At 39.3% G+C, this 144,179-nt stretch overlaps 1 protein-coding gene and 1 non-coding gene across 2 annotated transcripts; one reads left to right on the forward strand and one right to left on the reverse strand.

The window, feature by feature from the left end:
- Positions 1-1,508: 1,508 nt before the first annotated feature.
- LRRIQ1 (leucine rich repeats and IQ motif containing 1) lies at positions 1,509-99,809 on the reverse strand. Its single transcript, XM_075274542.1, has 27 exons — positions 99,687-99,809; positions 97,747-97,876; positions 97,038-97,123; positions 95,713-95,821; positions 94,475-94,704; positions 91,341-91,415; positions 88,745-89,360; positions 88,110-88,648; positions 79,006-79,158; positions 77,141-77,291; positions 74,655-74,848; positions 71,238-71,365; positions 70,157-70,230; positions 68,216-68,309; positions 55,379-55,546; positions 54,907-55,281; positions 53,237-53,438; positions 51,072-51,191; positions 49,364-49,450; positions 45,555-45,679; positions 41,828-41,923; positions 41,655-41,743; positions 37,738-37,839; positions 7,059-7,185; positions 5,875-5,935; positions 4,187-4,310; positions 1,509-1,639 (listed from the first exon to the last, which is right to left on the reverse strand). Exons 1-27 carry the CDS (start codon positions 99,807-99,809, stop codon positions 1,509-1,511), a joined length of 4,509 nt encoding a protein of 1,502 aa, XP_075130643.1.
- LOC142205374 (U6 spliceosomal RNA) lies at positions 74,292-74,401 on the forward strand. Its single transcript, XR_012716385.1, has one exon. It is a non-coding gene; the product is annotated as a U6 spliceosomal RNA (small nuclear RNA).
- Positions 99,810-144,179: the final 44,370 nt, after the last annotated feature.

Below are 144,179 nucleotides of genomic sequence, written 5' to 3' on the forward strand. Positions count from 1 at the left end.
CTGTGATGTTGGGGTAATAGAGGGTCTTTGGTGTGTTAGATGCCCCCAGACATGCTTCCCCTGCTGTCCCAGTGTCATTCCAGAGGTGTTGGCATCATTTCCTGGGGTGTCATAGTGGACTTGGTGACCCTCCAGACACGGATTTGGGTTTCCCCCTTAACGAGTATCTGTTCCCCATAGACTATAATGGGGTTCGAAACCCGTTCGAACACACGAACATTGAGCGGCTGTTCGAATCGAATTTCGAACCTCGAACATTTTAGTGTTCGCTCATCTCTACTATTCACCAGTATCACTTCAACTGTGGTTGCCTTAAATGAATTTGTCATATAAGAAGCCTGAACACTCTTACTGCTGTCTACACAGTAAAGCAAAATCTAACCTATCACACCTTTTTCCCCATGATTCATAGGTGTGAACCAAAAATCTCAGAATATGATGCAGTGAGTTCATTTCATATAGCAGAGTTCAGTCCAGGTAATATGCCAAAGTATTTTCCTTTTAATGGTCTCCCTCAATAATGTTTTTTTTTACATTTTCTATAATGACTGACCTGAATTTCTTACAGCAGTGGTTCCGAAACTGTGGGTCGTGACCAGCATTATACTGTGAGGGGCCATTGTGGAGTAATATACTGTGAGGGGAGAATACTGTGTGAAGCCACTGTGGAGCATTATACTGTGAGGGCTTTGAGGGGCATTTTATACTTTGTGGGGAGCATTACACACCGTGGAGAATTATAATGTGTGAAGACACTGTGGAGCATGTTATATTGTGTGAGGTATTATACTGTGTGTGGTGCACACCGGAATATTATATGTACTGTGTTGAGGCCATGGGACAGGAAACCAAGATACATCAGAGAGGAAGAGTACTCACATACTTTGATGGCATGCCCCAAAATTCCTGATGACAGAGTAGAATAAAGGGCAGGACATTACTAAAAGGCAAAATAAGAGGAAGAATACAGTGGAATAAGAAGCAGCTTAAAGGAGGAGACATTTATATTTCAAATGCGACTAAGAAGAGGGGGGTTCCTGGCAAGATTCTTGTCCAAAAGTTAGTGTCACCTTCAAAAATTTTGGGAACCCCTGGCTTAGAGTAACGATACCTTGACATTCTCCAAATTTGTGTTCACTTTATTCTGCTTTGGAAATGAAAGCATCATTAAGGTCCAATATTTTCTTTCTCTAAATGTCAGTCAAATCCAACAGGGAAGTATAAAGCTCAATAAAAAACTATTGATTACAAAGAATGAAATAGGTATGTATTTAAAAACTATACAGCTTGCTTAAAAAATTTACAATTTATTCACATACAAACACCAACTAATATATTTATATGTGTGTGGAACATTAATTCAAGAGAAACCAACATTCGATGGATGTCTAAACAGTATTGACTGGCACTATAAAATATACAAGATAATGCTTCATATTTATAGTATTCTTTCCACTTTATTGCATTAAAATAATTTAACGTCTTAAGAATATATAAAATAAAACTATTTAATTGGCTTTTCCTTTCTTTTTTCCTCCTCCCCAACCACCACTGAATTGAAGTGGGTTGTCTCTAAATGAGATTCGTTCCTTCCGCAGAGGTCCAGATTTAGTTTTCTCTGGTGCAAATAAATTTCTGTCTAAAGAGCAAAAAAATGTAGAAATATATTAACACATTGAAATAAAGAGACAGAGCTAAAAAATTGGCACTGGTATCTAACAACATTTCACCAAGAACAATCACTTCCAGATGATGGCACTAATCCAGGCAACGCAGTTTCGGGCAAATAGCCAAATGAGCTAAAATATATTAGCTAAATGGAATGTAGGTATCTATTGACAGCCGGGCAGAAGATAAATGTTATGTGTCAGGCCCTGTAATAACTGGCCATGTCTCATAAATAAGCTTTATTTAAGCAACTAAGCAACACAACAATGTCATACTTTACAGAAGAAAAATGGATGCGGGAATAGTGAAGAAAACGTCAAGACTCTTCAAGTGAGTCAGTGCAGTACTTTACAACATGCAGAAGGTTCTATACGCTGCATGGCAGTAGAACATTACTGTAGCTTGACGCCCCTTAGGGCCCGTTCAGACATCAGAAAGTGAGGATGAACTGAAGTCGAATTCCACTTCAGATTATTATTATTTTTTTTAATGATTTTTTGGCCCTCTAGCTCCCCAGACTGGAAAGCCCAAGCAAAGCTTCAGCTTTTCTTTGCAGATTAAAGTCACTAATTAGCTTCAGATGATCTGAGGATGATCAGCTGCAGAATCCTTGGCAAGGGGGAGCAGTACGATTATATTTTTAGATTCCTGATCCAATCAGGGAAAATTTTTGTGCTGATTTTAAGATGAAATCGGCCTTAAAGGAGTTTTCCTGCCAATTTTAAGCTCAGTTAGTGCTATTAGTGGGTTCATAAGTGCCCACAGTTTTGAGTGATTTCTGGTTTTCTCTGAGAGAGAATTCCTGGCATCTTCTGCATTTGTTTACTTAGTGTAGCTTCCTCTGCTTCTATCCTACAACTACTCTAATGCTTTGCTCCCCCCCTCCTTCTCTCACTCCCTCACCCTGACACATACTCCCTGTCTCCCTAGCTAGCCCACCCTCTACTAGCCCTTCCCAACTAACTCAGCTCACCCCTCCTCTTCCCCCTCAACCCCACCATACTTACCTGTCTTCTTGTCTCCTCCTCTTCTTGACATCTGCCTGAAGCAGAGGAGATGTTGGCTCTGCGCTGCAGGCCTCCGACACTGCCTGAAGCAGGACCCAACGTCACTTACGGGAGTGACGTCACGGCTCAGCTCTGAACCAGAAGCAAGAGAAGCTAGGTAAGTATTATGTGCCAGCTTCCTAGGCACTATTGCACATGTGTGAGGAGTTGGCACACAGCTGGATGACGCGCAGGCCCGGATCCAGAGGAGATGGCAAGTAAAATGGGGCTGGCGGGTGAGGCTTTTAGGCTGACATAACGGGTCAGCATATGGATTATAGTGATGACCTGTTACATCAGCGAAAAGGTAAAAAACTTTATATGTAGGTCACATGGCCCACATATATTACTCAAAAACTATAGAATATGGAATAAAAGGATATATTAGAAAGTTGGAGGGATGAGCATGGAGCACTTAGAATTTTTTTTATTTATCAGGGACAATCTCTTTAAAATCAGTGGCAAATTATGTCATATGAAATTATCCATAAAGCGAATGGGAGCAAAGCTGCAGTAACGTTAGTAACATAGCACATGCAATATTCTATGTACAGGACCGGCAGCAGTCTCAAACAGCTGATTAGAGATGAGCGAGTAGTGTTCGATCGAGTAGGTGTTCGATCGAATACTACGGTATTCGAAATACTCGTACTCGACCGAACACTACTAGCTGTTCGAAGTTTAAGGTTCGATGCAGAACCAGTGTTGATGGGCAGAATGCTACACATTCTGCCCATCAACGCTGGTTCTTCTCTTACCTTTCCGAAGTCTTCTCTACGCTGCGTCCCCCTGAAACGAGCATTTACCCCCATAGACTATAATGGGGTTCGAAATCCGTTCGAACAGTTGAACAGTGTGCGGCTGTTCGAATCGGATTTCGAACCTCGGACATTTTAGTGTTCGTTCATCTCTACAGCTGATCAGTGTTCGCTATTTTTGCTGTCCAAGAACAGAAACCTAGATGCAGATATGAACCTAACCATAGATGTATCCCTTTATAGATTTGTCCATTTGTAGCGCATGCTATAGACACTTGTATCAAGTAGCAAAGAGAAAATTTTTAATCCCAATTTACAATTTGCTTTGGACCTTTCAGGTCTGCATACCTGTCTGTTTTAGTTAACATTTAATATCAATAATTTCCCATAAAATAACAATTCTACCCCATTAAACTGTACTTGTCTTATCCTACCTGGGAACTGTATTAAAAAATTGACAACTGAGTTTCCCATTCACCTCAGCAGGCTATGTCCATACACAGCATGACACTGTCAGCATTGACTGGATAGAGTTAACATGTGTAGAGACAAAGGTAAAACCTGCTGTCAATTTATATAAGTTACCATGAGGTATAACTGAGGGTTTAATGCAAGATGCTCCAGAATTATATCATCACAAGCTTATTATGTCTCACATCTACTATATCAAACAGTTAGATTTTCTCATGCTTAGCACATAAACATATTACTTACTAGAAGATGTCCCAGAACTTCTTTGGGTTTTTAATTTTTCTTCTCTGTTCTGAGATAATGCACTGGCAGATTTCACAGATAATAGATCTAAATCATCAGCTTCTTTGCTTAAAGGACTATTAGTCTAAAAGTTGTAACAAAACAAGCAGTGCTTACTCATCCAAGTCCATATATCATACCAATAACTGAAGTATATACTGTGCAGAGGTCACTTAGAAACCAGGTCATTTCATGCATAGTCATATTAATGTCTGAAGAATATGTCCACCTCTGAACTCAATTCCAAAGCTATTTGGAGTCTAATTCATAGAAAGAGTTGAGTGGCTTTGTGAATACATTTTGTTATTATTTTGCTCTGGACTTTACTTACATGTATTGTAATCCAGAATTGCCATTGTTAGAAAATCCAGTCAACAAACTCGGCAGACACATTCCCAATAGCTCGGGTGAGCTTCTACAAGGGAGCTGGATAGGTAGATTTTTCTATGTGGGATTATTCCTCAAGGTTTGCCACATCAAATAAATGACATAATTATGGATAGAGGACTGCTTGGTGGTGGTCTGACTGTTGAGACCGCCACCAATCCTGATAACAGGTTTTTTTTTACCCCCACTGTGAATACAGCCAGAGGAAATGCTGATGGACCCCTGTTGGGTGGGGGCACTGGAGCTAGCTGCTGTACTGTGTCTATCTCTGGCACTTCTGCATCCAACAGAAGTCTAGCCAATTTTTATACGGCTAAATTCATAATAGCGGTAAAAATATACCCCATTTTCAGGATCGATAGAGTCTCAGCAGTTAGATCTTTTATCCTAAGACATAACCACTTAAAGGGGTTTTCCCATCTCACTGTTTCAGCAGTTTGCCTTATGTCCCTTTATCTCACATCCTGTATTTCTCCGGCCTCCCTGTCTCGCTGAATGTGACACTGAGGTATCACAATACTTATGCAGATCAGAGCTGATTGTCCTGCCGGCAGAGCTGAGTGACATCACTTGTCCTATCTCACAGGACCATGGTTATGGAAACGCTGTGTAAGCAATGGGAGGAATAAGTTCACATAGCAGGCAAATAAAGCAGTATTTCTAAAGCAATATATTTAGGAAAAGGATTCTTAAGATAGGAATACCCCTTTAAATATTGGCTTCAGATTCCTACCTATTTCCAGGACAGGTTTGAAAATAGAGTAGTGATCTGGATGGTTATTATAGGTTACACAGACTATGCTGTTAGCACTGTTTTTAATGAAAGTGATCACTATCTTATCACTTTTCTCATACATGTTTTGGCGCAAACATTTATGATATTATCAGACATACATAAAAGAAAAAAAATGAAATACCATAAAACCTTGAGCCAAAACAGAGTGTAATATCTAACAATAATAAGGGAGGCATGAATAATCAGCATGTTAGCTGTATCTCAGCGTTCTGGTTCTTGATGTGAACCATGCCAGCATCACCAGTAATCTACACAGCATATTAACAAACACCTTGATGCAATTACAGATCTATTATTTATGGTTTGCCATCTACAATGACTACTATCACAGACAGCTCTGTGGTGTGTTTAACACATGGCCATTAATTGTATGTAAATGTATTCAGAGTATTTATTCAGAATATTTAGCGGTTAAGATAGAATCGCATAATAATCCCTCAGGGAAAAATAGGGGATAATATCTTACCACAAGCTGGACACGTCTTCCATTCAGAACATCATGGTTTAATTCAGGCAAGAAACGCTTACTGCTATAGAAGAACAGAAAATCATATAAAGCTTTTTTTCTTTCTTTACCAGGTAGAGGAAAGTAGGATTGCATTTTACAAGACAAATTTCTATGTATACTCTCAAATTCTAATACTTGTGTGAGTGACGACTATGTAGGCTTGTGGTCTACACGTGGTTTGTGGGAACTTGGATAAACCATGCAAGCTGTTTAAGCACAGGGTGTATGACTACAGGGAGTAGTACATAACAGAAAGCCATATTTTATAGCGTAATAGTTAATTAAACCGTTATATTTATTCAATGTGGCATTTCTAGCAGCTGTAGTAGTGTGATTGTAAATAGAGTTCACATCGCTGGCCTCCACTGGTACAATGAAAAGTACATCTTAAGAAAATCGTTTTAGCATGATCACTGCATTGTTGACCATTATTTTTTGTCTACAGGCTTTGTTCACACTACAGTTGGTGTGTATGTTTGCCCTACATTGTGTAAAAATTGTATATCCCTACAATTGCAGGGTTCAATTAAAGGCATGGTTAGACAAATATATATATATATCCCGCAGTCAACAGAGGACCAAACATGAATAGTGAATGGTATTTACCCTAAGGGTCCATTCACACCACACCACACCACAGTCAATGGGAGACTTTTTTTTCAGTGCTGAAATTCCACATCAAATTCCTCACCATTTTCTTCCGTGTGAATGGACCCTAATAATTCACACTCTGCTTGAGTCGCCACAGGTCTCTACTTCATGGTCTCTCTCAACTGTTCTCTTTATTACTATATGAAGTGATGACCCCCTGTAGTCAGTTATAGTCTTGCCAGGTATTTCGAGTGTGTTGAGACACCAGAAAGGCCCAAGTATAATAAAAGCAGGAATCTTAGAGGGTAAGTCCAAACTTTTTAGGTTAGGTCCCCCATCGTGATTGTTTCTCATAATATTTTAATTTAAATTCAAAAACCTTTTTAAAAGACTGGATGCCCTAAAATAATTTGGGGTAATATTCAAACTCCCTTATATAATACACAACTGAAAAGTGATCTGATCCCAAAGACATTGACATAAGCAACTAAACTGTATGAGGCTCTGTATCCTGTGCCATCAATTCATTTGTATAATAATAATGCCATTACCATCTTGATGTTGAATGAATTGAAGCTGTGTCGCCACATTGCGTATGAAGCCACTGATAAGTAAGTTCTCTGCTTCTTGCTAATGCTTCTGATGGAAGTTCCTTCATATGGCATAATTCTTCTTTTACTGTGAAAAAAACACAAAATTAATAAAACATCTTGAATTTTTTTTAATACACTATATATATATACAGTCCTATGAAAAAGTTTGGGCACCCCTATTAATCTTAATCATTTTTTGTTCTAAATATTTTGGTGTTTGCAGCAGCCATTTCAGTTTGATATATCTAATAACTGATGGACACAGTAATATTTCAGGATTGAAATGAGGTTTATTGTACTAACAGAAAATGTGCAATATGCATTAAACCAAAATTTGACCGGTGCAAAAGTATGGGCACCCTTATCATTTTATTGATTTGAATTCCCCTAACTACTTTTTACTGACTTACTGAAGCACAAAATTGGTTCTGTAACCTCAGTGAGCTTTGAACTTCATAGCCAGATGTATCCAATCATAAGAAAAGGTATTTAAGGTGGCCAATTGCAAGTTGATCTCCTATTTGAATCTCCTCTGAAGAGTGGCATCATGGGCTACTCAAAACAACTCTCAAATGATCTGAAAACAAAGATTGTTCAACATAGTTGTTCAGGGGAAGGATACAAAACGTTGTCTCAGAGATTTAACCTGTCAGTTTCCACTGTGAGGAACATAGTAAGGAAATGGAAGACCACAGGGACAGTTCTTGTTAAGCCCAGTGGCAGGCCAAGAAAAATATCAGAAAGGCAGAGAAGAAGAATGGTGAGAACAGTCAAGGACAATCCACAGACCACCTCCAAAGAGCTGCAGCATCATCTTGCTGCAGATGGTGTCACTGTGCATCGGTCAACTATACAGCGCACTTTGCACAAATAGAAGCTGTATGGGAGAGTAATGAGAAAGAAGCCGTTTCTGCACGTACGCCACAAATAGAGTTGCCTGAGGTATGAAAAAGCACATTTGGACAAGGCAGCTTCATTTTGGAAACAAAAATTGAGTTGTTTGGTTATAAAAAAAAGGCGTTATGCATGGCGTCCAAAAAGAAACAGCATTCCAAGAAAAACACATGCTACCCACTGTAAAATTTGGTGGAGGTTCCATCATGCTTTGGGGCTGTGTGGCCAATGCCGGCATCGGGAATCTTGTTAAAGTTGAGAGTCGCATGGATTCCACTCAGTATCAGCAGATTCTTGAGAATAATGTTCAAGAATCAGTGACGAAGTTGAAGTTACGCCGGGGATGGATATTTCAGCAAGACAATGATCCAAAACACCGCTCCAAATCCTCAGGCATTCATGCAGAGGAACAATTACAATGTTCTGGAATGGCCATCCCAGTCCCCAGACCTGAATATCATTGAACATCTGTGGGATGATTTGAAGCGGGCTGTCCATGCTCGGCGACCATCTAACTTAACTGAACTTGAATTGTTTGTCCAAAATACCTTTATCCAGGATCCAGGAACTGATTAAAAGCTACAGGAAGCGACTAGAGGCTGTTATCTTTGCAAAAGGAGGATCTACTAAATATTAATGTCACTTTTCTGTTGAGGTGCCCATACTTTTGCACCGGTCAAATTTTGGTTTAATGCATATTGCACATTTTCTGTTAGTACAATAAACCTCATTTCAATCCTGAAATATTACTGTGTCCATCAGTTATTAGATATATCAAACTGAAATGGCTGTTATAAACACCAAAATATTTAGAACTAAAAATGATTAAGATTAATAGGGGTGCCCAAACTTTTTCATAGGACTGTATATATATATATATATATATATATATATATATATATATATATATATATATATATAGATATATATATATAGATATATACATATACAGTATATATATACTTAAATTTAATGAATTGTTTTTTTCACCTTCTTTTCTCTAAATTGCTCATGAAAACTGGGATGTGGTCGGAATATGATGGTGTGATATAAGTAAAATAATTTAATAATAATAAATTAAATCTAAAAACACATTGCCAGCCTCACTCTCTGATGCAATTTTAAACTAAGTCATGTCATATAATCTATTTAATTTCTATATATTACTATTTATACATTAGTATGAAAGCAAGAAGATATTAGAACGATAACCGTAATGCTTCAAATGTTACTCTAATTTATTTACTTTTTTAATATTTGTGTATACAATATGTAATGTATACATGTTCTTATATTAATGTAAATTTATTTCCTAAATCCTTGAGTGATGATGAAACTTAGTTAATATGTACATGTTACCCTGTTTCCCCGAAAATAACACAGTGTCTTATATTAAATTATCTTCCGAAATATATGACCTGTCTTATTTTCGGGGGATGTCTTATGCAGCGGCAGGAGCGGAGGACAATCCGCAGTCATGCTGGTGCTTCCTTAGCGGAGCGCCGGCATGACTGCCAGTTGTAGGTGGTCAGGAGGTGAAGGTGGATGTCTTATTTTTGCGGAAACATCTGTGCATGTATTACAGACAGCGTCAGTCACTTTCCCATATAGGCCTCATGCACACAACAGTCACAAACGAACAGTCAAAAAAATAGGACATGTCCTATTTTTATCTTTTTTTTTACAGATCCATCCATGAAAATGGATGCAACACAAATGCAAAAGAAAAAAAACTGTAAAAAACAGTCATTACATTGTTTTTTTCGCTGACATTTTTACTAATGTTTGTGTGTATGAGACATGAGCGTCTACTTACTGCATCACACTATGAAAAAAATTGATTGTTTTTAACATTTCATATCTCTGTTTTTAAGCTGCCTTGGGAAAAACCATTTAACAGCCATTGCCTCAGAAGTATTAGCGAAAAGCTGAACAGTGAAATATCAGAAATAGAAACCCACATAGGAAAAAGTGAGGACCGGGGTAGTAATTACAGTAAACAAACGCTAAGGTCTGAATCAAGTTATTTGAAAGCCCGAGTCGGAAAAACAAACTCCAGTAAGATGGAGAAACCGCTTCCCAAGATTTGTAAATGCATTTGTCCTGTGGGCAAGTAGCTACTCAAAACCAGCTGCCATGACAAAATCTTTTATCCAGTGCAAAAAATAAGCTATTGTTTATTGATCAATCGGCAGATAAAGAAAAACAGAGAGATGGATATCTAGTGTGTGTTATAACCAAATGCCAATCTCTTAGATTGCTCCCAGAAATGTTGTTGCTAAAACATACAAGTAGCCAGTAATTCTGTATGGTAGATTTCTCTTATACCAGGGTCGCAGATTTCATGTGAAAAATATTCTAAACAAATGTCTCAGCACTTACACTCCGCAGGGGAAAAGAACTCAAAATCACTGTCAAGTCATCCATAATATTTTTAGGATACAAGAAATATATTCTGGCTAATTTTGCAAAATTGATAATTATAAATAAAATTACCTGTAATTACATATTATAAATAATAAAATATAAGCTTCATGTTTTTATAAACGATACATAATAAACATGTCATATAAAAGGACGCACACGGGAGAAATAACTAGATTAGCATTCAAATAGTGTAAAGTCTTGCTCACACAGAGAAAATAGATCAGTTTACGGGCCCAAAGTGATTTTTCTTACTGATTTCCTATCCACAGTACAGGACATCTACAGTATATATAATCTGGTGGGGTTCGACACTGGGACCCTGAACAGATCAGCTTTTCTAGCAGCCTTCAGGTGCCAGGAGCTGCTAATGAACAAGAAGCCCATACAACATGTAAGGAGCCATTCACACGGAGGAACATGGTGAGAAATATGGTGTGGAAATTCAGTATTGAAAAAATTGCCTCCCAATGGGTTCCCAGCAGAAAAAGGAACCCATTGAAGTCAATGGGAGGCATTTTTTTTCAGCGCTGAAATGCCACACCAAATTCCTCACCATTTTCCTCTGTGTGAATGGACCCTAATAGGTGCAGGGTAGCAGCCCCATCCCCTACATAGCAGTGGTTCCAGGGAATTGCAGTGCCGCTCCAATTACTTGAATAGGAGCAGTATTGCATGCATTCTCTATCCGCTAGCAGCTTCTGGCACCTGATCTGTTCAGGGCCTGGGTGTTAGACCCCAACAGATCATAAACTGATGATCTACCCTGTGGATAGGTCATCAGTATGAAAAATCAGTATGGGTCTGGAAAACCCCTTTAAGTAGATGTTTTGCCATATTCCAGTATTTTGCTACTTTGATTACATGCAGTTTCAATATTTTATTCTCCATTTTATTCTATCAATATTTTCTCCAGTGTTACAGATACAAGTACAAATATGTAACAAAAATAATATACAAAAATGATGTTGAACCCATATTATCCTGGATGGGGAAAGTACAGCTGTGATATGGAACTTCGTGGAATAGTCTGCATATTAAGAAATTCCAAATGTGTCTACAGTCTACACTATACAGTGAGAGCACATATAGAAAGATGTATATATGCAGTTCAATACAATAATATTGGGCTGCTAAATCAGAATCTATTATATATGGATAGTTAGCAAGTCAGCTTATCACTAGGATATGCAACTACATAATAATCATGGAGGTCCAACTGCATGAACCAACTCATAGTGTCAGAATAAAGATAACGTTACTCCTGTATCTTTCCAGCAGAGCACCTGTCATTATGTAGACCCTTCAGTATAATAACCAGTGGGGGTTCCAAATGTCAGACCATGCACATCAACCACAACATTACCTTTATGTCTATGTTACAGAAACGCAAGTGGCAAATCTTGACCCTACAATTAACAATATAAATCTAAGTTTCCTTGCCCTCCCATATGACCAAGTAGGATATTCTATAACTAAATTTAGGTAATAAAAGAACCTTCATAACAACAAAGTATATCCTTCACTACACTGAACAAAAAGGTATTAAATAATAAATGTCACAAACCATTTCTATGCGCACCAGACATTCTTCAGTTACATACAAGGACAAGGATAGAACTGTCAGGAATTCGCTCTGGAAAGTTCTCTATATCTGACTGTATGCCAGTAAGGGATAATCAATACCACCCGGACCCTTGGATAGATACGCAGCTCCATACACAACATGGACTGATCTCTATAGTGTAAGAAAAGTCATGTATATAATACATGAACAGCTGAATGGTTTCGGGACAATCATTCTGTCTATTCTGGCTTGTATGGTAATGCTATTGTTAGTGCAGTGAATTGTGCAGCAGAACAGACCACATTGAGGGAGAAGGATACAGTATTATTATTACTTATACATGAAATGGAAATTAAGAACAAGCCATAAAGTAATTGCTGAGCTCTGCATAGTGGCCAACCCTTAAAAATGATTATCCCATTGAGTTTTAATGGGATTTCCTATCTTGGGATTTCTTGAACAGTATCATGCCTCATCCGGAATGTAAAATTAGAATCAGGGAGACAAAATATGGCTCGCAATGCTATGTATCCATTGTCACAATACATGTGTGTCTTTTTATTGACTCTGATTTGCCACTTTCTGATGTGTAGGAAGAGTGGAAAAAAGGTCGGGTCATTGGGTCACAAAGAGAGTAAGTGGCTGCACACAGACTGAAGATTACTCGATGTGATAGCATGCTGGCAATCTGCAGACAGTGACAGAAGAAGAATTCCAAGGAAGCGTGCCAGAATAGCTTAGACATTTGTGAGAAGGATGAACTAAGCCAATAATATCACATGTGCTATGTCCAGCTGGACTACAAAGTAAATGGTGTATATACTTGACTGGATATACTGTAAATACTGATATCTGATTGGCTGCAAAATGGTAAACCAGACCAAATCTCCTCAATACTAGTTGTTTCCTATCACATGTGTTCATTATTTCAGCATATAAACATACTTGTCAGAAGAAGCCATCAAGTGAATGTGTTAGTGTCCAAAACCATTACAGCGTAATAAGTTACTCTGTATACCACACAACGCAACTAGTACAACACAATCACTTCCAAGTATTCACCAAAAGCCTAATATCTAAGCAGATATCTGTTTCAGACGAAGAACAAACATAAAGGGGACTAATATAATACTTTCACATATTTTCCAAAATGAGTGCTAAATCTGATATCTTTCAATGTGCAATAACTATTTGTTGCATGCATGAACCATACGTACTATAGAGACAGCGCACATGGCTGCTGGAATTCTCTCTCTAGAGGAACTACTTTTATTTATTATGTAGATTGAGAGCCCCATATAGGGATCACAATGTACTTTTTTTTTCCTATCAGTATGTCTTTTCGTAGAATGGGAGGAAATCCATGCAAACACGGGGAGAACATATAAACTCCTTGCAGATGATGTTCCTGGTGGGATTCAATCCCAGGACGCCAGTGCTGCAAGGCTGCACTGCTAACCACTGAGCCACCGTGTTGCCCCAGAGGAACTGTATTTATTGTAAGTAGGTTGTGGACTTGGCCATAGGATCAAAGAACGGGGTGAAGAATGGAACGCGTTTCACGCCTTACTATAACACATAGTGCAACCAGAATATAGGGCCAATTCTGATAAGTGCTATGAATCTCATTCTTGACTGTGTAACCCTCTTTGTGCAAGATTTCTTACCTTTTATGGCCTGTGCTACAGCCGTCAAGGCTTTTCAGGTAATGTAGTATAAGATAAATGAAAAAAACAAAGGTAACCAGGAAAATATTAGGAGTCAAATACTGATGTCCATATACCAAGAATATTGAGCAGTAAGGAATGTGAAAATCAATAACCAAAGAATATTGGATAACTTCAGAGGATGAAAAGAATAAGGTGTGCTGACATTGTGCAGCGTCTTACAAATTACATTCTTATTACACAACTTCCAATTTTGTGAACATTTAAAGGAACGTATAAGGAGCGGTACAGTCAATTTCATCAGATAGATTTTTTTCTCAACCGCATTAATAAGTATTGGCTTAAGTGTTCCCATGGCTTCTGAGAAAAGGAAAGTGATGTATTACCAAGTCAGCGGACCCTTAAGTGTCAGTCAGAGCCTTTCCCGTAGTAATTTAACAAGCACTTTCACCCTGAAGACATGTTTACATAACACTTTAATTGATGACCAAGTGAGTAGCTGTTCAATAGGACTTGTCCTCTTACATAAGATCATCAATGATATACTCATAGTGTAGCGTCTGTATAATGGATCAATTAAAAACAAGTAATGAGTAGTAGTAAACTTAATTGGGCTGTGAGTATAGGCTGCTAATAGTGTAAACTGTAACAGTTAATGTGTAACCAATTAACTTTTAACGATTTACAGGTCCACCATTCCAGCAGCAGCGGCCTGGTCACTACTGCCATCCATCTATAGGAACGTCTTTTGGTGACATTTCATTTCTGTCCAGGTCACCACTATACCCAATCACTGGCTTCAGCAGTGACCTATACACAAATGGCACAAGACCGACTGGTCTCTGTAGTGATATGCTGTTTGTATACAGCACACCACTATGGCCAGTGATTGGTTATTATGGTGACCTGACCAGAAACCGAACGTCACAACAAGATGTTATCAAGGTCTGGCAACAAGAATGACCAGACTGCTACAACTAGAAACTACAACCTGTACGTTAACGGTTTTTTTTTTTTTTTAACTTACTCTGTTTGCATCCTACAGCTAAACCCCTTTAACAACAATTATCATGGCAGTTGTAAAGATACAGCACATATATAAAAATTAGAAGCGCACAGCAGGATATTGAGCGGTCACCCTAAATTTGTATTAAGAATCGAAAGATGTATTAGAGATATCATAAATTTATATAAAGCTTATATAATAATAATAATAATAATAATAATAATAATAATAATATTTTTATGTATATAGCGCCAACATATTCCACAGCACTGGATAATTTGTAAGGTTCAAGTACAGGCAAAAAGATACATTACAAAGAATTAGTCACTTCACACAATGGGACTGAGGGCCCTACTCGCAAGTGCTTACAATCTATGAGGTAGAGGGGGCGACATAAGAGGTAGCAGGGGCGGCATCAGAGGTAGCATTACTTATATAGGGGTCAGACAATTTTGTAATAGAGGTTACTGTCATTACACATAAATAAAGCTGTACGAGCCGTCACCAGTCATGTCCTTTAACGTGCAGTTGGTGCCTGGACATATAAACTTAGACTGAAAGTACATCATATTGTGTGTTGTAATGTGGGAGCGGGAACAGAGGAGGGTTCATTATAGGGATTCGAATTATGGTAGGGTTTACATTAGGAATTGTGATATAAACATGAAATATACACATATTTTGTGCTTTTGCCACATAAGGCACTAATTTTAATACAAGTTATTTCTGAACATACTAAAGTCCAGAGTAGAAGATGACACTTTGTTAGACCCAGCCTCAATCCACCAGAAAACTCCCCTATCTGGATGTAACTGTGGAGACAGTCTTTAGGAATTATTATTTTTTTTATAGATAATTAGATTTATATGATGAGATGTCCTTTATGTGCAATGATACAGGTTATATACATGGACATGTTTTGTATAGATGGAGTGAAGCCCTCAGAATCCTCATTTCTGTGGGGTCCAACATACCCCAGTCAGACAATGAAAACACTGCACGTCTTTTTATCTTGCTGACATAAAAAAAACATTACATATGACACTAAAGAGATACAAGAGATTCACATAAGCATAAGAGCATACAATTTGTATACATCTTCCAGACTGACCGAGCTTTGTGTGAAGTTACGCACTTGAGAAAGGGCAGGTGTGCCCGAAACGCGGCGATTTTTTAGCGTTGTGCATCATTGTCTTTTTTGAATAAAATCCTGTTGTGACCTGAGAGCGCCGTCTTTCCATTTTCATTGAAAACTCTATCTTCCCTGGCCTTGGCCGGTGTCCATCAGACGTGCTGCCTCCTCCACCTGACGGTAAACCCCAAACGTAGTTGTGAGCGATTGTCACAACCTTATCAGGTGAGAGGCCATTTGGTCCTTTTAAATCTTCTGGTTATTTCCACCAAAATTTATCAGACATTCTACACTATATAGTGTGCTCGGTGTCTCTTTTGTTTTTTATCACATAAGCATAAGGGACACCAAACTCACAAAATACATTACAATAATATATACGATTGTATGTATGAACGTAATGTCACAAGGACCAAAATTTAGGGAATGCGGTACGTCTTCAAACAGTTGATCTATAGGGTTCCAGGGTGTCAGACCCCCACTGGTCTTCAGCTGATGACCCATCCTAAGAATAAGCCTTCAATAAGTTCTGGAAAGCCCCTTTAGGCCGGGGCCCCACGTTGCAAAAACACAGCATTTTGGTTGTGGTCCTTGCAAAATGGATGGGATTCTGGCTAACTGCAGTGGAAATGCTTCGATTTGGAAAAACGCTGGTGCTTTTGCAAATCGCAGCATGTCAATTAAACCTACACTGGTGGTTTCCGTATAGTTATAATGGAAGGAAGCAGAAAATCTGCAGAGGAAAACTCTGTGGACTTTCTGTGAAAAGTGCTGCAGGAAAAAACGTGATGTGTTTCTGCACTTTTTGGCTAAACTATGGCACAGAACTTCATCTTGACTTTTTCAATAGATATTCAGTGTCAGTTTAACTTTACTACATCTGCAAAATAAAAAAAATAAATATGTCTCTTTACTAAAAAACTATTAAAAGATTACACTTCTGAGTTTATAAAATGCAGGACACATTGTATATTCCTATTCAGATTTGTTTATTTTAAATGTTAAAATCTACTTCCAATACCTTTTGAGGTAAAGAAGGAAACTTTGCTAAAAAGCAGGAGTCATGCCTATTATCTGCAGCTCTCAAGGGTATCATGTAATCTGAGGTCACAATCGAGGCAACAGAAGCAATGTCACAATATCAGAGAATGGGCCAATTCAGGGCTCCCCTGGACAGACTGAAAGGTCAGGTCTTATGGCACATAATTGTATTAGAAAACAGCTCTGTGCACACTTTTAGAAATGTCATCTGAACAAACAAGACAGGGTCATTTGCAGGTTAAATTAGATCAATCTATTCCTTTGTAAAAGTTGCTAGCCATTCATTAATTGCTTTAATAAACTAGAAAGACCAGTTGCTAGTACCAAAACATTGTACTATCCAATTGCATACTGGGATGACACAAAAACATATGGATTTTTAAAAAAATTTGTACAAAAATCCTGCAAAAAAACAGAGAATGCTAATCTTTGATTGATGACCTTCCCAAATCATCAATCTTTCAAGTACAGAAAGCCCCTTTTAAAATGCACTGTAAGGTAGGGTTCACACTTCCGTTGGTGTCCACTCAGAAGGTGTCTGTTTTAAAAAAAATTGGACATCTATCAAAGCTGATGGCTATCAGTTACTATCTGTTATATGTCCTTTGCCCATAGACTTCAATGTCAAAAAAATAAGACACTTCCTGTCCATTTTTTCAAACGGACAGAGAAGTCCTGCATGTAGGATTTTTTTTGTCCGCTAGATAAAACGGACATGGTTGTAAACGGACACTAAAGGACACAAGATAAAATGCTGTTGAAATGAATGGAAATTCCAAACGGGCTAACTAGTGTCCGTTGCTAAAATCTTGTACGGACAATAGCCACGTACAGTGCTGAGCGGACACCAACTGTACAGTGAACGTCCCTTTACTCAATTCTAAAAACTGCACATTGGGTGGAATTTATCAACTCCTCTACACCAGTTTCCTGACATAGATGAGTGACATTGTGGTGCACTTTTGGTGCAAAAAAGGCACTTGAATCAAATGTAATGTTGTGTCGTGATAAATTCCACTCAGTGTTCAGTTTTTAGAAAAAAGACTATGCCACGTCCCCTGTTCTTTGCCTCACTTACCACTTTCCATGAATGTGAAATGGCCAGTCTGGGATGCCTCAGTCCAACATATCTATTATAATTCACATCAGTTTTCTGGCTTGAGATATACAGGAAAAATATGCCAGTTCAATTCAATTCTAACCCATACATTTAAAGCACAGAATATGAGAACACAAATAAAGGTTTTAAATCCCTAATAATAATAATAATAATAATAATAATAATAATAATAATAATAATAATAATCTTAATGTTGTGTAAATAATCAATAGCACATCTGAAGAAATGATAAAAATCTCATTAGAACTGTCTTTTTGACATGGTTTACATCATGTTTGTATAAGTGCAGACCACCTAAAGCTATCTGTTAACCTTGAAACTACATAGAAGTAAATAAATATCTGCAGTATTTAATAATTTTAATGGAAGGTTCCAAAAAAAGAAAATAAATACAAAAATATACTGCACTTAGTAATCTATTTCAACAATGCGCACAGGTAAAGATAATCCTGTGCAGTGACAAATGTCATCAATTCATAAGGCTACACAGGTGTAGATCAGTTAGAAATTGTTGGATGAAAAAATGCTACAAGTCCGACTTCTTCGTTTGGCGATTTCATTTAAAGGGATAGGAATAGCCTTAAGAAAAGCTATTCTTCCCCTACCTTTAGATGTCTTCTCCGCGCCGCCGTTCTGTAGAAATACAGGTTTTCTTCGGTATGCAAATGAGTTCTCTCGCAGCATTAGGGACGCCCCTATTGCTGCGAGAGAACTCTTCAGCACTGCCTCCATCTTCTTCTGGCGCTGGCTTCAAACTTCTACACATGCGCAATTGGCTCTGCCATTGGGCCTTGGCAGAGCCGACTGCACATGCCCGCGGCCATTTTTTCTGCCAGATGGAGATTTCTCTCACAGCATTGGGGATGCCCCCAGTGTTGGTTGAGCGCTGGGGCCCGGCAACAGTACTGCGAGAGAACTCATTTGCATACTGAAGAAAACCCGGATTTCTACCAAATGGCTGTGCAAAGATGACATCTAAAGGTAGGTAGGAGAAGAATAGCCTTTCTTAAGGCTATTCCTACATGTTAGTCAGAAAAAAAAGGGTATCCAATGATAGGATCCCTTTAAAAAAAAAAAACACCTGGCAGACCCCATGTTAGTAAATGGGGTCCATCAAGGTCTATTTGTTTCCATCATTATTTCTGTCCACAGATGGACCATTCTTCTATTTTTCTGGTCCACCAGTGAACCAGAAGAATGGTCTTCCCGGCACAGATGTAAATGTAGCTTAATACATATCTAAACACAGCCTTAGCTAGGGGTGTATGATGTAATGATTTGTAGTTGTGAAAACATATTACACTATCATACTCACTAACATTCCAAGACTTTGATTTCATAATGGTAGAAAAGCCCTGAGCATAAGTGATTGCCAAGGAGCCTGATTACACCCGTTACCTTCAAGTCCAATTGTCTTGTGATCTGTCAATGTGGAAGCGGCTGCTCCTTCCCTCTCTGTTTATTATTACTACTCCCAGCTGAAGCTGCCACCCTCAGCCAGAACACAGATAAATTGCTGATTTTGCAAGTGTTTACATAATTAGAAAGCAAATTCTGTCAGATTTGTACCCAAAAAACCAAGGAAGAGGGCTGATCTGATAGCCATCTGAAGGACAGTGTATTTTATTTCATAGTTTGGCAGTCTTCCAAAAAACAAGCTTTCCCTATCAGATTAAAGGTAAATCCATTAAAATCATGTATGACTGGATATTTATACAAAAAAATTAACCTTCAGGAACAAAAATATCACACATTTAGCTATCTTTGTTTCTAGTATCAAATGTAAACACTGTAAAGGTTAATACATCTACGGACAGGGATATTGAAAAGGAGATTATTCAAGTAATCCAAAGGCACATTAAAAGGAACGATAGGGAGAAACAAAAACACACAACATGAGGGAATCCAAGTCTTTAGTATATTTTATACACACAGGATAATCTTGCATGGACGCTATAGGGCAGCACATAGTCTCTATGATCCACTTAAGGACCAGCAGGTACTCCATATTGTGCTGGTTTCAAGAGGGGGGATACATTTATAACACAGCATTAAATAAGTGGTGTATGAATCCAATATTGGATATTTTTATGTAGACTATTTACACATTGGTTTATTTTTCTTTTAGGTATACTGATCAAGAAAAAAAATGGTTGTAAACAAGGACATAGTCTTTAGCAGCTGTCTACGCCAATGGCCGCCAGATAGGTGCTATATAAGTGTATAATTCTTTGTGCAGTATATTACACTAATAACATATACAGTATATATAATATCCCCTTACAGGAGAATTGTACATAGGAGTACCTCATAGTCAGTTATGATGCAGTGAGCTCTACAGTAATGAATTGACATAACGCTTTCAATTTTCTGTCTTGTTGTCCATTTTTAATTATTATTTTACATCAGTTTGGCATAAATAAAAAAAAAATGGATGGACTCCATTCATTTATTTATTCTTTTTTAAATGTAGATTGTGAGGTGCACATAGAGCTCACAATGTACTTTTTTTTCCCCTATCAGTATGTCTTTGGAATATGGGATGGAAATCCATGCAAACACGGGGAGAACATACAAACTCCTTGCAGATGGTTTTTTACCCTTGGCGGAAATTGAACACCAGGACTCCAGCGCTGCAAGGCTGCAGTGCTAACCAGTGAGCCACCGTGTGACCCCTTGGTTTATTTTTTTATCCAATCCACTCATCCATTTTTATTGGCTGTCAAGCGGGTGCAAAGCTGTTTTGACGGATGATAAAAACTGACCCATTGACTTCTCTATCTTTCCATGGACTGTTTGTCCATGAAAACAGACATACATAGAACGTTTTCTATTTTTTAATGGTCCATTAAAAAATGGACATGTGTATGCCCTCATTGACTCCCATAGTTCTTGAAACAGATATATAATGAACATCAACAATATGTTTTGTACATATTCGTTCTTCACTGTTATGTGCATTGGACCCAAAAGGTGCCCATGGTATGTAGCAGTTAGTATCTTTCAAAAGTACTAACAAGCCGCTCGAGGTAATGTTATACTCTGGGCTCTGTAGCTTGGTATACCTTGGGTGCTGGCATTCATAAAAATGTTGCATTGACAAATACCACCAACCTAAACATTATTGCACCTAAACACTTTACAACAACAGAATTTCCAACAGGCATTAGGATTCCTTAGGAAGGACACTGCACCACACCAGTCTGCAAAAATGATTTATGGATGGTTTGAGGAACATGACAAAAAGTTCAATGCGCCACCTGGCTTCCATATGGCTTGTATCTAGAGATGAGCCGTTTCGTATAGTAAGCTCCCATAGAAATGAATGGAAGCGACCGGCACGCAGACTTAACCCCCCCCCCCCCCCCCGCGCGTGCCGGTCGCTTCCATTCATTTCTATGGGAGTGTGCTATTTGAAACGGCTGTTTCGAATAGTGCTCGCTCATCTCTACTTGTATCTCAATCTGATCAAACAGTTGTTGGATGTAAGATAAAAAACAAGAACAATTCATGGATATACCTCAAACTGGCATGCATTTCTAGGGGTAGGTGTACTACTCCCTATTGTGGAGCAGTATAATATGTATTGGAATGGTGGTTACCCCCTTCCTAACTAGCCTGGTTGTTAAATATAATTATGTTTAAAATATGTTGGATATAGGCATATGCCAAATCTACGGAAAGGTCAAATATAAAAAAAATATGTTTTTATCTTTATTTACTTAGCAGTTGGAAAATTAAAAGTAAATAAGGTAAAAATCTAATTTTTGGAAAATTTCAGGAAAGGAACAGACATCTATGCCAGTTTGCTAGTGTAGATGAGAGTAGATTTGGCACATCTTTTGGGCACTGGCTTTGCTTGGTCCTAAAGATGTTTTGCATTGTTGGTACTGTGCCCTACTAACCACTTTTTATGGAGGAGGGCAGAGAGGAGTGCAGACAATACAGTCCTAGGCCTGATAAATTTACTATAAGTCATGCCAGAGAACTGGAGTGAGTTATACCTGAAATCTACTCAAGTTTCCAACGGGTGTCGATTTCGATTCTGCTGCACAGTAGTGCTCCTAATAATATAGAAGCCAGTGTCTCTTATAAATTCAGGCACATCAGGGGTAACATAGTGGCTCAGTGGTTACTACTGTAGCCTTGCAGCGCTGAATTCCTGGGTTCAAATCCCACCAGGAACAACATTTGCAAGGAGTTTGTTTCAGTGTATATACTATGTGTAGTTATTTAACACTAAATCTTTATTTATGTTGCTTATATATCAGCATATCCAGTAATGATCTACAGACATAAGCATCATTCACATAAATCCCAGTCCCCAATGGAGCCTACAATCAAATTTCCCTATGACAAAGACACATAATGGGGCTTATTTCATAGGAAGTCAACTAACCTATGAATATACTTTGGAGTAGGGAAGAACAATGGAGTAACCCACATAACCAAGGAGAGAATAAACAATTTCCATGTATATGGACTTTGCTGGATTTGAACCCAGGGTACCAGAACTCCAGGGTACCAGAACCACAGTCTTCACCACAGTGCATTATAACAAAAACTGGATCAGTTCACTTTGGGCGCTGTCTTACTACTAGAGAACAAATTCCATTACAAGCCACTATTAGGCTCCGTTCCTACGGAGTTACACGCCGCACATTCAGACATGTATACACGTATCAGAGTGTGAGCGCTCAAAACAGATCCCATTCATTTATATGTGTGCCGGCTCACGGGCGCTACACATTGAAATCAATGGGTTGAAAAGCCTCCCATTGATTTCCATGTGTAGCGTGCGTGAGCCACCACACATTGAAATGAATGGCATCTGTTTTGAGCGCTCACACTCTGATACGTGTATACGTGTCTGAATGCACGGCGCGTTACTCCGTGGGAACAGAGCCTTAATCCACTATAGGACTACAGTGGTGAAAGAACTTGACTAATTGGAAATATGCAAAAGAAAGGAAAATCATTAATAGTGGGGCAGATTTACTTATGAATATATCACAGAATTCTAGCTTAGTTTGCAGTTTACACCACATTTGTTAATTCAGATACTTTTCACACTTCTTCTGACAAGGGACTGTGACTTATCAGAAAAAGGTTTGACTTAAGAGTCTGCCATTACCAAAATGGCTACTAAACCACTAATATGCTGTTGTAGAGGCAGTTAGCGGTATATTGAACAGACCTTTTTGTTGACAAAATGCAGTCTTGGTGATGAGAATGTCAACTTATAAGCTTTTTGGCAAATCGGGGGTGTGGCAGAGCCTGTCAGTTTTCAACTATGGTTTCTGCCAGTACTGTCTCATAACAGAAAAATTTACAGGTCCTGGAGTTCAAAAACAAGTGCTCCGGCAGGAGTGGCTGCCACACACCAAGTGGTGTTTTTTTTAGAGGCAAGATTTCACTTTGACACAAAAAAATGTATGTTAACTATGTCACCAATAGCCCATGCAAGAGTATTTAAGTGGTTTATAAGAGATGTTGGTGGTGACAGACTCCCTTTAAGATTAACATAATGAGCGAGAATTGTGGCAAATTTTCTTGCTTTACCTAAGCCAAAAAATAGGGGTGCAAACATATACTGCACCAGATGTATCATCGAGCATCAGACAAGTGATAATTTTGATAAGACTGTCTACTCTAAGTTTACACTGTCTAAATATTAGACCATATTAGTAAATCTGAGCATACGTACTAAAGAACATTTAAAACATGATTAATACAGTCCTTCGAGGGCTAAGGCTTTATTCACACATCTACTGTACACTTTGCAGATATGTGATGTCTGTAATAATCATGGACAGCACATGATCCTTCTTATTTTCCGGTTGTGCATATCTGTCATTCACATCCATGATTAACTGATCAAATTTTCCAAAAATATTCTATCGTTCACAATGTCTGTGGGTCCCTGATTTTCATAGATCTATAGACTTTAATGGACCTCCATGGTCTGCAAAATGGACCAAAATAGGGCAGATCTCCATTTCTTTTTCACGGATCAACGTTCTGTGAAACAGAGGTCTGCTTGTGCCCATTGATGTCCCACCAAAGGACTTCAGTCAAAGGACTAGTCTAAGTAGTCAAGCGCTTTTTCTGCAACCAAACTCAGCAATAGAGTTTGAATACATTGTCCATTCACTATATCAACCAGGTTGATTATGAATCTTGAGTGCTTGGCCCCGCTTTCTCGACATGGAACATGTTTGGCTTTTTTTTTTTCTTTCTTGTCCTTTTTGAAAAACCTTCAATAAAAGTTCGAGCTAAAAACCAAAACAAACAGTTCCGCAAGCAGTCCATGATTATGATGGACATCACGCATTCACCAAATCTGGATGTGTGAACAAAGCCATGCTCGGACACAGCAGAATGTGTTGTGGATTCTGATACATATCATCTTTTGCATTGTACTGGGTTGATGTATTACAAACTGGAAGAAACTGAAAACAGATATGGTATGTTTTGGCTTTGAGAATCCAAATCATGCTGTAAATTTCTCAAAATATGTGCCACAATGCCTACAGATCTAAAGCGTGTTAGCTTTTTCACCACACAATAATTTTCCATTGAACTGTTTTTCATTTTCTCTAATTATTATATTTTTTACCTATTTTTTTATGTAGTTTTATTTATATAACATTATTCTAAAGGTATATGCATACAATTAAAATGACCTATATTCATTCAGGGATTTTAGTTGAAATGACTCACAAAATTCTTGTTTTCGGGTGAAAAAAGGTTCTTCTTAAATGGGATGTCTAAGCAGGAAGGGACTCTACAAGGTGAATTAAACACATCTTTAAATCTGGCATTAATGGCATGAGGGGAAACACTGCTCTTCCATTTTATGTTATTTTATTTAAAAAACAACGTCAACCTTATGAACCTCAGCACATGACAACAGACGGCGTGTTTATTTTTAACCGTTCCGATTAAATCCAAGTGTTGAGAACACTTGGTTCAATAAGGAATTAATCCAGACTTTGTCCTCCCCCAATTAAAAAAAATCACTCAGGTTTAAATAGATTCTAAAATTATCTGTATCTTGCTCTCCCAGACCCAGGTCGTAACCTTGTTTAGGCACAGGAAATAGTTATCAGGTCATACAATGGTCAGATGAAAAAGAATGCGAATGGCCCTAACCCTGTCTTAGTGGGAGTGTGTTCAAAAGAAGCTGTCTTAAAAGGAATCAAATAAAAAAAAAAAATAATAATAATAATATGTCATAAACCTGCAACAATTACTCACATGTACTTTATTCATCTGGCCATTTTTCATTACATGGGCTCATGTCTAGGACTCTATGTAAGATTAATGGAATGTTTTGGTTGCAAGACAGTGAGATTTAAAATTACTTACAGGTTTCATCTCTCAATTTATTCTAAACTGCAAAACTGTGGCTATTACAACGTTGTCCATCTAGCCCAAGTGCACGCTACAGAAGGTCAAAGCAGTATTTTTCATATGGCTGCTCCAGTGAACTGGGTTTGCACTCTGCCAGCAGAGCAAATCTGACCCATGGAGAGCACTCCTTCAGATCAACACTGCCTCGGGCCTTACTACTTTCTCCAAGAAGTCTAACATTTCAGGCATCAAGTTGAAATTCTTCTGGAGATGATTAACCCAAACCCATGACAGATTTTTTCCAAGATATCCAACTCCTCATGTTTATTTTATCCTGGCTCTTTTTGGATGTATTGGACATAACTAACCTACTCATTTTACATGTTAAGGGGCTGGTAGAGAGCCATTTATTTCTTCAAATGAGAAAATATTTCAATGTGCAAGCCTCTATTGTTGTGTGAGCTCACACTAGATAATAAGAAACAAAGCTATACTTTGCTCTGATTCTCAAACTTCCTCTGTTTCATCACATCTTAAGATAAAGATCTTACATGTTTTTGGAAATGTATATGTTTAAGTTTTACTCGCTACATACAGAGTCAGAGCTGAACTGCTTTAATTAAAAGTTGATTGATCAAAACAAAAATTTGAGCCAAAAAAGCCCCTCCTGCTGATTCTATTTTTAACCAGATACGTATGCTTCTTCATCCAGCGACATTCATTACTATCTATACAAATAAGACAACCTTAGAGGTTTACATTACAAAAAGTAGTGGAATTTTCAGTGGCAATCTCAGAATATTAGCTATGGTATTATTGAAGCTAAGCAGACGTGACAAACTTAACTATAATGTATACTTTATACAAATATTGACAATATTTAGTAATCAGTGGATAAACCATTTTGTTCTTAATTAGTAAACAATTTTTTTTATACTCTACACAATATGGAGAGTGGTTAAAATATTGTTCAGGGCAACATTAACATGGAACAGTTATATATATATATATATATATATATATATATATATATATATATATAATAAAAATATAAAATATTATTATCAAAAAAACAAACAAACAAACAAACAAACAAACCATACAAACTAGGTTTCCCTTAGTTTCCCCATTATTGTCAATGAAGGAGTGAAGGGTGGGTAGATTCTCAGAAGATTGAATTTCCCCTTAACACCAATGGTAAACCCCCCCCAGATTTTAGTAGATTGGTTGCCTAATATATTCTGTTGGTCTGGATCTTACGAAAAAAATAAATTAAATTAAATAAAAAAATCAGTAACCATACAGTATAAATTTCTTTACTGAAGTAAAAAATGCAGCCCTTTCTTTTTCTATTCCACAAGAAGTTGTAGTCAAGAAATAGACAGGCAATCTTTTATGTGTTTTAACAAACAATAGTGCGAAAGTAGCAATTAAAGGCAGAGGCAACACGGTGGCTCAGTGGTTAGCACCTCAGCCTTGCAGCGCTGGAGTCCTGGGTTCAAATCCCACCAGGAACAACATCTGCAAGGAATTTGTATGTTCTCCCAGTGTTTGCGTGGATTTCCATTAAAAGGTTATTTCCACTTTATAAAAATAATGGCTCATGGCTATAATGGTGAGGGTCTGATCTACTGCACCCTCAATGATGGAGGGCCACAAGTGTCCATTTAGCATTGCATTCATCTCCAAGTTTTCCATAAACAATGGTACTCCTTGCCACAGAACAGTGAAAGACTCTGCAGAATGACCCCGCAGTACAAGAAAATACATAAAGGGAGTACAAGCCTTAGGTTAAGGGTCCATGTAGTGAGCCGCAGCCAAAAAACGCTGTGTGAAATACCGCAGCGGAAACACATTGCGGTGTTTCCCGCAGTGCTTTTTCTTCTGCGGACTTTCTGCTTCAATTATACCTGTAAGGAAACCACAGGCGTTTCTGTAAGTACAATTGACATGCTGCGATTTCCAAAAACATGATGTTTCCCCTGCAGATATTTTCCTGCAATTTGCATGGACTGTAAAAGACCACATTTCTTTGGCGCAGCGTTTACATAAAGAGGGGCTTCAGCCTTAACCAGTGCTGGTCTTAAAAATAATACATAGCTTTTGCATAACTAAACTTTAAAACGACTTTTGATTTTCTTGTAGCATTTGTGTCATTAATACATTTTGTTATATATTTTGTCTCCTTTCTGTGAAATCCTGCATTTCTTTAGCTCTTTCTTTGCTTCTCTATTGAGCGCTGTACTCTGCTTCTCACTGTGTACAGTGTAAAGTCTTGTGTGAAATTCAGGGGAAATAATGATGTGGGGGAAACTCTTCAAACAGTTATTGTTAAAAAAAAAGGCATTATAAAATCTAGAAACTTGTTTCTGGTATCACATGAAAGAGGAGAGTCTAATCTTTCCTATGACACCAATGTTGCAGTCCTGTGATATTTCCAGAGATATCACTTGCTGAACACTCTAGATTAAAATATTTATATTTAGCTGCAGCTGCTCTCGATCCCAAGTGTATTTTCAACCAGTTATATCTCTAGAAATAATATAGGTTGAGCTACGTCATTTTCACAGTTGTACATTCATACAACACCAGAAGGAAGTTTCTAAGTTTTCTAATCCCTCAGCTATAACTGTTTGACATACTGCCCCCCTTATCTTTATTGTGTTATACATGCAAGCACATACACCATACACAGTAATAAGCAGGGTACAGATCTCCAGAGAAGCAAGGGAATGAAGCTGAAGGAGCCAAAATCTTTGCATAAAGTATATTGTAAACTGTATTCATGACACAAATGCTGCCAAAAAATCAGAAGATGTTTAAAAGTTTAGTTACACTACACAATGGGAACATATCACTTTGCAGGTTCTTGTACTTTTTTAACCTATTTCATTACAACTTCATCCACAAAACGTTTTATTTTATACTTTGTGTATAAACCAACAGGGGTATAACCTGGCTAATTCTAACAGATTTATACACAACACATTCTGATACCAATACCTATTTAATATACTACAAATATGGCTGCCAGGCTAAATCCCGTTATCAACACCCTATGCCAAAATCTCTAGCTGACATATTTTTATTTTCAAGAATGACATCCAGTTCCATCTTGAGTTTGTACAAGTTATCAACCATAAAAACATCTTGTGGTATTGAGTTCCACAGTCTGGTCACTTTTACGGTAAAGAAGCTGTTTTTCCTCTAGACACAGCAGAGGCTACAGGCCTAGATGTAAAGGGATCATTAGAAAGATTTATATTATTATTATTATTATTATTTATATAGCACCATTAATTCCATGGTGCTTTACATTTGGGGGTTACATACAGTACACAAAATATACAGGCAGATATAAAACTGACAGTGACCGACTGGCACAGTGGGGTAGAGGGCCCTGCCCGCAAGGGCTTAAATCTATGACCGTCCATTCATATATATGTACACTGTAACTAAGCCTTCCTTAAGTGTCTTTTTTTTTCAAAGTGAATAACCCTAAGTTTAATAAGTAAATATAAAATAGTCATTATAAGTACCAGTAAAATTACATCATGGAAGACAGATTTGCATATTCTTCCCATAGTCCCTTGCAAAGTGGAGTGCTAAAGGCTTAATAAGTCTCCACACACCTATATGGTGGTCTCTCCCCAAGGAGTGACGATGCCCCCCTTACCCTGTCTAAGCCTCTCACCTCTACCAGGTTAGTCTTCTCTACATCGAGCTGACGAGATGCACTAACATCGAAACGGCCGTCCTTGGTTGAGAGACTATACCTGGTAATAATCCCAGCATCATTGCAAAACAAAGGCCTCTTGGAAGGTCGAGCATGATGTTAAAGGGAGCAGCCTTTATTGGGCTATTTTCACTGAGATTCTGTCTTCCTAATTACATCAGGGAAGACAGGCTTGCACATTCCAGCGAGCGCCTTCTATTGGTTTGCAACATTGAGGCACCTGACTTCCTAATTACATCATGGAAGACAGATTTGCCTATTCTTCCCATAGTAAATAAGTGGTCATAATAAAGATCTGTCCTGGGTGGCAACCAAGCACATGTATGTAACCCAGTTACCTACTGAATGCCAGGGATCATATGATGTACCAGAAGTAGGCCACTGTGGCAGCAGGTAGCCTACACGTTGCTCTGCCTTGTATAACTCACTTTAATTTGCAGCAGATTTTTTTTTTTTCGCGTACAATGCTACCACCCGGATAAACGCCTGGCAAGGTTCACAGCTCAACTGGTATGAACATAAACATAACCACGTGAACATTGGAAAATACACTTATTTGGTTAAAGGGAACCCGTCTCCATGATAATGCAGTGCAATCTATTTATTCATTTATATATTTGTGACCATGTTGTAGTAAGCGGAGATGTAGCTTTCTATCATAGCTAGCATTAACCTTTTTCAGCAATTTGCGTTACAGTAACCCTTATGTGAGATTACACCAGATGGGCTAACCATCCCTTCCTCCCCAATTTCATCAATGACCCTTTCTGGGATCACCGACTGTCCTTCCTTGGAATGACTGTGGTAAGTACTAAACACTGCATATCAGAATCAACCCGTACAACCTACATGTCTACATGTTATACAGATTCTTCCAGATTTTAGCACATCAAGTTCATCAACAACATCAGCTATCACCTTGCTGCCTAATATATGTCACCTCTTGAGAGGTGCCATTGTCACAAGATAGCAAGAACAGCTTTAACCCCACAATGCCAAGAAGGAAAGTGGCACAGGATATCAGAAAGAAATGGTCTGAGAGATTATCCTGCTGTGTAGGCATCTTGTAAAGGAAGTTTTGGTCCATAACAGTAGTTTCACAATAAATGCATAATACATCCTTAAAATACCTGGTTCTGTGCTTTCTTCTTTGTCGCACCGTTCCTTCAATTCCCAACCCACTCTTTATTTTTATTAAATGGCCACCTGGTTTTCAGATTACTGCATGTAGACTGTGCTTTAGCAGTCTGAGACACTCCCAACTGCTCACAATCTATCCATCCAAGATCTGGAGGAGTCTCTCACACAAGCAAATAACAGTAGGAGAAAGTTATTAAAGTTATTTTTACATCTGCATCAGTCTCTGTAGTGGTGTTCATCTGAGACTGGCGAATAAAAAAAAGTCCTGCATGCTTGGCTTTTTCATCCACTGCTTTCAGTTTAAAAACAACAGATACCTGACGGACACCATTATAGTCAATGGGGTCCTTTCAGGTTTATATGTGATCACTATTATAGTGGTCCATTTGTCATTTGTTCTTGTCCTCCAACAGACAACAACAATGGACAGTCGATGCTAGTGTGAACCTAGAGTAAGGCTCGCATTTTATACGCAAGGCTTAAAGGGGACCTTTCACCACCTTCACCAATTCAAGTTCTTAACATTTGTTAATAGGTACTGTGCCACTGATTCCAGTGAATAGGGAATTCTCTCACTAGTCTGAGGGTTCTCTAATGTCAGAAGGGTGGTGTCAGGCAGGGGGGCATGATTTGGTGCTCCAATCAGAGGCAGCCAATGTCAGAGATCAGAATCACACCCCTTGTCTGCTCCTGCCTCACACCGCCCTCCTGACAGTACACACAATAAATAGCATATCAGACACCAAAACTAACAGTAGTGATTGCTTGGGAATGGTGGGGGCTAGAGAAAGAATTCCAGCTGTTCCAGAATCAGTGGAACAACATCTATTATATTATGTAAAAAATTTAACTTGTTGGAGGAAGCGAAAGGTCCTCTTTAGGTCGGGGGCCCCAATTGGTGTAATTGCGGTTTGGCCGTGGCAAAAATTGGCAGGGTTTTATAGTTCCTGCAAAGTGGATGGGATTCGCTAGAAAAATAGAGAAAACTCTGAGGACTTTCTGTGAAAAGTGCTGTAGGAAAAAATGGAATGCATTTCCGCCATGATTTTTGGCTATGGCCCGTTTGGGCCTTAGCCTATAAAGAATCTTCCCAGGAACATAACCATAATTAAATTTATAGACAATTAAAATTTAAATATTTTTGCAAATATAATATAGTTGCTGTGTTTTTTTGAGCCAAAGCCAAGAGTGGCTACAAAAGAAATGAAGATTATTTAGGAAGCTCTTATACTTTCTCCCTTTTGCTCAGTCCACTCCTGTCTTTGACCCAAAACATGCAGCAAAATATTCAACAAAAAAATCTGCTTTTCTGCAACATGGGGTCTTAGCCTTAAACAGTTTTGCTAACTATTTTAGAGGTGATAGCCTGTACTGTGGGAGGGGGCATTCCTTACCGCCTAGCGATGACGCTGAGCGGTGAGGGGCGCCCCCCCAGTACTCGTCTATGGACGAATACTGTCAGGAGTAGGGGGGCGATCCTCACCGCTCCGTGTCATCACTAGGCAGTAAGGAATGCCCCCTCATAGTACAGCACAATAGACGCTACTATCAGGAGTGGCATTCCTGACAGACTGTCAGAAATGTCCTTCTGACACTGAAGAGCTACGGTAACGGCACCAATAGCTCTTCACCGGGAGCACAGAATGTGAAAGCTGATAGTGCACTGAATTCGGCGCACTTTTGGCTTTCTAGAGGTGTATTAAACCGCATGTGCCTGAGGACATGAAAGATTCTCTTTAAAAGAAGCAAAAACAACCCCTACTTATCCTTGATGCCCTTACTGATGAACAGTGGTCCCTGATCTGGGAAGCAACCTGTAAGAGCACCCAAAACACTCTCATTCTGGAAACCTGCACTGGATAAGTCATAAAAAAGATCAAAAAGGCAACCATTATAACCTTCCTTTTTCGGAGTTATTCTGGTATAAGCAACTGTGACATTTCACTACCACCTTCCTTAAGAACACTACCTCCTCTTTAATATTTATTTCAAAATATTCCTATGCCAGAGGTTTGATTACACAAATTTATAACAACTTAGTTCATTCGTCATATCACAACCAACTTCAAAATGCCCTAAAATGGGAATCAGATCTGGGTTCTATCCTTAATAATGTACAGTGGTCCTAAATTTAAATTACAGTAACCTTTAAGAGCACCTAGTATACTCTCATACTGGAAACATCTTTAAAGTTTTTGTTTTTTCTGCTGGTACTTAGTGTACACTAGAATCGCCAATGCAATACCCTATTAACTGTTACAGAAGGTTTCCTTTTCCAAGGGACATGCTTCACATCTGTTGGTCCTGTCCCAGATCAAGACACTCTGGATATGAGTTTATAATCTTACATAATACTTAAGATAGGTCATCAGTAATTTTAGTGTGGAAAACACCTTTAATTTATAAAAAGATCCTTAGGAAACAAATTTTCATGACAGGGTTGGTATATGGTTTGATGCCCAAAGCAAACTTTCATATTTTGGTGCATTGTTAAAAGTAATTTATTTCTTAACTCTTAAGTACTATAATACACCACTATCATACACATATCATTATGATAAACACCATGATAGTACTTAAGGGTTAATCTACACAAATGTATACTAGAAACAGGAAATTACATTTTCCTCACTTTGTTCAATGAATAATATTTACCTCAAGAGTTAACCTTCTAATTTTCTTCTGTAAAGAAATGGAAAAGTGTACATTGTAAAAAACTTAGTATTAAAGGGCTTTTCCCATATCCATTGCCTTTCCTCTCAATATCCTGGTTTCAGTGAAAAGTTGGTGGCCTGGTTATATGATGGACAGTTCTGACCAACATGCTTCCAAGACTGAATTGCATACTGTTATCTTTGGATTTATATATAGCAATAACAGAGGTACTGATCAAGCCCACAGTTCTAATTTTTACCAGGGCACAGCAGCTGAAAGCACTTTGCAGAGCTGACAGACTAGCTCCATTAGCCAGCAATTACAATGATGACAAATGGGAATTAATGTCACCAGTCCAAACACTTCTGCTAGAAACCTAGGCAAAGTGTTGCAAACACTGAAGACATATTCAGCTGTATGTGACAAACAGATACAGCAATACACTTGTAGGCTACAACTAAAACTTTAAATATGACCCTGGAGATGGGAATACCACTTTAAATGTAGCCTCTTTTCTTAATTTTAGTCATCACCCCAATGGGTGAGGCATGCTTTTTACTCTTTGAAATCTTTTATTTTATCTTTTCATTTATTTATTTAAAGGGTTTAATCCAAATTTATATTTTTCTAAATATATATTTTTAATATCTATATATACGGTACATATATATATACAGTCCTATGAAAAAGTTTGGGCACCCCTATTAATCTTAATCATTTTTAGTTCTAAATATTTTGGTGTTTGCAACAGCCATTTCAGTTTGATATATCTAATAACTGATGGACACAGTAATATTTCAGGATTGAAATGAGGTTTATTGTACTAACAGAAAATGCGCAATATGCATTAAACCAAAATTTGACCGGTGCAAAAATATGGGCACCTCAACAGAAAAGTGACATTAATATTTAGTACATCCTCCTTTTGCAAAGATAACAGCCTCTAGTCGCTTCCTGTAGCTTTTAATCAGTTCCTGGATCCTGGATGAAGGTATTTTGGACCATTTCTTTCTACAAAACAATTCAAGTTCAGTTAAGTTTGATGGTCGCCGAACATGGACAGCCCGCTCTCAATTGATCTGAAAACAAAGATTGTTCAACATAGTTGTTCAGGGGAAGGATACAAAACGTTGTCTCAGAGATTTAACCTGTCAGTTTCCACTGTGAGGAACATAGTAAGGAAATGGAAGACCACAGGGACAGTTCTTGTTAAGCCCAGAAGTGGCAGGCCAAGAAAAATATCAGAAAGGCAGAGAAGAAGAATGGTGAGAACAGTCAAGGACAATCCACAGACCACCTCCAAAGAGCTGCAGCATCATCTTGCTGCAGATGGTGTCACTGTGCATCGGTCAACTATACAGCGCACTTTGCACAAATAGAAGCTGTATGGGAGAGTGATGAGAAAGAAGCCGTTTCTGCACGTACGCCACAAATAGAGTTGCCTGAGGTATGAAAAAGCACATTTGGACAAGGCAGCTTCATTTTGGAAACAAAAATTGAGTTGTTTGGTTATAAAAAAAAAGGCGTTATGCATGGCGTCCAAAAAGAAACAGCATTCCAAGAAAAACACATGCTACCCACTGTAAAATTTGGTGGAGGTTCCATCATGCTTTGGGGCTGTGTGGCCAATGCCGGCATCGGGAATCTTGTTAAAGTTGAGGGTCGCATGGATTCCACTCAGTATCAGCAGATTCTTGAGAATAATGTTCAAGAATCAGTGACGAAGTTGAAGTTACGCCGGGGATGGATATTTCAGCAAGACAATGATCCAAAACACCGCTCCAAATCCTCAGGCATTCATGCAGAGGAACAATTACAATGTTCTGGAATGGCCATCCCAGTCCCCAGACCTGAATATCATTGAACATCTGTGGGATGATTTGAAGCGGGCTGTCCATGCTCGGCGACCATCTAACTTAACTGAACTTGAATTGTTTGTCCAAAATACCTTTATCCAGGATCCAGGAACTGATTAAAAGCTACAGGAAGCGACTAGAGGCTGTTATCTTTGCAAAAGGAGGATGTACTAAATATTAATGTCACTTTTCTGTTGAGGTGCCCATACTTTTGCACCGGTCAAATTTTGGTTTAATGCATATTGCGCATTTTCTGTTAGTACAATAAACCTCATTTCAATCCTGAAATATTACTGTGTCCATCAGTTATTAGATATATCAAACTGAAATGGCTGTTGCAAATACCAAAATATTTAGAACTAAAAATGATTAAGATTAATAGGGGTGCCCAAACTTTTTCATAGGACTGTATATATATATATATATATATATATATATATATATATATTGTTTGATGCATTTAGACAGATATGTGCTGTTGATGGCTGTTTTCTATACAACTGTGTGGAATAAAAAATATATGCTCATATGTCAGGAGTTGTATACTTGATGTTGCAGATGATGTGTAATTGGTACGTTCTCAGTCGTAATATCTGGCAGTGTACCCAATATTTGTACCCACATTTGCATCTTCTTTAAATGACTTTGTACAAAAAAAAATTTGATCTTTTTTTTTTTTTTTTGAAAGGGCACTTACTGTAGTATAACTTCCTTATAGATATTGAGTAGCGTGCAGATAATAATACTGATTTGTTCTGCGTAACCATAACTCAGCTCTCTGACTTTTACCTTCTCTTTCCAAGGGCCCTTCTGAGATGATCTATAAAGACTATTAGGAACTTATATAGGATTTCACATTTCCTGGTGTGCTGGCCTGTCTGTCTGTGCTTGCTTTGATTTTCCTCTTTGTGAGGTTTTTATGTCTGTATTGCTTTCCTAACCCTGACATTGAAGAGTAATGGAATTATGTCTTTTTTACCATAGGCTTTCTTGTCATTCGTCATCTGTATCCAATGAATAATTGTTTTTGTTTTGGCCCCTTGGAGCCTCATTGCTCTTAGGTGTAAATGATATTGGTCTAAGTTTCAGCTGTCAATTAGAGGACCTCTTGGACTGTCATATTTACATAGCAAGATAGCATTATTAGATTTTTGTGTGTACAGTTCGAAGTGATAAGAATTTCTGTCAAATGATATGCGGCACAAATTATCATAGCCAAATCAATGTGCTAATATGAGAGCCAACAAATGCTGTTATACAGAAGTGATATGGAGATTGTGATTATGTGATGTCAATATTATTTACAATTTTTAAGAAAATTCCACTTTAAATCCTTTGTCCCTGGAACTCATTTTCAATACATACATTTTGTAGTATATTAATGCAGCCAAATGTAATAAAAAAAAACCAAAATCAGCAATTTACATTAGACTCAAACAACTAATGCAAATGGAAATGTCTCAAAATGTGATATTGTTATATTTTATTCAACTGTATGAAACTGCAGTTTTTACTATTGATATATAACTGCTGTCCTTTTTAATGTATATGCATTAATTTGTTTCTCAACCATCCTCACCGCCAAATCTCATGTTCTGGAGATCTAGTAGTAATAGTTACTAAAGAGCAAATGGCTGGCTGGGACATATTCAAAGGTGAACATTGACTATGCTGTGTTTAACAAGGAAGGATGAAGGATAAAACTATATGCTTACTTTCTAAAAACTCAAGCCAATGGCAGACTCATGTGCACAGAGCCAACATCATGGCGAATAGCATCTCTGTACTGTGGATCCATAGATACCATGTGCCTTTATGCGTTCCATGGTAAATTCCGCAAAGTGTAATTTCTCAAGAAACATGACATTCTGTATAAATCTAACAGAAAAAAGCTGCTTGGAATGTGTGGCAAACAGAGGTACAGTATGACCACAAGCAGGAAACTAATACATCCATGTGTAATAGCTGCTAATGCCCCTGTTTTGTTACCATAATAAACAATGTGTCCCCATGGAAAGGAGTTTGTTTCATTATTATCCAGTGTTTGAGTAACATCTACAAAATGTTCTGTCTATGGTGATCGAGCAAGTACGTTGTCTTAGGTCAGTCAATTAAGGTGCTTTTTTGTAGCAATTTAATCAATAATTTTAGCGCATTTCACATTTTGCATGGAACTTTGTATTTAGTGTGTATATATATATATATATATATATATATATATTACCATAAAAATGTATCAATAAAAAATATATATATATTAATTAATGTTAACCAAATTTTTGCTGAGATTTTAATGGCAAAAAACTCCACAAACTTCAAATTTTCACGTTTCAACTTTCTGCTAAAATAGAAAATAGTAACACAATCTACAACTGAACTGTTTCCTATATATTGTGTATTTAAAGTTTTGTAGTCTGTAAATCCCTCATAACATTTATGTGAACTTTCATACATTTACTATAATCTAAAAGGATATGAGGGAAAATGTAAGATATTGTTCATGGATCTTCCATTGCAGTTATCAGATTGGTATTGGTGTTGATATCTGCATGGCGAAACAATGCTTTAATGCTTTATTTGGCATCCCCAGCTGAAATTAAGCATACATTTTTCAAGCACATTACACAGAATAATGAGATCAAATAGAGTTAGCCAGCAAACCTCAATTTTATGAGGAACATCTTGCTGGAAGGGGCCAGTGTCAGGGTCAAACTGAGAAACATGCGGATGGCTCTTTACATACATTAGCGTACTCCCTAAATCCAAAGCCCACAGTGCTACTACTCTTCACATTCTTCAGACAGATCAGACTGTAGATTAATAGTAAGATAATTACAGAAGATATAATATAAAAAGAATTTAATTTATTCAGCTACTTTATGAACAATGATAAATGTCAGATAAAGAATGCTTTACAGGCGTACAGACATAAAGTGGAATTTATGAAGCAAAGACATCCAGTATAAATAAATATATCTAATATATATATATATATATATATATATATATATATATATATATATGTATATATACACATACTAACCTCGAAAGTACTCTATTTTCACTGCCTGTGCCTTCTTAGGTGGCATTAGAGGGGCATGTTTATTTTCATTGTTTTTGAACAACGCCAGGCGCACAGCTGGGTCTAGATGAAAAGGTACATGTTAAAATTAAAAGGGTATGATTTGTTTTGCTCTTGTAAAGGTTAAGTTACTCTTTCTAGGTCCAGAAGGCAACAAGGATTCATGCAGCTTCAGTACAAAAGATGGTGAGTACAAAAAAATTTCCTTTGAGCATAAAAAAATCACAGAAGACAAGAGAAAAGCAAAGAGTACAGTAATAGTCTGTAACTGGAAATAACACCAGCTAAATTTCAGTTTACTAAAACATTAAGAAAAAAAAATAATAATACAAATCTAAAGTTATAAAAATAAACTTAAAAAAATGAAATTAAAAATTGCAGAACTTATATTTTTATCATCTAAGAGAAATAAAAACACTGAAATAAAATATAAAGATGATAAAAATAAAGGATAAATCAAAATAAAAATTTGCTGTGTAGATTGGGAATAGATAAACAGGTTTATTTCGCAGAGGTCTACGACGGAGAACTGTAAATGTCTCTAATCAAGAATCAACTACATAGATGAAAAATTCTTCAACGTAGAGGATTCTGAAACCTTGAATCAATTTTTCTAATACAGTTTCATCTTCAAAGCATGTCTGTGCTATGATGCTTCTCATTTGTTAGGGAAGAGCCTAATTTTTTAAAGGCTCCATTTGAAAACCACTGGAATTTGAACATGAGACTAGATGCCATACAAATAGTACATCTTACTATCAATGTATCTTGCTTCTTGGTAATGTAGCATCGTAAAATCATTTTGTATTGTACCACTTTGATAAAATACATCACTAGAAGAAAAATAAATAGTCACCATATACTACAAAGATAAAATCACTCATGTGCTAATATAAATATATAAGCATAACTAACAGAACTAACCTAACAGAATCATCAACCTTAAATTTAATGACCGTCAAAGGTTTACTGGTTTTTAATGCAATTTAAGGTCCTTCAATAATATAGTTAAAATGATGAGAAACAATTACATAAAACAGGCAATTTCTGAGTTAAATTAATATAGCAAACATCAAGACTTCAGAGACTTCTAAAAGGATACCTAGAAATTAAATAGAAAAAAAATCCAAATATTACAATTATTATTTTTATTTTTAGAACACCATTAAGGCTGGGTTCACACTAGCGTCGGTGTCCGCAGCTAATGTCCGTGCAAGATTTTAGCATCAGACACTAGCTGTGTCCATTTACAATTTGCATTATTTTAAATGGGATATTACTGTATGTAGTGTCCTTTACTGTCCTTGTGTGTCCTTAAGTGTCTGTTTACAAAGATGTCTGATAATTCAAGCGGACAGCTAAATCCTACATGTAGGATTCCATTGTGCTGTACATATGCAAAGGGTTTGTAAAACTTTGCATGCATAATACAAAAATTAGTGCAATAAACTTAGTGACCAACTTGGCACAATGGGCTAGCGAGGGCTTTCAATTTACGAATATATAAATACATGGACTTCCGCAGTAAGACCCATCTTTAAGACATTTTTGCCTGTTGGGTCTGAGTTGTTTACAGTACAAGTCTATATGTTATTCTTATTGCTGCAAGCTAGAAACGTAAAGCAGCTTCAAAACTGGTTACTATTGGCAAATATAATTTGCATTAGCTGTTTTCACACATAATCCACACTATCTGGACATCAATATAATCTGATAGTAACCCCAAAGATGTCACTTAAATGGTTTTCCCCTGTACAGTGAGTGACTAGGTATGACTCTGTGAAGGAGAAGCCTCACTTGCTTCATTCTCAGAACCTACAAGTCAGCTTCTAGCTGATCGCAATGTCATGGCTTTTCCTAGAGATATTTCACAACACTAGAATAGGAAAATCTCTTAAATTGCCATGCATGATGGATTAATCATTAAGAAAACTGTACCCCTGCATGTTACATTCCAACAATTTTATCACTAAATTGTAAAAAATTATGGTTAAAAAATCCTGTAATTTCAGCAATATGGTGGACACCATTTTTTACATAGTGTCCCAGGAAATAAGTACACACAGAACAGTACACTCTTTGTACAATGCTGGCATATTAAAAGCAGATAGTTGGCAAGTTCTAATAGTGGACAAGATAAGGATGTTAGCTTTGCTGGTCACCAATTGAATAACCCATAGTCATTGCTTTTTTTCTGCTGCATACTACAGAGAAGATAGGGAATTGAATTTTATTAGTAATATAGTATATATTAGTATATCATATAGTATATATTAGTAATTAATTGTGCTTAATGGAATATTCTAACAAAAAATACACAATAAAATAAAGGGAGGTGAAAATGTAAAAATATAATTAAAAAAAATCATTATCTAACCATATATTTCCCTGACACTCCAGTCCTCCCCGCCACACTTTTTACTGACTGCAGTGGTGATGTAGCCATATACACCACATGACCATTACAGCCAATCATTGGCCTCAGCTGTCATGTACCATATACCAGTTTGGCCAGTTATTGACTGCAATGTCACCACCATAGCAAAGTAAACAGAGACCAGTAGAGAGAGCCAAAAATCCAACAGATAAATAATACTTTTTTAAAATTATTTTATCAAATTTCCACAAACACCCCCGGCAATTTTTTTTTTTCCCAAATGGGAAAAACTCTTTACTGTCATGTTAGGAGTTATTTGTGGGAGGGGAAACCAGAGTGTCTTTATTTAAAGCCGAAAAAAGTGACGGAACCATGGAACTCAAGTGAGGTAATTTGTAAACTCTGATGTATTCCATCTGTCTTCTGAAACATTAAATACATCTTGACAGAGCAAAAGCGAATATAATCATGATTTTATGCCCATTTTCCACTTTACGATATTTACCTCCAGGATAAGTAAACCCCTGGTGGCTACAAATTAGGCCAAAGTTCTTAGATACATGATGGTACGATCCTTGCATAGTTTCAGATTTAAATCATTATCTTTCTTAGAAATTAAAATAATATTTCAGTTAATAAGTTATTCTAACGTCATCTATCTTTTCAACCCAATTACAAATTGTATAAACCTATTATTCCAAATCAAGAAGTCAAAAATACACAAAAATAATCGCTATATAGGTGAAGACACAACATATTTTCAGTAGATAACATTTGTTCAGACCTTCCAGAACGTTCTACATCCTTTCATGTTGAGTAAGCTCCATAAGACTATCGTCTAATCTCTTACTCAAATCATTGAAAACACGAAAGGATGAATTATAATGGAAAATGCATGTTGTATACCGCCTGGTGGCACAATAATATAGTACGGTAAAATCATGCTTTGAAAAGCTTTACAGTTCTCTTGAAGGACATGCTGTTTTTAAGAAACATGAAACCCTAAAACATTGCTTGTTACAGAGTAAAATAATAGACCGTATAAGACCCTTAAACATTTGTTGTTACAGGATAAAATGGTGGACAGGGCCCTGGTACCAAGTAGTTCTAATCAAGATAATGGATCATGGGGGCTCAGTGGTCACTATTTTTGTCTTAAAGTGCTGGGGTCTTGAGTTTAAATCCAACCAAGGACAGTATCTACAGGGAGTTTGTCTTTTCTCCCCACGTCTGTGTAGGTTTTCTCTAGGAAAACCTCCTCAGGGACAGGGACCAATTGTTGACAAACTCTATACAATGCTGTGTAACAAATAGGGCTATAATAATCAGCAAAATAAATTAAATAAAAAAATCCTACAATCAAACAAACCATATCCTGTAATGTAAGCATCACCCATATGTACAATACTTCCATGCACTGGCCCATGTATATGTATATACGCTTGGTATACTGATTAGAAAACAAATCTATCATGAATATCTCTGGCTCCAGGTTACTTACCCAACAATTTTTTATGCTTTGCTTGCTTAGACTTCATTTTCTGAGCTCTCTTCAACATCAGCTGCGCAGTAGATGCCTCCTTAAATCCCCTACAGGAAAAGATGTTTATATCCATATAGGTTGAGCGTCACAATGACACTTCAAAATATAGTAAAAGGAAGTATTTTACATACCACTCCTGGGAAATTTTTTCCTCTTTCACCGATTTGAAGGAAATGTCAGTATTGGACTTCGTGCTACAAACATGTGACAGGTTTTGTTTCTCCGACCTGACATCAGATGAAATAGTAGGCAAAATCAGTTAAAATCTAGATAGACTTAGGCTTTGTAGTATAAAGCTATTCTAGCTAACTGTTTATGCATTCCAAAATCTAAAATAAAATCTACTTTAAATAGTGGTGGAAAGCTTTATCGTGAAAGGTCCTAAAAGTCTGTTAACATTTGGAAATGTTTACATTTCAATTACTTAGAAGAACATTTCAAAAATTACCGTCAGCGCACAAATCCTGACCTGCACAGTAAAAACATCCATATCTATATCTAGATATATGGAGACATGTTCTTCCACTCAATACAAGCACTGGATGCTTTTACGTGATTGAACAGTGTACATTGTTTTGTATTTAAGCTAGTACATGGCACAGAAGACACGAATGACACAATAACAATACAGAACAAAGATACCGTCCAGACTCATTTTGATAGTCATGTCAAAGACAACCACAATTTAATGCAAGTTTTCAACCTGTAAATTTTTTAAAATTTTTTAAAAAATTTAAATAGGTCCAAAATTGAGCGCTAAATCGTTTGTTACTATATAGTAGCATTGGTTAGAAATCGGGTTTACAGAAACATAGATCAAATTGCGATCTACACTGACCGGCCATTTTATTAGGTACACCTGTCCAACTGCTCGTTAACACTTAATTTCTAATCAGCCAACCACATGGCGGCAACTCAGTGCATTTAGGCATGTAGACATGGTCAAGACAATCTCCTGCAGTTCAAACCGAGCATCAGTATGGGGAAGAAAGGTGATTTGAGTGCCTTTGAACGTGGCATGGTTGTTGGTGCCAGAAGGGCTGGTCTGAGTATTTCAGAAACTGCTGATCTACTGGGATTTTCACGCACAACCATCTCTAGGGTTTACAGAGAATGGTCCGAAAAAGAAAAAACATCCAGTGAGCGGCAGTTCTGTGGGCGGAAATGTGTTGTTGATGCCAGAGGTCAGAGGAGAATGGCCAGACTGGTTCGAGCTGATAGAAAGGCAACAGTGACTCAAATAGCCACCCGTTACAACCAAGGTAGCCAGAAGAGCATCTCTGAACGCACAGTACGTCCAACTTTGAGGCAGATGGGCTACAGCAGCAGAAGACCACACCGGGTGCCACTCCTTTCAGCTAAGAACAGGAAACTGAGGCTACAATTTGCACAAGCTCATCGAAATTGGACAATTGAAGATTGGAAAAACGTTGCCTGGTCTGATGAGTCTCGATTTCTGCTGCGACATTCGGATGGTAGGGTCAGAATTTGGCGTCAACAACATGAAAGCATGGATCCATCCTGCCTTGTATCAACGGTTCAGGCTGGTGGTGGTGGTGTCATGGTGTGGGGAATATTTTCTTCGCACTCTTTGGGCCCCTTGGTACCAATTGAGCATCGTTGCAACGCCAAAGCCTACCTGAGTATTGTTGCTGACCATGTCCATCCCTTTATGACCACAATGTACCCAACATCTGATGGCTACTTTCAGCAGGATAATGCGCCATGTCATAAAGCTGGAATCATCTCAGACTGGTTTCTTGAACATGACAATGAGTTCACTGTACTCCAATGGCCTCCACAGTCACCAGATCTCAATCCAATAGAGCATCTTTGGGATGTGGTGGAACGGGAGATTCGCATCATGGATGTGCAGCCGACAAATCTGCGGCAACTGTGTGATGCCATCATGTCAATATGGACCAAAATCTCTGAGGAATGCTTCCAGCACCTTGTTGAATCTATGCCACGAAGAATTGAGGCAGTTCTGAAGGCAAAAGGGGGTCCAACCCGTTACTAGCATGGTGTACCTAATAAAGTGGCCGGTGAGTGTATATATGTACAGGTAAAGTCGCATTCACACTACCATCATAGACTCAATTATTTATCCTGTGAACACAATGGTCCCTGTTATAAGTTGGTAGGTTCTGCCAGGTGATATTGTGTGATGAATCTGGTACAGTGTTATAATTTCCATGTATATAACACAAGCTAAAGGGAGGGAGCTTTGGAATATACTACATTGTGGTTTAATATTAAAGGGATTCTATCACTAGAATCCCTTTTTAAACTAAATACAGCTAGGAATAGTCTTAAGAAAGGCTGTTCTTTTCTTACCTTTATTATTCTGATCCGCACCACCATTCCTTAGAAATATCTTCTTTTTTCGTTATGTAAATGAGTTTTCTTGCAGCACTGGGAGCGTTCCTCAGCGCTTAAACATTACTGGGGGCATTCCCAGTGCTGCTTGAAAACTCTCCATCAACGACCTCTGTTTTCTTTCCTGTGGCCAAATGGAAGAGCTACAGGAAAATGGCTGACGGTGCATGTGTGTCAGCCATTTTCCTGTGGCCGAATGGAAGAGTCCACAGGAAAATGGCTGACTGTGCATGTCCGTTGGCCATTTTCCTGTGGCCTCTCCCATTCGGCCACAGGAAAATGGCTGATGGACATACAAAGTCGGCGCTTTGGAAGGAAGAGAAGAGGAGCGCATGAGTAGAAGGCAGAGGCGGAGAAAAAGACAGAGGCCGTCGCTGGAGAGTTTTCAAGCAGCACTGGGGAAACCCCAGTACTGTTTGAGTGCTGGTGATCACCCCGAGTGCTGCGAGAAAACTCATTTGCATAAGGAAAAAAGAAGATATTTCTAAGGAATGGCGGTGCAAATCAGAATAAGAAAAAGGCTATTCTTAAGGCTATTCCTATGTGTATTTAGTTTAAAAAGGGATTCTAGTGATATAATCCTTTTAAGTACAATGCAATAAATAATTTAAAAAATTCTAAGAATCTGTTATGGTATAATAATTTTAGTTTAGGCCATTTCAAAATCTGATATATATCCAACACTGACATTTTCAGACATGGATTTTTAATATATAAATTATTTTATTTCAAATATATATCTTATATTATTATTAAACATTTAGTTTTAAAATTCTAAATCTAAACTCTTTGCACAACCCTATTTTAAGTGCTTCAGAAATTCACAACTTCAAATGCAGAGTAAGCAAATAAAACTTGTTGGCAAGGCAATAATGTTCCATTTCTCTCTGGAAATGGAACGCTCTACTTATTAAATTAGTATTAGCTGCTTATTGGATTTAGCGGTCATGTGACCTCTTTAAAAACAGAAATATGTACAAGAAATTTTTCCTTCTTTTTGGCTTCTTGGCATGCATTCGTGTGGTTTTGTTACTACTTTGTCAAGTTCTCAGGGAAATGGGCAACTGTTGAGCCCATTAGCATGGGTCTGGTTTCATGAAATTTATCATTCTGCGCATCATTTGAATTTATAGTAGGTTTATTTTATTTTGTCTAGTTTTTAAAATTTGTTTTGTTAAACTATTGGTGAGAAATATAAAGGAACATTAAACCAAAAAATTAATGATAAAAGGAAATAGAAAAAAGACTCTCTCGTATTGCAAGGGGTGGAGCTTAGCCTGGTCGCCTAATGCAGAAACGGTGGTGGAATAAAGTCTCCTTCCCCATGCAGCTGCAATAAAACTATAGAAAAGATTGTGAAGTGATGTATGCCTAATCTCCTGGGGAACATAATAAGGGCACTCCAATATCAGCATGCTGGAGAACAAATATGAAATGACAACTTATTAATTTTCATTGCAATATGTAGAATCATTTTACCTGCTACCAAGACTCCCATTTTTAGATCTATGTTCTCTATCTACGCCAGAAGCCTCAGAACCTGCCCAAGCCTCTTGTGGGAACCATGGTAAGGAGTATTCTCTGTCATCTTCATTGACGTATTTCTGTGGGTAAGGAAAAGTCACACAAAAAATATTTAAAATCACTTTTAGTATATAAAAGATTCCAAGACAATGCACTGGAAAGTGGTATTAGTCATGTTGTCAAAAAAAACAAATAACATTACTGATATACAATATTCCAGCAGCGTATCAGCAGTGGACCTCTAAGCCATCAACAGGAGAAGAAACGCTTCTAAGGCTAAGGCCTCATGTGGCGAGATTCAGCGTTTTCCACGGAAAGCCCCTAGAGTTTTCTTCTGCAGACTCTCTGCCCCTATTAGGGAGCCTTGACACGTAGTAACGCCGGGCTTGTAAAAATACAGATGTAAAATCACTGTCCATAGACTGCAATGGATTTCTTTGGTTTCGTTTTACGCCTGTATTTTTACAGCCGTAAAGTTAATTGCAATGTATTTCAATGGGTTGAGTGTGTTTACGCGGCGTATACGCCGCCTAACGCGGTCCGTATACGTGGCGTTATACGCTGCGTATATGCGCTGCGTATACACCGCGTAAACACACTCAACCCATTGAAATAGGGTGAGTTCACACGGAGGAAAGTGGAGCACAATCTGGCACGTATATATGTGTGAGCAGATTGCGCTTGCAAAAAGATCCCATTCATTTCAATAGGAGTTAGGATCGTATACGCCGCGTTATTTTACAGCCGTGAAATCACGTCCGCAAAATCACGGCCGAAAAATAACGCGGCGTATACGATCCTAACTCCCATTGGAATCAATGGGAGCATTTTGAGCGTGTCATCTGCCGGCACGTGTATATGTGCCAGATCACGCGCAAGGTTACATCGTGTGAACTTACCCATACATTGCAATTAACTTTACGGTCGTAAAAATACAGGCATAAAACGAAACCAAAGAAATCCATTGCAGTCTATGGACAGTGATTTTACGCCTGTATTTTTACAAGCCCGGCGTTACTCCATGTGAAGGCTCCCTTATACCTATATGGAAACCGCCAGCTTTTCCATAGGTATAACTGACATAATGCGATTTTCATAAACACTCGCGTTTTTGAAAATGCGGCTTTTCCACTGCGATTTTTTTCTGCAATGTGTTGATGGGATTAACTAGAATCCCATCCATTTTGCAAGTACTGTAAAATGCAGCGTTTTGTTCTGCTGTGTTTTCATAAAGTGGGGCTCCGATTTTGAGCTCTTTTCAGTTAATTTAATATCGTGCTGACAGTATGTAACTGCGTACTTTAAACAGTATGTAACTGCGAAGTTCTAGAACTTTCTACATAGGTTTGGTTTTCTATTTCTCATCATTTTCTAAGCTTGCCGTCAATGAATGAGAACTATTTTAACAGTTGGAGGCAGAATCTAGAATCTAGACGAATCTAGACGAATCTAACTATTTTAACAGTTGGAGGCAGAATCTAGAATCTAGACTTACTCTCAGATTTCTTACAATTCTACTAAATGTAGACAATCTTCTGTGTGAAAAACAAGCAGCACTCCACAATGTGGAAAAGAGAACTGTGCAGCTGCTCTTCATGTATTTAGCTCACAGAACTTTGCCTACAACAGATACAATTGTATTCATGGTCAAGGCAACAGTTGATGTAACACTAGGTTCACAATAGCATTTGAGTCTCAATACGAGACTTCATCTCCCGTTCTACTGCAAGGAGGACTTTTCTTTGCTGTTTTCCTTGTAAACTGGGCAGAAACCTGATGGGCACCATTATAGTCTATGGAGTGTGCATTGTAACCACTTTATAAGTGGATAGGATTTCAGTTTTTGGGTCCCTCAGCAGACTTGAAGGATGGATATTTGAAAGTTAGTGTGAACTAAGTGTAACTAGGACTTGAACCCAATCGAGAATCTGTGGGGCCGCCTCGATCGGGTTGTTTGCGCCACGGATGATCAACCGCGTCACCTAGCGCAGCTGGCCACGGCACTGGAGTTGGCATGGCTCAACATCCCAGTGAACATCATCACAACATCCCCTCTCTTCCTGCACGCCGCGCAGTGGTCCGCTCTACCAAAGGTGGTTATTCTGGATTTTGACAGGTGGTCACATTAATGTGACTGGACTGTGTAAATTATCCTAGAGCTGGTGGGCAGGGACTATGATATCTCCTATACATTATACATGCATTACATAAGCTAATATTTATCTCTAACTCTTATTCAGATGTATCAGCAGGGCCATAAAGAACATTATAGAGAAGTATTCACCAGTATTGATGTAAATAAGACATATGAGGTGAGATATAAATTTAATATTGAGCTCAAACAGCCTCTATCTGTGAATGTATCTCTCCTCTATCACTGTTCTCCTTCCCTCTCCATAGACATCTATGTAAGGTCGTAATCTGATCCCTCTGTGAGCTGTAATCCATTTTGCTCTAGCAAGGGGGGATTTTAGGGTGAACTTTGGAGGGAAGGGGTAGAGGAACAAAAATGAGCCTTATAATTGGTAAGCAAAAAGAAGAATTGCCATACATTACAAAGTTTCTTATATTGTCTTCCACTATTGATTTAGAATTTTTTTTTTGAAAAGTTAGCGACCATTTACGTTTTACTTCCATAAAATCTGAAAACCCATTTAATAGTAGATTTGAAAGACAACCTGTAAGCATTACCTGCCATTACCTTTACTGTATAATTGCTAAAGCTTGTTGCACAGGGCCGTTTTGCAAGTGCCGAGTGCCTTCCAGATCCCTACATTGTTTTGATAATTATACAATATGTAATATTCACATGCAGTTTCATGATTCCAAGCCACCTATTGAAATCAATAAAACAGTAAAAAAGTATGACCCTTGACGACCTGAGTGTCCTCCGAGTGACCCCCATTAAAAAAAAAAATTGAAGCTGCTTAGCCATGTGCATGAAGCACATATAAGGTATCAACATTTAACCAAAAACTGAAAAAATAGCAATGTTGATACAAAGCAATTCAGAGCTGTAATGGCTGCTGGAAAATTCATCAGCAGGGGTTGACAACAGTCTATGTCTAATATGGCACAAGGCACAAGTAGTGGTAAAACGGTGCTCCATTCTTTCTCCATTCTTTCTCCATTCTGTCAAGGTCTTGGGTTCCAACCTGAGTATTTAATATCATCAAAATATCTGTTTGATGGGTATAAACATTGGTATTACAATTACTATTTGGAATGTGAATTGCTCATTACGAAAAACAAAATCTAACAAGTATTTGAAGTGTTTCGTAAGCTTCCAGTTGTTCTATATCAGTATGTAGAAAAGCTTCATGTGAAGAATAATAGATGTAATTTTGCCTATAAATTGAGACACATATAATAATAGTAGAAGATAAAATATTACCATAAGCTAGAATGTTGCCATGACCTTGAAGATACTCAGCTGTTGATAGAAGATTTTTACATTATTCGTAAGAGATACATTAACTAGTCATTTCTCATCCGCTGCCAGAAATGCAGATGCCACGTATCAGAACAGATCAGTGTTTTTTCTTCTATTTTTTCTATTTCCTAACATTAAGCTACTGTGAAACAGTGTTGACAAAAGTCCAAAATAAAGACAGAGATATAAAAAAAAAAGAAGAATAGCAGCTGGGGAGAAGCAGAAAGTCAATGGCATCATGAAACAGTCTTATAAATCACTGTATTAATCATTGCGGCACAGAAAGCCTCGCTGGATGATGAAAGGCTAAGACATCCCAATGACATGTTACCTTTGGTCGTTCTGGTTTACTGAAGAGATGTGGAGCTGCAGATTGGGAAAGGGCAGAATCTACGGACCAGCATTTCTCAAAACCATCCTTACAGAAGAAACAACGGAAAAGGGAATCAAAAATAACATCAAAACACTTGCAGCTATGCACTAACATGTTATACAGTATAAAGGAAGGTCTAAGAGAGTCTATATATAGTACATTAGAAATAGATTTTTACATTTCCTTTTTTTTTTTTAATTATGTGGTTTTTGAGTGGCTTAACCCTTTAATACCACATGTGTTTTGGACATTAAAGGGATTTTCCTAACTCACTCTTTTATAATAGAGGTGAGAACAGCTCTGTCTCTGCTTCCTTTAGATGGTCGGGAGTTATAGTGACAGGTGACCATGGCTGTTCTATGCTGTTTCTGCACTCCATAGGGTAAAATAGGACTCATGGAAACAATGTAGCTTGTTCGAGAGTGTGAGGGTTTCACTTTCCTAGGAAGGGGAGCAAAAAACAATCCCCTCACATGTTTTCATTTTTACACTTACAGTTTGCAAGCGCTGTGTTGTAAAAGCACACGGACCCCATAGACGATAATGGGGTCTGTGTGCTTGCTGTGTGCTGCCCGCGCGAATCATGCGGACAGGAAAGTATATGGTGAACTACTTTCCTGTCCGCAAGATCCCTGCGGAAATCTGGCGGTAAGCACATGGACCCCATTATAGTCTATGGGGTCCGTGTTCTTTTACTGCACCAGCGCTTGCACTTGCGTTTGGTATTCCGTTCAGGGGCTCTCCATGCGGTCTCCCCGAACGGAATACCAAATGCAGATGTGAATGCGGATGGAATCCAAATGCTGATGTGAACGAGGGGTAACTATATTCTACAGGTAAGCAGAAAAAAACGGCAATACGCAATAAATATGTTTTTTTTTTACTTTTTCATACTTTTGCACAACAAAGGCATGCTTTGTGGAATAAGTGATTATAAGGTAAACTTTTCTGAAGTTATGTAAAATATTTATTTAGTTGTTAATATAACTTTGTTAATCTTCAAAGGGGACAAAGCAAAAATCGACCTATTATCTCAAAGCATTACAACCTGTAAACCTTACACTGTAAGGATATCTATTAGGCCATTATTCTAGTATGACATTATAGACTTATGGTAGGTACGGAACCTCTGGTAGGTTATGACTACCCAGAAAGGTTTCAAAATTGTTTTATAGGGGGGTGGTCTATTCAGATAGCAAGGAAATAGAAGTAAAAATATGTTATCAGTAAATCTAGTTTAGATAAATAGATGGTCTTAAAGAGCTGGAAAGGGACATTATAGGTTTATGGCAGATATGGGACCTTGTATATACCTTTAGATAACACTTGCTTGGCAATGGTTTTATCTGGGTATAGACACTAATCATGAGTTACCTTGCGAAAATAAAGGGTCATGTGTCAGGTGTCATCACCTTACTTTGCGTTATAGTGACAATTATAATGATGGCATCTGCGACAAACTTTTAAAATATGTGTTGCACCTGAACTAGAGGAACGTCTAATAAGAAAAGTGTGCACCTAGTGTACCATATGTGAATTTCGTACAATAGCATTGTTATAATTAATATACGACCTGCTGTGTATTAATATTAACATTTTAAAAAAAAAAATGACAAGGGAAAATATTCAGAACAAAAATATATTTCGATTATTTGATATTTCTTACTTCATCAAATGTAAATTCATCCAAATCCACTTCATCAAAGTCATCTTCTAACTCTTCTCTATCAATACCAGCGAAAGCAGCTGCTAACTTTTTCCGAAAGAAGAATCCTTTCCAAGCTGCCTATTAAAAAAAAGGAAAAAAAAAAAGAAGTCAATGGATGCCATAGAAAAAGCATAGATCATCTCCAAATACAGATTCACGATGTTATCCCATTAGGAAGATAAAACATCTCGGAGCTTTGTTTAATAGCTCAATGATCTGTTTTTTGAACTTTATGTGACATCTAAAACTACAAGACAAATTAAATGCCTGCATGTGTCTGAAGCTAAGAATACCCAAGAGGGTCTCTTCAAGAAAGCAGAAAGGAATTCTTGCACTCCCCTCACCGCATGCAGCCTGGGTCAACTAATTAATAATTTGACAATTCCTTTAGGGTGTTTAAGAGCCTCGGGGAAAAGATGATACAAAGAGAAAGCCAAGTGTGTACTTGCAACCTTTAACATCCAAATTAGCACGACTCAAACAACCTCTTGTCTAAAGCTTGTAGGGTTAGAGTGTCTGGCTATTTTTAGATCTGTGCTACGGGCAGATTTTGGCTATTCTTACTCTGTGAATACGGTGGGATACATGATAAGCATCCTTTTTATATTTTAAAAATATACCATGAAGAAAAAAACGTGCCGTTTGTAAATAGGGCCATTGTTGTGGTCCTCCCAGAAACAAAAACATAGCATCTACCACATTTCACATTACATCAGATGGGGAGACTGTGTTCTTTAAATCTTAGTATAAAAGAAGCAATAGAGCCTATATGTATGTGAGGAGATTGATGTATGGAAAGAGACTTGAGAATGTATAGAAAGAGAAGTATGACTGTAAGACAAGAAATATAATTATTGCATAATAGTTTGTATCTGTCTGGTCCATTGGTCACTTTATATAATGTGCTAGAGGCTAAGCAGTTATATGAACAAGGTATTATGACCATTCAAATTTCAGTGTCTCACAAATCTAAGGGCTCGTTCACATCTGCGCCCAGCCTCCGTTCATGCAGGTTTCCATTTCCTGCACAAAACAGAGCAGGAGACGGAAAGCTGCAGGACTCTCTCAAACCCATTCATCCAATGAGCGTTTTATGCGCTCCGCTGCGAAACCGGATTTTTTAAACCGGACACAGAGTCGTATATGCAGTACTTTGTGTCCGGTTTAAAAAAAAAAAACGGTTTCGCGGTGGAGAGCATAAAACGCTCATCGGCGCTAACGGCCGGACCTGGTCTGACAGCTTTCCATCTTCTGCATGCAGAAGACGGAAACCTGAAAACGGAGTCCGGGCGCTAGTGTGAACCCAGCGTCATATGTACTTATCTATTACTAGAATGGGACTCTCTTTTGTGTATTTGTTTAAGGCCAAAACATGGTGGGGAGGGCAGTCCCTCGATTACAGTCTCTGGGAGTTATGAACACAGCCAAGACAAGGAGCCTCGAGATTTGTCCTCCAATAGGATTGTGCTAAATGTTATGTTATGTGACTTGCATTTGCATCCAATGGGACTACACTCTCAGTGGGAATAAAACACCCCGATTCTCAGGATTGGTGGGGGTCGTGGCGGTCAGCAATTTATCCTATGCTATGGACAGGGGATAAATATTTTTGTGGCATAACCCCTAACAGTGTTATGGATCGGCATGTACCGATATGCTAAGTTGTCCGAAGTAAGGGCAGGTTCACATTTGCACCCGGTCTCGGGTTTAGCTGATCCGGCCAGTTTCTGTCTACTGCCCTGCAAAGGGGACACAAAGTGCTGAATGTGCGACTTTGGGTCTGGCTAAAAAAAAAACGGTTTCCCCGCGGACAGGCAGAAGACGCACACAGGCGTACACCTTTGCAAACCCATTCAAGTGAATGGGTTTGAAAGCTGACCACCGGGTTTCCGTTTCCTGTTTAGTTTCACAGGGCAGAAGACGGAAACTGTCCGGATTGGCTAAACCAGAGACCGGGCCAGATGTGAACCCGCACTTACTGTTACATCTGATAAAACAAATTGAATCTTAACTAGGTCTAATAAATTGGATAGTTTAATATTTTTATTCAGTTTAGATAAGTGATCTTCAAGTGTCTAGTAAGATCAGGCAAGAAGTGGAAGAGTTGTTTGGTGTATGGTTACCTGTATAACCGTGGCAGCCTGTTGTTTAACCTCAGATGTCTTTGCATTTGCACATTTTTTATGCAATGATTTTCTTCTGCTGCTATATTGACGCCATGCTGACTGTATAACAGAGGCAGCTTGATGAAGCTTTGTATAATAACAGATATCTCTCCGTACTAGATATCCTCTCCACTGTGACTGGATAAGAATTGCAGCACAACTGCTTGTGGCCAAAAAAAACCCCAAACAAAACATAATAAAAATAAATTCCTGAAACATCCAATACATAATTTTATATCTAATTATATATTTATGCTCTATTTTATGTGCCAAAATTACAAACAAACTCATAAGTGTGATTTTCATGTTGTTTATCTAATACACAATTTGCTTTGTTCAACTTTACAGCTACAGACATAAGCAGTGATGTAACTAAAGTCTTGTGGACCCCGATGCAATCTTTTGTTTGGTGCCCCCTACCCCATCCCTACACAGCGAATTCTTGATAATGATGGATAAGGAGTTTAATCCACCTTAGTGTGGTTAGGGTAATCTGTGGGTCTCCTTGACTTATGTGCCAAACGGAAGCTGCAATCTCAATACTGATGCCAGTACTTAAGGGCCCCCTAGGGATCCTGGTGCAACTGCACCCTCTGCAACTCCTCAAGTTACGCCCCTGGGCAAAAGACATAACTCTGCAACTCTAGCAAGTTACAAAAAATTATGGCGTCTTGTGCACAATCCCCAAGCCCAGGAGAGGTGAATAATAGAGATGAGCGAGTAGTACTCGATCGAGTAGGTATTTGATCGAATACTACGGTATTCGAAATACTCGTACTCGATCGAGTACCACTCGATGTTCGAATGTAAAAGTTCGATGCAGAACCAGCATTGATTGGCCGAATGCTATACAGTCGGCCAATCAACGCTGGTTCTTCTCCTACCTTTAGAAGTCTTCTCCGTGAAGCTTCCCCGCGGCGTCTCCCGGCTCTTCATTCACTCTGCCAGGCATCGGGCCTGGGCAGAGCTGACTGCGCATGTCCGCTTATAGTGCGGGCATGCGCAGTCGGCTCTGCCCAGGCCCGATGCCTGGCAGAGTGAATTCAGAGCCGGAAGATGCCGTGGGGACGCTGCAAGTAGAAGAGTTCTCGGAGGATCCAGCCCGACCCTCACTCGTGGACTTGGTAAGTATAATTTGATCGAACGTTGCCTACCCCAGAAACGAGCATTTTCCCCCCATAGACTATAATAGGGTTCGATATTCGATTTGAGTAGTCAAATATTGAGGGGCTACTCGAAACGAATATCGAACCTCGAACATTTTACTGTTCGCTCATCTCTAGTGAATAACAATTTTTATGTGTGATCTCCTGCCCTGGACCTCAGCATATTATACTCTACAGTATAACAGTTTCAGTTTGGACCGTGTTTGGTCCAAAACCGCCAGGCCAACCTCGTGAGATGAATCTTGTGAGATTCGTCCAGCACATACTCATACATTAAAAGGGGCATGGTTTAAAAAGGGGTGTGACCAAAACAATTGCCATTAATTGTAATTGAGGCAAAAAGGTCAATTTATTTTTAATTTACGTAAATGAGTAAAAACCTATTTTCAGTATATATTGGGATACTTGTATCTGGTCTTAAGGCCGTTTCACAGGTAATTCTAAAATGAAAGGTCTACTTACGCTTCTCTAGAATGTTCTTCAGTGCCTTTACTCTTGGAAATCTTGGATTGCTGTGATTGTTTTTTATTGCCTTCTCTACTGTGTGCTTGATCACTTTGTTCAGCATTTGCAATGGACTGCTCAAGGAAAGACTGATCTTGTTGGAAAGTGATCTGCGTTTTGTCCTTATGCTTAGGACTATTGATAATGTGAGTACCATCCTGACTTCTGTCAAGTTCAAGATGACTCACAAGGTCTCTGGAAATTTCTGGATCTTCTCTTTCAGCGCTCTCTGTGTCACCATACTCATGCGCATATCTATATACATTACTGAGACGTAATATTTCTTTCAGCAAGTTACAGTACATCTTCATTTTTTCAAGTGATGACAATACTCTAAAGAAAAAGGAGGCAATGATATTCATATATGATGACTAAGCATTATTGATCAATACCATTTTTTCTTGAACAGTTAAGACATTTTACTACATACCTCTCCTCACTATTTACTGAATGCCAGAGTCTACAAATAATGGAAATTTGGTGTTGACAAAATGCCATGAAGCTTCCTGGTGGTGCCTTGTGACATTTATTATCTTCAGACTTTATTTCTTCATCATTCAGGAATCTCAATGCAGGTAAAACTTTTTGTAAGACAGATCTAAAACGAATAAGTGGTAACATATGAGTTTGTTTCATGTTACTTCCAATTCTACGCTGTATATATACAGTAAATGATAAATTGAACTGCTCAAAATGTATTCATAGTCATATTGTGACCACAAAATTGGAAAACTATATAGAAGAAAAACATTTTTTTGAAAGTATAGTCATGTTCTTTCTATACAAAGGCTCACACTGCAATATTCCGTTCATATATATACTGTATATGGAAATAATGCTTAGGGCGGGTTCACACCTGCTCCAGGTCTCCGCATTCAGTTTCCATCTTCTGCCCAAGAAAGTGGACAGGAGACGGAAACCGACAGTCATTTTTCACTCATTCATTGGAATGGGTTTGCAAAGTGTCCGTCTGTGAGCTCCCGTAAGCGTTTTATGGTCTCCGTGGCGAAACCATTTTTTTTTTTAAAAACAAAGTTGGACATGCAGGACTTTGTGTCCAGTTAAAAAAGTGATTTCACCCCGAAGACCAAAAAACGCTTCTGGGCGCTCATGGGCGCACAAGGTCTGCCGGGTTTCTGTCTCCTGTTGGCAGAAGATGGAAACTGAAAGCAGAGACCAGGGTGTAGATATGAACCCGCCTTCAGGCTAGGTTCATACCTGCGCCTGTATTCTCAGTTCTTCCCACAGTACTTTTCACAGAAAGTCCCGAAAGGTTTCTGCTTCCATTAAACCTATAGGGAAACGGCCGACGTTTCCTTAGGTATAATTAACATACTGCTATTTTCAAAACTTCAAAGTCTTTGGAAATCGCAGTGTGTCCGCTATGCATATTTTTCATTAGAATCCCATCCACTTTGTTGTGACTGTAAAACGCAGCGGAAAAATGGTGGCATTTGTGCCATGTGGGGCCCCGGCCTGAAGAGGTGATGGAAAAGGGAGGGACAAAAATGTTTCTGTGTTAAATCCTGCTAAGACAAGGTGTGTGTAACCCTTCATTCACATCTGTGCTTGGTATTCAGTTCGGGGAGACCGCATGGAGACCCCCTGAACGGAATACCAAACGCAATTGCAAGCACTGTGCAATAAAAGCACACAGACCCCATAGACTAGAAAGGGGTCTGTGTGCTTGCCGCGCACTGCCCACACGAAACATGCGGACAGGAAAGTAGATTGTGAACTACTTTCCTGTCCGCATGTTCTGTGCAGAGATCTGGCAGCAAGCACATGGACCCCATTATAGTCTATGGGGTCCGTGTGCTTTCACTGCACAGCACTTGCAATTGCATTTGGTATTCTATTCAGGGAGTCTCCATGCGGACTCCCCGGATGGAATACCAACGCAGATGTGAACGAGGGGTCATACGGAGAAGAAAGGAAAGTGAACAAAGATTACAGCAATGGTGAGTGATTATTAGTAACACTGTGGTGGTGTTAATATGGCTCTTAGTATGAGCTTGGTGGTATCATTGTGTCACTATGTCATGGACTGGTGGTATTACTTGGCTTTATCTAGTGTTTTTGTTTGTAATGTTGATCTTGGTTTATAGTATAGTTCATAGATTGTAAGCCCTCGCGGGCAGGGCCCTCTACCCCACTGTGCCAGCCGATCACTGTTAGTATGATATGTACCTGTATATTTTGTGAATTGTATGTAACCCCCAAATGTAAAGCACCATGGAATTAATGGTGCTATATAAATAAACAATAATAATAATAGTGATAATATATGTCACTTGTATGGTGATTTTATATTACTGTATCATACACAGTAAAAAATATCTTATAACTATTTTATCTTTAGGCTCTTGAAAGACTATAGTAATGCCACTGAGCCTGCAATATACTGGTTGAAAGCCCAGATCCAAAATTTGCCCTGGATCCCATAAGGTTGTACGCAGCCTTATAGGAAACTTTATCATAACCAGTTTTATTAGAGAAGGATTTTCATAATTCGATACCACCAGGATCATTAAGCATACAAGGATTAAACAAGAAATTTAATGATATCAAATTTCCCTTTAAAGAGGACGTTGATGAGTGAGGCCAATGTATCCACAGAGAAAAATACTGTGCACGCCAGTGTTGAGTAGTTATAAATAAAATGGGTGCCAAATCAGGTTGATAAATGTGTTAAGAAATATATCTGGGAGTTACAGGATCTCAACAGTAGTTTTTTTCCAGCTGTTTCTCACATGTTGAATGCCTGAGTCAATATTTCATTTAGTGAAAACTTCCTAGTGAATATTTAGGCACTTAAGAGTCTGCATTAATCATGGCTGCAGTGAAACACGTTCCCCTAGGAGTGCAAGAACTGATCCTTGGGTTTCATTTGTAAAACACAACCTCTTAGTTCTTGGGTTTGATGGTGTTATCGCTGGCTGCACATAAAAGCAGGCAGTCGATCGGAAAATTTTACAGTTAATTCCTTAGCAGGTATCAAGGGGTTATGTAAAGTTCATTAGTATGCACTGTATGAATAAAGCCAAAGCTGAATTCAACAACTTCATAATTTTTAATATTCCATTAGTCAAAAGTGTCTGAGGGAAATAATCCCATGTCCAAGTAATAAAATATGAGGATTTGGAATTTATCCATCAGTCTACAACTGACAAAAACATTAATATATAATTGAATTATTGTAGACAAACACATGAAACACACACATACATATATTATAATGTATTCAATAAAATATAGTTTTTATTCATCAAATATGATTCAGTGAACTTTTGAGAATACTCTCTACAAATAACACTGAATCGGAAGGAAAATTGAGCCATTTTCTCCTAATGCAAAAAGTATACTTGTGAGCACCAACCATAAGCCAGCGATATCATGTGCTGTGATATACAATTAATATTAGTCTACATATCCCCACATCTACTAAGACAAACAATATTATCCATATTACTCTCATTATATTAAAGTGAATGCCTATGCAATTATGTACGGAGGTGTAATTTGTTGACTATTCTCCCCTTAGTTCACCCTAAGCTGTTACTACTACATTGCATTGCATATTGTGCTTTTTGCATAGCATTTACACTGTGTGATGTATTTATTAGTATGTGTCACATTAGACTCATACAAGTCATCACAAAATTATTACTTTCTGAATTTTCTGGAAGTTGGCTTTCGGAACACTGTCTGTTTATAGGTGGAACTGAGTTGTGCCTAAGGATCCATTCACATGGAGGAAAATGATGAGGAATTTGGTGGGGAATTTCAGTGCTGGAAAAAAGAAGCCTCATATTGACTTCAATGGGTTCCGCTAGTTTTTTTTTTTTTTTCCCACTAGCGGAAAATACCGCTAGCGGAGAAAAAGCTAGCAGCACCCATTGAAGTCAATGGGAGGCTTCTTTTCAAAAACTCAAAATTCAACGCCAAATAAAGCACCAGTTTCCTCTGTGTGAATGGACCCTCCGAGTTGCACTACAGAAGTCAAGTGTTGTTCTCCAGTTGTGCAGCCCATTGATATCAGGTGTTGTCCAGGCTACTCATGGTGGAAAGGGCCATATTGTTTAAGGGCCTGTTCATGCTTGGGGAAGTTCAAAGGAGGAGATTGCACTTCACTTGAAAGGTGTGATGGCTTGCTACTCAGAGCTCTGCACAGTGAGTCCTGGTTAGCTTGAAATTGGAAAACCACAATTTGTCACCTTCTACCCTGCAAAGAACCATGATGCTAAGTACCTGGTTTCTGAAATGTCTTGGTTCCTTTGATGGATAAGAGCACCCATAGGCCACCTGCAAAAAGGTTGTTGTTGCTGAAAGGCTGCTCCCTGAGGGTCTCCAGACAATGGGCATGCTGGCCGCTGAAGACTACAGTGCCGGTCACAACCAGGTGGGCGCTATATTGCGTACACTGTCTCAGGCAGAGCCTTAGCCACTAAGTGCATCAGTAACAATTATATATCACGGTATAGTATTTACATACACCATAGAATATTCATGTGACTACGTCATTATGGATTTATCATGGGATGGCTTTGTGCCTCTGCATCCATAACACGTGTGACATTTCAGTTCCACCTTTGTTAGAAACTGTAAAGTGCATCAGTAAAGTGCCCCAGTATGATATGGCATTGTGTTCCTAGCCTTTATCTAGTCTCCAGTTCTCTGGCCTATTTAACTATCGGTAGTTTATTTAGTGTATCCAGGATACAAATGTATTTATTAGCATATTGCTTATTATATTATATGCAGTATATTATACTTCAATAATGTCAAGGTCCAATCTAACAAAAGCAAGTCACCAGAAGAAAAAAAAAACACCTTTTTGAATCCAAATATAGCTATTGGTTTCAGTCTAAGGCTGCTTTCACACGGAGTAACGCTCCGTTCATTCTGACACGTAAACATGTGTCAGAGTGAGCGCTGTAAAACAGAATCCCATTGACTTCAATGGGTGCCGTCTTACGTGCGCTACGCATTGAAATCAATGGGTTAAAAAGCCTCCCATTGAGATCAATGGGTAGCGCGCGTAAGACCGAACCCATTGAAGTCAATGGGATTCTGTTTTACTGCGCTCACTCTGACACGTGTTTACGTGTCAGAATGAGCGGAGCGTTACTCCGTGTGAAAGCAGCCTAAGAATCAATTGCCCCTATATAGCAATAGAATATCCAGCTGCTTTCCAAGTTCATTTAATGAGTTGTCAGTGAAGATACCCAAAGTCTTGAAAGATATGGAAAATATATTGATTTTGTCCATTGTCTTCTTAAAAGCTAAATCAGGAAACTTTTTCAATAGTCTTCATTAAAATGTGTCAATACAAGCATTGTGAAAGGTGAAAATCCAAAGAATTTTTCCTTGCATTTAGATAAGATTTATTAATATCTCATCCACTTTACAGCTACTGCATTCTGCTGCAGATATTCTAGAAATCTGCAGAATTTCCTTTGTGTGTGAACATACACTGAGAGATATTTTTATATATTATGTAATTATTTTGCTTACTTGTTTAGCACCCACATATTACAGACATATTTACAGACATTGTCAATCACTGTCCCATATAGAGTTCACAATCTACATTCCCTAATAGTATGTCTTTGGAGTGTGGGAAGAAACCAGAGTACCCGGAGGAAACCTACGCAAACATAGGGTGAAAGATCTCTGGAAACTATTCAGTTTTTCTTTACCACTTCTTGTATTAGCTACACAGTACTCACTGACTCCTGGTCATCTTCTACAAGAAGGGCTAATAATCATTTTCTAAACCCAACATGCTATATTGTAGGAGGAGCTTTAGTTCCAGAACACACATGTATAATGTAATGGCATGGGGTTAAATCTCAAGATTATGTGCCATACATGTATAGCCCTTGGACATTCATAGTTTAACGTGAAGTCAGAAAAAAACTCATAACAGGGTTTTGTGGTCGCAAATCGAATTTTCATACTGATGATCCATCCACAGAATAGATCATGAGTATGTGATCTGTTGGATTGACACCTGGATCACGCATAGATCATAGTTCTAGCAGCCTTTGGGTGTTAAAAGCTGTCAATGGACAGGCGGTGTGTGCAGAGCTGTTCCTCTTTAAGTAAAAGAAGTGGCTCAGCAGCCCAGTCCATCGCATAGTGGTGGTTCCAATGAACTGCATCACTGCTCTTATTACTTGAATAGGATGGGCGCTGCATTTGCCGCCTGTCCACAGGGATTAAAAGGGCACTAAAGAGATAATTCCTATCTCATGCTCCACCTTAATCAGGTAAAATAAAGTGAATCAGCTTCAAGCTATAATGTTCTGACCAAGGTTCTAGTGGCGGAGGGCTTTCTTCCCCTTTAGTGATGGTGGCATGTATGATGAGGTGGGCTGCCTGGCTCCGTTCATTGGCTAAGCCATCCCCATTCTCAGTCATGTGTCATACAAAGACAGAGACACAGTGTCTCCACACTGAATTTCGGTGAATAACTAAGTAACTTGTTTCTTTCTATGTAAAGAAATGTGTGAACCTTTGGCAAGCACAGTAAAGAGACCAATAAACAATAAAGATACCACTAAGGAAACCAACATGAAGGCTTCCATGGAGTTCACTCCACAATTGTTGTAAATGGGAAAGCTCTTATTTTAAGGCACACGTGGGACTGTGATGGAAATCTCCAGCAGTCAAGTTTTAGAATTACAAGTCCTGTACATTAACCACACAGGAGTATTTTCCTTCCATCTACTGGAAATTGGCTGTTAAGTCAAATTATTGCTCCCCAGGGGACTCCGCGAGATGAAGAGAGGAAATTACCGGCATCTTACATATGGGTACATATAAGCAACATTTATATACCCAATTTATTAAAGCAGCTTAAGGAAACACTGTGATATTTCACTTTTACTGCCAGACATCACAATTAATCCGTATAAACATTTATGTAAAACCTTTACACTCATTACTTTACGTAGTGTTAATGCTGTCATTTCCAAAGATAACGTTTTACACAAAGATTAGGTTTAATCTATAAAATTCCATGTACGATTATTCAGAATTTTTTTTTTTTAGAGACAAATGTAAACCTACCGAACACAGGGAAGCTGGTAAATTTATAGAAACATTTATACATACATGTGCACTTTATAGCTAACCTGGGAACTCAGGATATTACAGATGGGGGATATTCAGAAAAGTATCATTTAGGATTTTCTATCTTGGCAATCGCTGCAAACAAACATCCACAGCCAGCAGTAATAACAGGCATGTACCTGGCAATACGGCTAGCAGATAGGTATCACATAAACACAAGGACTAGCCTGACATCTGCAAACACTTACACTGAACGTTAGTAACCCATTATTGCCAGCTACAGTTCCAGCTATTATGTTTTCTGCTACTGAAGCCCATAGTTATACTGTAGATCAAGTATGCACTGCCAATATGTGTATAATATTTGCATATATAGTGTATATGTACTTGGTAAATGCCATATGTACACTAAAATGTAGCATATTGTTAAAAAAAGAAGTGTCTGGGAATGAGCCATTTTAGTGGTAATGGTAAGTAAATCATAAAAGCCTATGGCGATGTTCACTATAATTTCTATCTATTGTCTCCTACAATCCAAATGTTTTCAAAAGTGATTTCATCCTATAGACTAGAGCAGTGGTTCACAAACCTTCTGAAAGTAGGATCCCATTTCGAGTGAGATATTTGTTTGGAACCCCACACTACTGTACGTAGTCCAATCCAATTTTTAATAAGTCAGCTATATTTGACCTCTATTACGTTTTTCAGCTGTATCTCACCTCTGTTCTGCTTATTTCTCCTTAACACATGCCAGTTAAAGGGATTCTATCATTGGTTCTAGTGATTTTTAACTAAGCATATATTTGCATAGCCTTTAGAAAGGCTATTCCACACATACCTTTTGTATAGTAATCCTCTCAGCCATTTTTGAATTAGCACGCTTTTATTGATAGGATAATTAACCAACAAAGAGCACTGAAAGTTCACTGAGCACTGTCTGCTGTGTGTAAACTGAATTCCCAGTGCTCTGTGCTGGTTAATTAACATATCAATAAAAGCGGGTTAATTCAAAAATGGCTGAGAGGATTACTAAACAAAAGGCATGTGTGGAGTAGCCTTTCTAAAGGCTATGCAAATATATGCTTAGTTAAAAATCACTAGAGCCAATGATAGAATCCCTTTAAAGAGGACCTTTCATGTCCTCGAGGCACATGTGGTGTAATACACCGCTAAAAAGCCAAATTCAGTGCACTGTCAGCTTTCTAGTGGTGTATTACACCGCATGTGCCCTGAGGATATGAAAGTCCTCTTTAAGCACACAATTCTACTATGTCCACATTCTCCCTCATATACAGCTTCTCTATACATACAGGTCTGCTAGCTCCCTGTTCCCCACAGAAACACCTCTGCTGCCAGCATATTTACCACACCCAAAGCTCTGCTACTTCCATATTTCTCCCTGCACACATACAATGCTGCAGCCCTCACAATTTCTTTCCTGCACACACATCTCTGCTACCTCTCTGCTTCCCTCCCTACTCCCACAATTCTTCTCTTTTCAAGTTTCCTCTGAGCATACAGCCTTCTACCTCTAAATACACTAAACTCTGTTGCATTCATATCCCCCCACACACTCAGCTATCACATTCGCTTTCTTCCACACCCTCAGCTCCGCTACATCCACTTCCCCAGTACACTCAGCTCTGCTACATCCACTTCCCTAGTACACTCAGCCCTACTACTCCATCCACCCCCAACACACACACACAAACACACACACACTCACACACACAAACACACTCAGCTCTGCTTCTGCCACCTCTCCCCCTAAAGTTAGGACTTTTACCTCTATGTTCTTCCCCTAAATGCAGCCCTTAACAGCTTCCAAACACTGAGCTCCACCTCTGCATGTGACTAATCATGGTGGCTATTACATCATCAAAGACTGTGTTGAAAAAAATTGTCATCTGCAGTTCGGGAATCAGTGCACTAGGGGAACCAGCAAGTTGGGAAGCAAGAAACCATAGTAGAATTTTTAGAGGTGCGGGGCTGATGGATCAGATCTAAAAGAACTAAGTCCCAAGAGCCCGACTCATACTTTTGCTTTGCTCCTTATAGCTGCAGGTATATTTCTTACCTCATTCCTATCACTGATGGTTGTCAACACGTAGCAGAAAATGAAAAAGCAATGGGGTGAAATCAATCCCCAAGAACAGTATGACTGGGACATCTACCCACAGCTCAGTTTTCAGCAATTGGGTGGCATTTTTTATACGAAGTTTAAACCACATACAATAAAAAAGTAGTTTCACGTGTATAAATCCATAACATTTCGGATGAACATTTTTCAATTAAATAAACTGCTTCAACTCTTAGTTTCCCATTGTCAATTGAATTGTATTATTTAGGTAACAGGAAAACTCTTTTTACCATTTGTGGTGTTTTTGCATACTTCACATACTCACTATCATTTGGTAAATCTATGCCTTCAGCACTACTTTATAGAAGTGCAAACTCCATCCCATCAAAATATAGGAACATGACCAAAAACTACACGAGGCAACAATAATTCCATTTACTCAAATAAGCAATTGATCAGTCCCAGTACTAGTATTATAACTTTTGCACTTAAAATATCAGGAGTACAGTAGACCGAAAATGTCATCTCCCTTCATCACTGCTATCTGTAACCCTTCACATGCGTGCAATGTCATAGTGTCGGTCATCAACACGTTTTGCTCGAAAGTAACATAAATGTGTTTTAAGTCAAGGAGCCCTGCCTGGACACCGACTATCAGACTGATATCACAGGGGAAAACTGTAGCCATTAGTTTCTAATACAGTGGCAAAGTTTAATCTGGTTGTGGTGCAACCCAGTGATGGGAACTGGAGGAGGAGAGTATTAGCTAGGATTGTTACCGGTGACCCGGACCGACTCCTCCAACCCACCTCCTGAGTTGGGCTAGTGTTGAGGGGGCCTGCAGTGTACCTGATAGAGATGGTAGTTCCCCAAGGCACTTCCAGCTGTAGAAGTTCTGTAGTCTTACTGAGGCAAGTGATGGTGGCTGGAAAGGTCCTTGATGGTGAGCTCAGGAATGGCTCAGGAGACAGTAGTTGAACAAAATGATCTAACTTTATTGAGGTAATGGCAACAAATGCGGTTTCCAGATGGGTGTAGCAGTGAAATTGGAGTTCCACTATAAAAGAGTACTGAGCCTGCTAATGGTTCTCAGAGCAAGGAGATGCCCAGTAACAGATGTTAAATCCAGTGCCTGATACCTCTACTCCCGCAACACCATACTCCTGCTTCTCCTACCAAAGTATAGGGACTGTAAATGAGTAAGTCCCAATGGCACTCAGTCTATCTGTGTAATGCAGGGTCCAGGCTGAGTGGTTCTGACCACCTCAACTTCTCCTCCAAACTGTTCTCCTCTCTGTAGGCTGACAGCGTACTCTTTCTCTTTCTCAAGGCTGCAGCAAAGATGATACTGGGCAAAGGCTCTAAACCTGTAAAGACCACTTTCCTCACTAGAGACTGTAACATACTCTCTCAGTAGATTAATTTGTCTCTTTGCCTTACCCAAGCCAATTGTTGGTTCGGCAGGATCGAGCTCTCCATAAGAAAGGGGTGTATCAGACCCAAGGGGGAAACAAACAAGGAAACTGCAGAACTATATATAAATATATACACACAGTGGCACAAATAAAATAAAATAATGCAAACAATTTTAGCAGTGTCCACTGGGATGTTTCAAAAGTGCCACTGCAAGAAGTGCTCATTGTAAATGCTCTGAAACATAAGAAGGTCCTTAGCAGATGCACCGCATGTATGATATTGATATGCCTCACATAGAGCAAGCACACACGTCTACCAGTGATTCCAATGAAGCGGGTGTTATTGTCAACCACACACACAGCAGATTTGGGTTCTGGTAATTTACAGGGCTACAAAAAGATGAATTAAATGCTGGAGGCTGCTACGATATTAATATGAGAAACTTTCCCTATCCTCTTTATTCCTTATTTTACTTAGGATACTGATCCCTTCTCAACTTGGAACCTTAAAATGATCTTTTGTTCTTCATCCTTGTATTTCTGCAACCTGCAACTCTGAGGTCAGTCTGCTTTCTCATCCATTATTGTATTTCTTTAAGGGGGTTATGAAGATTATCATTGTATTCCCTGTACTGGTTAAGCTTTATTACTAATATACACCTTAGGCCCCTGGAGCACCATTTATTATATTTGCTGAGGACAGCCGGGGGGTCAGAACTTTTGTTACTCTGGCTCCCTTGCTGATGCTCTAACTTTCTGTTACATGACCAATTCCACTCTACTCAATGGAGCTGCTGCCCAAGTAGGGGGGTAGAGAGATTGAGGATACAAAGGCAGAGGACATGTGGAAAGCCAATTACATCATCACTGGAGTGCCAGACCTGGAGACTGAATAAAAAACCCTTCCCTGTCCTAAACTAATGTTTTCAAACTGGAAAACTCCTTTAAATACGAGTCTGGCCTTTAGAACTACAGCTGAATTATTTCATTGAATACGTAAGTGAAATATTTTAAATCATAGACCAATTACCATGGAAAACTTACCAGGTATGTACTGTAACCATGAATTCTGGTCATTAAGTTTAAAACATATACAATCGATAGATAGAAGGATTATTTCTACACTTCTACTTTAAAGTTAATAGCAGACTAAAGCATCTTTATTAGAGATGAGCTAGTAGTATTCGATCAAGTAGGTATTCAATAGAATACTACAGTATTCGAAATAGTCGTACTCAATCAAATACTACTTGCTGCCCCAGTAAAAATTAGATTCAGAACCAGCGTTGATTGGCCAAATGCTATACAATGTATAGCATGCTCTAATGTTAAATATGCAGTCTATATTGTGGTCCGATCTTAGACTCCGCCTCGTCAAAGTCGAGCCTCCTGCAGAACCAACGTTGATTGGCTGAATGCTATACACTGTATAGCATTCAGCCAATCAACGTGGTTCTGCAGGAGGGATGCTGGGGATTGCTACTCAAAGGTACTATCCTGCGGGTCTATCATTCTCCCCGCGCCGTGTGCTACGCCTTCCACTTTGCTTTTACTCATCCTGCTGAACCAGCATTGATTGGCTGAATGCTGTACACTGTATAGCATTCGGCCAATCAACACTGGTTCTGCAGGAGGCTCGACTTTGACAAGGCGGAGTCTAAGATCGGACCACAATGAAGACTGCTCTAATGTTAAATATGCAGTCTCCATTGTGGTCCGATCTTAGACTCCGCCTCGTCAAAGACGAGCCTCCTGCAGAACCAGCATTGATTGGCCAGAAAACAAGTGTCCCCATAATAATAATGTGTCCCCATAATCATACAGATGTACTGTACATAGTTAATGGTGTGTCAGCAGGCGCGGGGTACTGCTTTTGCTTTTACTCGATAGTTTCCGGTGCTGAGTGCCCAAGTACCGCACTCTCCTTCGCTCCTCCTCAACACTCTCCTCCTGCTACTTGTGGACTTGGTGACTCCTATTTGTCGAATAGTGGTTTCCCCTGAAATGAGCATTTTATTCCCATAGACTATAATGGGATTCAATATTTGATCGAGTAGTCGAATATTGAGGACTACTCGAATCGAATATTCGAATCTCGAGTATTTAACTACTCGCTCATCTCTAATCTTTATACTTCAGTACCCTTTTGGCATTATCTAAATGTCTATTTTGAAATCAACTGAGAAAACAAGAAGCAAATTAGTAGTAAAAGGAGGAAATAACAGCAAAATAATAAGTTAAAATATTAAGAAATTAAAGGATATCACAATCTACCACAATGGTACCATCTGCTGGTGACTAGAATTATTACAAGCAAGTAAAAATTCCAGCTTTTGAAGCTCAAGTGAAAGGAAATGATTATGGGGACATCTGCTGTTTAAGTAAGAGGTACTGGAAATGCTGATACAAACGCTGATCTGGTGCCTCCTGCTGGTCCAATTGTGAAATGCATAAATGCACCTTATTTCATTAACTGACCATTATTAATAGAACTAATATTAAGTATATTCTTCATGTATAAGAATAATTGTTATCTCCCTAAATTGTTATATAAACAGTGTCAAATACTTTAACACTAACAGCAAGACACACACTGCAATGGAAAATCACATGAGGTTCTTATCATTTGGCAAAAACCGGATCGGGGATATTGATTAATAATATTATCTATTAGCATTATCCAATAGCTCACCTCCAGTTATGTTCTTGCAGAAAAGGATTCTTGCTAGTGGATAGCTTTCTCAAATTCATACACCCTTCCAGCTTAATGGACAACGTCTCTAAATCTTGAATAATGCAAAATTTAAATTAATATCATAACCGTCTATATATATATATATATATATATATATATATATATATATATATACATATGTACACTGTCTACCAATAAGTATTTGGCCACCTGTGATAGAATAGTAAAACAACATTTATCCATATACAATAGTTGGTAGGCCCCGGCAGATACTTCCTTACGGATGGTATTGATGGACACAATACTCCCAGATGCCTGCTGAAACTCCTGGTGTATGTGAGCTATCAGTTGGGTGCGGTTTCTCTGGCCAGCACTCATCGGTCTCTATCCCACAGTTTCGGGGTCTGCCAACTCGGAGCACGTTCCATTCACCTTCCACTTCGTAATCACATAGGCCACTGTCGATTTTGACTAATTCAGTTTGCTTTCTATATCCCTTAACCACTTCAGTACCGGGCCAGTTTGTGGTCCAGGACCAGACACATTTTAGGTTTATTTTGTATGTGCAGTTTAGAAGGCTGTAACATTTTTCCTGTATGTCTCAGTCAACTAATTTTTGTGACTTTTTCGGGGACACATAGGGCTTTATTTTTATGTTGTTTTTATTTTTGAATGTTTTTTTTAAAAAAATTATATCTGGGAAAATATAAACATAATAGGAGGGAAATTGTGTCTGGTGTTCACTTTTCTTTCTTTTTATTTAATAACACAAAATGCCACTGAAAAACTTTATAAAATAGTCTTTCCTTTCTGTTATAGTAATTTTTATTTTGTATGGTTTTGTCAGGGGTGGAGCTATAACCTTTAATAACAGCATTTTATTGGCGTATTGTTTTACTTATTTTTTAAATTATTTAATTTACATTTTTTTTAAAACTTTTTATTAATTTTTTTATATATTTTTTTCAGATGGTGTCCCCATAATGTCATGAGACCTTTGGGGACATCTGATGACTTTTTACTTTGTTAGGGAGGCTGATTTCCCCTATAACTGGGGCTGGTACATTTAGTCCCAGTTGCAGGAGGAATACAACCTCCTGCACGCTGTATACACAGTATACAGAGCTGATCTGGGTCCTGTAGGACCCAGCAGCTCTTGTAAGACACTGAGCCCGGCGGATCACATGACTGCCGGGTCAGAGGGCGGCTGCTCATTGAGCGCTGTATACACAGCAATCGAGAAGGCAAGGGAGGTAATAAACCTTCCCTGCCTTCTCTGGGAGCTCCGGCTAAAGTTACAGCTCCCAATACAGCTAAAGTTACGGCTCCCAGTATCAGCAGCTGCACGATCTCGTGCAGCTGCTGTGTTCTGACAGGATGTACCAGCACGTCCTGTCAGGACAAGGCAACCACTATCTGGACGTATAAAGTCTCTGGGCGGCCCGGAAATGGTTAAGGATCGATCATTTTTGTGGTACCCCACAATTACCCTTTTCTCAACATTGGACAACTCTGCACTTCGTAGCATCTTGCATGCGACTAATGCCACTGCACTAATGCCAATGCTGCTTCCTATTTAATGGCGGAAGGCATGACGTACATCACGACTGCAGAGATCTTCATTTGTATGGGTGTCCAAATACTTATTGGTAGACAGTATATAGCATATATGTAAGTTAGAGCAGTTCACTAGTTTCATCCTGCAGCACTGAGGTTCTCAGTATAAATACAGACAGGGAATGATATCCAAGTAGATATGTATGCTCTCGCTGTACTTCCACGAGCCCATTCCGGTTTCTCCACACTGAAAATGACAATATGTGAAGATAGTGTCACTGGTGTGTGTCAGTCGGAGCACATTGCTGTGGAATGCTCTGGCACTACTTCAAGAATAGGAATCTAATACATGAAACACCACATAATGCTTCCTTGACATACCTGATAAGCAGTTGCTACTTAGGTTCAATTCTTCAAGTGAGATAAAGGTATTAAATGGAGCAAGTTGAGTTATGCTGCAATACACAGAAAATATACATGGCAATGGAATTGTGCTCAAAGTAAAGGGAATACAATTCAGTAAGTAATAACGTAAAACTCTGTCTCATTAAAACTACTGGAACAACAAAAAATCTTTAGAAACGTTCCTCATAGGCCGGGTTCAAACGGAGTATTCTGGCTCGTCATTTGGTACGTAGACGCCGCGGGAGGTTTTCCGAGCCGTATACGCTCCCATTGTTTTCAATGGGAGCGGTACCGTACACAAGCGCTATTTTGCAGCCGTGATTTTGCAGCGTCTACGTACCAAATGACGAGCCAGAATACTCCGTGTGAACCCGGCCATAGACTGTAAAAGCTCTTGCGAGCAGGGCCCTCAGTCCCATTGTGTGAAGTAACTATTTCTTTGTTAGGAATCTTTTTGTCTGTATTTGAACCCCACAAATTGTACAGTGCTGCAGAATATGTTGGCGCTATATACATAAAATTTATTATTATTAACAGTATAATATTACCCACTACAGTCTTCCCCTGAATAATGCTGCCGTAGCTGTATACTGTGCAGAACAATTGCACCACTATTTCATTGTGGTTTCAAGTGGTTGCTATATCCTCCACGGTCAGATGGTGAAGAGCGCTGCATGACATGGAAAAACAGTGGCTGGGCCTCAGTACTCATTTATTCCAAGGATCAGTGGGAGTCCCAGATGTCAGACCTCTACTGATCACAAAGTGATGGTATACGCCAGCGATATTATCATATCAGGCACTTATCCTATATCCACATATAGTGTCTGTTTACAGGAGTACGACTGCTGAGACCCCAGTGATCAGGCAAACAAAGGCTCAAAAGCTCCCCTGTCTGGATGTGAATGGAACAGAGGTGGGCATGTGTGACCATCAAACATTTTTCAAATAATGTTTTTTTCTATTTTTATACACCCAGTTATTTTAAACTCTATAACATACAATAAGAATATTTCCAAGTATCTGTCACTAACAGGAAATACAGTGTAATTTTTACCTGTTTTGTGATACTGAAAAAACTTGCAATAAAGGTAACCAATATGAGGACAAGTCTGTCAGCGTTGTCAAGTTATTGTCATCCAGATTTAGCTCTCTCACTAGGACATGGCTATCCAGTTTAGGAATCTAGAAACAAGCGAAAAAATATATTTTTCCGTGTTAAATGCATGTAAATTCTATGTCCACCCTGCAACCACTTTTTTTGGCAATAAGTCATAACCAAAGATGTCGTATTATTTTGTCAATACAGATCCTGTGAAAACGTATGTGTTTACATGGTATCAGACAACAAACAAGCCCTTTGCAGGCTGATCTTCCAGATATACGCTCTTCTATCTGTCCCCTAGATAAAGTTGGTAATAGATGACAGCACGTTCAAACACAAGCCCTGGTCCTCGCTCTCCACATTGTGCGAATATTGCCCCAATATCTGGCCCTTAGAAGATTCTAAAATTAGGTAACTACAACCTCAGGCGGGTCAACACATGACAGATTATACCACGTCAGTGTCTATTTAACAAGATACTAGAACCAAATGCAGAAGCAGCGTGTAATAAATGAAGGACTCCCTTACTGCTTCCATAGGGATTAAGAGGGTAAGTAATGGCCAAGTATTGTAAATCAAATGCCCCTGACCATGAACTCACCTGTACACCAACCATTGTGTAGTCAAATGTGCGGCCATCTATCCAACAGCTAAAGGTTTGCCCACAAGTTTTGGATCCTGAAGCACTATTAATTTGTTCAGAGGTCTTTTCAGACCCTAGAGTAAATAATAATAATCTAGAATATAATAATACACAAGTATCGAGGAACATCGATCAGCAGATCTTAGGTTCCAGCACTATTATGAGACCGTAAAAATATACAAAAAAGTAAACTAAAGTATTAAAACTAAATAAAAAGTTTTAAAAAATTTAGAATTTAAAAAACACATAATGTAAACAAAGTTGCCAAACACAATAGATATCCCCATGTACATAAAAATCCATACTATCCAAAAAATATTTTTTTATGTAGATTGTGAGCCCCACATAGAGCTCACAATGTACATTTTTCCCTATCAGTATGTCTTTAGAATATGGGATGGAAATCAATGCAAACACGGGGAGAACATACAAACTCCTTGCAGATGTTTTTTTTTTCCCTTGGTGGGATTTGAACACCAGGACTCCAGCACTGCAAGGCTGCAGTGCTAACCACTGAGCCACTGTGTGGCCCTCTAAAAAAATATTTTTTGACCCATACAGTGGACACACAAAAAAAAATACCGCAAATTAATGTATTTTGGTCACCTCACCTACCCCCAAAACAGCAATAAAAGTGATCAAAAAATACATACCAAAAATTGATACCAATAAAATGTACAACTTGTCCAGGCTCAAAAAGTGCCTACACATAGGTCTGAACAAAACAGTAAAAGGTATAGATGCCAAAATATAGTGACCAGAGGCAAATAGTTTATTTTTGAAAAATGGTGTTTTATTTAATAAAAGCAGCAAAACACAATAAAACCGATATCAACATGGTAACGCTGTAAGCATAATGATCCCTCAGAAAAAAAATGTGATATAATTTTGAATGCAGACTGAATGCCGTAAGAAAAAAAAAAAAAAACGTAAAAAAATAAATGATAGAACTGTAGTTTTTTTCACATGGACCCCCTCAAAACATTAATAAAACCTAATCAAAAGATTATGTTCCCCAAAATGCTGCCAACTGAAAGTACAACTTGTTACGCAAAGAATATGCCCTTGTGTAGTCATCAACGGAAAAATAAATAAGTTATGAATTTTCGGAGGCGGAGATGGAAAATATGAATGCCCAACAAATGCCGAAACTTAGAAAATACCAAAAATATTTATGACCTCCAAAGCTGGAAAAATAATCAGGTTCACTGTTTTTCACTATATTACCTCCAAATAAATTTGAATTAAAAGTGATCAAAATGACGCAAATGACTTTTTTCTAATTACTTCCCATTCTGTATTTTCCCATCCTGCGAGTACATCATGGCAGCACTATCAAGTACAATGTGTCCCAAAGCAACAAATAATCCCTCATATGACTCAGGGAATGGAAAATTAACGTTATGGCTTTTGGAAGGTAGGGAGGAAAAATGCAAACCAAAAATGACCGCGGCGGGAAGGGCCTAAACATAATATTTCAATTAGAAACATAGAAGATTGATGACAAAAAAAGACAATGTATTCATCTATAATAGAATAAAATACACATTTAAGAAATAAAAAACAAGTGAAGGTGTATTATGCTCTCAGGAAAATCAAATTATACGAACGAACTTTTAGTGACTACGGTTTTTGGGGGCTATCTGCTCCCTTCATCGCCTCAATCCTGAAAATACACATATAAACCAAATTATATAATACCTTTATACAACAAACTGTGAAGGTTAAAAAGGAGGGAGTAAAAAATGAATCCAGTTTTGCAATGTGTGCACATATAGCAATGTATCTGGTAGAAGCCTCATAACGCGATAAATAAGTACAATCAAAATACCATCAAATACAATAAATAGATAAAAAACTATCAACTAATACATCCAGATACGTCAGTCCATTAGAAGGAATAGCTAAGCTATAGACCGCTGTACTAAAATAGCTACCAGGTAACAGTAACAGGAAGAATTTGTCCCACAAAAATAAACCCTCATATGACTCTTTGAACGGAAAAATCAAAAGGTTCTGGTTTTTAGAAGACAGGGAGTCAAAGACATAGAAGATCAACGGCAGACTATTTAGTCCATCTTAACTCCTTTGTAACCATAACAGGGTTATCTCTCCCTTTGACATTATATAATTGAATACACATAAGATTTATTCATGTATAACAGAAAAAATAGAATTTACTGCAGCATTTCCTGACAATGTTCTATTTTTACAAGGTTCATAGTGGCTGCAGAAATAAAACATCTTCATTTTTCTGGAACAACCATACAAACTGGAAATATAACAGGTATATAATAATGTAAATAATATGCAAATGTAAGATTTAAAGAAGTTACCGAGGATCAACAAAAAAATGGGAAATTGTGCTCGCTTTGGCAGCACATGTACTAAAAATCGGAACGGTACAGAGAAGATTAGCATGGCCCCTATGCAAGGATGACACAAACGCATTCGTGAGGCGTTCCATAAAAAACAAACAAAAAAACCCCAGGAAATTGTGCCGTCATTCCAGCGCCACCTCTATAGGGCCTGGTGTCTGTAACTGTGCTGCAGGAATGTTGCCAAACTGACACATGTGACCACTGCAACCGCTGAATGGCCTTTGATAATTTCATATATTATTATTAATTATAATTATTCTTTGCCTCAATTTTTCTTCATCTGAGGACCGCTGCTTTACAGGACACATCATTTAGATTCCATGTCATGCATTTATAATGTTTTACCTCTGACATGTTGTTCCCTTGTAACTTTAGAATCTGCAGGAGGCCACAATTCTGAATTCCCTCAAGCTCAGTAAGGTAATTGTAGGAACAGTCCAAATATGTCAGTAGAGGTGCTGTTTCCAGACCCTTAGTGGATATCAGTTGGTTATGATCCAAGACTAGCCGATGAAGATTTCTCAGGGACCCTAATCCAGCTAAAAAAAAAAAAAAAAAAAAAAAAAATGAAAATGAATCGGTAGTATTTGCTTAAAAGGCGATATAAATGTACATTATATAGCTATAATACATGCCAAAGGAAAAAGCTTCTGTCAAGGAATAATGTACCTCTAGCTCAATGGCATACCAATGCATAGAGGCAGGGTAGGCAATTGCTATGGAGCCCGTGGAGACAGGGGGTCTGCAGACTCCTCCACAACACTTTGATCTCTTTTGATGCCTAGAAGTCTAAGTATCAAAAATCCTTCCCCTCCTTCTCAATTTACTGTGATTCATGATAAGTCCGTAAGACATGCCCCCCAGGCTACCAGGAGATCTTTAACCTTTTAAAGGGAGTCTATCATTTGAAAAACTCATTTTCAACTAAAGGTACATTGGAATAGCCTTTATTTCTTTGACTCTACCCACTGTTTCTTCAAAATTCACTTTCTTCTGGTATGCTAATAAGGATCATGGAGCTTCAGGGGCTTTTCCCCCAGCACCGCCGCGTCATACATGTCCACCGCTCCTTTCATACTTGTGCTCCGTCCCCTCCTCTATTCCAGAACTTGTGCCTTGCACAGGCCTCAGACGCTTCTGACGTTGTACCTATCTAAAATCTTGGGCATGTGCAACTGGCTCTGCCACTCTGGGTTCGGGCAGAGCCGACTGCACATGCCCAAGTGGCCATTTTGTGGTGGTCTGCTACATGAGCGTATTGCACTTGTATGCTCAGTTCTCCAGAGAACTACACAGGCGCAGTATAATTGTGTAGCAGACCACCATAAAATGGCCGCTCAGGAGGTGCTTGGAGCACTGGGGGAATGTCCCCGAGTGCTCATTGATCATCATTACCTCATTATTATACCAGAAGAAACCGAATTTTGACGAAATAGCAGGGAGAATGAAAGAAGTAAAGGTAGGAGTAGAATAGCCATTTTCAAAGTGCCTTTAGTTGAAAATTAGTTCTTCAAATGATAGACTCCCTTTAATGACATAAAAGTAGAATTACATAGGTGTAGTCACATAAGGGACATGGTGGACATAACTTTTGATACTGGATTTACACTATTCTGTCAGTCAGCTGGACTAGTTGACTTTAAACAGAAGTAAGCATACGGCTGTTGTAATTGTTGCTAAAACTTTTATTTCTTTTTCTTTTCTACTCTTCAAACACATTTACTTGAAAATGCAAAAATGTATTATAAGTCACCGTACAGTTTGGTGATCTGTGGGATAGACTTATAGTTACTAGAAGATCATCTGCTTAACTGGAGAATCTCTATGTATTCATGGGTTTGTATATACAGTCAGTCACCTTCTTTCCCTCTGCCTCCTTTTGCCTTACTCGGTCAATCTCTACTCTGTGTAATCTGAATCCTTGAGAAGCTCTGATTCTCTCAGACACAGATTCTGAACAGTTACTTACAATACAATGCACAGATACACAGATACATGGGTACAGACGTATCAAATAAGTGGAGAAAGAGGCATTTTGCTTCCTTAAATGTAGCATGTCACAGAGAATACAGTCTACCGTAATTTGCAGGCAGCAAATCACTGTCCATTCAGGGCTTAGGAGTCCAGTGGGATGTCCTAAGCAATGATTGACAGATAGTACTGTATGCGTACAGATATGGGGAAGGGTATCAGTGACTGAGCAGGACTACCCATGTGACAAGGAGGTATTTAAAGAGTACTTTTCATGTCCTCGGGCACATGTGGTTTAATACACTGCTAGAAAGCTGACAGTGGGCTTTCACGTTCTGTGCCTCCGGTGAAGAGCTATTGGTGCCGGTACTGTAGCTCTTCACTGTCAGAAGGGCGTTTCTGATAGTCTGTCAGGAACGCCCCTCCTCATAGTAGTGTCTATTGCGCTGTATTGTGAGAGGGGGCGTTGCTTACTGCCCAGCCATGACTCTGAGCGGTGAGGAACACCCCCCCAATACCAGTCTATGGACAAGTACTGTCAGGACTAGGGGAGGCATTCCTCACCGCTCAGCGTCATCGCCTCCTGAATTCAGCGCACTGTCAGCTTTCTAGAGGTGTATTACACCGCATGTGCCCGAGGCCGTGAAAGGTCCTCTTTAAAAGAATAAAATAGAAGCTATACAGAATCTTTTATATCCCACACTGGTTGCGTTTTTCCTGCTATTGAATGCGCTGTCAATAGACGGCACAGCATTTACCTTTAACAAGATATCTTATATAGCTAATCTTCATATGTTCTATTGATTTATTGAAAAAAAGGATTTTTTTGGAAACAATTTGCAAAAATATAAATAAATTACCAATTCTGGTTATTAAGTTGAATGATAATTCCAAATTCATAAGGTTTTCGCAGTCTTCTAGTCCGTGGATTGATGTGATTTGATTCTTATTCAATAGAAGCACACTTAGGTTCTTCAAACCTTCACAATTTATTACGCTGATGCAATTTTCCTGTTGAAAAGGTTTCAATGAGGAGTAACAAATGATGTTAGTATAGTAAAACTTGATATAGCCTTTGATCACAACTGTATAGAATGTGCTACACTGTGACTTTTTAAAAGTTTTCAAAAAACACATCCCTTTTTTTCTGCAGAGTTTTTTAGAGTGTTTTCGCAGAGTTCTTCACTGCAGACTTTCTGCCCTTATTTTACCTATATGGTAAACGCCAGCACTTCCGTAGGTAGAATTAACATGCTGCAATTTTTTTTTTAAAAAAGCAGGTTATTGTCTGCTGATTTTTTTTCTGCAATGTGTAGGTGGGATTAGCCAGAATCCCATTCCTTTGCAGGTACTGTGAAACACAGCATTTTTGCCATGGCTAGGTTTTTCGTGACGTGATGCTTCAGCCTTCAGTCACAATTCTGGGAATATGGTATTGAACTCCACTTCCTCCTCTAAGGCAGTGACATCATATCCAGTGTTCACATGACCATGTTACCCCTCGTTCACATCTGCGTTCGGTAATCCATTTGGGGAATCCACATGGGGAGCCCCCCAAATGTTATACCAAACGCATTTGCAAGCGGTGTGCAGTAAAAGCACACGGACCCCATAGACTATAATGGAGTCCGTGTGCTCACTGTGCGGTGTCCGCACAGAACATACAGACAGAAAAGTACTTTATGATCTACTTTCACATCCGCATGATTCGTGTGGGCAGCATGCAGAGAGCACACGGACCCCATTATAGTCTATGGGGTCCGTGTGCATTCACTGCACACCGCTTGCCAATGCGTTTGGTATTCCGTTCGGGGGGGGGGGGGGGTTCCCATGCGGACTCCCCAAATGGATTACCAAACACAGATGAGAACGAGGGGTCACAACTCCATTTCATTCTATTGAATGGAGATGAGCTGCAATACTTCGCACAGCCACTATACAATGAGCTGTGCTTGGTACATAGTGAAGAAGCCACAGAAATCAACACCACAGTCTTGGGCAACCCTTTAAGTATTAATCACAGCCATGGCCATATATCACATTTCTTCTAAGCCACATTCCCAGGGTACGTGTTTGGTGGGATACTTCTACTGTAGGCAGCTTGGCTGCCTCTGCGCATGCCTGAAACATGGAGGGAACAGCGTGACTTTTAACCCTTCAGATACTAGAACAAATCATCTTATAGGTTTCTTAGACCCCTCTCAGTGTGACATTGAGGGAGATAGGAAACTTCGTAAAAGTAACCAGAGTGGGGAAGGTAATATGCAACAGAGGCAAATAACAAATCGCAACAAAAAAAAACACATGTAAAAATAATAATAAATCTTTATTAAAAATACTGACAAAGGACAATAACACCAAAGAAAGACAAAGGGAAGGACAAGAAAAGGTCCTATAAAGTACCAGAATGGCAATAAGGATGGATGATACAAGTCAGAATGTGTATATAACATGCAGATGAATAAAGTGTTAATGGATAAGTATGCAGGATACCCCATGTAATGACAATTTTAGAAGTATCATGTCCATAAAAAGTCAACCAAAGGACCAGCACAGGCCCATATAGGATACTAATACCGTAGTAGACAACAAAGTATAACTACCAAGGATATCCAAATATTACAAACTGCATAAAATAGAAGTAATTGTAATTATATACTATATATTATTATTTTTACATGTAATTTTTTGTTATGTCTTTGAAAACAGAAGGGTTAAAAAGTACCTGAACATCTATGTATTGCAATGCTTTGCAGTTACTCAGTCCGTCAAGTGCACTTAATCCACAGCGTCTCATAGACAGAAATTTCAGTTTTACACATTTTGACAATGTTGAAAGACTGCAGCCTGGCAAGTCATGGAGAGTCACCGTTGTAACCTGAAAATGAACCAAAAAATAAGATCCTGTTTAAGCAGTTTTACAAAGACTGTACAAAATATATAACTGGGAGAAAGCATTACAATGGCATGGATGGCATTCATTGTTAAAATTTCGCTAAAATGTATCCGTCCAAGACATAAAGTAAAAAGAAGAAAACCTCAAAAACTGAGTAACGGTAAGAGTCAATAAGTAATGTTAATGAAGTTATACACTTTCTGCGAGAGTCCAACGCTCAGGAGTTCCGCAGATCAACTGCTCCGAGACAGCGAAGTTACTAGTAACGTTCACATGCTGAGAGCCACACTGCTCATTTGCCATACAAACTGTACTTTGTGGCTTTAGGTACTGCAGCACTGCACCATTGTAGACTATGTTTTTTTTTTTATTCTACCACCCCCCCCGGGCTCCACGGATTGAACCAACTCCTGGAAAGCTCTCTGAGGCTAAGGCCCCACATAGCGAGAGCCATAGCTCAATAAGCAGCCAACGCATGACAGTTCTTCTTGCAGTACTTTTCAGATAAAGTCCTCAGCATTTTCCTCTGTAGACTTTCTGCTTACATTTTTTTTATAATGTAGATTGTAGATTTACATTTTTTTCCCTATCAGTATGTCTTAGTACAAGGGGAGGAAATCCACGCAAATACGGGGAAAACATACAAACTCCTTGCTGATGTTGTTCCTGGCGGGATTCGAACTCAGGACTCCAGCATTGCAAGGCTGCAGTACTAACCAATGTGCCACCGTGTTGCCTGACTTTCTCCTTACATTATGCCTATAGGGAAAGCATCAGAATTTTCGCAGGAATAATTGACACGCTGTGATTTCCAAAACCGCATTGGATTTGGAAATCGCAGCATATCCACTGCACATACTTTTCTGTAATGTGCCAATGGGATTCACTTACTTAACAGAGGCCCAAGCTGCTTGAAAAGTCTGGTGAATGGGCAGCATGGCAGCTCAGTGGTTAACATTGCAGTGTTGGAGTCCTGGGTTCGAATCCAACCAAGGACAACATCTGCAAGGAGTTTGTATGTTCTCTCCGTGTTTGTGTGTTTTTGTCAAGTGTATCAGGTAAAATGGTCTAAAACTAGATGTAAATGTTGTCTTGGAGCATTTAGCCAAGACAAGAGGGTATGCAAATTCTGTTTTAGCTTCTTGCCATAAGCTATAGGCTTGTATATGATGCAACCTTGACTAGAATGGGAGTAATTCCAACAAAAGTGTTTGTTCAGAGACCTGCCAGTACAACACTTCTCTGTAAGGTATTTTAACTGCGGCACATCTTTGTAATACATAAAGTCTATGTTTTATACCTCTAACCTCTGACAATTGAACTCTTCTATAGCAAACGCTTCCCCCGGACCTTAGTTGCATATTATGCGATTCACAAAGCAGTTCTGTCCTCCAGGTATTTTTAATCAAAAAGAAGTTTCCTTGTGCGTCTTACTTCTAAGTTCAATTCAAAAATGCTATAAATTCAAGAAGATATTAATATTTTTTTCAAGCATCAATACGATATTGCCAGTTAAAGTGTCATATGGCACAGCAAACGTGGATAAGCTTGTTTAGAGAGATTCCGGCCATGATCATTTTCTTCAAATGAAGGAACATAACCACACACATCATGACATATTGGAATCATTTCTTTTATTACTGAAGCTGAAAGCCGTGTCTGTTTTTCTACACAACATAAAAAGATTCTCCTTTGATATGTAAAACTGAAGCTTATATGCTATGGAAAATCTTCTAATGAAACTCGACACATGGAAAAGCACTGACAGGATGTTTTTTTTTTTTTTTTTTAATTAAATATATATAAGTATTGAGAAAAATGATTTGTAGTATTTTTTTCAAAACCATATTACACCCAGTAACCAATGCTTTATGTAAGTGCATGGTGCAAAGAGCCGTCATTCAACATTAGGATAGATATCCAACATCTGCCTTTTTAGTTATATGATCATCAGAGTTGATGGGTTAAAGTTATGGCTTGGTGGATTTAGATTTTACAGTCTTTATTGTTTTCTACTCCAAAAAACGCAAACATTTGGTGAATGACAATAAAGTCAGTGAGACGTGAAACATACCACCATCATGGGATGCTGCTAGGAAACAATATGTTCATGGGTTGCATTATCATTACTATTATTATCATTATCTTGGTTCACAAAATGGCTAAAGACTTTCATTAAGACTAAACCATAGCCATAAAAGGATCCATGTTTGGAAAATCCGAAACTGATACTTGGATTTCAACTATGGATATACCAGATAGCCTTAAAGGGAGTGTGTCATAAGAACCCAGCATATGAAACTAGTCCCAAAGATAAATGGGTTAGAGTCGTGATGGATAACCTATGACACACATGTCAGAGGTGACACGCTGAGACGGTTTTGTTGACATGCAGCAAGCTGACAGCATCCAGAGGTGGGGCAACTCCCCTGCTTCCTGCATTGAGCACGGCGCAAACGGCGGCCATCTTACCTGCATTAGTGAAGGCTGTTAGTTGTTAGGCAGTAAAACCAGAGCTCCCACCCCCACTAAATTTATTACAAACTTGCACCCAGACCGCTGGGAACACTAGAACTGTGCACCATAGTTGCCAGGTCAGCGACAGATAGCTGGACCAAGGTCCATTCCAGTATTTACAGGGGGATAGAAGAGTCATCTCAGGCGTGTGTTCTCCTTACACCCGGCCATTATCTTAAAGCAGCTACCAAAATCTCACCCTGCTGCCACTGTACCCAACCACAACTACCACTGGGCAATACTGGGGACAGAGAACAGAGAATAAAGAGGAGTGTCACTACGCATATGAAATTTGGAGTGCTTGCAACCAAATATTGGACACTTTTAACACCCTGAAAAATCTAGCAATGGCTTTACTCTCAATTTTTTCCTGTACATACTTTTGTGATACCTTATTCTCAGTGTTAAATAATATTAAAACAACCGATAGATTAAGTTAGTAGTGCTTGCTTGGGCTTGAAGTGTAGGAAATACCAACCTTCAATTGAAGATTCAGCAACAAAAAAAAAAATCACTAAGCGGTAAGGTAAAGAATTTTTGTTTTATTAATAAATATAGTACATATATTAAAAATATAACTTTTTGTTATTAGAGATAAAAATATCACAAAATTATAGATTTTTTTAGTAATGACAGGTAAATTTTGACACACCAAGTTTAAAAACTTGGCCATCACTGGGTTAGAGTCACCTGAATCAGTGTTTTTCCCTTGTGAATCGGTGCCTCTGTTGCTGAGATGTTGCTGCTTTTGTCAATATGTAAATAAGCTCCTTGAAGCAACCAGGACATTGCTGCTTACCTCTTAGGAGAAATGGCACAACCCACATTGTTCAAAAGAGCTAATTTGCATATTGACATAAACACAACAATATCTTAGTAACAGAAGCATTGATTCACAAGGAGAAAACAGTATTTGATTAAGGTGACCCTACGGCTATGTGTAAATCTCTGCTTGCTCTCTATTTGGGGTTCCCATCCCCGAATCTGCTTGAAAAATGCGAGAGAGGAAAGTCCTGCAAGCAGAAAAATGGTGAACCCCATTATGGTCTATGTGGTCCACAGGTTTCCGCTTTTGAAGTGGAGTGAGTTTCCATATTTTGTGTCTTGAAGTGGACCCGAAAAATGGAGTCCAGAATGCAGGTGTGAACCTAGAATATCCTATCTGCGGGGCTGTGTTAATTTGCTAACAGATTCCTATTAATACAGCAAACAATTTAATAATGCCAACAGTATCACAGTTACCATCGTTCTCTATTCTGTCCATATCCTGTATCTCGCTGCTGTCAACATTGTGAGAAAATTCCAAGGAGCTTATCTGTTGACGACTTTCTTACAAATCTCACATTAGGTATAGAGTACACAACATTTATAACCGGATTTATATCCTCTGGATCCAGATACAGTTGATAATTATAAGCGTAGGGAAATCCATCGCAGTCACAAATCTCTTAGCTAATTCTCACCGGACCTAGTAGTAAAACCAGGATGTGGGGTGGGGAGACAATGGGTATAAATGGCACCACAAAAGAAAGGGAGAGACACCATAAATGCCCCTGCCTTTACTCTGCAGATCTTGTGCATTAGATTAGGTCCTTAACCCCTTCCCGCCGATGGCATTTTTTGATTTTCGTTTTTCGTTTTTGACTCCCCTCCTTCTAAACCCCATAACTTTTTTATTTCTCCGCTCCCAGAGTCATATGAGGTCTTAATTTTTGCGGGACAATTTTTTCTTCATGATGCCACCATTAATTATTCTATATAATGTACTGGGAAGCAGGAAAAAAATTCAGAATGGGGTGGATTTGAAGAAAAAATGCATTTCTGCGACTTTCTTACGGGCTTTGGTTTTACGGCGTTCACTGTGCAGCCAAAATGACATGTCCCCTATATTCTGTGTTTCAGTACAGTTCCAGGGATACCAAATTTATATGGTTTTATTTACATTTTGACCCCTAAAAAAAATTCCAAAACGGTGTTAAAACGGCCGTAACTTTTTTATACATAGGTGTACGGGGATGCATAGGGCGTCTTTTTTTGTGGGGCCAGGTGTACTTTTTAGCTCTACCATTTTCGGGAAATGTTATTGCTTTGATCACTTTTTATTCAAATTTTTATCAGAATTAAAACAGTGAAAAAACGGCGGTTTGGCACTTTTGACTATTTTTCCTGCTACGGCGTTTACCGAACAGGAAAAATATTTTTATAGATTTGTAGAGCGGGCGATTTCGGACGCGGGAATACCTAAGGGCTCGTTCACATCTGCGGCCCGGTCTCCGTACTTAGGTTTCCGTTTCCTGCCTAAAACACAGGCAGGAGACGGAAACCTGCAGGAGACTTTCTCACCCATTCATTTGAATGGGTGAGAAAGCTGTCCGGCCGTGCGCGGCAGTGAGCGTTTTGCGCTCTCCGCCGCGAAACCGGGTTTTATAATCCGGACACAGAGTCGGACATGCAGTACTCTGTGTCCGGATAAAAAAATCCGGTTTCGCGGCGGAGAGCCTAAAACGCTCACCGCCGCACACGGCCGGACCCGGTCTATGGTTTCCGTCTTCTGGCATGCAGAAGACGGAAACCATAGAACGGAGACCCCAAACGCAGGTGTGAACCCAGCGTAACATGTATATGTTTCACAGTTTTTAACTACTTTTATATTTGTTCTAGGGAAAGGGGGGTGATTTGAACTTTTAATACTTTTTATATTTTTTTATATTTTTTTAACTTTTTTTTATTTATTTCTTTTGCATTTATTAGACCCCCTAGGGGTGTTGAACCCCAGGGGGTCTGATCACTAATGCAATGCATTACAATGCTAATGCATTGCAAAAAAGCATCATCTCTTTTGCAGGCTGTATACACCAGCCTGCAAAAGAGAGAATTTGCAGACCGGCTGGGAGCCTTTAACAAGGCTCCCGGCTGTCATGGCAACGTGACGTCGGCCCTGGAGCATGCTCCAGGAGCCGGCGATCCCTGCCAAAATGGCGCCTCCGGCGCCTTTGACAGCAGCGCCGGAGGTGTTAATGCCTCCGATCGGTCTGGGGACCGATCGGAGGCATTAGAGCCGGTTGTCTACTGCTTAAAGCAGTAGACACCCGGCGGCTATGACGGCCGCCCGGCTCCCGGGCTGTCGCCATAGTTACAGACCCGACACGCGCCGTACTATTACGGCGCATGTCGGGAAGCTGTTAAAGAGGACCTTTCATGACCTCCACCATCTCTATACATATTGTAAGGTGGGTGGTCCTGGGCTAGAGCAGACAGAAGGGGACCGCCCATGAGGAGCAGAATTGTGCTGAAAATGACAGGAATGTTTGTTCAGGAATGCGGGGGGCTAGAGAAGAAATTCCAACTGCGACAGAATCAGTAGAGCAGCGCCTATTGATGGATGCATAAAGTTGGAAGTTGGTGGAGGTTGTGAAATGTCCTCTTGAGGACATTTATAGAACAAGGAATAGTGTGAGGTTCTGGAGATGCTTTTAAAGTGGAAATTTGTATCTTTAAATATCTATAAATTTGTATCAGTATTTAAGGGGTCTGTATTTGTTTGGAACGTCTGCATTTATTCTGGAGCACAAAAAATGAAATCATAAATCAAATAAGGAATAGATGGCTGGTTGATAAGACCCGTGTCCCTATGAGCACAGGAGCAGAAAGTGATGACATAGGACCACAGGCTCAGAAGTTCACACAAGGCTGATAACTCGGCACAGGAATAAAGTATTGATTTTTAAAGATTCTGAAGGGGCACTTATATAAATCTTTCAGGAGCTGAAAGGCAGCTTCAGTTTTATGGCAGGTAGATCTAGGTTTACAGTGAGATTAGAAAGCATAAGATACTTATGTAATCTCACCTGTCACATTGTTTTGGAACAAAACTCATTTCACTGCTGAAACACACACATCACTGTAAGGGCACAGGGCACAGAACTGGAAACAATTTTGCAGAGTCATCTGAACAAGGACTAAAGTGCCAATTGGTACTTTTACAATGTGTCTCCATATGTGTTTTTAATATATTATGTACCTAAATTATACACACTTAGGATATTACTTGCTGCAAAACCACAAAACTTTCAATTTCCTGTGCTTTCTATTTTGTAGAACAAAGTATAAAAACATGTTCTGGACATTACGGTCTATAATTATTTTCAGGCTAAATCAGTAAACATTTACTATTTCATCTAAGCAAATACACTGTGTAATAAATACAGTGCAGTCACTATGGCCGGCAAGAGTGGAAACACTACCAGCATGTCATAACTACATGCATATGTGGCATGCAATGAAGGAAAACCATGACAAAAAGGATATCGGAAACTGCAGCCACTTCTGTTCCCCTCCTGAACATACAGGACATACTCTTAAAGGCAAGTTTTAGGAAACAAATTTCAAATGAATGTATTCCATGTCCAAGTGTAGTGAAACCAACTTCTAACCATTTCTCTTATAATATTACTTGAATTGTAAACCATGGAATATATAAATAAGCTTTTTTTTAACTTAAAAACAATTAATTTTTGGCTGAAAATTATTTTTGCAATTGGGTTTTATAAAAACACCTTAACCACTTGGCTTCAAAGCGTCTCCGTGTATAGCAAGCTGCAGAAAACCGTTCACTAGCAAATTCACAGAATTGTCTCCCTGATCACTCCAGCTCAGTGACTTTTGCTCTTTCTTTCCTGTCCTGAACAATCATCTAAGCCAGTGATTCCCAAAGTGGTCCAGGTGGACCCCCAGGGGTCTCAGCCGTGCAAATTTCCATTGTTAGATCTAATCTTCACACTTTTTGATGAGTTTTGGGAATATGGTAGAAATGTAGCAGCAGGGGGTCCATTGAAACTAGTAAAATTTTGATAGTGGTCTACGAGAAAATAAAGTTTGGGAACCTCTGGTCTAAGCAAATCGATGATCAGACCTCAATAAAACATACTGAAGCAAACTGTCTAAGGCCAGGTTCACACGGGTTTTTTTTGGTCAGGATTTTGAATCCGGCTCAAAAAACTGTCTCCCATTGAAATCAATGGGAGCCGGTCATTTCCTTTTTCCATAAGTAGTTTGTTCCCACTCGTGGAAAAAAAGAAGCGGTATGCCCTTTCTTGAGGCGGATTCCGCAGCTGATTCAACCACAGATGTCCGTCTCACGAAACTCCCTCCCAACTAGGCTCATTCATTTGGGCCTAATCTGGAGTGGAATCCCGCAACTGGATGCCAGTCAATGCACGGGCATCCAGTCGTGGCTAGCCATTTTTTGGACCGGATTCTAAGGCGGCCACCAGCTCAAAATCCGGCCAAAGAAACTCCCGTGTGAACCTGACCTAAGGCTGAGGCCACACGTTGCGGAAACGCAGCTTTCTTTGTAGCAGATTTCACTGTACTTTTTCAGCCAAAGCCAAGAATGGCTGCAAAAGGAATGGGAATTATCTAGGAAGCTCTTATACTTCTGCCTTCTGCTCAATCCTCTCCTGGCTTTAGCTAAAAAAGAGCATAGCAAAATCTGCAACAAAAAAAGCTGCATTCCCTCAACATGGGGCCTCAGCCTCTTGCTTCCTTTAAAATTAAAGTTGACCTTTAAGTAGAGCTTGAAATATGTCAAGTCAGGACCCCCCAACATAATAACTGTGCAGAGAAAATGTGAGTCACCCTACCTGGAATGGAGCTTCGCAATGATGACATGAGGGGGCTTGGAAACCAAGCTGTCAGAAAACCTGTCTGATAGATTTGCGAGTCGGCAGGTTGCTATGTATTGTAATATACAGAAACCACTGAATCCAAACTGCTGAATAGCAGTAAAAAATTCCCCACATGTATCTGTAGCCTTTACTTATTATGTATTTAACGGTCTGAATAGAAATTCTTCAGTCCCACTATAATCCTAGTTAGGGCTCATTCGCACGGGCACCAAGGGGGGTGGTTTATGGCGCGTAATCCACATCATAATCCGCCCCCTCACAATGGTGGTCTATGTAGACAGCCAGGCTACTTTTTTCCGTGAGTGGCATCCTGCCGCTTACGGAAAAAAGAAGTGAGCTGCCCTTTCTTCAGGTGGCTTCTGTGGCTAAATGAGCCACGACATCGACCTGGCGGCAGCAACCTCCAGTCGGCCCATTCATTTGAGCCTACTCCGGAGGGGGAAGCTGCGACTGTCGGAAGCCACGACAGTCGTGGCAGTCGGGTTTTGCCAAAATCGCCCCCCCCCGTGTGAACTTAGCCTTATACTAACATTTTTGATCTGTAAAAGTGCCAGCATATTGGATTTAAGATGCATTATATGCCACACTTGGTATTTGGAAAATATGAAGAGTACTAGTGAAGTCATATAAATTAAATATTGTTTTACTTCAAAAATAACATTTCAGGACTACCCAACCCCCAAAATTTGTCAGTACACATTCTGTACTAAAGTGAAAAGCATACGCTACCTGTTCCAAGTGCTGCCATGGAGTGTTATGCAGAATGAGAGCCTCCTTTAGTGGAGGTAGCTGTCTTGCTGCGGAGCTTTTCCTTTGCCTTATCTTTTTAACCACAACGTTTTGGTGTTCTCTCATAATCTTGGACCAAGGTTTGCAGTTTTTCATCCATGCTAGCCTCTTCTCCTCAGCTTGATCCAACAGAACCCCACAATTTTGGGCTACAGGAGAACGTGCAGTCTGACACTGTGAACTTCCTGCAACCTTGCTCATGTCTTGTTCTTCTATCTGGTTTCCAATAGATTGTGCATTATGGGTGAGCTCCTTAGTACAAGTAACTGGCAGTCCAGTAAGTGGAGAAGAAGGCCTTTCACTAGCCATACCCGGCTGTCGATCCTTAGGACATACTTTTACCAATGATGAATTATCAGTGTCTGTTTCCGAGGTTCTGGTGACTTCTTCAGGTTGTATGTCAGATGAAATTATCACATTTGTGTTTCTTTTATTGCCAGTTTCCCTCATTTTCACATCTATTTCTTGTTGGTGCTTGTCTTCCCTTTCCTCTAAGATCTTTGCAGATTCCTCTACAGGTTCCATGTCACATATACTCTTCACATTTCTAAGACTGCTATCTTTGTTACTTATACTGTCTATTTCTGGTTGGTGCTTTTCTTGGTATGTCTGTTTCCCTTCTAGCCTCTTCTCAGTTTTTTCGGCTTTTTCCTGGGTAACATTCAGCTTATCTTTTGGTTGACCCTCTTCATGTGGGCTTCCAATCTGAGAAGAATACGTGGGACTGTTGATTTCTTGTTTTCTCCTTTCTTCCAGCTTCAAGAGTTTGGCTTTCTCAAGTCTTATTTTCTCCTCATTCTTCTTCTTCTCATACTCCTTCTGCCGCATTTCCTGTTCCAAAATCTCTTTCCTCTTTGCTTCTTCCATTCTATTTTTTGCAATTTCTTCATTTTGTTTCTTTTCTTCATCTTTTCGTCTTTTCTCTTCCAGTTTCATCTTGATTTTCTCCTCCAGCTCTTTCTTTTCCATATCCATTTTATGTTGTAGTTCTTTCTTTCTTTTCAGGTCCTCTTTTTTCTGCTTTTTTATAGGTGCGTACATCTTGTATACCTGGTGTGCTCTAAAGGCTGCCTGAATTATAACAGCTGATTTGTGTTGCAGTTCTTCCAGCCGTTTTTTAGCCTCCGCTTTTTGTTCTTCAAAGGCTTGTCTTTCATGTATTAAATCTGCTTCAATTTTGTTAATTTGACTCTGAGAGAAAAAAAATAGCAAAAAATATTCAAGATGAGCTAAAGCATAACCAACATTTACTTGTACACATACAAACACAAGCTGTACTCTATACATAGCAGACATCAATACTATATTGCTTAGCTTACAGTATTATGTTCTTATACGCGTAAACACAAAGACCAACACATGCAAAAGATTTGCCTGTCCATGTGTGTTGGGACAATTTCTTCAGCACGGGGGGAACTGAAGAGTAATTTTAGAACTAGTTACTTCCATTTTAAAGTTTTGTTCATTATGAACAAGATGTGTTAGAGATGTTATCCTAAGGGGGAAGATTCTGGAGAATGTTACGCTGCAACCACTGAAACCAGTGGGCAATAATACAGGTATTCCTGCTCTTTGTCCTTAGTAAGACTTAGAAAACAAGTTTTAATGAGAGTCTACCCCCGCCAAAACAGGGTTTATACCTGGGTCGACTCCATGTTTTGGTTTTGGCTCAATGGACCTCCTTTCAGTCATGGTAAGAGGCACGATTGATCAAATGTGAGTGCTGGGATTCATAAAGAACATCACATCTGATTTTTCTGCTTGGACTTTACCTTCAGTTTAAAGCAATAACAAACAAGACAGAAGAAAGCTTCCATTTAGTTTTTAACATTGCAGCGAAAGGTGGTGGCTGTAAATGGTGGGTTCACTGTCTGTATATCTCAGTCTGTCAGAACAAACAACTAAAAAGTGTGAAGCTAGCCTTACTCATACAGTACTGTAAGAATGGATGTATACATCAATACAATTATCATACATATAAAGCATTTGCTATAATAACAATACACTTAAACCTTTAACATAAAAGCACAGTTTAAGGTTCTGTTCACACCTGCATTGTGGTTTTTGATATAAATGCAATTTTTTTTTTACTATATAATATTTTGAGGTATCCAGATTACATATGGGCTATGTAGTTCACACGGTGCAAAATGGTCAGGATTTTGACTGGGAATCTGCGTCAAAATCCTGCCGCCTCCCATTGAAACCAATGGAGCTGGTCATTTCCTTTTTCCGTGAGCAGTTTGCGCAGAAGAAAGAAGCGAGCTGCCCTTTCTTCAGACGGATTCCGCGGCTGATTACGCCACAGCGTTCATCTCTCGACACCACCATCCAGACTAGGCCCATTCATTTGGGCCTAATCTGGAGCGGAAAGCCACGGCGGGAAGCCAGTGCACTGCACCGGCATCCCATCGCGGCAGCCACGACGTAATGTGTTCATGCGGAACCCCAAGTGAACTAGCCCTTACAATTCTGCCTTGTGTTTTGGGATCCTATTTCTTTCCATATGCTTGTGTAAATATTTTGTATTGCTTTTATGATTTAATAAAGACGATACATGGTTTTGTAACTTTATTCTCCTGTGTTTTAATTTGTGGTGAGTTGTATTAGGGAGCGTTCACACTACCGTCGGTGTCCGACATGTAGTGTCCGCTCCTAGTGTCCGCTCAAAATCTGTCACGGACACTAGGAGCGGACACTAGATGTGTCCGTGACACCTGTCATTCACTTTAATGGGCATCGGGTGCGTTCTTTTGCACTCCGTGCCTGTCCTTCACTGTCCGCTTGTAAAGATGTCCGACTTCTCAAGCGGACAGAAGAACCCTGCATGCAGGGTTTTTCTGTCCGCTTGAGAAGTCGGACATCTTCTCTTGCGGACAGGGAAGGACGGGCACGGAGTGCAAAAGAACGCACCCGATGCCCATTAAAGTGAATGACAGGTGTCACGGACACATCTAGTGTCCGCTCCTAGTGTCCGTGACAGATTTTGAGCGGACACTAGGAGCGGACACTACATGTCGGACACCGACGGTAGTGTGAACGCCCCCTTAGATTGATATATGTGAGTTTACTACAGGGTATAAACCCAGTGTATTTATATTCCAAAACATTAATCAGAAATGACGCATCCCTTCTATATCATAGAAATAAATATTGTGCAAAGTGATTTACCTGGTGATTCTTTAAGTCTTGTTCAAGTGCTTCTTTGTTTCTCTTTAGGTCGGACTCAAGTTTTTCTTGTTGTTCCTTCAAAAAAATTATTTAAAAAATTTGACATGTAAAATTATCATGTAACAAATATTACAGGTTCTAACAAAAAAATATTACAAGGCTCTAAAATCTTCAGCACACAAAACATGTACAGGACCAATGCTAGGAACCTAGGCCATGCTCATTCAAAAGATAATTGTACTTATGATATACATATTCTTAAATTCTGAATGGTAAAAACTCACATTAAATTAAGACAAGTGTAAAATCTCCTAGTACCAATAAAAACCTAAAGTATAGTATATCACATAAACCTCCATATTGTAAGCCGATGGCTGGTCAGGTAATGGAGGGGGTGTACATCTCGTCCAGACTACTCAGGTGGGTGAGATGAGAAAACTCCAGGAATTTTTGTTCTCAGCAGACAGCTTTCGTCTGCTGAGCATTTTGGTAAATCCTCAGTACGGGGCTGGATTTTTAGGAATGACAGGTAGGTTGGTAGTGGGACCTGTCATTCCACCCCCCTACAGTCCACACTTTGGGGATGTTCCGGCAGCAACTCAGCTGCAGAGAGTTTTGGAGCTGTGTCCTGAATGATTCTACTGGCTTTTGGATTTCTGTTATTCTAGGTGAGGTAACCTATTCTATGTTTAGTTAGAGCCTAGCCGGGCAGGTATTTATTTTGGTACTGTCTCCTTTTGTTGCTGCACTACCTTTTTTGAGTGAAAATAAACTCTACTTTTGTTTTGGACTAAAGAAACTAGATTTGTGTGTCTATGCCACCCCACCTAGCAACCCCAGACCCTGACAGTATATATATGCCCAAATAGCGATTGGACTATACAATAATACAGGTTGGTATGTACCAATCACGACACTGTTAATAATATCAAGAATAGATGACAATATTCTACAGGCTACTCCACATATGACTGAATATCTAGTGATGAATTAGTCCCACACTAAGGCCAGGTTCACACAGGTTTTTTTGGTCCAGAACCTGAGGCGGAGGCCGCACTCCAATCCAGATTAGGCCCAAATGAATGGGCCTAGTCGGAGTGACTATGTGACTCGGCCTGAAGAATGAGCATGAGCATGTTCTTTTTTCCGAGAGCCGGAACAAACTGCTCCCTGAAAAAATAAATGACCGGCTCCCATTGATTTCAATGGGAGCCGCCTTTTTGGTCAGGATTTTGAGGTGGATACGGCACCACTTTCAACAATAATCATTGGTCTCCAGTCTGCAATATGTAACAGGGCTCTGCTGCTTAGTAAACATTCTGATGTGCAATTCAAACAACCTATTTAAGTGGATCAGAAACAAGCCCATGTACTGCTTGCAAACAAACTGTAGTTCCTGTAACTACAGAAAGCAGACTATATAAAAAAAGGAAGCCTAGAAGAACAAAGTGCAGGTTCAAGCACCGAAGTACAGGTAATATTAGTAATATTATTGCCATTGGTCATCAAACTTAGTCAGATTCACACGACTTAGTAAAGCAAAGGTCAAGCAACTGTGTGAAATCCAAAAATCTAATGTGCTTGCTGAGGAGAGATTTCTAGCAGTACAAAGTTATAATTGTAGCATTTCACTATTTTATAATGTAGATGGTTTATCAATTCCATATAAATACATTAGAAAAAATTGTGGTAAGTGATATGTTACAGTGAAGTCTTAGCCTTAGAGTCTCTTTGTTAGGGTAAGTTCACACAGGGTTTTTTGGTCAGGATTTTGAGGCCGTATCCGCCTCAAAATCCTGACCAAAAAGACGGCTCCTATTGAAATCAATGAGAGCCTGTCAGTTCTTTTTTCCGGGAGTGGTTTGTTCTGGCTCCCGGAAAAAGAAGCGAGATGCTCATTCTTTCAGGCGGATTCGCCTCGCGACATCTGCCTGAATACACTCCCTCCCGACTAAGCCCATTTATTTGGGCCTAATACGGAGCGGAGTGTGCGACTGGATGCCGGTGCACTGGATGCTGGTAGTCGCAGTTACCCGTATTTTGGACAGGAACCTGAGGTGGCCCGTGTGAACTTACCCTTAGGTAAGCTGCAATAAGTCTATTCATTTTGGAAATATGTTGTAGATTTGGTGCATTTGTAAAGAAACAAATGTGTTGCAAAAATATCTTAAAGCTAAGTTCACACAGTGGAATTTTCACAATGGAATCTGCAACAAAAATTCTGCCTCCTGTTAATATCAATGCAAGGTAGACGCTTAATTACCTGCAACGTAGAAAATTCTGTCACAGACTCCACCTTGTGAACATCACCTAACTGATAGAAGTATAGGATATAGGGAAAAAACTGAGGGATAGTGATATATCATTTACTGCATGAGAGGCTATACCCAAACATCCAAGTTTTGAAGTATTCGTTTGCAACAAAGCAAAGAGTGGATCCAAAAGGAGGCAAAAGCATAAATCCTTCTTTTAAACTTCCTACATCTGTTAAATCCATTCCTGCACCAAAACTGCATTTTTGATCCCTGTCTGAATGCTGCTAGGACAATAAAAGCCTGAGTAATGGATCCCAAGCTGTTACAGAACAATAGGCAGATTGTCCTGTTATGTGTATCTACAAGGAAAGCTGTCAATCTGGGGGCGCAGGACTCAAAGTTTTTGGGAACACAATGACCAAACATTTACCGCATATCATGAGAATGGGTGTTAATTATGGGATCACCCATGTAGGATCTACATGTAGGATCACCCATGTAGGATCTCTTGGTCAGAGTGCTGAACACATAAAATGAGCATTTTTTGCTCCGGAGGACCTCTCCTGTCCTGTATTTCACTGAGAGCCCACTCATTTCACTGGGAACTATGTAACACTTAGTTTTTCCAGTGGAAGTGCTATAAAGAAAGGTCAGTATGACCCATGAATACTGGCAGATCTAGCAGTGGGACATATTGTGATCACCTTATTGACAAGTGGCCTTCTAACAAGTAGGGATTGTACAATTTAATTTCCTTCATAAATGAACCACAGCTCCACCTAACATATAAATAACAAAAAAATCTTTCTGCAACAGTATATAGTATATTCTCTTCAAGAATCTCATAGTACTGACTATCTCAAGCCTTTTCTAACTTACTTGCTGAAGGTTACTAAGGCTTAAAAGCTCTTTCTCAAATTCCTTCCTCCAATTTTCTCGCTTTTCATCTTGTTCTTTGATTTCTTTCTCTAGAACAGCTTTCTGAGCATTGAGTGCGACTTTATTTATTTCCTTTAACTGCTCTTGTTCTTGTTCCCACTGCTGAAGTTTCTGTCTACAACTTTTTTCGACCTCAAGGTAACAAAGGTTTATAACCTCATCAGGACCATCTGCAATAAAACACAATGCAGAGACAATGTAAAACAGTCAACATTCACAGCCAACCCCAATCTCTGTTCTAATCTTCCTCAAATAAATAAAATAAAGAAAAAATGCAGGATCTAAATATATATTGTAAAGAATTGCACAGAATTATATGCAAGCTGTATGTTAACATTTAGGAACCATCTCTATAATATACCGTATGGATCTGGTATAATAAAATGAGAGGTTTATCATTTTTGGAGGATGCTTTCTTTGGCACAATTTAAAAAGTTTTATGAAATAGGAAAACAATGGCTAAATTATTTCACAAACTGTGGTGCTGTGTCTTAAAGAGGACCTTTCACCACTTTTGGGCACATGCAGTGTTATATACTGCCAGAAAGCCGACAGTGCGCTGAATTCAGCGCACTGTCGGCTTTCCCGATCTGTGCCCGGTGTAAAGAGCTTACGGTGCCGGTACAGTAGTGCTCTATGGTCAGAAGGGCGTTTCTGACCATTAGCCAGAGACGTCCTTCTGCCTCGCGGCGCCAATCGCGCTGTACTGTGGAGCGGGGAGGAACGCCCCCTCCCTCTGCTCACACAGCTCGTCCATAGACGAGTATTATCAGGAGGGGGGGGGGGGGAGTTCCTCCCCGCTCCACAGCACAGCATGATAGGCGCCGCGAGGCAGAAGGACGTCTCTGGCTAATGGTCAGAAACGCCCTTGTGACCATAGAGCACTACGGTACCGGCACCGTAAGCTCTTTACACCGGGCACAGATCGGGAAAGCCGACAGTGCGCTGAATTCAGCGCACTGTCAGCTTTCCAGCAGTATATAACACTGCATGTGCCCAAAAGTGGTGAAAGGTCCTCTTTAAGTGTTCCCTGATCACCTGACTATATACATCTGGGCAGTCCACTCTTAATATGGGAAGTTTATTACAGCTGGATTATAGGTACATACATGACAGTCGCCTGGAATATGAATCCATCAGGTAATGGGTGCAGACATGGGAAATAAAATAACACATACCTAATTTATCTGCAAGGTTAGTATCTTCTTTGAAATTCCAGTTTTCAGTGTTAGTGTTACCACAACTGAGCAGATCTTTCCTGTCATCTTCTTCTATGTCAGCCAAAATCTAATCCAAGAAACAGGGCACAATAGGGAAAAGGAAAAGAAAGTGTTTTTGAAATTACAGCTAAAGAAAGACAAAAATATAAGCAATGTATTGTAATAATGGATGCCATGTATATGCACTTATACAGAACGCTAATTGTATAAAGACAAGACCTTAACAACAGATCACCAAATAGAATGCAGGGCAGTGATACAAATGGTCTATGAATAAGATAGTTGTTAGGGAATAGCAGACGATAATTCCCCAGAAGCTGCTGGTGAACCCTGGAGGGAGGGGCACAAGGGACAGTGAGCCCTAAGCTGAAGCCCTCCACTTGCCCTTCCTATTGCCAGACCCTATCCTAGATAATAGGCGACAACCACGAGGACAAACCCTCCCTGAATACGTGAAACACAAAACGCAGACAAGACGAACAACAACAAAGGGAGGTCAGCTAGCCAGGGTTCGGTAACAGGAAAGCGATGCAGTGCCAATCAGAGTCCAAAAGAATTGTCAGTAGGGAAAGCCAGAGGTCAAGGATTAGCGTATAAGTAATTTAACAGCAAGAGAAACCAGAAAGCAAGAGGCAATAACCGGCACCAGTGTGACTGTGAGCCAAGACTAAATAGGGGAGGAAGAACTCGCCCTGAACCTGATAGGAAGAAAAGCTGTCAATCACAGGCAAGCCAAAATCAAACCACTGAATAGACAGAGGGAACCAGGGCAGAAGACCAGTGTGGTTCAAATCCAATTACAGAACTAGAGCCGTGTTCACACAGTGCAACTAAAAACTTTAAGCAGATTATCAAACTGCACACGCCTCCTGCGCCGCAGCACGCGAGCAGAGGGCGGCGCAGAGGCCCGAACAGGCAGAGATGTTACAATAGTTGGTTAGGAAGGGCCTAAAAAAACTAAAGGAAAGGTTTTAGAATGCTAGGTAATGACACGGCTGCGATCCTTATGGCAGCTTGTCTGAATCACTTAAATAGGACAAACTTGCAATATCCAGCACAGCGGTTACTAAACAGTGCGCTGGTGTGTAGAGCAGTGTAAAGCAATGAATAGCGCCACAGCACAACTGCTGGTTGACTTGAGAACTGAAAGTCAGACACTGATGCTCTGATACTGATGGCCTATCCTAAGGATAGACAACCAATATTGGGAACCCAGAAAACTATTTAGTTCATACATAATAAGTACAGTAAGTATTACCAAAAAAAAATCGTATATAGCATACCCGTTTCTTGAACACCTCTGGTTCTTCACTATATTCAGATGCCAGTTGAGCAAAATAATCATCGCTGCGCTGATGTTTAGGTTGTACTATGTCAAACAAGGGAACAACATAACATTTAAGTAATGTAAACCTTATACACTGCAATCTCCATGCTTTCAATCCATATGAAAATGAGCTGTTTGATGTGCTCAGGGCAGAGCCGACTCTACCAGAACACCGTGTTTCATCTGTGATCGCCGTATGTCACAACTTGTTAAAATGTTTAACTTTTAATTATCTACAAATTTAAAAACTGTTATCCTTATGGGAATACCCATTTAAGGTCTGAATTTTAAACTTAAATATTATTATTAAATATCTTCGTAATGGCAAGATAACCCTGGTCACATGACTGAGATGTTCTGGAGGCTCTCTGTAAATAAACATAAACTTTACAATCATTGATAGAATAACATAAATCAGTGTTTTTCTATCACTTTATTTAGGCTGCTGAATTCAACGACAGAATCCACATAGCAATACCCAGTACAATAAATGATGGCCACAAATGCCCCTTACACAATCTTATTTATGGACCTCATAATTTGCCATGATGTCACTGTCAGAACAGCTATTCCTTATCCTCTTCCTACGCCACTGGTCGCTGCAGACCAGAAATAAAAGGAAAAAAATGATACAAAATGATTGAAACCTATGTAATAAACAGTACCTGGATAATATTCTCTTGTCCATGAGTCAGTAGAGTCCAGGTCTTGTAAGATCAGTTTCTCTGCATTTTCACTCCTTTGTTTAACGACTTGTAAAAACGAGAGAACGGATTCTGGAAATTCTTGTATAGCCTACAAGAGAAATGTGAACAAATAAATGACTGCAGATAAAAGCAAGTAAAAATAATCTGTCCCGATTATACTTCACTAGAGAGAAAATGGTAAAGAGGTTTGTACAGTTTATGTTCACCACGTCATACTTATGTTCACCATGGATATAGATGTCAAGAGTAGCCCACTATTTATATCTCTGAGATATTCCACTATATAACTATACATGCCTCTTTTGGCTTCCTTTGGGTAAATGGCAGCCTATGGATATGCTTGGCATATGCACCTTCAGCTTTTCTTATGCATGCGCCTAACGTGTTCACGTAGCATCATGTAAACTCAGCAAACATGTACTACTCATCATAACTTATATACACTATATTAATTCTCTATCAGCAATGTCCCTATGAATTAGTCATCTGTGTATGTGTACAGATCATTGTTCTCAATGTTTGGACCACATTGTAGTCCAATGATGTAAGAAGAGTGGTGGAACACATTCATAAATAACCATTTTATCAAATATTTGGTGAGATTGAATTACCGGTAAGTGGGCACTGCCCAGAGTGACTAAACTGAATGACCACACACACACACACACACACACACACACACACACACACACACACACACACACACACACGCACACACACACACCTAGTACCTGTAGTATGATGGTGCTCAAAAGAAAGATCCAAAATATAGAAAATCTTTTCAAATTAAAATATAGACAGATTATGAGATCTAACACCACAGGCGGCTTACACTGGCTTGTCTGTGTTACACCAGGCTTACACCACTGTTCGGGTTTCTGTTCTTTCCACTTGGGGATCCCACAGGACTTTTTCTCAGCATTTTTAAAGCGGAATGGGGAACAGAATCCATGAGCGGAGATCAGGCGCAGGTGTGAACCTAGCCTTACCTGTGGGCCACATCTTTATCAAACAAAGTAGGGATATTTGGCTTAAACACCATATCTGTCAGTGTATCTGTACTAACATAAATAAAGTGACACATCTGAACTACCTGCATCAGATGTGCGCTAGTATTGTTCCCTGGGGGCAGCAGTGGGCCACATTCATGAACAGGGGGCACTATTTGTCAAACAGCAAATATATTTCTTAAAGAAGTGCTGCATTTTTTACATCCTTATACATCAGCCATGCCTAATGTGTCGGGCCAAATACAATATGAATGTTATTTGTTACAAAGCTGACATCATTATAATAAACGTCACAACTTTCTGAACTATCAAAAAGTGACACCTATAGCTCACACTGGGGGAAAGTGTAACATTTGTTTGCACGTATATAATAATATTAGCCCAAACAATATCTGAATGTAGATATTTAAGGTAAAATGCGCCAATATTAAGCAATATTATACAGTTAGGGACAAGATGGAGAGTGTCTGGAACAATATACCTAATTATAATTACACATCTACTTCCAGTATGAATAGGACATATATTCAAGGAGCTGTCCGTGCAAGAGGAGCACTTGGGAAGTCTATTATACACTTAGGTCTATTATATAACAATATGAAAATATATGATAAATATGCCCCACTGAACTATAACTAGGCATTGATCATCAGGGCAGGCAGACATCTGCTGGTCTTATCGCCTATAGGAACCTGCGTACAGTCTCGCTTCGCAGAAAACTGACGTCTGATTGGTGTAACACTGACACGTGACACGTGTAAGAGCCGAGCCCGTCAGTGAGACAGCAGCTCGCGGAGTCAGGCGCACGGTCTCCTAGCAACAGATGAACACATTCTGCAGCCGCCCTGTAACCGGCTTCATTCCCGCTCCTAGCTGGGGCACTCTAACCTCTTCCTCGCCGCCTTCTGTGTAGCTCCCGTAGTCTTCCTCGGGCTCCTCCGCCGGTGACTCGCTGCCCGCGCTCTCTGACAAAGATAACTTACTAAGTTCAAGCTCGATGTCTTCCTCCATGTTTAGCATTAGGACGCCTCCGCTCACGTGATCATTTTGCATGAAGGGGGAGGTTCTTTGGCGACGTCACGGCTGGGTTGACTCTGTGAGATCGGATGGATTTGGGCTATGGGTAGTTGTACGTAGTGATCACAGAGACTGCAGACTAGTGATTGTTTCCTAGAGTGTCCCATAGCCAGTCCTCCAGGCAGAGAGCTATTGCCCCCAATCAGAAAGGACCCCTGTAAGGTGGTGACAGCTGGAAGAGGGCAAGATTTAGCTCCTCCCATTTCTACATTCACTCCGCCCATTTACATCAATTTTTCTTTGTGCCCCCACACAGTATAATGTTCCTACAGTCACCCGGACATTATATGACCCCACATTATAATGCTCCCCTCCAAATGCACCACTGTATGAAGTCCATCTCCTTGTGCTCCAGTTTCATCACAATTTCATCACATTGCGCCTACAGCTCCTGGGGCCATTCATTGCAACAGTGGACCGCTCCTGCTTCACCATTGTATTCATCTCATCTGTGTCCTCTCTGGGCGCAGATGGGTTGAATTTGGGACATACCGCCCACTGATCAGGACAGTGGGACAGGACCCGGAATCCGGGACTGTCCTGCAGAATTCTGGACGTTTGGGAGGTATTGTACTAGATCCTTAACCAAAGGTGTGTAACTGTTGCGTGTATTTGCTTCCAGATTCAAACAAAAGAGGTAAAAAACATCCATTTTTAATTCGAAGTTTTGCACCTATTTTCATGGTTCCCCAATACATTTCAGTGTATGGAGGAATCTGTGAAAATGTACAAAAATGGAATATGATCTATATTTTGACAGTCTCTGACAATGGACTGTCAAAATAATGGTAATGTGAATAGCCCTCATTCACTGACATTGAGTTTAATGCTGCCATGTGATGTAAAAAAAAAACGGACGTCACATGGCCATTATTCACTGTTGTGGCCTAATACTTTCCAGTAACTATGATCTACAGGATAGTATCATCAGTATCTGATCGATGGGTGTCCAACATCTGGATCTCACACTGATCAGCTGATACGACTGACTCTGGGCTCCCAACACTGTTATGGTGGTGCTGAGGATCTGCAGCTTTGCTGCCTTTGACTTCAATAGCAGAGCTTCTTCTTGCCGTAAGCTATGTATACAGTATCTGATGCTCAGAGGCAACCACATCAGTTGATTGGTTCAGCGTGCAAATGTTAAAGCCCACCGCTCATATACTGATTATTTAAGCTGTGGATAGGTCATCAGTATTTAATACTACAATTTAAAGGGCTGTTCTTATTTAGCGCATAGTATTCCTATACAAAAGTATTGCAGTGTATTGTACAAGTGATCAAACAATCACAGGTTAAAGTCACGTAGGTGAACTTAAAATGAAATAGCGTATTAAAGGATACCATATTTTTAATAAGTCACAATCCCTGAATCAAAACGTTGTATGTATCCCATACTGGAATCAATACAACTATTATTTGTCCTACAAACAAGCCCTCACTCAGCTCCATCAAAGTCAAAATATTGCTGAAAAAAAGCACACTTCTAGTTCTATAGGTAGGGGTGGGATAAAACTACTCACCGGTTCTACCTATCCATTGGGATACAGTGGGATTGTAGAACTAGAAAGAAGAGGAGCTCTGACTGATTCTGAAACTGGTACAGTAGTTAGCCATAGGATTCCTGCCCTACCACTTTCTGATTTGTTAGGCTACAGGCCAAATTAGAAGACCACTGATTGTAGTCAGTGATTGGAAATACTGTATGGGGGACTTTGGTGGGGTCCATTTTACTATACAGGGCAGTGGTGGGGCCAATATACTACAGGGGGTCATTATATTGTATGGGAGCAGTGATGGGTGCCATTATACTGTATGGGGGGCATTATGTTGTACAGCAGTGCCTGGGGCCATTGTATTGAGCAGGGGCAGTGATGTTGGCCTTTTTACTGTATGGGGCAGTGACAGGGCTTTTATACTATATATGGGCAGTGATGGAGCTCAGTATCCTGAAGGGGCATTAAAATGTGTGGGACATTAGAGGAAATATTAAATGGGTTATCCACCTTTGAAATATTGATGTCTTAACCTATCAATATTACACCTGCAGTTCCTGGACAGTGTAGTGACCAGTAATGTAAACATGTCAGGAACTGTGCTGTGCATTCACCGGCATCCGCCTCTCTATTACAGCGGATGCCGGGGAGTGTGGATGCCGGCACAGGTGAAGCCAGCAGCGGCAGGAGCGATCCGCCTTGCTATTACAGCGGATGCCGGGTCTGTATCACATTGTGAAGGCTGTACATCCGATGCCTAGTGCATCGGCAGCACACACGCAGGGCCAGCGCCATAGAAGCGACGACTTCTCGCCGCTGGCTTTGCATATGTAACCCCGCCCACCAATGGCGCAACAAAGCCGGAAGACAGAAGAATTTGCTGCAGCGAAGACTAGCGAGTATGCGACGTGGGACAACCCCTTTAATGTAATAATTCATATTGCGGGACAGGTGGTATAGTGGGGGGCTCCAAAGGGGATGTAACCTGAACATTTTAACAACGCACTGCCTGGCCAAGTCTTCAGAAAGTTTTGTGGCATGCTGTATCCGCCATTCTTCCAACCACCTAAAATACTGCATAGCATGTTTCCTGTGTTTCCATCCTCACAGAAACTGTTCTTAAAAATCTGAATCCCCCTCCTGAATAAAGTGTTAAAATTATTTATGTAAATTTGATATTTCTGTAGTTGCACTGACTGACCTGTGATTTTTATCTTACAGTGAACACTGTAAAAATGAAACCCATAAAATGAGTTCTGGGAATAAATTGAGTCCCCCTGCCTCCATGCCTTACGACCTTTGCTGTCACCACTACTCACCTGTTAAATCTTACGCCACTCCATTACCAAATGCCACATATATGAATATGCAACAGCATGAAAGCAAGACAACAGCAGATTCTTCTCCAGGGCTATCAATGTGCTGAAACCATTTCAAATAAATGTCCACTAGGGGTCAGTGTTACATTTTTGTTTTTCTTCACTATTGCTTGCATACAGAGAACAGATACTAAAATGTTAAAAGTACTTATTTCTGAAAGTTTGGATTCTGTATATTTGTACATATTCGATTACATTTTGTGCAAATCAACCCCATTAGCCTTGTTTACATAGTACAGTTACAATGTAGTCTTGTTGACCTTTCTCATCCCCTGCTTGGACTTGGTGGACATGTCTTTTTTCAACTGTACTAACTGTATAATGATGCTGAGTTTATTTATCCATAACTAATTTCAGTATATATAAAGAAAGTGTAAGGGTATGTCCTCATTCACACAACAGTGCTGTGCACTGAAAAAAGTACAGCTGAAGATAATCCATTTTCATGGATCCCTCATAGAGATCTGAGAAATAGCAGGTTCTATGCTTTCTCAGATCATTCGCACGGACTGATAATACAATTTTTGTGTGAATAGATCTATTAAAGTCTACAAGTCTGTGTACTGGCCGGGAAAAAAAAAAAGTCAGCACATAGCTGTGGAATCTTGTCGTGTGAATGACCCCTAAGTCTACATGAGGTGGATTTTTTCTACCGCCATTTGGGCTGCAGATCAGATCTTGCTGCAGATTTCACCCTAAATATTGCACAAATTAATAATCCAATAATAATTAATATTATTCTTGTCTCAATATGCACCTTTATATTTGTGTCTAATTTAAAAATGGGCTTATTGACTTTCTTTGTGTTGTCATACATTCATGACTACATGTACCTTTCTGAGAAGTCTATTATATCTTACATCCCTGCCATGAGCTTTCTCACTGGCTAAAATGGTGACATTATTCTGTTATTTTGATGGTCTGTTGTAATGGACCATGAAACTATAGGTCATGTACTCGTTTTGTGCATTTTGACAGATCTCTTAAAACACTTAAATGTATAGGGAATCTGTAAAAATGGGTGACACTCAGGTGCAAGATGGCCATGAAAAATGGACATTTTTGATGGACATTTTGCACCTCTGTCATCTTATAGTCAGTGTGGTGTAGAGGTATACCTTTTTTCATCTAATTTGCTATTTCCTTTTCAACTTCTTTTTAACTTCATGAATGTGTTTAAATCCTGACGAAGCAGAAAGCCCACTGTTCATTCCACTTTCAGACTTAGCCCTCGTTCACATCAGCATTTGGAGTCCACATGAGGACCCCCCTGAACGTAATACCAAGCGCAAGTGCAAGCGCTGGTGCAGTAAAAGCCCATGGACCCCATAGACTATAATGAGGTCCGTGTGCTTACCACCAGATCTACGCTGGGATCTTGCGGACAGGAAAGTAGTTCACCATGGGGTCCGTGTGCTTTCACTGCAAACCGCTTGCCAATGCGTTTGGTAGTCTGTTTGGGGAGTCCCCATGCAGACTAACCCGAACGGATTACTGACGCAGATGTGAATGAGGTCTAAGGCTTCACACTGTGTTTTTCATTGTGTTTTTGCTGCATTATTCTCTGCATTTTTCCCCTTATTAAGGCCCTACTTATCAAACTGCACCTAAAAAACACAGCGTTTTTCATTGTTATTCTCTGTGGTTTTTCCCTTATCAAGGCTAAGGCCCCACGCAGTGAATCGCTGCAAAAAAAAAATGCTGCAGAAAAGACTGCGACGGCATTGCATTTTTTTTTTCATTGCAGAGTTGTCCTCTGTGGACTTTCTGCCTGTCTTATAACTATACAGAAAACATCAGCGTGTCTGTAGGTATAATTGACACAATGCGATTTACAAAAACGCAATGGTTATTGAAATCGCAGTATATCCACCAGATATTTTTCTGCATTGTGTGGATGGGATCAGAATCCCATCCACTTTGCAGGGACTGTAAAATACTGCGGTTTTTGCTACAGTTTTCATAATCACTTTAGTGGTGACAGTCTTGATAAGTTGCCAGTGGATACAAACATAAGTACAGAACTTTCTTTGGCCTGACACTTGTCAGAAACGTGACCACGATTTCCTTATTGTGGCCGTGTTATCTTCTCATGCATGTTAGTGTCCCTGTCTGATAACCTGGAATCAATATGGAAATCATGGCTGTGCTTCTAACAAGTCTCAATTCTTAAAAAGGTCCTTCAATCATAGTCGTATCCATTTAGATACTATCAAGACAAAGATAGTTAGAGAAAATCTTTTTTCATACTTGCAGAATTGTTTAACTTTTAATTGTCTAAAGAGTTAAATAAGGTAGTGTTTGTGGGGAAAAAAAACCATTAACCAAAAGTATAAAACCATCAGCCTCAACAATGAATATGTTTTGTTATTATAATTCACAACCAGTGTTCCCTTTCTCATATTACAGGATCGAGTGATCATTTTTTATCAGCTGCTTAAAACTCTGCCATCAGCAAGTTGTGTCTACTCCGATTAGCCACAGCGCGTGCATCTGGACTGGTGTCAGTGAGAAAGGTGTTAAGATCTTTTGTTGAAGCGGGATGAATCCAGACAAAGTCCAGACAGATTCAACAAGCAGAGTTATATCAAAGCTTAAGTGCTGAATGGCAAATCCATTCTCAAATAGCAGATATTTGGATAGCATGCCTGTTTATATTACCAGCCTTCCCCTACTAACTCATGTGTGGGTACTGCAAAGATGACTTTCAGCGTATACATTAATGTATTATGCCAAATAATGTTATCCTGTCATAGGAGCCAGGTTGTTTAGGTCTGATGACAATGACTTTATTAATATAATAAAAACGTACACAATGTAACTATTCTAGTGTTTATCCTTTCATATAGCAGTTGTATAGTTTACTCCAAGAGAATGGGAAATCAACTGTAACACGGGCACTACATAGTCTGCTTCTTGTATACTGTGCAGATATCAGCTGATCAGTGAGGGTGCCAGACCGACACGATCCGATATAATAATAATATAATAATACATTTTATTTATATAGCACCAACTTATTCCACAGCACTGTACAATTTGTAGGGTTCAAATACAGACAGATACATAACAAAAAACGTCATTTCACACAATGGGACTGAGGGCCCTGCTCACAAGAGCTTACAATCTATGAGGTAGAGGGGGTGACACAAGAGGTAGATATTGATGATCTATCCTAAGAAAGGCCATCAATTTGAATTCATGGATTACCTTTTTACAGAGAATGTTCAAACAAATGTTTTTTTTTTTTTTTTTTTTAAATATGAGGTCGGGGAAGGTGAAATAAATCTTAACCCATACTCACCTGTCTGTGGCCACAGAAAAGGACATGGGATGTGCAGGTAGGTTAAAAGGTATGGTTAAAATAAGTGGTACCGTGCTGTGGCTATTTACGCAGGGTGAAATAAGTGGCACTGTGCAATGGTTATGCATGTATGGTAAAAGAATTAGTACTATGCAATGACTGTGCAGGTAAAACGAAGTGGTACTGTGCAGTGGCAATGTATGTAGGGAAAAGGAAGTGGTACAATTCTGTATATAGGATAATAGATGAATAGGATATTCATAAGCAAACACGAACAGACACATACACACATGCATACACTTACCTTTACAAGGTCTCTATCTTCCCTCTGCTGTCCTGCAGAAGCTTGAGGATAACTGAACTTTAAAAGGGCTATCTAGGATTTTTTATGGACTATCCCTAGGGAGCTGAGCTACATTAACAGTGCCCAGAAATATAGTGTACATGTTATGTGCTCCCAGCTCCATGCACTGTATAGTATAAGGTCAAAAGCAACCCTGAATCCATGCACGGCCTGCCTGACAGCCCCCAACTGATCAGATTGTTATTTAAGGATAGGCCATAAAAAAAATCCTGGGCAACCCCTTTCAAAATCCTTGTACAGATCCTGCATATACAGTCCTATGAAAAAGTTTGGGCACCCCTATTAATCTTAATCATTTTTAGTTCTAAATATTTTGGTGTTTATAACAGCCATTTCAGTTTGATATATCTAATAACTGATGGACACAGTAATATTTCAGGATTGAAATGAGGTTTATTGTACTAACAGAAAATGTGCAATATGCATTAAACCAAAATTTGACCGGTGCAAAAGTATGGGCACCTCAACAGAAAAGTGACATTAATATTTAGTAGATCCTCCTTTTGCAAAGATAACAGCCTCTAGTCGCTTCCTGTAGATTTTAATCAGTTCCTGGATCCTGGATAAAGGTATTTTGGACAAACAATTCAAGTTCAGTTAAGTTAGATGGTCGCCGAGCATGGACAGCCCGCTTCAAATCATCCCACTGATGTTCAATGATATTCAGGTCTGGGGACTGGGATGGCCATTCCAGAACATTGTAATTGTTCCTCTGCATGAATGCCTGAGGATTTGGAGCGGTGTTTTAGATCATTGTCTTGCTGAAATATCCATCCCCGGCGTAACTTCAACTTCGTCCCTGATTCTTGAACATTATTCTCAAGAATCTGCTGATACTGAGTGGAATCCATGCGACTCTCAACTTTAACAAGATTCCCGATGCCGGCATTGGCCACACAGCCCCAAAGCATGATGGAACCTCCACCAAATTTTACAGTGGGTAGCATGTGTTTTTCTTGGAGTGCTGTTTCTTTTTGGACGCCATGCATAACGCCTTTTTTTATAACCAAACAACTCAATTTTTGTTTCCAAAATGAAGCTGCCTTGTCCAAATGTGCTTTTTCATACCTCAGGCAACTCTATTTGTGGCGTACGTGCAGAAACGGCTTCTTTCTCATCACTCTCCCATACAGCTTCTATTTGTGCAAAGTGCGCTGTATAGTTGACCGATGCACAGTGACACCATCTGCAGCAAGATGATGCTGCAGCTCTTTGGAGGTGGTCTGTGGATTGTCCTTGACTGTTCTCACCATTCTTCTTCTCTGCCTTTCTGATATTTTTCTTGGCCTGCCACTTCTGGGCTTAACAAGAACTGTCCCTGTGGTCTTCCATTTCCTTACTATGTTCCTCACAGTGGAAACTGACAGGTTAAATCTCTGAGACAACTTTTTGTATCCTTCCCCTGAACAACTATGTTGAACAATCTTTGTTTTCAGATCATTTGAGAGTTGTTTTGAGTAGCCCATGATGCCACTCTTCAGAGGAGATTCAAATAGGAGATCAACTTGCAATTGGCCACCTTAAATACCTTTTCTTATGATTGGATACATCTGGCTATGAAGTTCAAAGCTCACTGAGGTTACAAAACCAATTTTGTGCTTCAGTAAGTCAGTAAAAAGTAGTTAGGGGAATTCAAATCAATAAAATGATAAGGGTGCCCATACTTTTGCACCGGTCAAATTTTGGTTTAATGCATATTGCACATTTTCTGTTAGTACAATAAACCTCATTTCAATCCTGAAATATTACTGTGTCCATCAGTTATTAGATATATCAAACTGAAATGGCTGTTGCAAACACCAAAAAATGATTAAGATTAATAGGGGTGCCCAAACTTTTTCATAGGACTGTATATGTGTCAGAAACTGACACACACTTATGCAGAGGTGCATATTCCTGGCTAACTATATAGGGCTAAATTAAAATTGATGGATGGATGAATTCTGAAACCACATATACTATAATCCACTATTAGGAAAAATCCAAGGAAGAGCCGGGTCAAACACAGGTAGTAACGACAGTCAATATCAGTGTCTGTATGTAACCAAACCTCCACACTATGTTAAATTTGGGAGCAAATGACTGGCAGAAGACTGTCCCACACGTGAGATAGTATGGGTATTCCAGGCAGACTGCTTAGCAATGTAGCTCAGCAAAAGAATGAAAAAGTAAAAAACTATTTTGCTGCAGCAATAGTGTCAGAGCGATATATGAAATAGAGCACATGCACCCTGCTGCTCCATATACAAGGATCTATATACAGCTTAATCATTCAGATGTAGAAGCGGGGTGCCAGCTATTACTGCAGCCAAACCTCCCATAGGAAAGGCAGGGATGGTTTATTATTGTACTTGCCTTACCGATCGCTGTGAACTTAGCTACAGTGGCGGCCAAAGAAAATATACCACCAGTGGATTTTGTCATATGTATGTGATGCGTATAAATTGAGTCCCTGCAGCTGATATGTATACCTCCTACCATGAAATCAACTGAAAAATGTACGAAATGTACATGTACAAAATTGCTGAATACTCGTCATCCAGGAGAGAAGAGGATAGAAATGGAAAAAGACAAGAAATAATTTTCGCTACGATCATTACATTTTGTGAAGTGGTGCGTTTTTTTGGCCGCCACTGTATTTCCTGATACAGTCCTATGAAAAAGTTTGGGCACCCCTATTAATCTTAATCATTTTTTGTTCTAAATATTTTGGTGTTTGCAACAGCCATTTCAGTTTGATATATCTAATAACTGATGGACACAGTAATATTTCAGGATTGAAATGAGGTTTATTGTACTAACAGAAAATGTGCAATATGCATTAAACCAAAATTTGACCGGTGCAAAAGTATGGGCACCCTTATCATTTTATTGATTTGAATTCCCCTAACTACTTTTTACTGACTTACTGAAGCACAAAATTGGTTTTGTAACCTCAGTGAGCTTTGAACTTCATAGCCAGATGTATCCAATCATAAGAAAAGGTATTTAAGGTGGCCAATTGCAAGTTGATCTCCTATTTGAATCTCCTCTGAAGAGTGGCATCATGGGCTACTCAAAACAACTCTCAAATGATCTGAAAACACAGATTGTTCAACATAGTTGTTCAGGGGAAGGATACAAAAAGTTGTCTCAGAGATTTAACCTGTCAGTTTCCACTGTGAGGAACATAGTAAGGAAATGGAAGACCACAGGGACAGTTCTTGTTAAGCCCAGAAGTGGCAGGCCAAGAAAAATATCAGAAAGGCAGAGAAGAAGAATGGTGAGAACAGTCAAGGACAATCCACAGACCACCTCCAAAGAGCTGCAGCATCATCTTGCTGCAGATGGTGTCACTGTGCATCGGTCAACAATACAGCACACTTTGCACAAGGAAAAGCTGTATGGGAGAGTGATGAGAAAGAAGCCGTTTCTGCACGTACGCCACAAATAGAGTTGCCTGAGGTATGAAAAAGCACATTTGGACAAGGCAGCTTCATTTTGGAAACAAAAATTGAGTTGTTTGGTTATAAAAAAAAGGCGTTATGCATGGCGTCCAAAAAGAAACAGCATTCCAAGAAAAACACATGCTACCCACTGTAAAATTTGGTGGAGGTTCCATCATGCTTTGGGGCTGTGTGGCCAATGCCGGCATCGGGAATCTTGTTAAAGTTGAGAGTCGCATGGATTCCACTCAGTATCAGCAGATTCTTGAGAATAATGTTCAAGAATCAGTGACGAAGTTGAAGTTACGCCGGGGATGGATATTTCAGCAAGACAATGATCCAAAACACCGCTCCAAATCCTCAGGCATTCATGCAGAGGAACAATTACAATGTTCTGGAATGGCCATCCCAGTCCCCAGACCTGAATATCATTGAACATCTGTGGGATGATTTGAAGCGGGCTGTCCATGCTCGGCGACCATCTAACTTAACTGAACTTGAATTGTTTGTCCAAAATACCTTTATCCAGGATCCAGGAACTGATTAAAAGCTACAGGAAGCGACTAGAGGCTGTTATCTTTGCAAAAGGAGGATCTACTAAATATTAATGTCACTTTTCTGTTGAGTTGCCCATACTTTTGCACCGGTCAAATTTTGGTTTAATGCATATTGCGCATTTTCTGTTAGTACAATAAACCTCATTTCAATCCTGAAATATTACTGTGTCCATCAGTTATTAGATATATCAAACTGAAATGGCTGTTATAAACACCAAAATATTTAGAACTAAAAATGATTAAGATTAATAGGGGTGCCCAAACTTTTTCATAGGACTGTATATAGCACCCCTTAATGGGTATCATTGTCATAAAATATTCCGTTTTATTCCGTTCACCATTTTAAATATTATGGTGATTTGATGTACATATCTTGGATATGAGCAATTCATGAAATGAGTAATGATGTGTTGTATATTGTATTCATCTTTATTCTGGCTAGCATTGCATGTTACTACAGTAGTGCATGTATATTCACATTCATGGTTTGTTGGCTCCTTCCAAACAAGAAATGTTGACATTTGCAGATTTATTGCTTCTTAAGCATTTTATGTCTGTTTTCTCATTACATGCTCTTTTTATCCCCTTTTTTGTCTGACCTTTGCATGTTTAAAGTGTAGACACTGCAAGACAAAACCTGTAGCAAGAGACAGCAAAGTAATTTACAGTTACAGACGCCAATAATCGTGCGGATTAGAACTGTATACTATTGCACTAGGTTACTTGAGGCGAAAAAAATACACAAGAAACATAGTGCATTTTATTAGTAAGTGTTTAATGGATGAATTAATGAATCCTGAATAGACAGTATATAGTTTAATGGAGTAAAATGAGAGCTTTACTTGTTGTAGTCTACATTTCCTAATCCATTGCTATGAATGAACACATTTTTATGGAATTTTGAAAACTGGAAAAAAAAATATTATCAGCTTTTTCCAATGTGAAGCCCTGTTATGCTTTGTTTCCTTGACCTGAAAACTGGCCCAGCTAAGGCTTAGTTCACACTTCCACCTGGTCTCCACTCGGGGACTTTTCTCTCTGCATTTTTCCACCCTTTTCAGGCAGAAACCCCGCAGACCCCATTATACAGTCTGCAGTCTACGGGGTCTGCAGGTTTCCTAACTACTTTTTTAAGCAGATTAAGTTTACATTCGTGGGGCCCCAAGTGGACCCCATAAATGGAAACCCGAACGCAGGTGTGAACCTAATTTAAATCATAAGATTAGTTTTATTTTGCATCTATTGTATGTGCAATTAGTGGCATATGCCCCATAGGAGCTTATAAAAAAATAAATACATATACCCTGTTCTAGACTTTTTTAACTTGATGCCTCTAGATGGAATAATGCAGCCTGCTGTACTACTCTGTGCAGCAAGAAACAGAAACAGATGCTGCCTAAAGGAGGCTCATATAGTCTCTGTCAGATGATGATTGAGACCTATTGGTGGATTTAGCATATGGAATGGGAGTCTTTTATATATATATATATATATATATATATATATATATATATATATATATATATAATACATATATATATATATATATATATATATAGTGATAAGGTGACAAGCAAGGTACTAGAGGCTCACTATACAGTCCTATGAAAAAGTTTGGGCACCCCTATTAATCTTAATCATTTTTAGTTCTAAATATTTTGGTGTTTGCAACAGCCATTTCAGTTTGATATATCTAATAACTGATGGACACAGTAATATTTCAGGATTGAAATGAGTTTTATTGTACTAACAGAAAATGCGCAATATGCATTAAACCAAAATTTGACCGGTGCAAAAGTATGGGCACCCTTATCATTTTATTGATTTGAATACTCCTAACTACTTTTTACTGACTTACTGAAGCACAAAATTGGTTTTGTAACCTCAGTGAGCTTTGAACTTCATAGCCAGGTGTATCCAATCATGAGAAAAGGTATTTAAGGTGGCCAATTGCAAGTTGTTCTACTATTTGAATCTCCTCTGAAGAGTGGCATCATGGGCTACTCAAAACAACTCTCAAATGATCTGAAAACAAAGATTGTTCAACATAGTTGTTCAGCGGAAGGATACAAAAAGCTGTCTCAGAGATTTAACCTGTCAGTTTCCACTGTGAGGAACATAGTAAGGAAATGGAAGACCACAGGGACAGTTCTTGTTAAGCCCAGAAGTGGCAGGCCAAGAAAAATATCAGAAAGGCAGAGAAGAAGAATGGTGAGAACAGTCAAGGACAATCCACAGACCACCTCCAAAGAGCTGCAGCATCATCTTGCTGCAGATGGTGTCACTGTGCATCGGTTAACTATACAGCGCACTTTGCACAAATAGAAGCTGTATGGGAGAGTGATGAGAAAGAAGCCGTTTCTGCACGTACGCCACAAATAGAGTTGCCTGAGGTATGAAAAAGCACATTTGGACAAGGCAGCTTCATTTTGGAAACAAAAATTGAGTTGTTTGGTTATAAAAAAAGGCGTTATGCATGGCGTCCAAAAAGAAACAGCATTCCAAGAAAAACACATGCTACCCACTGTAAAATTCGGTAGAGGTTCCATCATGCTTTGGGGCTGTGTGGCCAATGCCGGCATCGGGAATCTTGTTAAAGTTGAGGGTCGCATGGATTCCACTCAGTATCAGCAGATTCTTGAGAATAATGTTCAAGAATCAGTGACGAAGTTGAAGTTACGCCGGGGATGGATATTTCAGCAAGACAATGATCCAAAACACCTCTCCAAATCCTCAGGCATTCATGCAGAGGAACAATTACAATGTTCTGGAATGGCCATCCCAGTCCCCAGACCTGAATATCATTGAAAATCTGTGGGATGATTTGAAGCGGGCTGTCCATGCTCGGCGACCATCTAACTTAACTGAACTTGAATTGTTTGTCCAAAATACCTTTATCCAGGATCCAGGAACTGATTAAAAGCTACAGGAAGCGACTAGAGGCTGTTATCTTTGCAAAAGGAGGATCTACTAAATATTAATGTCACTTTTCTGTTGAGGTGCCCATACTTTTGCACCGGTCAAATTTTGGTTTAATGCATATTGCGCATTTTCTGTTAGTACAATAAACCTCATTTCAATCCTGAAATATTACTGTGTCCATCAGTTATTAGATATATCAAACTGAAATGGCTGTTGCAAATACCAAAATATTTAGAACTAAAAATGATTAAGATTAATAGGGGTGCCCAAACTTTTTCATAGGACTGTATCTCCCCCAGGATTTTAACTTACAGTCCTATGAAAAAGTTTGGGCACCCCTATTAATCTTAAACATTTTTAGTTCTAAATATTTTGGTGTTTGCAGCAGCCATTTCAGTTTGATATATCTAATAACTGATGGACACAGTAATATTTCAGGAGTGAAATGAGGTTTATTGTACTAACAGAAAATGTGCAACATGCATTAAACCAAAATTTGACCGGTGCAAAAGTATGGGCACCCTTATCATTTTATTGATTTGAATACTCCTAAGTACTTTTTACTGACTTACTGAAGCACAAAATTGTTTTTGTAACCTCAATGAGCTTTGAACTTCATAGCCAGATCTATCCAATCATGAGAAAAGGTATTTAAGGTGGCCAATTGCAAGTTGTTCTCCTATTTGAATCTCCTCTGAAGAGTGGCATCATGGGCTACTTAAAACAACTCTCAAATGATCTGAAAACAAAGATTGTTCAACATAGTTGTTCAGGGGAAGGATACAAAAAGTTGTCTCAGAGATTTAACCTGTCAGTTTCCACTGTGAGGAACATAGTAAGGAAATGGAAGACCACAGGGACAGTTCTTGTTAAGCCCAGAAGTGGCAGGCCAAGAAAAATATCAGAAAGGCAGAGAAGGAGAATGGTGAGAACAGTGAAGGACAATCCACAGACCACCTCCAAAGAGCTGCAGCATCATCTTGCTGCAGATGGTGTCACTGTGCATCGGTCAACAATACAGCACACTTTGCACAAGGAGAAGCTGTATGGTTGAGTGATGAGAAAGAAGCCGTTTCTGCAAGCATGCCACAAACAGAGTCGCCTGAGGTAAGCAAAAGCACATTTGGACAAGCCAGCTTCATTTTGGAAGAAGGTCCTGTGGACTGATGAAAGATTGAGTTGTTTGGTCATACAAAAAGGCGTTATGCATGGAGTCCAAAAAAACAGCATTCCAAGAAAAACACATGCTACCCACTGTAAAATTTGGTGGAGGTTCCATCATGCTTTGGGGCTGTGTGGCCAATGCCGGCACCGGGAATTTTGTTAAAGTTGAGGGTCACATGGATTCCACTCAGTATCAGCAGATTCTTGAGAATAATGTTCAAGAATCAGTGACGAAGTTGAAGTTACGCCGGAGATGGATATGTCAGCAAGACAATAATCCAAAACAACGCTCCAAATCGACTCAGGCATTCATGCAGAGGAACAATTACAATGTTCTGGAATGGCCATCCCAGTCCCCAGACCTGAATATCATTGAACATCTGTGGGATGATTTGAAGCGGGCTGTCCATGCTCGGCCACCATCAAACTTAACTGAACTTGAATTGTTTTGTAAAGAGGAATGGTCCAAAATACCTTCATCCAGGATCCAGGAACTGATTAAAAGCTACAGGAAGCGACTAGAGGCTGTTATCTTTGCAAAAGGAAGATCTACTAAATATTAATGTCACTTTTCTGTTGAGGTGCCCATACTTTTGCACTGGTCAAATTTTGGTTTATTGCATAGTGCACATTTTCTGTTAGTACAATAAACCTCATTTCAATCCTGAAATATTACTGTGTCCATCAGTTATTAGATATATCAAACTGAAATGGCTGATGCAAACACCAAAATATTTAGAACTAAAAATGATTAAGATTAATAGGGGTGCCCAAACTTTTTCATAGGACTGTATGTGTGGTCCAATGCGGGTCTTGAGTAGGTCTTAGCTCCAGGAGTACTTGGCTCATTACTGGGCCATAAAAAGGCTGCAGACCTGCACCCCAGTTAGATCCAGGGAGTGAAAGGAGCTGTAAGTAGAGATGAGCAAACCGTAATTGAAACAGCCGTTTCGAATAGCACGCTCCCATAGAAATGAATGGAAGCGGCCATCACGCAGACTTTGCCATCTGCTTAACCCCCACGTGCCCTACGTCCATTCATTTCTATGGGAGTGTGCTATTCGAAATGGCTGTTTCGAATAGTGTTCGCTCATCTCTTACTGTAAGGGTCTGTCCTATAACTCTGAGTCTGATGAGACAAAGTTGTGCTTGTTTTGTTCATGTGGCTGGTAGTAAGCCACATGTATACTTAGAGTAACATTACTGTTTACTTAGTGGCTCAGACGAGCAGGATTTTATTTTGTTTTGCCTGAAGTTAAGACTGTATTTTGTTTTGCTCTTTTTGTGCCTGAAGCCTTAAGGTTTATTTAATGTTCCTGTTTTTTCAAACTAAATCAATTTGCTGCATATTTTGTGTCCTTGTCTTGACTGTTTGGGTCTGCACCACTGCTTCTATCGAGCTACCTTTCCTATATATATATATATATATATATATATATATATATATATATATATATATTTTTTTTTTTTTTTATTTTTTTTTTATTTTTTTTAATATAACCTCATTTGACATTATTTGGCTATAATGTCACTGATAACCTCAAGTATGTGAATTGGATAATCCATATTAATCCCTTTACCTACAGCATGCTATATGGGAACATACTGTAGTTGTAAATGGAGTATTAAAGGTTAATCCATGTAATCAGGGTATACTCTATCCGTAGAAAGCGTTTGCTGAGTACGCATTACTTGCCAATAATCCGCCTCAAATATGAAGAGAATCTTTAAACGTATTTACATATGTATATTGCGATTAAGTAGTACTGTACATGTGACAAAAGGTGATAAATGTTCTCAATTACTGCATTTTTCTGATCAGAGAACATAATGCACATGTGTGAATGAGATACTATTGCCATTTAGAATAAAAAGGGAATTACTGATAAAACTATGAGCACACCAATGTAGTTTCCATTACTTAGTGTTAGGGCCTGTTTAATCTGCTGAAAATGAATTTTTTTATACGCACTTCATTGCAGGATACTGAAGGATATAAGTTAGTGAAAATATAATGTATTGCATCTGTTTGCATTAGTTACACTGTTGCTTTAAGGTATTGGTGCACAACAATGTCAGGGTACTTGCCACATGTGGGAGTAAGCTGCATACAATAGTCAGACAGAGTAGGGTATAAAGTAGTGAACCTGTTTGTAGAATGTTGTGGAAGTAGCGGGTGGGAATAGACTGAGTAGTAAAATGAGCTGGCCCTGAGATCCTATATAAGGCAAAGGCAAAACCTTACCACAACCCTCTCTAGACTCTGAGGCATTGTGGATCACTGTACTGCTCTTTGTGCAGCCAGAAGTCTACAACTGGTTTCAGAGCAGGTCCCAGATTTGGTGAGCCATGCCCAGTAACAGAACCTGGCAAGTGTTTACACACTGCTATACAATGGTCGCATGGGGTACAACCACAGCCGGGCCCAAAAGGATACAGAGCCCGGAGCCAGCTGGAGATGGCCAGGGCCCCGGACCCCCATGATAGTGGTGGAGGAAAGACTGGTTCCCCAACCACTATACATAATGTTAATGGAAGCCCACTTCCGAGCTCATGGGAAGTGACTAAAAATAGCAAATAGGGGCAACACGGTTGCTCAATGGTTAGTACTGCAGCCTTGCAGCGCTGGAGTCCTGGGTTCGAATCCTGCCAGGAACAACACCTGCAAAGAGTTTGTATGTTCTCACCGTGTTTGCGTGGATTTCTTCCTATTCTACAAAGACATACTAATAGGATAAAAAAAATGTATATTGTGATGTCTATATGTGGCTCACAATCTACATAAAAAAAATATAGCAAATACTTATACTCAGTTCTCCTGGGATTGCGACACATCCCGACATCCTTTCCAGGGCTCTTCAGGCCTGTGACAGAGGTGAAATGATGACAGCGCGCCCCACATGACTGCTGAGGCCCAATCACAAACAAAAGTTTGCACTGGGGTCCACAAGACTTTAGTCACGCCACTGTATACACTGTATCCTAAAGCAGATGTTTGCAGCCAGAAACCCAAAAACCATGACCTTAGCTAACCTGACAGATTGTCCTCCTGAGAAGGGCATGAGAAGGGTAAGGTGTTTGACATGGTGGGTGGTGGATAACATTACAATGAGACTGTGTGATATATTTTTGTTCTGGTCTCTCTTGTTGGCCTATGCACACCAAAATTATTTTGCAAATAAGGTTTTTCTTTCATTTTTCTTAAATGGTCAAAGCAAATGACAGTCAGTATAATGTTCAAATCTTCAACTGTTATAAATCAAGTTTTATTGGACAAACCTCCCAATGACAACATTTTTTTTAAATTAGAAAATTAAAATCCAATGTTCTAAATTATTATTAAAAGTGTTTCCAAACATTTCATTGGTTGTAAAGAAGTGAAAATGGTCATTTGTTGAATCTGCAGCATTAAGAGGTCAATTTTACTGAAATCAAAAGCTATTTCAATTAAAACATCTTAACAGGCCGTTAGGCTGCCTTCACATGGAGTAACGGCGGGCTCAATTTGAGCTTCTTTTTACAGGCGTAGAACTCCGAGGGTTGCGTTAACGTTGCATTCACGTGGTATTTTTTTTACCATGAGCGCTTACGCGGCGTTTTTTGCTCGTGTACACGCTCCACGTTTTTTAACGGAGCGTGTACGCGAACAAAAAACGCCGCGTATGTGCTCATAGTAAAAAACGTTGCGTGAATGCAACATTAACGCGACCCTCGGAGTTCTACGCCTGTAAAAAGAAGCTCAAATTGAGCCCGCCGTTACTCCGTGTGAAGGCAGCCTTACATGTTAACATACGACCCTTCCTTTGATAGCACCTTTACAATTTTTGCATCCATTAAACTTGTGAGTTTTTGGATAGTTTCTACTAGAATTTCTTTGCAGAATGTCAGAATAGCCTTCCAGAGCTACTCTTTTGATGTCAGCATCCTCTCACCTTCATATCTTTTTGGTTGAGGATATTCCAATGATTTGCAATAGGGTTGTGGTCAGAGGAGGATGACGGCTACACCGTAAGTTTCTCTAGTTTTTTTCAATGTATCAAAAGAAAAAGAAATGCACATGTATGGTTTGAAAAAGCGCTAACATAGTGTGAAATGATCGTTGCCTGGCCTGTTTTTTGTGTAATCACATGCCCATTTTGCAGTAAAATAGGAGTGCTGGTGTGAACCCAGCCTTAAATGTATTTATTGGCCTCCACTCCATAGTAACAGTTCATCTATGTGTTGTACTTTGTATATATGTGCTGTATACTTTTTATATTTTTTCCATTTATTAAGCTTCACAAAACATATAGGTTGCAGAAAGCTACAGCAAGGTAATAAAATATGCAGAATATTGACTGTAAAAGGCTGATGATGCTAGTAACAAGAAGATTCTTGTACCTGCAGACACAACTAATTATGATTCCACTTTACACATTCCACCGCTTCTGGCCTGGCTTGTTGTTGCACATCATGTAAAAGAAACCAAAAGTGAGGAATATATATAATTATGGTGAATCTAATCCTATGGCACTTATCATGCTATAATCCACAGGAAGAAAACATAAAGTAATTAATTAATACTAATTGACATCAGCAGAACTATGTTGGTCCACCCAAGACATCATAAATTGTTTTGAATGGTTTAACTTAAAAACATAAAAAAATGGAAAAAGAACAGCTACAAAAGGAATGAGAAATATAACTCCACTCCTGGCTTTGGCTCAAAAAAATGCCACCAAATCTGCAACAAAAAAGTTGAGTTTCTGTAATGTGGGGTCTTAGCTATGGTTGAGTGATCGGGATCGGAAAAGATTGGATACCGATCAGCGATCGAGCAAATTTCACGATTGCAATCGGGATCAGCTGGAAAATGATCGGAAACCGGATTTTTAAATCTCAAGATCGGCTCAACCCTAAAAGTGACTTTTCCCATAGAGAAGCATTGACTACGGTTGAGTGATCAAGATCGTCGATCGACTGATTTTAAAATCAGTCCTGAAATCTCAAGATCGGTTCAACCCTAGTCTTAGCCTTAATGGCATTTGTTGCTCATGACTTCCAAGGGCATGTTACACTTAGGCTAAGGTCCCACGGGCTGTAATCGCAGGGCTAAAGCGCTGTGGAAAGAACCTCTGCGTGAACGCATTGCAGTTCTTTCCGCAGCGCTTTTAAGAGAAAGTTCACAAAGTTTTCCTCTGCGGACTTTCTCTTAACATTATATCTACGGGAAAGCTGCCAGCGTTTCCATAGATATAATTGACATGCTGCGATTTGCAAAGCTTCAACAGTTTTGCAAATCGCAGTGTGTCCGCGCTGCAATTTATTTTGCAATGTGGGCATGGGATTCACATGGATCCCATCCACTTTGCCTGCACTGTACAATGCCACGATTTTTCCTGCAGCGTCTCCGCTGCAGGCAAATCACGGCGTTTATGTCCTGTGGGGCCCTGGACTTACACAAAGCAAAAATTTTTGGTTGAAAGAAAATCCTGTTACTCTATGGATGCATTCACACGGAGGAAAATGGCTCTCAATTTGGTTGGAATCTGTGTCAGATTCAGCGCTGAAAAAAAGCTTCCCATTGACTTTGATGGGTTCCTTTTTCTGCTTTCTTTTTCTTCTGAAAGCAATTTCTCCGGAACACCTAAACCTTTCCTTTATTGCACAGCACTAATGAGCTTGACTACTTCCCAGAAAGAGAGTGCTTCCTGCCAAAGTTGAGACGGGCAGGCACTTATGATAGCTATGCTTAACCCTAAGCAGCTTTCTACAGAGCCGAGTGATTGAAAAGCTTGCTTTGTTGCGTTGAACACATTCTTTGGTCCCTGCACTGTGCAGCGTGTAGCTATTGAGAAACAATAGCATCACTGACATGATATAAGGCAATCTTATCTGCTATTCTCTGCATGACTGCATGACTTTTCTGAAATGTGCATGCTTAAAGCAAAACTAAAACTAAACTTTGTGATATATTTTAGTATTAGGTCTCTACCAAAACCTGAAACTCAGAACTAACTGCAGTTTCACTACAACCTCATGCGCACAGACCATACTGCAGCATGTGTGTTACCATATGAAACATCTGCACTGCTGGGTGTCTTGGAGCAATTCGTGCCTAGTTTACTTTGTCTTAGACTGAGGTCACATGTTGTGGAAAAGCAGCTTTTTTTGTTGCAGATTTTGCTACAGTTTTTCAAGCCAAAGTCAAGAGTGGATTGAGCAGAAGGTTGACGTATAAGAGCTTCCTATATGTTTCTCATTTGTGTTGTAGCCATTCTTGGCTTTGGCTCAAAAAAATACTGCAAAATCTACAACAAAAAAGCTGCATTTCCGCAATATGGTGCCTTAGCCTTAATGGTATTTTCCAGTCCCCTTGCCCCCCTCCCCAGTGTATCCCCATCAGTATCTGGTGGGGGTCTGACACCTGCAACCCACTCCAATCAACTGATCTAGCTGCTTGAGTGTGTTGGAAGCTATAGAGACAGAAGAAGTTCCAGCAGCTGTGGTTCTATTACTTGAAAAGGAACATAGCTGTGTCTGACTTTGTGAGTCTCTATCTTCTAGTGGCAGGAGTTGGATTTACTGATCAGTACAAGGTCTGGGTGTTGGACCTTTACTAATCAGATACAGTATGAAAACATGGTGGGGAGCCTTTTAATAAAGTTATGAAATGATTTACAAATTTAGACATAATGCTATTATATGTCTCAAATTATACAGCTGTGAGTCCTGGTTCACATCTGCGTTCGGTATTCCATTCGAGGAGTCCTCTTGGGGACCCCTTGAACAGAATAGCGAATGCATTAAGCAATGAAAGCACATGGACCCCATAGACTGTAATGGAGTCCGTGTGTTTTCCACGTGATGTCTGCACAAATCATGCGGAGAGGAAAGTAGTTCTTGAAGTACTTTTCTCTCCGCATGACTCGTGTGGACACTGCACAGAAAATACATGGACTCCATTACAGTCTATGGGGTCTGTGTGCTTTCATTGCTCACCGCTTTTTAATGCGTTCAGTATTCTGTTCGGGAGTCCCCAAGCAGAATGTAAACCAGGCCTAAATATGATGTTCTATGTCCAGAAAATGAAAGTTTGTTGTGGTGGCTAAAAGATAAATGTACACCTCTTAATTATCATCAATAATTATCATTAATTATTATTTCTACAGAAACCAAACATGTAATACTGTATGTTGCTTAATTTGAAGAAAGAAACAAATCTAGCCTTAGGACAATAATATCCAAAAGAATGTTGTTGTTTTTGTTTAATTAAAACCTGTAATTTAATAATATGTAACCTATGATTTATGTGAATATCAAGATGGTTACCTTACAAAATCTACTTAGGATAAACCACCCAGGGAAAACTAATGAGAAGGATAATATCCAAAGTGAAAAGGCTAGAGAAGTATGAATAAATATAATTAAAGCTAACGAGATTTGAAGGAAGAGATTAAAATAAATAGCGCTGTTCTCAAGAGGAAAAATGATTCTGGAGAATAGGATTATGATTCCCAGTGATGGAGCACGGAGCATCTAAAGGTTCAAGCAGTGCATACACTTCAAATATCACTTTGTGTACAAATAAAAGTCTATAGACACCTTGGGACTGATTTATAAGGACTGGTATTTCATACACCAGTCTTAATAAAGGCCCCAACTGGCGTAGGGCATGACTGATTTAAGAAAAGGCTCCGACCTCTTCATAGATCAGTCACACACCAATGTGCCTGAATGGTGGCCTACATAGGTTAGGAATTGGCTTAGTTTTCCATTATAAGACCTGGGCCCCACGTGGTGTAAACAACGCGGTTTCCCCTCTGTGGGGAAAAAATATGCGTTTTAGAATCACAGCAAAGTAGACGCGATTCTAATGAAACTCATCCTCACTTTGTGGGAATATATGTAATGCAGACACATGGCGATTTTCCAAACCATTGTGGTTTAAACTTTATGTTTAACCATTTTATGTCTTTATTTAGACACTCCCCTTCTATAGACCATTGAGAACTCTCAAGGAAGATGTAAAACGTCTCTACAACATGAAAGAAAAATCCTTAGTATATCTTCTCTAATGTGTATTCCTACTCACTTGAAACAGCAAATGTAAAATGTTAAGGAATGGAATGCAAAAATCGCCAACTTGTCAGCACAAATATCTCCTTCATTTATATATACACAACTAAGAATAATGCATGCTCAATATTTAAAGTCTATTTAAGCATTATGCTATACATCAAAGCTTCTATGTTTGCACTTGTGGTAAAGATTTAATGTATGTATTATATGTACAAGATTTTGTATTCATAACCTAAGGCGTTTATTGTTTTATACTGTGTGATAATCCCTACACATTTCAGTATTTATGACACAATACTAATATATGTGCGTAAACTAAATTAATAAACAAAAATGTAACTGCTTCATAAGTCTCCCAATCCCTGTGTCAGTGGGGGTATTTATTAAGACTGAGGTATCAGACGCCCGTCTTAAAAATTTTTCCCCACTGTGTGCCACAGTTATCACGTGTTTGGGTCACTTGTTAGACACTTTTATGAGAAAGAGATGGGGCTTATTTGAAAGGGGGAGGGGGGTTCAGGATGGGTTTACTGCAATTCTAATCCCTAACTCCCGGCCCTCTCAATATGATAGTGTCTGGGAGAAACATTCATCTCTTGTGCAGGCAGCAGGGACAATTGCCAATCTCTGCTGCCGCTATTGTAAAGGTATCAGGTCTTGGGGGACAGCGGTCGGGAGATGTATTTCTCTCAGTCACTGTTAATGTCAATTGTTTGTGGAGACACTATTGGGGAATTATACTGTATGTGTGTGGAGTGTGGTGGTGGGCACTAAGTAGCATACTGCGAGGTGGCGCAAGTACTATTATAATGTGGAGATCACTAATGGGACATTACTCACAGTATAGTGCTCCTTAATAATGTCATGTTAGTGCTCCCACACATTATAATGCCACATTAGATAATATAATGCTTCTTAATGTACCCACACTCAGTATACCGTAATGCTTCATAATGCCTCCTGCACAGTATAATGCCACATTAGTGCCCCCACACAGTATAATGCTCCTTAGTGCATGCCACACAGAATAATACCACATTATTGCTCCCCACACAGTGGCCCATTAGTGCCCCCTATACAGCATAATGCACCTTAATACTCCCAACACACGGTATAAAGCTCCTTAGTGCCCCCATACACTACAATGCTATGTATAATGCGGTGTTAGTGACCCTTTTACTCCATTTGACTACCAGAGTAAGATAAATTAATATGACACATTTTTTCTATTTTTTTCTTTTATAAACAGTCAGCTGTATCTTATTATCAAACAAAAAAAAAAAAGAAAAAAGATGCACCTGTTCAGCTGCTGATGCAGACCCTTAGCCCTTGTTCACATCAGTGTTTGGATTCTGTCCGGCAGAGTCCACATGGGGTCCCCCCTAACGGAATACTAATGCAATTGCAAGCGCTGGGCTGTAAAAGCACACAGACCCCATTTCAGTAGTCTGAGGCTAATGCCTCATGTAGTGGGCCTCAACCAAAAAGCACCATGGGAAAAATGGTGGTGGAAACACATTGTGGTTCTTCTCACAGCGATTTTCACAGAAAGTCCACAGAGAATTCCTCTGTAGACTTTATACTTCCATTATACCTATAAGGAAACCACCAGCATTTCCGTAGGCATAATTGACATGCTGCGATTTCCTCTGCGGGTATTTGTAGATAGGAATTGCTAATACTGTTAGACTAAATAGTCTAAGAATACAATATATTTATCAAACAGCATCAGACATTGTGATAAATCTGGAGCAATTTATGACCGTCTAGTTAAGTTTCTACTGTTTAACTTTTATGCAATATTGATAATCTTCCACACTCTTTGCCTCCATGGAGCTGTGTCAAGCATTCATAAAGGCATTACGTCTAGTTAAGAAGAAATGTCCTTAATTCAGATCTTAACTGACCCAGAAACTGAATGCTCATTGCTTATGGTGTAACATGTTGCAGTAAAGAATAGTAGATTTTATTGCATCATACAATTATGTGATCCATGTAGTTTTATCAATGTAAAGTGCATGTTGTACAGGTTTCCTTTAAACTTTTCCTTTATAAAATTAATATTTTTGATATTGATATATTTCAGAATTAATGTCTTCATTAAAAAGATATAAACATAAGAAACAAGTCTGAATGACATAGTGTTACATGGAAACAAGAAAGAGATCTTGTTACACATACGAGGGACTCACCCAATGGTGTCCTGTGCAATGAGCAAGTGTAAAGTCTATAGTCCCTTCTTTGTTGCTGAGGATACTGTCACTTGTCGCTTATATGTGGATATGTTAAAAAAAATGGCTTATATCACAGATATGAGGAAGATCTGCCAAATATCTAGCTGCAGGATGGTGTCTGGTGCAGCTCCACATTTCTATTGGGATGTTTGATATTGCCTGAATGAAACCCTTCTCAACCCCAGGATCTGAACTATCTGCAACAACCATCACTGAAGTAGAGGAGTCCATATCCGAGGTATTGTTGACATGTATCTGGACAGAACTGGACTATCACCTAGACATCTGCTGTTCTACCGATGGAAAGTGAAAATTTAATGTGTATAGATAAATCTTTGATAGATAGCGTGTTTTTTTCATGTTAATACATTTCTTCCATTTTCTCTTAGTTATGAATACTAAGGATATAATATTGGAAATGGCCGTCTTCCCTGGATTTTCACCCAGATTATATATATTTCTCCTTTGCTGTTTGGACTTACTATCTATCTATCTATCTATCTATCTATCTATCTATCTATCTATCTATCTATCTATTTATGTTTGAGAAAGGTTCCAGATGGGACTGAAACGTTGCTACTTTAATAAAAATATAAAAAATCACTTTGCTATTTGAACTAGTGGAATATTGCCACTTTCATTTGCTATATGAATATAGAAAGTAGCTGTATATTAAATGTATATATTTATAATATATAAATATTTAATATATGTATAATATATATATATATATATATATATATATATATATATATATATATATATATGTACATACAAAGTAGGTATAATTGTTTGACTTCTAACATTATCACTAGGAATATATTACAAAATAATTGGTACTTTGAAATCTACAGTCTATTTTTATTCCTTGAGTTAGTCGTACATTAGGAAACACCTACAGATATATTCAGTCACTGTAAAACATGTGCTTTCACATCAGAATCTCTTATGAGTCAGCACTGCACAATGTGGTTTCTGATGCATCGCTTAAAAATATTTCATCAGCCTTTGACTGCTTAAAAACTAGCACATCATATATGTATATCACTGCAACTATACATCACCAGGTTAAAGTATATTGGAACAGATTTACTACTAGTGTCTAAGGGTCCATTCAGAAGTCCATTGTGTCTACTACTAGTGTCTAAGGATCCATTTCAGCGCTGAAAAATGAGTCTCCTATTGACTTCAATGAGTTCCTTTTTCTGCTTATTCCTCACCATTTTCCTTCCTCCATGTGAATGGACCCTTAGACAGTGCAACTTTAGACTCAACAGTCTTAAACCGCACTAGATTTATCAAACAGTTTATTGCTGTTTTGTAAATCTGACATATTATTAAGCTACATTCAGATGACCAAGGACCATTTTTCATCCGCCTGAAGACACTCCCTCCCGACTATGCCCATTCATTGGGCTTAATCCGGAGCAGAGTGCGCGACTGGATTCCAGTGCACTGCATTGACATCCAGTCGCACCTACCCGTATTTTAGACCGGAGCCTGATGCGGTCTCCACCTCGGGTTCCAGTCCAAAAAACCCCGTGTGAACTTACCCTAAAAGTCTTGGAGCTCAGCGTGTCAATGTACATACCCTTTGGGGTGGGGTGGCCCTTTCTGTGAGTCCACACCCCGATAGGTCATGCCCTTTTTTCTGTAAAAATTGTAAAGTGTCTAAGGCTCCTTGTAACGCATTCTATTCCGCCGCCAGCATTTCTGTAGGTATAATTGAGATGCTGCGATTGGCAAAATGCAACTGTTTTGAAATTTCTGCTGCACATATTTTTCTGCAGTGTATGAGTGGGGCCCTGGCCTAACACACTTGATAAATGTAGCACTCAGAATGTTAGATTTTTGGTGCAAATAGAATTCTGGCGCATTTTTTATAATGCCTTAAGGACACAGTCTATTTTCACCATAAGGATTATGTTTCATTTTTTCATCATCATATTACAAGACATAACTTTTTTATTTTTATGTTGACATAGCCATATATGCGCTTGTTTTTTATTGGATTAGTTGATTTTTTTTAACCGCATAATTTTTACAACACAAATTATTTATTGCTTAACTTTTTAAAAAATATTTCTGGGTGAGAATGGAAAATAAAACTGCAATTTGTGCCATTCATTTTGCACTATAAATTTTGCTCTCTTAATTCTATGATAAAAATAACATTATTACCGTAATTTATTCTGTGGGCTAGTACAATTATGGAAATACCAAATATGTATAGGTTTCTTTTTTCTTTTTTTTTTTTCATGCTTTAATAATTTGACACTAAGGCTAAGGCACCACGAAGTATCTCACAACAAAAAAACTGTAGCCGCACTAGATCGCGTTTTTTCCTGTAGCGCTTTTCACAGAAAGTCTGTAGAGTTTGTTACTCTTGGAAGTAAATACTTCCAGAAGTGTCTATGAACACCTTATCCCCCAAACCATGCTAAAATAATGGGATCTTGTATAATGTTTCTCTCATTCTCCAGATTGAATCTTGATGAACGAGCCTCCACATGGATATTGTACACGAGGAAAACTTAGTTTTTATGTGTAATAATTTAATTTACATAGCTTTAGACACAATGAAACTCTTTGAAGCTAAGGCCGCACGGGACGATACGCAGCGCTAAAGTGCTGCAGGATAAACCACGGCCGGAATGCATCGCTGTTCTTCCCGCAGCACTTTAACCAGAAAGTTCACTGAGTTTTCCTCTGCAGACTTTCTGTTACAATTATGTCTACAGGAAAGCCGCCAGCATTCCTGTAGATATAATTGACATGCTGCGATTTCCAAAATCGTTTTTGGAAATCGCAGCGTGTCCGTGCTGCGGTTTTAATTGCAAAGTTGGCATGGGGTTCGCATGAATCCCTTTCACTTTGCCTGTACTGTACAATGCCACGATTTTTCCCGCGGCCTTTCTGCCAAAATACGGGTCCAAAATATGGTAGCTGCAACTGTATGCCAATGCAGTGCACCGGCATCCAGTCGCGCACTCCGCTCCGGATTAGGCCCAATGAATGATTGATTTCAATGGGAGCTGTCATTTTGTTCAGGATTTTGAGTCAAATACGGCCTAAGGGTAAGTTCACACTGAGTTTTTTGGACAGAATTTTGAGGCCGTATCCGCCTCAAAATCCTGACCAAAAAGACAGCTCCCATTGAAATCAATGGGAACCGGTCAGTTCTTCAGGCCAATTCGCCTCGCAAAGGTACTGTCATTGTAACAAGCTTTCCATTAATCAATCTTACAGGCAATTATAAGAAACTTTGTAGTATATCTTATCAAAAAGGGTTTTCTCTACTTCTTCTCCCTATGACAAACTGCCCTTCATGCTGAATATCCCTGCCATATCCAGCTTGTGTTTGTTTGCAGGTCTCATGACCAGAGTGGTTCAGGAAGTGCAGAAAACATGAGAAGAAAGGCAGGCTTAGTTTGATGCTGGAGCCAAATAGAGACTTTTTATCACAACCAAAGTACTTTATTTACATACCTACAGGTCAGTACTCCTCCATATATATAATGTATGGTTCTGTGGCTATTTCTAAGTGAGAGAGACTGTATAGTGGTTAGTTTCCACCTCAAAAATCAGATAGAACTGCAAAATACAGTTATAGCATGCAGAGGGATAAACAGCTAAAACCAGTAGAAGAGAAGTCATACAACCATCAGAAATAGTGTTATTTCTCACGTGCATACACATACCAGCTTATTCTTAGTAAAGTCAAATGAAATGACAGGTCCGCTGTAAATCTATGTAATTAAAGTCACACATTTTGTCTTTATATACGGGTGGGGGAAGGAGGGCAGGTTGAAACATGAGCCAGGAAGGAAACATGTGAATAATGCTTTATGTTTTATTAAGTATATTAGCAAATCTTGGCAGTAGGGAACAATAGATAAAAACCTACCGATGCATGCCACATATATACGTCATACTAACGTGATTCTTCAAGGCTTTATAATCTGCGTCACAGAAATAAAAGGTGGATTAAAGAATTCTCAGCTATAAATGATGTTATCATTGCACATTAAGGTAATATGGCCTTATATCACTAGACAGATAACATTTTAATCAAGCACTGTATGTACACGAATGATGTGTAGCGTGTTAGCAGCTAAGACACTTTTGGCAATTCCTCTGTAAATAAGAACATCATGAAATATAATGTTCACAGCAGGAATGTGTTTATTTACTTTTGCGATAAAATATGAAAATGTGTTGAAGCTACAAGTTGTTTTTGTATCATAAAAAATTATCATAACTGTTGCAGTGTTGTGTTATTACAGAATGCAATATGGCCTTGGCATGTTCACAGATTATAATGTTCAAGATGAAATTCACATAAGCAATAATATAAAGGCTTTTTAGGTGACACTTTGAGCAGTCTACTATATTTTAGGACTAAGAAAAGAGCCTGTTCAGTATAATTACCGTTGTTGTGTGCTTATGGAAATATCTTCCACATGTGACAGCTGAGACCAATGAACGACCTCAAGAAGGGAACTGGAGACGTCACTACCTATGAAATCCCCGATTCCTTTCATGAGGCCGTTGATTGGCCAATCAGCGGCCTTAGCGGAAGAGATTCGGAACATGTCAGCCAGCCAGAAACTTACAAACAAGAAGGCAGCCAACCAGACTGGACTGCCCTGGGAGTACACCAGAGCATTGAGGACAGGTGAGTATGTGCCCCCCCCCCCCCCCGCCTAGTTAGAAAATATTATTTAGCCCATACAACCTCTTTAAAGGAACACCAAATCCCAAAAAATCACAGAAAATTAATAAACTCCTAAATCCTTTCACCCATTAATCTTTTACCTTCCCTTTGTTCTATTTTGTCTCATGTGGCAGTTAAAAAAGAGAAATGTATAAAGAAATCTCTGTGTTCCAGGAGTTCAGCCAGGTCCCCTCTACTTCTCATAGTCATATGACAATCTGTAATATAAATGCCTGCTAGGTACATTTCTGCAGTGTGCTGTCTATAGTAGTACAAAACACTCATTAAGCCCCACCCCCTTGGCTAAGTTCCCCATTCACTTTACCAATCTGTGGTCAAAGATGGAGCAGCACAGAATAAGTCTCTAAGACTGTGTTATGATCATGAACAACGTTTTTAAGACTTAAATAAGTGAGGGCTACTATATTTCTTCTCTTCATTTAGCTTTAATTTCTAGGCTTAGCATTTCTTTAATTTGCAAAAGGTGTTTAAGTCAAGGAAATGGGATTAGAAGTGTGAAAAAAGGCTAGTTACTTAGAAATCTGTTCTTTAAAAGATTGGTTAGTGTGAACCAGGACTTGATACAAACACAGACCTCAGGAGGCATTCCATAGAAATGCAAAAGGTTGAAAGGGCTGCAAAAAATGTTACTAAAGTCCAGAGTTAGTCAAATTGTCTACAAATGGAGGAAATTTAGGACTGTTGTGTTATTACATTCATGGGTTCACATACTTTTTAGTTTAGTCACATTATGTATAATTGTGACTAATAATAACTAATAATTGTCATAGTAAACAGACAACATTTTATTAGAAATCAATATAGAAATACAGGTAATTCCAACAAGTTCATTTACTTTTTCTTGCAATTTCCAATCATTACTGTTTCTAGATTCCTAAATGGCTTTTTCTACCAACATTCTCAGATTTACATTTGTAGACCTTTAAAAGCTAAACATTTTTGCAAATATGAATAATTAAAAATGTTGTGGTGAGACTAAACTATGAGCAAGCATGGAGTCAGCTTCCATTCCGATCCTCATGACAATCGACCTTGGGTGGAGATGATCCAGTGTGGTGTGTCTTTGCATCTGATGGTGGGCCCCACTCTTAAGATTGTTCAGAGACTCTTTGCTGCTTCCCACCTCTCTCCATGCCCATCTATGCTCTTTCCAGTCTTATGGTATACATCTTTCGAGGTATGGATACCTCGAAACGCGTTAGCGGTTTTTAAATGCACTCTTCACTTTCCTTTTTTTTCCCGTCACGTTTTCTATCGTGTGGAAATTGTATCTTTTAACAAGATGAATTAAAGATGAACTTTTATACTTGACGAGTGTTGCAAGCCATCCCTCTTTACTGATACATCTTTCCCACCTAGTGGGTCCCCTACAGATATGCTCCCCAACTGTATGTGGAACACTGTGCATGGCATTTACAGATTAACGTTTGGAATTCCCAGATTCAACACCTATAGCAGATGCCATGCTTTTCTTCCATCTACCACATCCAGGAAGCTGGCTACAAAGTATTATCTCCTTGGTATAGGGTCCCTACCAAACTTCATGCGTTAATGCCTTTGATCCCATTTGCAGATCCTGTTGACTGCATTTGACTTGTTGTCAATGCAGGGGTAATGTACTTCATATATTCTGGAGTTGTCTTGTTCTCTGTACATTCAGAGGGAAGTTTGGAGGATCCCTTGTTAGACAGACTGCACTCTACCCTTCTCCCAAGGCTTTCTTCCTCATCCATCTGAGTGGTATCCCTCTGAAGTCCTACCGGGTGTTGATTGTATGTCACTCGGTGAACGCTACTAGGACTTTACATATCAGTATTGTGGCTGAAGTAGATCTGCAGAGTTGAGGAAATCAGACTGATGGAAGACTTGGCAGCTCAATTATGTAAGTACTCCACCTAATGTAAGGAGATAACATCATAATGTCTGTGATGCTGGTGCGGATGTCAAGAGGTCAAGATCCTGGTTATGCAGATTTTTGTGACCCAGCACCCGTTCTGTGTGGACAATTTATTTTTCTACTATATTGTTGTATTTGTTTTAGTTGCTAAAATTGCATAAAAATAAATAAATAAAAAAAATAATATATATATATATATATATATATATATATATATATATATATATATATATATTAAATTAAATTGCAGAAGTTTTAAAGATTTTGTCAGAGCCATAAGATATTACAATCAATGTGGGAACTTTGTATGGTCTGAGATTTGTCAGGAACCCATCTATGTTTTCTTTATATTAAATGTTTGAGAAGATAACCTGGCCACAATACAGAAATCATGACTGGAGCATGATTGAAAGTTCCTGCATTCATGGTTTCCAATGGCAACCTGTAAAGACAAAAGCAAAAGTTTTAATTACTTATATTTTTTCCTCTTCCAGTACTATTATGACGATTATCGGGTATTTAAATATGGCGGCCGCTCAGCTCTTTCTTTATTATAAAGCAAAGACCTGGCACTAATGCCTGTGATCAGTGGCCCTGGTGGGGAGGATCACTGGTGCCTGAAATGGGATACGGGGCTGACGATGGTACCATGACAGCCAGAAGCCTTCAAGGCTCCCGGTCTTCTCTGGCATTAACTTTAAATGTCGGTAATTTACATTAGTGATCAGACCCCCTTGTTTTTAAGACCCCTAGGGGTTTATTAAATATAATATTAAAAAATGTAAAAAAATAAAAAGAATTAAAAATTTGGCTAGCCCCATCTTTCCCTCGAACACTTATAAAAGTAAAAGAAATACAGCAAAAAACATACACATTAAGTATGCCTATGTTCAAAAACACCTGGTTCACATACTTAGAAAAATATGTTTCCTATACGGTGAACGCCGTAACTGGAAAAAAAAAACCCAAAAGAGCCAAACTGCTGTTTTTTCATTGTTTTTGCCTCTGATAAAAATTTCAATAAAAAGTGATCAAAGCAGCCCCACCCCCCATCCATATAGATTTGGCATCCTTGGAATTTAACGACCCACAGAATACAGGTGACATGTTATTTTGGCTGAACAAAAAAACAAAATCCATAAGAAAGTCGCAAAAATGCACTTTTTCTCCAATTCCATCCCACTCTGATTTTTTTTCCAGTTTCCCAGCACATTGTATAGAATATTAAGAAGAACAATTTGTCCCGCAGACATTAAGCGCTCATATGGCTCTGTGAATGAAAAATAAAACAGTTATGGGCTTTGGAAAGCGGAGAGTCAAAAATGTAAATTGAAAAATGCCTCCAGCAGGAAGGGGTTAATTCCATATATTTACAAAAATGTCTAACTTTTAATTGTCTACAAATTCAAAGATGGCTCTGTTCATGGGAAAACTCCTTTAGGCTGAGGCGCTGCGGGTAGAAATGTGGCAGAAACACATTGCGGTCCTTCCCGCTTTAAAATGAAAGTTCATGGAGTTTTCCTCTGCGGACTTTCTGTTACCATTATATCTACGGGGAAGCCGCCGGTGTTTCCATAGATATACTGTAATTGACATGCTGTGATTTCCAAAACAGCGCCGGTTTTGGAAATTGCAGCGTTTCCACGCTGCGGTTTTTACCACAAAGTGGGCATGGGATTTGCATGATTTGCAGCATTCTGTTGAGTGGGAAATATATAGGAAGTACTTATACTTCTACCTTCTGCTCTATCCACTCCTGCCTCAACAAACCATAACAGAATCTGCAACAAAAGATACTTTTTTTTCCGTAACATGGACTCTTAGCCTTAAAAGGATTATATGGGGTTTACTGTATCCAAGAGTTTAACTTTTAGATTTTTTATGTTTACTATGATTTTTTTTTTGCAATATGAAGACTTCCTTTTTCCACTACAGAGACATAAAGCGGTGACATTCTGCCAGGAGCACAACTCATGTATCACTGCCCAACGTCTGCAAATAAAAAAACCTTCCTGTTTTTCGCTTTCGCTATGTTTTAGGCTTAATCTGAATCTTCCGCTGTATGTCTATAAATGATGTATTGAAAGTACAACTTGAAGTTCCAGTATTTTACAATAAACAGAAACAATATAAATGATTTGTTGACACTTTAAGATTAATTTTTTACAATCAATTTAGATCAATTTAAACACCAAGTACCCCTTTCAATTGTCGCTGCTCATACAGAGATGTTCATAGCATTTGCCGTATATATTCATCCGTGCGCAGCACTTCTGTAGCTACCAATATTTTACATTATGATATAGTTATGAAATCAAATAAAAGCCAAGTAATAACATATACAAAAGCCCTGCAAAGTATTCTGTATTACAGAGTCATTTTCAAGAATGCTTTTAATGAGGAACAACACATGCAGAAATATTACTTTGGGCTATAACTTGTTTGTATTGAATTTACATTATTCAGTTTACAATTGAATTGTTACACTATATTCTAAACACACAAGATCATGGAGTACAGTTCCTAAAAGGGTGATAGTGCCAGCGACCTATACCTAAGAGACCCTAAGAGACCCTAAGTTGACATTCATGGCATATACTAAAAACTAGAGATGAGCAAGTAAGTAACCGCTTACAGGTCAGTGCTGAATAGTATATGCTTGTACAGCAAAAACATGACTGTATATGATAAGGTATTGCAGAGAGATAAGGCCTGGTGGGAAAGAAGACACCTCTCAAGCTGCATACACTGCTCCACGATATTCCCACGTTGCAGAACACGGCGAGGATTAGAGAAACGTGGCTGCAGTAGCAGAATTCTAGGGTCTGACCAGTCATGACAGATGGGTGAATTAACAAGAAAAAAAAAAATTAAGAATATATTTTAATACATATTAATTTATTTTAATTGATATTAACAGAAGGGACTTCAATATTTGTAACTACTGTATCTCTCAGATTAGGGCATCACCTCACAAACAAAGTGAGTCAGGTGCAATTCTAGTGAAAAATAACATCTTGCAGTGCTGTAGAGTTCAGTGTAAGGCTTCGTTCACATCCACGTCGGTAATCCATTCAGGGAGTCTGCATAGGGACCCCCCAGAAAGGACTACTGAACGCATTTGCAAGCGGTGTGCAGTGAAAGCACATGGACCCCATACACTATAATGAGGTCTATGTGCTTGCCGGGAGATCATCGCAGGGAATATGCGGTCAGGAAAGTACTTTACAATCTACTTTTCTGTCCGCATGACTTTTGTGGAGATCTCGCAGCAAGCACACGGACCCCATTATAGTCTACTAGCCTCTGCCCGTGACTTTGTCTGCGTGTTGTTAGGGTCCTTTTGCTTTTTCCCAGCATGTTTAAAAGTAGCAAACTGACAATTTGGTCTAAAGGGGTTTTCCCATCCAGTGTGTGAGCATGTTGTCTGGAGCTGATCAGATAATATGCAAATGCCTGTACAGAATCCACTGAGGGTTAGCTGAGCGTTTACATAGAGAGATAACAGACCTGGCTTTATGAGAAGCTGAGATAAGGCTGCTTCAAGATCAGTGTAATATAGTATGTGAACATAACAGTTGCGAAGCCATGTCATTTACCAGGTTAAAAAGAAGCCTATGAGTTAGCTGAGCGTTTACATAGAGAGATAACAGACCTGGCTTTATTAGAAGCTGAGATAAGGCTGCTTCAAGATCAGTGTAATATAGTATGTGAACATAACAGTTGTGAAGCCATGTCATTTACAAGGTTAAAAAGTAGCCTATGAGTTAATCGAGCTTACAAACTATCTATGTGCCAAATTTCATTCAAATCCATTCAGCAGTTTTTGCATGATTGAGGAACAAACATCCAAACATCCAAACACATTTATAATATTAGTAGGATGGGGTCCATGTGCTTTCACTGCACAGCGTTTGCAAATGCATTCAGTAGTCCGTTCCAGGAGGGGTCCCCATGCGGACTCCCCGAATGAATTACCAAACGCAGATGTGAACCAAGGGTAAGAGAACAGGCAATTCACTCTTTTTCTTTGTAGTAGAGACTGATGAAAATCTCTAATTTAACTGATGGAAGAATTTATCAATGAGTGAAGTAGTGGCTGAATAAATTTATTTGAAATATTTAAAAAAATAATGTCATACAACCTTGTGGTGCTTAGTGTAAGTGTATTCAGAGGATTGCTAATGGAAGACAGACACAAGCATTTAAAGGGGTTGGCCAGTTTCAGATCAATATTAAGAGACAAAAGTTATTGTTTGTACAATGAAAAGATATACAATTTTCCGATATACTTTCTGTATCAATTCCTCACAGTTTTCTAGATCTCTGCTTGCTGTGATTTACGGTCCATGGTCATGTGATGAGGACACAGGTGCACAGCTGATTACCAGGCAGGTGTCTGATTACTGGGCTGTGACTATAACGAGCGGCACCTGTGTACTCATCACATGACCATGGACTGTAAATCACATGACCATGGTCAGACTTTTATCCACTAGAAGTAATAGAATGAATGACAGCAAGCAGAGATCTAGAAAACTGTGAGGAATTGGTACAGAAAGTATATTGGAAAATTGTACAACTTTTTATTATACAAACCATAATATTTGTCTCACAATATTGGTCTGAAAGTGGCCAACCCCTTTAAGGATGAGTACTCACATCAGGATGAATGAAGTAGTCTATTGTGTACAAGAGGGCCATGGAGTAGTCATAATGGCTTGTATCACTTACCACTTCTCGCACCTATGCCTCTTCAGCTAGGACTATGTGATGAGAGTTAATAATAATAATAATACATTTTATTTATATAGCACCAACATATTCCGCAGCACTGTACAATTTATAGGGTTCAGATACAGACATACATAACAAAGAACGTCATTTCACACAATGGGACTGAGGGCCCTGCTCAAAAGAGCTTACAATCTATGAAGTAGAGGGGGTGACACAAGAGGTAGCAGGGGCGGCATTGCTTATACAGTGTTCAGACAATTTTGTGCATTAGGAATTGTGATAGGCTTGTCTGAAAAGATGCGTCTTTAGTTTGCGTTTGAAACTGTAGAAGTTGGGAGTTAATCTTATTGTCCGGGGTAGAGCATTCCAGAAAAGTGGTGCAGCTCGGGAGAAGTCTTGTATACGAGCGTGGGAGGTTCTGATAATAGAGGATGTAAGTGTTAGGTCATTGAGTGAGCGGAGAACACGGGTTGGGCGGTAGACAGAGATGAGGGAAGAAATGTAGGGAGATGCGGCATTATGGAGAGCCTTGTGGATGAGAGTAATAACTTTATATTTTATTCTATAATGAATAGGCAGCCAATGTAGTGACTGGCACAGACCAGAGGCATCACTGTAGCGTCTAGCCTGATAGATGAGCCTGGCCGCTGCATTCAGAATAGATTGTAGAGGGGAGAGTTTAGTGAGGGGAAGACCGATCAGAGAGTTCAATTAATTACTTTTTTAATTACTTTTGGGGTACAGTCTGATGTCTACAGTAAAGGGGTTGTTCAGGTAAAAATAGACAACCCTTTTAAAGTTTAAATAAGCTGGGATCAGTGGGAAAAAAAAGTATACTAACCTGTCTCCTGTCTCCTGTTTGGCCTCAGTGGTCACATGACTGCTCAGTGGCTTCGGCACAATGCCAGAAGAGACCCAGGAGCGCAGAAGAACTGGAAGGCGCAGGACGACACTGGAGCAACTGAGGCAGGTGAGTATGAATTTGTTTTATTTTTATCACTGTCCCCAGTTAATTTAAACTTTAAAAGGGTTGTCCATTTTTGCCTTGACAACCCCATTAATTTTATGCTCTGATCTGAAGTCTAGATTCACTTTGGGATTTGATTTAATTTGTGGACTAGTTTGGGTTCTGAAAGAATTGTGGGATCTGCTTTGGTGACTTAAATTTATTTTTGGTCAAGAGATCGGATTTAATTTAAGGGTCTGGTCTGGTATATGGAGTAATTTTAGGTTTTGATCTAGGATTTGATGTCTTGTCTGCCTAAATCTTGAATTTTCTACTTATGTGGTTTATATTGAGTGTAGTATCATTGTTTGTTGAACTAAAATTCTCACTAAACCAAGAATAATAACATCCATTGTAGTAGAATGCAAAGCATGTTAGTTTGAAGAGAGTAATGGGGCGTTAGAAGTGTCTGTTTGCAGTCTCTTCTGCTAGTGCTCCCATTCTCTGTGATGCCACCACCTCTGCTCTACTCATGCTTGTAAAAGAGTACAGCTGAGTCAGTCATGTGACCAAGAGTTGGCGCATCAGCAAAGAAACAAGACTTTCAGCCCCTTGATGCTTTCTGCAAAACTCAGAAATGGGGAACCTGCATATATATTAGTAGGTACACTTATCTAGAGAAAGGAATTCATTCAGGCCCACCAGGGTCTTTAGGGGGCCCTTTGGCACCCCCACAGTTTTTTTTAATAGGCTGTTACTGGCTGAATTATTCCAGCTGGTAATGCCTTTATTAACTTCAGCCTCCAGGGAACCCCATGCTCTCACATTAAGTTATCACATCACAACGTGATGTGTGGTGTACAGGGCTCTTTGAAGACTGAAGGGGGAAATGGAGCAGGAGCATGGATTTGTAAGTGGATGCAGCTGGTTTTCTCTGATTCAGTCGATATGTTTCTATCCGATCTGGTTACCACTGTATGTGGCCCCTTCATAAGTCTACCTTACAGTGATCCCTACACTGTCCCCTGCATACAGTGGCCCCTTCACTGGTTCCTTATACTGTAGGGGGAACAGTGTCTGGGCCATTATATTGTGGAGAAGAAGAGATAGGGCCAGTATCCTGTGGTGGGGGAAGTTTGTGTTGCATTAGGGAGGAATATTAAATAGGTTGTCCAGGCTTAATTTTTGTTATGCCCCATCCCTACTGATTGTGTAATTATTGTCTGGCTATAAAGAAAATTAAGCCCAGACAACCCCTTTAAAGAGGTTGTCCATAAATTGAAGCAACCCTTGTGATGGTAGGAGAGGTATAACACTGAAAAAAAAAAAACTTCTGGAGAACCTGTGTCCCATGTGACTGCTGAGAGCAATCAGTGGCCTCAGGGGTCCATGGAAGGACCTGTGACATCACTAATATATACAACCAGCGACCGCTGAGGCTACTAATTGGATTTAGCAGTCACGAGGCACATGGCAAGAAGACGCTGGCATGAGACTAAATGAACACTGGCAGCAGACAAAGGAGTACCGGGGACAGTGAACTATGCCTTTTATTTCTTTTTTTTATTATTTCTTTTTTATTTTACACCTCCCCGTCTTCCACACAGGTTGCTCAAATTCCTGGACACCTTTCTATTTTCTGGACACACAGCTTCTACTGGTAATGTTAACAACTCCAGGAGCCACACATGTTATTATCTGTAGCTGTGCTGTCTCCATACAGCTGATCTGCAGGGGTCCTGGCTATCAGATCTTTACATATGTAATATTGATTGCCTATTATGAGGATAGACCATCAATATCAGAAAGTTGTATAACCCATTTAATTATTGAATACACTCTGGGTGACAGGTGTCGGTGTAGTCTCAAGTAGGGGTGTTAGGGGTGTGGGGGCCAGGAAAGGGAGCATTATACAGTTGCGTAAATGATGGGGCCAGGAAAGCATCTTGATTTTTTTTTTAAAGCCAGTAGTAGTAGTAGCCGCTGAAAGTAATTCCACTGGTGGGCCATAGACATCCCAGTCCGACACTGAATGCACAGGTGGAGTTTTCTTTCCCCCATACAATCCCTTTAATTCAGAATAGCCTTTTATTTCCAGGAATCATTTAAACAGATTCTTTTCACATACCTGGAAATGGTTGACAGAATACAACCCCTGCCACTTATCAACCAATGAAAGCCAAAGTGTTAAAGGTCACACATTGTGACACCGGCTGCTCACAATATAGTTCCTAGAACATGTATGTGAAAGAACCGTGTCTATGAAATCCACAAACTTAAGAAAAAGTAAGAAGTTGACTAATGCCTTTTTGAGGTATATAGACAGATATGTAGAGTCTAGCAATATGAAAATCCCAAAGGAATTTTAAGCCAGGCACCAATTAAACCAGACTGACGCTGCTTAGGGATTTAGATAAGAGTATTAAATATGTGAACTCACATGCATTCAATGCATTAGCAGACAATGCCAGAGGGGCCTACTGTACATGTTTCAGGGCCTTTTGAAGAAAAAAAGGTTAATAACCAAGTACATTTAAATACTTGAAAGATGATTTATATCTTATTTTGTAGTGTTAGAACATGAATAATCTGCTTTTAAACACGTATTAATGCTTCTTCATCGTTACATAAATGCATTATATTAGCTTAGTAAGTTTAACCTTGGAAGCAAATGTTACCATTATTTATTATATGGGCTTGCTTTGCTTTCATTATTGAAACATTTTCCATTGCGTAAAATAAGTTAGTTCAGTGGGGTTCACTCCGTAGAAATGACTGTTATGTAACTAAGGCTAAGTTCATACTTGTACCCAGTCTCCATTCAGAGATTCCGTCACCGAATCTGCTTGAAAAATGTGGAGAGAAAAAAGTCCTGCAAGCGGCACTTTTATCTCCGCATCTTTATATAGTCTATGGGGTCCGCGGGTTTCCGTGATTAATCGCATTTTAAACCATATATACTATCTGTACGTGACTACCATCGTTTTGTATATACTTTTGTTTTTGTCTCATTTTTGTTTATTGCATCATGTATTCTGTTGATTTCCGTTCTTTTTTCTGGGAGCCGTAACAAACTACTCCCGGAAAAAAGAACTGACTGGCTCCCACCTGTCTTTTTGGTCAGGATTTTGAGACGTATTAGGGTAAGTTCACACAGAGTTTTTTGATAAGGATTTTGAGGCCGTATTCGCTCCTATTGAAAGCACAAGCCGGCTCCCGGAAAAAAGAAGTGAGGTGCTCATTCTTCAGGCTATTTCACCTTGCGATTCGGCCTGAAGACACACCCTCCTTTGGACTAGGCCCATTCATTTTGGCTGCAGCCTGCCAAATGGGGCCTTACTCATTTTTCCTGTATCCAAAAAAACAAGCTTTCAAAATTATTGACTTCCTACCCCTTGACAGGTGTGCTTTTCACATAAGATCCACTGAGTTTTCATCTGTGGACTTACTGCTTCAATTCAGCTTCCGGTCCAAAATATGGGTAGCTGTGACTGAATGCCGGTGCACTGCATCGGCATCCAGTCACGCACTGCGCTCCAGATTAGGCCCAATGAATGGAGGGGGGAGTGTCTTCAGGCTGAATCACGAGGTGAGACAGCCTGAAGAATGAGCTCCTTGCTTCTTTTTCTGGGAGCCGGAACATGCCCGGAAAAAAAATTCCTGACTGGCTCCCATTAATTTCAATGGCGGATACGGCCTCAAAATCCTGACCAAAAATCTTTGTGTGAACTTACCCTTATGCCACATGGGGCTTTAGCCTAAAAGCAAGAATCTGAGTAAGTTTGACTGTGGTTGTGGAGTGAAGGCTAGCCTGTCTGATCCAAACCCCCCACAGCTATTGTACCACACATCAATTAAATACATTTCTAAAAACCATACCATGGGATGTAATAGAAAGGTGTCAGAACACATAGTGCATCCCAGATTGCTACATGTGGGTAGTTGCAGACCTGTCATAGTGCCATGCTGGCTATTGTCCATCACCAAAATCATTCACAATTAGGGTTGAGCGATCGGGATCATAGATTGGATCCCAATTGGCTATCGAGTAAATTTCACGATCGCGATCGGGTTCCGATCCCACCTAAAAAAGATCGGGAATGGAATTCCGATCCCAATCGCTCAACCCTAGTTACCTGCACAGAACCGCTGCCGCTCCCTGGAGCTCCAGGCCGTTGTTCTCTGTCTTCTTCTCTCTCATTCAAATGCCGGCAAAATGCCGTGCGCGCCCCCCATCTCCCTAGGCTAGTGTTACTGATGCCCAGTTACTGATGACCCAGCATCAGTAACACTAGCATAGGGAGGTGGGGGCACTCACGTCTCCCTGCCCTGTACCCACTCACACTCTCTTAAGCCACAACATGCACATGCGCTCTTCCGGCATCTGACTGGCTGAGTGGCAGCTCCAGGATGCGGCAGCGGTTTTGTGCAGGTAACCGAACAGTAGGGGGAACTAAGTAGCTGGCAGATTTTTTAATCACTACACAGCATGTAGTCCAAAAATTGAAGCCTTCAATTTTTGGACTCCACGCTGTGTAGTGAGTAGGATCGTTTTTAAAATCTGATTTTCGATCATTAAAAAACCCCATTGACTTGCATTAGGTTCAGAGTTAGGATCGGGTTCGGATGGAAAATGATCGGAAATCGGATTTTAAAAATGATCCTGAAATCTCAAGATAGGCTCAACCCTACTCACAATGAGCCAGGGGCATACACAAGAGTTTGTAACTTAGGGAATAGATGGTACTATGACCTAGACAATCTGAGGGAGTGTTAATGATACGGTTGTGTATAGCATCTTCAGTTTTCCATTTATTGGATTACTCATTGATTTATAAAGCGACTAAAGGATACTTATTTAGTCATTTGTCAGTAGTCTGAATTGTTCAGTATCTTGAAGAGCTTGCATATAGTGCTGACTCCATTCCCACGAAGGACACATTTTATTGCATGCTTGTTGGTAAAAACTATAATGTATACAATGCTGCGACAAGAAGCAACTGCATTAAATGGAGTGTAGTGTCTCATGTGTCTTAAAGGGTGATCTGTCATATTGAAAATGCAGTTCTAACCCAGTCAGATAGGCCTCTATGTCATCTTCTGATGTCATCTTGGTCAACGCTTTATGGACCTCTTTTCTGGCATCCCGTTCTGGCTTTCCTGGGTTGGTCTTTTGCTGAGCATCCAGCAACATGGACATCTGCTTGGCCAAAAGTTGTTTGGTCTCCTGTTGCACTGCATTAGCCTCTCGCTGCTGACTAGCCAGTATCAGCTGTTTCACAACCTCTTCCATAGCTGTGGCTTTCTATTTCAGCTTGTGTATATCTCACTGCACTTATACCCGCATCCGAACCAGCATATATGGGGAATTGCTCAGGTAGATGCTCGGTAGCAGTGCAGGAAACAGGGACACAGACACTGAAGTGCACACAAGTTCAGTCTTTATTCACTTGTAGTGCATTCACTGCCTTTGCAAAGGCAGAAATAAACAAAACAAAAGCCTTCTCAGCTGAGAACTAACTAAACATAAGAAAACTGTTCCTTGACTATACAGGAAAGTGGCTACCAGACTTCCACCTTGGCAACAACAACGGGTGGCACAGTACCTGGTTTGTAGGTTCAGTCTGGACAGGTCAGCTCTGTCAGTGTGGTGACTCTAGTCCTCACATACAGACTATATTAGGCCTTAATTACACAGTTGACCTCCCTGGTGTGGGTCTTACCATACACCCTTTAGGTGCCTGGCTGGAATATACCTGTCCTCCCACACCACACCCTTCACTCTCTGACAATATATATATCTCCTTGATGACATGTGCCATAATAGTATGGTGCAGCAGTCAAGGAGATAGTGAAATGCTCCATACCATTACTGTGGAACCATGATGTCATGGAGAGTGGGTGACACCAGGCTCTTGCACTCACATTATCACGGGTTTGAACTCGTTAGATGCCGCTGACCACTACATCTAAGGGGATATAGAGACTAATGTCCTTCAAATTCGGCCATTCTGAGCCCCATTTTGGGTATAATAATATGTTTTGACATCAAACCAGTATCTGATAAGTGACCCTGAGCTTGCCTGTCTTATTGTGATCCTGCTTCTGGGTATTGCAGTGTATATGATGGAACCATTGATCAGATGATTGCTGGTGCAAGAGCCCTAGTGAGCCAAAAAAGTTTTAAAAAAAGGTTCTGAAAAAAGTTTTAAAAAGTAAAATTAATAAGAACTCTCTCCATGGAAAAAGCCCCCCTACTTTATACAGTCCTATGAAAAAGTTTGGGCACCCCTATTAATCTTAATCATTTTAGTTCTAAATATTTTGGTGTTTATAACAGCCATTTCAGTTTGATATATCTAATAACTGATGGACACAGTAATATTTCAGGATTGAAATGAGGTTTATTGTACTAACAGAAAATGTGCAATATGCATTAAACCAAAATTTGACCGGTGCAAAAGTATGGGCACCTCAACAGAAAAGTGACATTAATATTTAGTAGATCCTCCTTTTGCAAAGATAACAGCCTCTAGTCGCTTCCTGTAGCTTTTAATCAGTTCCTGGATCCTGGATAAAGGTATTTTGGACAAACAATTCAAGTTCAGTTAAGTTAGATGGTCGCCGAGCATGGACAGCCCGCTTCCAATCATCCCACAGATGTTCAATGATATTCAGGTCTGGGGACTGGGATGGCCATTCCAGAACATTGTAATTGTTCCTCTGCATGAATGCCTGAGGATTTGGAGCGGTGTTTTGGATCATTGTCATGCTGAAATATCCATCCCCGGCATAACTTCAACTTCGTCACTGATTCTTGAACATTATTCTCAAGAATCTGCTGATACTGAGTGGAATCCATGCGACTCTCAACTTTAACAAGATTCCCGATGCCGGCATTGGCCACACAGCCCCAAAGCATGATGGAACCTCCACCAAATTTTACAGTGGGTAGCATGTGTTTTTCTTGGAATGCTGTTTCTTTTTGGACGCCATGCATAACGCCTTTTTTTTATAACCAAACAACTCAATTTTTGTTTCCAAAATGAAGCTGCCTTGTCCAAATGTGCTTTTTCATAC

Source organism: Leptodactylus fuscus, chromosome 5 (assembly GCF_031893055.1).
Source record: "Leptodactylus fuscus isolate aLepFus1 chromosome 5, aLepFus1.hap2, whole genome shotgun sequence".
Classification (NCBI taxonomy): domain Eukaryota; kingdom Metazoa; phylum Chordata; class Amphibia; order Anura; family Leptodactylidae; genus Leptodactylus; species Leptodactylus fuscus.

Bases quoted from the DNA above. Each gene is read 5' to 3' on its own strand.
- LRRIQ1 (XM_075274542.1), bottom strand. From the start codon at position 99,809: ATGGAGGAAGACATCGAGCTTGAACTTAGTAAGTTATCTTTGTCAGAG. The intron at 7,186-37,737 runs GTTAGTATGTGT...TTTTTTTCACAG, and splicing joins GAAAATAGAGTACTTTCGAG to TAAAAGAAGAATTATGCCAT. The intron at 1,640-4,186 runs GTAAGTAATATG...TTTGCTCTTTAG, and splicing joins AAGTTCTGGGACATCTTCTA to ACAGAAATTTATTTGCACCA.